Source organism: Odocoileus virginianus, chromosome 24 (genome assembly GCF_023699985.2).
Source record: "Odocoileus virginianus isolate 20LAN1187 ecotype Illinois chromosome 24, Ovbor_1.2, whole genome shotgun sequence".
NCBI lineage: Eukaryota > Metazoa > Chordata > Mammalia > Artiodactyla > Cervidae > Odocoileus > Odocoileus virginianus.
Window position 1 is genome coordinate 28,229,333 of NC_069697.1, and position 122,174 is coordinate 28,351,506.

The 122,174-nt window shown below is 40.4% G+C and overlaps 2 protein-coding genes, 4 long non-coding RNA genes and 2 pseudogenes across 11 annotated transcripts; 5 read left to right on the plus strand and 3 right to left on the minus strand.

Annotated features, from left to right (window-relative positions):
- Positions 1 to 14,105: 14,105 nt before the first annotated feature.
- LOC110133166 (uncharacterized) lies at positions 14,106 to 64,346 on the minus strand. The gene is made up of 6 exons (XR_011483258.1): positions 64,260 to 64,346; positions 35,035 to 36,440; positions 34,113 to 34,197; positions 28,843 to 32,510; positions 23,022 to 23,176; positions 14,106 to 19,011 (listed from the first exon to the last, which is right to left on the minus strand). It is a non-coding gene; the product is annotated as an uncharacterized lncRNA (long non-coding RNA).
- Positions 23,183 to 36,883, plus strand: LOC110133167 (uncharacterized). Of its 5 annotated transcripts, none has more exons than XR_011483262.1 (5): positions 23,183 to 23,714; positions 24,042 to 26,227; positions 28,837 to 28,926; positions 29,430 to 29,607; positions 36,392 to 36,883. It is a non-coding gene; the product is annotated as an uncharacterized lncRNA (long non-coding RNA). The 5 variants fall into 5 exon arrangements; XR_011483260.1 differs by lacking the exon at positions 36,392 to 36,883 and having other exon boundaries at positions 24,042 to 24,976; positions 26,147 to 26,227; positions 29,430 to 29,705; XR_002312704.2 differs by lacking the exon at positions 36,392 to 36,883 and having other exon boundaries at positions 29,430 to 29,705.
- A 61-nt stretch (positions 64,347 to 64,407) lies between the features above and the next one.
- Positions 64,408 to 68,612, plus strand: LOC110133163 (tubulin alpha-1A chain). The gene is made up of 4 exons (XM_020886933.2): positions 64,408 to 64,506; positions 66,562 to 66,784; positions 66,928 to 67,076; positions 67,422 to 68,612. Exons 1-4 carry the CDS (start codon positions 64,504 to 64,506, stop codon positions 68,400 to 68,402), a joined length of 1,356 nt encoding a protein of 451 aa, XP_020742592.1. The 5' UTR covers positions 64,408 to 64,503; the 3' UTR covers positions 68,403 to 68,612.
- A 2,842-nt stretch (positions 68,613 to 71,454) lies between these two features.
- Positions 71,455 to 86,888, minus strand: LOC139030844 (uncharacterized). Of its 2 annotated transcripts, XR_011483264.1 has the most exons (3): positions 83,433 to 86,888; positions 74,184 to 74,255; positions 71,455 to 73,109 (listed from the first exon to the last, which is right to left on the minus strand). It is a non-coding gene; the product is annotated as an uncharacterized lncRNA (long non-coding RNA). The 2 variants fall into 2 exon arrangements; XR_011483263.1 differs by having other exon boundaries at positions 71,455 to 74,255.
- LOC110133168 (midkine pseudogene) lies at positions 76,278 to 76,720 on the plus strand (annotated as a pseudogene).
- Positions 86,889 to 94,306: 7,418 nt separating the features above from the next.
- On the plus strand, positions 94,307 to 96,619 carry LOC110133193 (10 kDa heat shock protein, mitochondrial pseudogene; annotated as a pseudogene).
- A 7,590-nt stretch (positions 96,620 to 104,209) lies between these two features.
- On the plus strand, positions 104,210 to 107,724 carry LOC110133169 (tubulin alpha-1B chain). Its single transcript, XM_020886935.2, has 4 exons — positions 104,210 to 104,319; positions 105,680 to 105,902; positions 106,046 to 106,194; positions 106,542 to 107,724. The coding sequence occupies exons 1-4, from the start codon at positions 104,317 to 104,319 to the stop codon at positions 107,520 to 107,522; spliced, it is 1,356 nt and encodes a 451-aa protein (XP_020742594.1). The 5' UTR covers positions 104,210 to 104,316; the 3' UTR covers positions 107,523 to 107,724.
- A 6,024-nt stretch (positions 107,725 to 113,748) lies between these two features.
- LOC139030845 (uncharacterized) lies at positions 113,749 to 118,519 on the minus strand. The gene is made up of 2 exons (XR_011483265.1): positions 116,296 to 118,519; positions 113,749 to 114,036 (listed from the first exon to the last, which is right to left on the minus strand). It is a non-coding gene; the product is annotated as an uncharacterized lncRNA (long non-coding RNA).
- Between the last annotated feature and the right edge of the window lie 3,655 nt (positions 118,520 to 122,174).

Sequence of the window (122,174 nt, forward strand, 5' to 3'; positions counted from 1 at the left end):
ACTGAAGGCAGGAGGAGAAGGGGACGGCAGAGGATGAGATGGGAGTTAGTGATGGACAGAGAGGCCTGGCAAGCTTCAGTCCATGGGGTCACAAAGAGTCAGACATGACTGAGCGACTGAACTGAACTGAATAGTGCCTTGGAAAAGTTTTCAAAAATAGGTTTTTAACAAGGATATTTATTTGGAACTGTGGGAAATAAGGTCTTGAGACTTGAAATAATTTACTCTGAACCACAAGAGGTGGAACCCAGAACAAATGCCTAAAATGGCAGTTGCCTCTTTTACTTCTTGGCCCTGTATTAGTCTGCTACTGGCTCTAGTTCACAAGGAAAGGACGTCCTAGAAGTCATTTGTTGAATTTTTCTTAAGGCAAGGCTAATATAATACCAAAAAGAGAATTTGTCCTACTTTCAAGACCTCCAAAGGACAGCTAAGACTCCTCGCAGTTATGTTCAACCACCTTCTTTATGATAAGCATTTTTAAAATCTTGGGACTTCCCTGACCCTCCAATGGTTAGACTCTGTGCTCCCAATGCAGGGGGCATGAGAGCCCTCTGCATAAAATAATAATAAAATGTATGTATTTTGAAGCACTTTTTCCCCTTCTCTTTACCCCTTGTAAATAGAGAAGAGCCTATTATCTTCTAGGTAATATGGGAAAAATAATACTCAGATCCTTTAACTTTCACTTACTGTTCTTTCTCTGCAAATATTTACAACCTTCATAACTTACTTATACACTATTTTGAATTTCTCCTCCCTCATGACTGGAGCAGGGTTTTGGCCTTCTCTTCCATTAGGACTTTATGTGAAATGCAAGCTCCATTCTGTGAGACTACCACAGAAGACTGGCTTTCATCTCTGAAATTCCACATTTTATTTCCACTGAGACATCACATGGCTTTTTCGAATCTGCCTTATAATCCCTAAAAATACTGTATTTGGGGGTCATTTCCTCACAGTGACCAAATGAAGCAACTGAGTAGGTTGTGTTTCTCCTGTATCCCCACTTTATATCCCAGAGCCAATCCTTCTTAAGCTTTTTCTGATCTTTCCTGTAATTAAAAACCGTTTCCTTGATTCTCCTCCTCTGTCCCTTCAGAATAGACAGGTAATATACTCTTGCAGAAAATTAAAAAGAACTATTCATATTCTCCAATCATCTACATTATTATTCCAGTAAGTAGACTATATCCTGGAGTCTGGAACTCTATTTATGGCAATGTTTATTTAATAATTTTATTTATTCATGTACCTAAAAAGCCCCTGGCAGCCCAAAGTGGAAAGGCCCCTGAGAAACTTCTTTCCTTGTGACTGTACCTTCTTGCCAGCAGCTGAGATGGTGGGGGGTTTACTCAGAGACTATGAATCTTAGGATAATCTTTCCTCTTTCACTTTCCTGATATCTTTTTACCTCCTCCCAGGACACAGAGCCGACCATTTTCAAGTACACCAAGTACTTGTTTTTTCCTACCTAATTAGTCCAGTAGTACCTCAATTCGAGGGAGTACCACTGCATAAATTATACACAGTTGGGAAATTAGAGGTAAAAGAGTCTCGTGTTACTCAGGTGAAAAAGTGAAGTAAAAGTGTGAGACCCCATGTGCTACTGCATACCAGGCCCCCCCCACCCCCACCCCTCCTCTACCGTCCATGGAATTCTCCAGGTAAGAATATTCGAGTGGGTTTTCTTTTTTTTTTTTTTTTTAAAGATATCACTGGACATTTATTTGTTGTTGTTTACTCACTAAAGTTGTGTCTGACCCTTTGCAACTCTGTGGACTGTAGCCTGCCAGGCTCCTCTGTCCATGGGATTTCTCAGGCAAGAATAATGGAGTAGGTTGCCATTTCCTTCTCCATCGAGTGGGTTTTCATTCCTTTCTCCAGGGAAATCTTCCTAACCCAGGGCTCAAACCCGGGTCTCCTTCATAGCAGGCAGATTCTTTACCATCTGAGCCACCAGGGAAGCCCATTATTAAATTTCGCTGAAAGCATTTGGCCTTTTCCAGGGTCTGTTTCTCCCACTTCAAATCAGTGGGCTGCTCCCTAATCTGAACCCCGTATGATTCTTTTGTAATACTAATCCTCCTACTCACTGGTGTGTGAGAGAGGCTACTAGAGCCAACAATTTAGATTTTTAGGAATTTGGTGAGCCAGTTAGACATTGGATTGGCAGCTTGAAATCAGCAATGATAGCTGTATTTACATCATGGAAATTGGTGAATACTACAAATTAGGCTCTCATCTCCACTCTCAGCTGGTTGTTAAAACATTTTCCATTGCCCCTACTTCCACTCTAGTCCAAATCGGGACATTTCTCTTAGTTCTTTAGAGTTCTGATATTAAAAAAAAAAAAAAGATTTTTTTTTTTTTTTTTTTGTCTCAGAGTTTGATTCATTGCTCTCCTCATAGCCAGCCAAAGCCCAGAAGCCCAGCTTGGCTTCTCCTCCCAATTTCAGCTTTCGGAATTACGAAAGGGTTACTACCTCTTAGCCCCTCCAATCCCAATCAACATCTTCTTTTCCAATCCTTTTATTTCTTGGATTATAAAAGTTCCCAACTCCTGTTTAGCCACACTCCACCCCAGCATCCCACCTCCAGGACCAGTGTCACCACTCAGCTTCCACCCTCTGGATGAAGAGTTTACACACCTTCACTTGTTTACCTGTCACAATAAGTCTATGAGGTTATGAGGTAGCAACTACTGTTACCTCCACTTTACAGAAGAGAAAATTGAGGCTGATAGGTTGAAGGAACTTATCTAAAGGCACATGCTGGCCCATGCTGCCTGCAGTCCAGCCTTCCTCTCTGGGATTCTCAGCCCTTTCCTCAGGAGGCTGGTTTTAAGGCTCTCATTTCTTAACCACTGTTCTTCTCTCTAAAAACATCCATATGAAACCACTTTTATATCTACAACTTTAATTACATGCTTATTTCTCCAAATCATCCAAACCTGTAATGATCCCATTCAGTTATAAGAACACAATGAAGGAAAGAGGCTGGTCCAGAGTTCTAACAGACACGGCCGTACTCAGCACTCTATTTTTACGGCACTTTAATATTCTGATCCTCTAGTCTGTCTTCCTTTTTCCTTACCCTCCAGCAATTTTTTGTTGCATTACAGTCAGGAATATAAACCATTTAGGAACCCTGGAAGGTCTTTTCTTGTTTCTGATCGATCAAGAGTTCCTCATTTAAAATTACATACCTCTTTGTTTTGGTAAGCTGTGGTCCCTACTGACCTTGTAAATGGGTTATGTGGAACAGCCTGTAACTACAAAAATCAGCTTGCTTACCCTGTTCCCTCAGCAGCTCCGTTTATTTGTACTGAACCCAAGGGACAGAGCCAGGTTCACACACTGTGGGAAAAAGAAAAAGAGAAGGAGGAAATTCTTTGTGTTCGAAACAAAGAAACAAATTTTACATTCAGGCTGCTCTTTCCCTTTATTGTGCCTGAAACAACAGATAGTAAACAAACTATAGTTATTTCAAAGAGGAAAAAAAAAATAACCTGGAATGTAGGTCACCTAACAAGCTATGAAACCTGTTTCCTTGATGCTGGTTTGCTTAATTGAATTGAGGGGTTTCATGGCCTCTGATCAGGGCCCAGGGAGCCTGCAATGGACTGAATGTATTCCGTCCCCCACCCCTATCCCCCAACCAACCCCGACCTAATTCAGACGTTGAAATCCTGACCTTCACCATAACGGTATTTGGAAGTGGGGCTAAGGGGGAATAATTAGGTCGTGAGGTGGAGCTCTCATAAATGGAATTAGTGCCCTTATAAAAGGGACCCAGAGAGCACTCTTGCCATTTGAGGATACAAGGATAAAATGGCAGTCTACAACTGGGAAGAGGGTCTGCACTGGAATTTGACTACGGTGGCACCTTGAACTTGGACTTCCAGCCTCCAGAACTGTGAGAAATAAATTTCTGTTGTTAATAAGCCACCCTGTTTATGGGATTTTGTTACAGCAGACTGAACAAAGCCACAGCCTAACCCCAAGTACATTGTTGCATGCGTGCTAAGTCGCTTCAGTCATGTCCGATTCTTTGTAACCCAAGGACAGTAGGCCACAGACTCCTCTGTCCATGGGATTCTCCAGTCAAGAATACTAGAACGGGTTGCCATATCCTCCTCCAAGGGTTCTTCCTGACCCAGGGATTGAACCCATGTCTCTTCTGTCTCCTGCACTGGCAGGTGGGTTCTCTACCACTGGTGCCACCCAGAAAGCCCAAGCACATTGTTAAGGAAGTCAAAGAAGATGAAGTCCAAGTACAAGGAAAAGTTCAGTTTAGTCGCTCAGTCACATCCGACTCTTTGCGACCCCATGGACTGCAGCTTGCCAGGCCTCCCTGTCCATCACCAACTCCCGGAGTTTACTCAAACTCATGTCCATTGAATCAGAGATGCCATCCAACCATCTCAGTCTGTGTCGTCCTCTTCTCCTCCCACCTTCAATCTTTCCCAGCATCAGGGTCTTTTCAAATGAGTCAGTTCTTCACATCAGGTGGCCAAAGTATTAAGAGTTTCAGCTTCAACATCAGTCCTTCCAATGAATATTCAGGACTAGTTTCCTTTAGGATGGACTGGTTGGATCTCCTTGCTGTCCAAGGGACTCTCAAGAGTCTTCTTCAACACCACAGTTCAAAAGCATCAATTCTTTGGTGCTCAGCTTTCTTTATAGTCCAACTCTCACATACATACGTGATTACTGGAAAAACCATAGCTTTGACTAGATGGACCTTTGTTGGCAAAGTAATGTCTCTAAAGCTTTTTAATATGCTGTCTAGGTTGAAAGTAGTGGTTATTTATTAATGCTTAAACAGCAACAATAACAGGAAAACAATGGAATGGGAAAGACTAGAGATCTCTTCAAGAAAATTAGAGATACCAAGGGAATATTTCATGCAAAGATGGGCACAATAAAGGACAGAAATGGTAGGGACTTAACAGAAGAGAAGATATTAAGAAGAGGTGGTAAAAATACATATAAGAACTATACAAAAAAGATCCTCATGACCCAGATAACCACAATGGTGTGATCACCAACCTAGACCCAGACATCCTGGAATGCAAAGTCAAGTGGGCCTTAGGAAGCATCACTATGAACAAAGCTAGTGCAGGTGATGGAATTCCAGTTGAGCTATTTCAAATCCTAAAAGATGATGCTGTGAAAGTGCTGCACTCATTATGCCAGCAGATTTGGAAAACTCAGCAGTGGCCACAGGACTGGAAAAGGTCAGTTTTCATTCCAATCCCAAAGAAGGGCAATGCCAAAGAATATTCAAATTACCACACAATTGCACTCCTCTCTCACACCAGCAAAGTAATGCTCAAAATTCTCCATGCCAGGCTTCAACAGTATGTGAACTGAGAACTTCCAGATGTTCAAGCTGGATTTAGAAAAGGCAGAGGAACCAGAAATCAAATTGCCAACATCCATTGGATCATCGAAAAAGCAAAACATCTACTTCTGAAAAGTAGTTCCACAAAGTTTTTCTTCCAGAAAAACATCTACTTCTGCTTTATTGACTATGCCAAAGGCTTTGACTATATGGATCACAACAAACTGGAAAATTCTTAAAGAGACGGAAATACCAGATTACCTTTCCTGCCTCCTGAGAAATCTGTATGCAGGTCAAGAAGCAACAGTTAGAACTGGACATGGAACAAAAGACTGTTTCCAAATAGGGAAAGGAGTACATCAAAGCTGCATATTGTCACCCTGCTTGTTTAACTTCTACACAGAGTACATCATGTGAAACGCTGGGCTGGATGAAGCACAAGCTGGAATCAGATTGCTGGGAGAAATATCAATAGCCTCAGATATGCAGATAACACCACCCTCATGGCAGAAAGCAAAGAAGAACTAAAGAGCGTTTTGATGAAAGTGGAAGAGGAGAGTGAAAAAGCCTGCTTAAAACTCCACATTCAGAAAACTAAGATCATGGCATCTGGTCCCATCACTTCATGGCAAATAGATGGTGAAACAATGGAAACAGTGACAGACTTTATTTTCTGTCTGTGATCAAATCACTGCAGATGGTGACTGCAGCCATGAACTTAAAAGACACTTGTTCCTTGGAAGAAAAGCTATGACCAACCTAGACAGCATATTAAAAAGCAGAGACATTACTTTGCCAACAAAGGTCTGTCTAGTCAAAGTTATGGTTTTTCCAGGAGTCATGTATGGATGTGAGAGTTGGACTATAAAGAAAGCTGAATGCCAAAGACTTGATGCTTTTGAAATGTGATGAAGAAGACTTCTGAGAGTCCCTTGGACTGCAAGGAGATCAAACCAGTCCATCCTAAAGGAGATCAGTCCTGAATGTTCATTGGAAGGACTGATGTTGAAACCAATACTTTGGCCACCTCTTGTGAAGAACTGACTCATTTGAAAAGACCCTGATGCTGAGAAAGATTGAAGGCAGAAGGGGAAGACAGAGGATGAGGTGGTTGGATGGCATCACTGACTGGATGGATATGAGTTTGAGTAAACTCCGGGAGTTGGTGATGGACAGGGAAGCCTGGTATGCTGCAGTCCATGGGGTCACAAAGAGTTGGACACAACTGAGTGACTGAACTGACTGAGACAGCAACAGAAGCATTCTGACCTCTATAGACAAAGACAGAGTAAAACACAAAGTGAAAGATGCTGGCAGGTTGGGAAGGCAAAGACTAGAAAAATAACCTATTGAAGTAACAACTTTATTGACTCCTCAGCAACAAGAATGTAAACTCTCAAAGCCATTATCACTACTAGGAACTGGGAATTCTGGTTTCTAGTGTGAATAGATAACATGACCTTTGGTAAGGTCCCTTCCTGTATTGCATCTGAGTTTCCCCATTGGCAGTGTGAGGATAATAACTGATCTAAAACAGATCTCTGAATAAGTAGATCCCTGGATTGAGGGTTGGGAGATCTAGATTCCAGTTCTAGCACAACTTACTGAATGGATCTTAGTTTCATCATTTGTAAAATAAAACATAGCTTCTAAGTTTCCTTATACAATTTAGTTACTTTACATAGTGCCCTGAAAACATAAAGATTTTCTAGAAATGCAAAATTACATTATTCTTTGTTTTACACAACATATATTTATCTGGCCCCTAGTGTGTACTAAGCACTGTACTAGGAATTAAGGAGAAGACAAAGCCTCTGAGGAGATCAGACTGCAATTGGGGAAGAGAAGTGACATAGCAAGAAAAATGAAATCTAGTGAGGATGCTAGAGAGTAAAGAGTGCTGTTTCAGCTAATGTGGCACGAAGGCCTCTCTGACTTGAAGGAAGAGCTGAGCCATGTGACTGTCTGGGGGAAGAGCATTCCAGGCAGAGGAAATGGCTAGAGAGTGAGAATGAGGGAAAAAGCAGAAGAAAAGGTTAGAGAGAGAGTGAAGTCCAGACTGTGTAGGTCCTTAGAGGCTACCATAAGGAATTTGGCTTTTTCTCTGCATGAGGTTGGAAGTCATTGGCCCAACGTCATGATACAATTAGACATTTGTTTTAGCAGGGTCACTCAGGCCTCTATGCTTAGAGTAGACTGTAGGGAGGTAAGAATCGAAGCAAGTGACCAATTAAGCGGCTACTGTAATAATCTGAGCAGGAACGCAGAGCAGCAGCAGAGGAGATGATGAGATGCGGCCCGATTCTGGTTAGGAGTTTCTGATCGCTTGGATGGGGGTTGTGAAAAAACATTCAAGAATGAACCCCCTAACCGGGGCTTCCCCGCTGGTCCAACAGCTAGGAATCCACCTTTCACTGCAGGGGACACGGGTTTGATCCCTGACCTGGGAAGACCCCACATGCCACAGGCAACTAAGTCCATGTGCCACAACCACTGAGCCCTGCTCTAGTGCCCTGAAGCCACAACTGGGGAGCCTACAGGGCCTAGAGCCCATGCTCTGCAACAAGGGAAGCCACCACCATGAGAAGCCCATACACTGCAACTAGACAGTAGCCCCTGCTCGCTGCAATTAGAGAAAGCCCATGCACCAACAAAGACCCAGTGCAGCCAAAAATAAATACATAAAATAAAATTGTAAAACTTTAAGAGTGACCCCAAGGGTTGGGGTCTGAACAACTGGACAAGCGGAGTTGATACTAAGATGAGGAACAGTTTGGAAGTAGCAGGTCTAAGGGTGGTAAGGAACAGGAAGCTCATGGTTTGCTTTGAATACGGTGAGGATGAGATGCCAATCAGACATCAAGTCGAGAACTTAAGGAGGCAATGAATCAATATGCATAAGAATCCTAGGGTGGAAAGGGACCAGGACTTCCAACACAAATCCTCAAGTTTCTACATTAGGGAATCTAGCCTCGGTAGAACTAGGAGAGCTTGACAACAGCCCAGTGGCAGAAAAGGATACTGAGACTCAAAACCGTCTTGAGGAAAGAAGTCAAGACTAGAGACACATTTTAAGACATTTCAAGTGTTAACACATTTCAAGTAATTTTTTTTAAGTGTATGTTGCTGTTTCTTTTCTTTCTTTCTTTAATATTTATTTTGGCTGCACTAGGTCTTAGTGGCAGCATGCAGGATTTTTAGTTGTGGCACGTGGGATCTAGTTCCCTGACCAGGGATTGAACCCAGGCTCCCTGCATTGGGACCTTAAGTGTGTTAGCCGCTAGACCACCAGGGAAGTGAGAAGGCCCCATGTATTGAGACCACATATTGTGCTCCTGTACAAATTGGAACTGGAGACTGTAAGCCCATTACAGTTTAGCCATCCAAGGAATTTAATCTGAGAGAGTTAGTTTCCTCTATGCCAGAGTTAGAACACAACTAATCTGCCTCATTCCCTTATGTCCCAATTTGACATATGCAAACCTAAGATTCTGGACAGTGTCAATGAAAAATTAGTCAATCAATCTAAGAAAGGAATGGAAAATTTTATTTGAGCCAAATTTGAGGGTCATAACCCAGAAAGCACAACTCAGAAAAGCTCTGAGAACTCTTCTGTCCATTAGAAGTCAAGGTACAATATGTAAGTTTTTTTAGACAGAGGGCTGTACACTAAATGAAGTATTACTGACAGTTTACATGGTCGAGATCTAGGTGTCATTGTGGCAGGTCATGTGACCCTTTACAAGCTCAAGAAAGAATGTTATCTTTTAAGGAGTTGTCTTGTTGATGCTAGGAGGTTTCTCTTTATGGCTGAGCAGGTATTCCTGCTGATGGGGGAGGTTTAGTCAATCATGATGTAGATACACAATGTACAGTGGAAGGGGAGGACAACAGGCAGAAAGAATTTTTTATGTTTAGATTTTTCTTGTCTTGACATAAAATATGACTGTTATTTCACAACAGTTTATAATTAGTCCCAATAGGAGCATCAAACTTTTAGAGGCATTTACAATGTAGAATTTGTAGAAATTAGTGTCTAATTGGATTGGAGAGTGAGGAATAGGAAAAGGCTCTGAATTTCCTGTCTCTGGAGCCTAGGTGGGCAATAATAATAGGAAATACCAGAGGTGTGGGGGTCGGGGTTACTTCTGTTTATTTATTTATTTTTATAAGAGGCTGAAGCTAGATTACTTTTGGCCTTCCAGTAGAGAGTTTTGGACACCATCAGAACAAACAAGTAGGTTTAGTAAGTCAGGGGGTCTGTATCTGGAGCTCAAGAATGATTTAAAGTACCATTGTTTCTATGTGATCAATTTTGTAATCTGCTACATTATATAAATCAACCCATAGAAGTAGCTCATTGTGCTTTCCACGTTTACAGAGAGACACAGGAAGTTAAGCTAATCTATCACCTTCCTGGAAGACTTGAAATTCTCTCAGTCTTCACCCCTCACCACTGTATGACTCTTATCCATCTTTTACTCCTCCTTTCCCAAGGAAAGAGGTGCTCCCCATTGCTTCTGTATCCTTCAAGCTCCTAATCTTCATTTACCTGCTCACTCCCAGCAGATGACCTAGATTCCTAATGTAGTGATAGGATTAAAGGATTCAATCTGAGCTCCAATAGCTTTCATCCCATCCTCCACAAACTGTCTTTCTTGTTCCTTGTATTATCCTCCCACTTTTCTCACTAAGGTCCCCTCCAATTTTATTAACACTAATCCCACCCACCTGGGTCCTAGTTTACATTCCTGCTTACAGCCTCTGGGAACTTGCTTTATTAATTAACCCCTTTGCTTGACCCTTAATTCTCTGTTTACACAAATTACTCCCAAACCACCGTAGTGTCATTTCCTGTTTGAGTTACCATCCTGTATCTCTTCCCTTTTATTCAAATTTGTGGGTTTTTCCATCCACCCATTTACTTCTTAGCTTTAATAGGTATCCCCACCCCACTGACCCCAGTGGGGTCAATTTTTCCATTTTAAGCATCCCACCATCCAATCACCATCTCCACCTTTCCAGTAAGAAAAAACCAATCCCAACAATCCTTCCCTTTAAGGAGACTGGGAGACGCCAATCTTGCCACCGTTTCACTGTCCTTTACTCTTGTATGTCCTCACACCTCTCCTTGCACAGTCCATCACTATAATCTTACACTCTTGCTTACATCTGCAACTCCCTAGTTCCATTCTTTGTCATGTTCACTTAGCAAAACTTCAAAGCTAATTAAATCTCTACCTACCCCTTGCCTACAGGCATGGCTGTGGCAGGCTGACAGATCCACTTAAAATTCATGATCACTAACCTCCAGGGGGCCTCCCATTGCTTAGCAGTAATACTGTATTTCCCTAAATCCTTTCACTTTCCCATTCTCCTGAACATTTTTTTTTAACGTCTTCTTCTGGATCCTCAAACCCTCCAAAGTTCTTCCCATTCTCACTCTCAGTTCATAACTTTGCATCTTTATTCACTGGGAAAATACAAGCTCCCAATATTATGCTTTTCTGGCTAAAACATAATTTTCAAAAAGTTAAAATCATGGGACTTCCTAGTAGTCCAATGGCTAAGACTCTAAGCTCCTGGTGCATGGTCTTGGGTTCAGTCCCTGGTTGGGAAACTAGATTCTGCATGCTGCAACTAAGACCTGACCCAGCCAAATAAATAAATAAACATATATATTTTAAAAAGTTAAAATCACAACATATAAATATAGAATTAAACATGAGCTCAAGATTTACTGACTAAGGAACCAGTAAAATGATAAAGTTGGTGCAAAGAGCATTTAAGGAACAGGAGTTGTTATATTTCATCAGAAAAGTTACCTTAAAAATATTAGAATAAGACTGCTAGGTAGAAACAAAACTGACTAATGCCCTTCAAAAGAAAACAACAAAAAAATCATAACCTGTGAGGCTATCTTTTCCATAGGGCCAAAACCATTTGTATTTCTCTCGGATGAACACTACGTGCATCACTGTAAGTTTTCTATAACAAACAGGACTGTTAAATATCCTAATCAGGACTTCCCTGGTAGTTCAGAGGATAAGAATCCTCCTGACAATGCAGGGGACAGGAGTTTGATTCCTGATACAGGAAGACCCTACAAGCTGCAGGGCAACCAAGCCCATGCACCACAACTACTGAAGCCAACCCGCTTAGAGCCTGTGCTCCGAAACAAGTGAAGTCATCCCATTGAGAAGTCTTTACACAACAAAGAGGAGCCCCCGCTTGCCACAACGAGAGAAAGCCAGCGCACTGCAACGAAGACCTAGCTCAGCCAAAAATAAATAAATATACCTTTAAAAAAAAAATCTAAAAAAAAACCAATCCTAATCAGTAATAAGTAGAAAGTCAAGCAAAGGTGGCTGCCCTTAGAAAATGAGACAATCCCCAGAGGGCCTGCTGGACAGAGCCCAGCTCTTCACTAAAAAGATATCCAGTAATCCTGTTAGCACAATTGCAAAATTTGGGATAATTCTTCTTAACCGTTTACCCATTTGTGATTGTCCCACACACTTCTGCCTGTCTTCGAGCTTCTGACAATAAACTGTCCATGCTCTAATTAAAGGTCAATATTTCCACTTGTGTATGAAAGGCAAAGATATACCCAACTGAATTCAGAGTTCCAGAGAATAGCAAGCAGAGATAAGAAGGCCTTCTTACATGAACAATGAAAAAATGTAGAGGAAAGCAGTACAATGGGAAAGACTAGAGATCTCTTCAAGAAAACTGGAGAGATCAAGGGAACATTTCAGGCAAGAATGGGCATGATAAAGGAAGAAATGGTAAGGACCTAAAAGCAGCAGAACAGACTAAGAAGTGGTGGCAAGAATTCACAGAAGAACTAAACAATAAGGTCTTAATGACCCGGATAACCACGATGGTGTGATCACTCACCGAGACCCAGACATCCTGGAGTGTGAAGTCAAGTAGGCCTTGGGAAGCACTACAAATAAAGCAAGCAATTTCAAATCCTAAATGATGATGTTGTTCAAGTGCTGCACTCAATATGCCAGCAAATTTGGAAAAGCAGTGGCCACAGGACTGGAAAAAGTCAGTTTTTATTCCAATCCCAAAGAAAGGCAATGCCAAAGAATGTTCAAACTACCACACAATTGCACTTATCTCACACACTAGCAAAGTAATGCTCAAACTTCTCCAAGCCAGGCTTCAACAGTATATGAACTGAGAACTTCCGATGTTCAAGCTGGATTTAGAAAAGGCAGAGGAACCAGAGCTCAAATTGCCAACATCCGTTGGATCATCTAAAAGGCAAGAGAGTTCCAGAAAAACATCTACTTTTGCTTTATTGACTATGCCAAAGCCTTTGACTGAGTGGATCATAACTGTGTTAGATTCTTCAAGGGATTGGAATACCAAACCACCTTCCCTGCCTCTTGAGAAATCTGTAGGCAGGTCAAGAAGCAACAGTTAGAACTGGACAAGGAACAACAGACTGATTCCAAATTGGGAAAGAAGTATGTCAAGGCTGTATACTGTTACCCTGTTTATTTAACTTACATGCAGAGTACATCATGTGAAATGCCAGGCTGGATAAAGCACAAGCTGGAATCAAGATTGCTGGGAGAAATATCAATAGCCTCAGATATACAGATGATACCACCCTTATGGCAGAAAGTGAAAAGGAACTGAAGAGCTCTTGATAAAAGTGAAAGAGGAGAGTGAAAAAGCTGGCTTAAAACTCAACATTCAAAAAACTAAGATCACAGCATCCAGTCCAATCACTTCATGGCAAATAGATGGGGAAACAATGGAAATGGTGACAGACTTTATTTTCTGTCTGTGATAAAATCACTGCAGATGATGACTGCAGCCATGAAATTAAAGATGCTTGCTCAAAAAAAAAAAAAAAAAAAATGACGCTTGCTCCTTGGAAGAAAAGCTATGACCAACCTAGACAGCATATTAAAAAGCAGACACATTATTTTGCCAACAAAGGTCTGTCCAGTCAAAGCTGTGGTTTTTCCAGTAGTCATTTATGGATGTGAGAGTTGGACTATAAAGCAAGCTGAGTGCTGACAATTGATGCTTTTGAACTATGCTGTTGGGGAAGACTTTTGAGAGTCCGCTGGACTGCAAGATCAAGCCAGTCAATCCGAAAGCAGATCAGTCCTGAATATTCACTGGAAAGACTTAATGCTGAAGCTGAAACTCCAATACTTTGGCTACCTGATGCAAAGAACTGACTCACTGGAAAAGACCTGATGCTGGGAGATAGGAGGCAGGAAGTGAAGGGGACAGCAGAGGCTGAGATGGTTGGATGGCATCACCGACTCGATGGATATGAGTTTGAGCAAGTTCTGGGAGTTGGTGATGGACAGGGAAGCCTGGTGTGCTGCAGTCCATGGGGTTACAAAGAGTCAGACATGACTGAGTAACTGAACTGAACTGAACTGTACACCGATAGATACTTGAAAGTTTAATCGCTCAGTCATTTCCGACTCTTTGCGACTCCATGGACTATAGCCTACCAGGCTCCTCCATCCACGCGATTTTCCAGGCAAGAATACTGGAGCGGGTTGCTCCCACATAGTAGGCAGACGCTTTACTGCCTGAGCCACCCAGGAAGTCCAGTAGGTACATAAGTCACCAACTGAGAATGCTGTCCAGAATTGCAGACCCATGTATCCAACTGCCTGTGGAATTCTCTGCTTAGATATCTAATAGATTCTTAAACCTAAATTCTTCATCTTTCTGCCTAAACATGCTCCTCCCTTTCCCATCTCAATTAATTGCAATGTCATTCTTCCTGTCACCTGGGCCCAAAACTTTGGAGTCATCACTGACTCTTTTACTATCACTCCTATCAGTATGTCAGCAAATCCCATTAGCTCTACCTGGAAACACATCTACTGCATTTCCACTTTTCATTATCTCCACTATACCACTCTGAACCAGTGCCACTTTTGTGTTAAATAAATATTTTGTGTCCCATTTAAGTCTTATGTAGGTTTACCATATATTTTAAAATTATTTTCTTAATGGTTACTCTACAGATTATAAAATACATCTTAACTCACTACTATCTATTGCAGATTAATACTAACTTACTTTCAGGAAAATACAGAAACTTTGGTCCAATACAACTCTACCCACACCTTCCTCTGTGCTTTAATATATATTAAATATATATTTAATATCTCAAATATATCTTCATATTAACACTTAATATTATTTATCCTATAGTTACATCTATACTACCCAATATATTATTAGGTATCATATTATTTCACATGTTGTGACTCATCAGTATAGTGTTGTAATTTTTGCTTCATACAATTTCATATTTTTAAAAGACGTTTTGTGAAGAAACAAGAAATATATATTTATATTGTCTTTTTTTCATTCAAGTATAATTGATTTGCAGTGTTGCGTTAGTTTCAGGTAGACAGCAAACTGACTCAGAAATATACATATATATTCTTTTTCAGATTCTTTTCCCTTATAGGGTATTATAAAATATTTAGTACAGAGCTATAGCACTATATAATCCTTTATATTAACCCATTTCCAGTGCTCTTCATTTCTTCTTTTTAAAAATTTTTATTTATTCATTTCTTCCTTTGGATTTGAGTTATTAATACCATCTGATATCCTTTCCTGTCAGCCTGAAGAACTCCTTTTAGCACTTCTTGAGGGCAGGTTCCTCAAAATTGCTTATCTGGGTTTGTCTTAATTTCTCTTTCATTTTTGAAGGAAGCTTTGTGGGATATAAAATTCTTGGTTGAAAAAAAATTCTTGGTAGTTTTGTCTTTCACACTTTGAATATTCCATTCTACTGCCTTCCAGCCTTCGTTGTTTCAGATGAGAAATTAGTAATGACACTGATGTTCCATTGTACATGATGGTGGTTTTCCTTTGATGCCTTAAAGATTTTTGTTGTTTGTTTTTAACAGTTTGCATACTGTGTTTAGGTGTGGATCTCTGTAGTTATCCTAGTTGGGTTGGTTGAGCTACATGCCTGTGTAGATTAATGTTTTCAATCAAATTTGCCAAGTTTTCAGACATTATTTTTTCAAATTTTTTTTCTAACCTTCTCTTTCCTCTTCCATTACATGTATGTTGGTCTGTTGTCCCACAAGTGTCTTGAGGCTCCGTTCACTTTTGTTCCATTCTCATGCTTCCTGTTCTTCAGTAGATAATTTCTATTGCTCTCTCTTCAAATTTCACTGCTTCTTTTTCTCTGCTATCTTGAATCTGCTTTTCAGCCCTCCTAGTGAATTTTTCAAGTATTGCTTATTTCTACTCCTAGAAAATTTTTCAAGTATTGCTTATTTCTACATTTTTAGTCATTTAAAAATTTTTAAATAATGTGTTTTCTTATTGAGTATCTTCATTTATTAATATTACTGTCCTACTTTCCTTTAAACACAATTTCTTTTAGTTCTTTGAACATAACTGCTTTGATATCTTTGCCTGCTAAATCCAACTTCTGGGGACATTCAGAGAGAGTTTCTACTGATTTTTGCTCTTCCTCAGAATGGGTCATACTTTCCTACCTCTTTGCATATTTTATTTGAAAGCTAGATTTTTAAATACTGTACTGTAACAACTCTGGACTCCAATTTTTTCTCCCTCCAGGCTATCTTCTGTGTTTGTGTGTTTAGTAACTTGCTTTAGTTAAATCAGTTAAATCTGTCCCCTTTGAAAGGTATGGCTATTGATATCTCTGCTCAGTTTATTTTCTCTTGTTTTTACTTTTCAAGTCTGGCTTCCTAGGGGTCATCCCTGTGTCTAAGTAGCCTAATGGTTAGCTAGTGTTCGGACAGAAATTGGCTTCTGTCCTCTGGTAATGGGTGTGGGCAGGGGAGCACGTTTAAAGTTCAGGCTGTTTTCAATCCTGTTTGAGTTTTTACTTTTACTTTCCTTTGGGCCCTTTCATAGCTCCTCCATGTACAAATCCTCGAGGTCAGCCAGGAGTATGTGGCTATCTTAGGCCCTCTGTTCTCGGCTGCAAATGTACACACCTCAGCCAGGAATACTCTTCCCCCAACCACAACTACAATCTTGGGTTAGTAGAACCATTGGTCCTCTCCTGCTCCATATTAAGTGAGCCCTCTGACTCTGGCAGCAAAGCTGCCAGTCCTCACAGTATCCCCACCTCTGGCAAAATCTCCATGGTGACTAGGCTGGTGGCAGAGCTGGAAAATGGGAGCACCCTCAAGCAAGCGTGTCACAGATTCCCACTGTTATTACTACATTTCAGCAATTGTTCAAACACAAACACTTCTCATATTATTCTATGCCTTTGGTCAATTTTCAAGGTCCTAAAATGGTTGTCCTCATCAATTTTTTCCAACTTTGTAGTTGTTTTTTGGGAGAGTTGATTTGCCCACCTCCTCACTCTACCACACCTAGAAGTCCCACCCTCCTCAATAAATATTTGAATAATGAGTGACCAAACCCTGTGTTATCTGTCTTCTACTCTACCACACTACTGAGACTCTCCCATCAAAAATTATCAATTGCCTCCCAGGCAGTCAAATAGGCTTTGAGTAAAACAGACATCAGCTGAATTCTAAGTCTGCCACCTAGCAATTGTGTACTGGCAAGTATATTTATCTTGCCCAAGTCTTGTTTTTTTCTTCTGTTAAATGGCTAAAACAACGCCTATGGATACATAATAATGCACTTCAGGTACAGCGTTCTCAGGTAAGGATAGGACTAGACAGGGATGGGATGGAACGAGTCTACCTGGGAAACTAACCCAAGTTTCCATATTATTATTTTGCCTGTTTCTTAAAAGATCTCTCATCAGGTGTCGCTGCAAGTTTTGTGAATGTTTCTGTCGCTGGATTTACGGTTAAAAGAAGCACGTAGCTGAAGGATGAACTTTCTGAGTTTTCACATTGTCCCAGATTTCTCTTTGCAGAACTTTAAACCTTAGGCCCTGGTTGGTTCATTGTGTTAAATCCATTATGAGAATGTTATTTAAAGCTGTACTATAATTGCAACCTCCACTAATTATTCAATAGTGTAGCAGCAAAGTATTATTTGTAAAAATGTTATTCTTTTCATATTTATATCCACTATATCTGGCATTCTAATCATTAAAATGATGCAATAAAACCAATATTAAAAAAAAAAAAAACTATGGTGTTACTATGAGTAGGGAGGGGTCGGAGTAAGCATCTGGACGAATGTTCCAGGATTCTTTTCCAACAGTGTTTTTGTTTTTCAGGAAGTCTAAGCTCCCATTCAGATGGAGCCTGGGATGCTTCTGGACCTCTTTTATCACCTTCACACTCAAAACAGACATAACTAGTGAGAATGCAAGGATAATACCATGAAAATCCTTTGAGAATGCATCTATTATACACAACTGTTAAGGTATCATTATGCCTTATTATGATGTTCTTTGGGAACTTTTAAAAATGCCTCTCTCTTGGGAACTTCTGATCACAGTAGAATTTCTAAATATGGAGAAGCTACTGAAGTTACTCCCCTAACCTCCTTTTTCCCTGGACATTTTAACCATTATGTTGATATCTTCTGAAAGACCAATACAATAGATAACCCTTCTTAATCACAAACTCTCAGCTTTTAGGTATTCTAAGAACTGAAGAGCATGATCCCCACCCCAATCAGAAATAAAACATAAATTTGGTGGTTCAAGATGGAGAAAAACGAAAGACTAAATAGAATGCTTGGAATCTGAAATGAAAATAGTGTGGCAAGGCTTCCCTAAGTGGCTCAGTTGGCAAAGACTCTGCCTGCAATGCAGGAGACCAGGGTTTGATCCCTGGGTCGGGAAGATCCCCTGGAGAAGGAAACGGCAACCCACTCCAGTATTCTTGCCTGGAGAAGTCCATGAACAGAGGAGCGTGGCAGGTTACAGTTCATGGGATCACAAAGAGTCGGACATGACTGCAACTAACTTTCACTTTTTTTCACTTTCTAAGAACAGAAGAGCATGGTCCCCCCAATCAGAAATAAAACATCAATCTGGTGGTGAAAGACGGAGAAAAAGGAACGATGAAACAGAATGCTTGGAATTTGAAACGAAAATAGCAAGGCGAGACTATCACCGTCTTAGGGCTTTACTGAAAATTCAGCTCTTTCTGTAGGAAATACATGTTTAAAAACAATAAAAAACAACTGCTCTTTCCACATTTTTTTATTTTTAAGAAATTACGTATTTATTGTTTTTGGCCATGCTGTGTCTTTGCTGCTGTGAGGGCTTTCCCCGAGCTGGTGAGAGCAGGGGTGCTCAGGTTGCGGTGCTCAGGTTTCCTACTGTGGAGGCTTCTCCAGTTGCAGAGCGTGGGCTCTAGGGCGCGTGGGCTCAGTAGCTGTGACACAGAGGCTTAGCTACTCCGAGGCATGTGGAATCTTCCCAAGTCAGGGATCGAGTCCGAGTCTCCTGCATTAGCCGGTAGGCTCTTCACCACTGAGCCACCAGAGAAGCCCCTCCACGTTCTCTCACACTGATTCCTTTTCGTTCCCCCACGCTTAGCCAAGCACTCACTACTGTTACTTGCTTTTGCACCTGTCAGCCAGGCCGCCAGTTCTGAAGGAGGGAGTACCTCCACGTGTCTCCCTGCAGGCCCGGCACTGCTCCTCATTCTCAGATGCAGGCAACGATGGGGCTCATTTTCACTCCCTCACTCGGAAACCTTCAGTGACTCTTCACTGTCCCTAAAAGTAGTCCACAGGCTTTTTTAAATTGCATGTGCCTATCAGCAGACTAATGTTTGCACATCCTCTGATACACACACACGTCATTTATTTTTAAATTATTTATACACTATTATACTTCTATTTTATACAAATCATAAACATCTACCAAAATAGAGAGCTTAAGAGGATGACATTTAACAAGTATAATTAGAATTTGTAATATTTCCTTTCTGTACCTTTTATATACTCCACTCTGGAGACCACTGTTCTGTAGGATAAAATCCAGGTTTTTTTTAAAACCATAATCTTCAGGGACTTCCCCGGTGGTCCAGTGGTTAAGAGCCTACGCTCCCAGTGCAGGAGGCCCAGCTTCCATCTATTGCTGGTAAGGGAATTAAGAGCCCACCACATGCTGCAATATCGGGCATGCTTCAAGGAAGATCCCACGTGCTGCAACTAAGACCCAGCATAGCCAAATAAATAATTTAAACAACAACAATGAAAACAGAAACACAGCCTTCAAGCTGGGATCTAGGTACCCTTAGGGTGCACAGCATAGATAGTATAAGAGGCTCCACTTCCAGATTCTGAGCTACCAAACATGTCATCTCCTGGAAGTGATCTGTCAGGCACGGCTGACATGGAGCTGCCTTCTCTTTCCCAGCCTCCTCTTTCCAACTGTTCTTACCCTTCACAAGGGAAAAAGGCACTCCTCAGCCACCCTGAACTCTGATTTGTTACAAAAGGAAGGGATGATTTGAGAATGTACTAATGCCCGAGGCAGAGTCTCTTGAGATCCCAGTAAGAAATGCCAAAAAGGGCAGCGCCTTATTTCATCCCCTGAACAGATTCCCAGCAACCCTCTGTGCCCTGGACAGTGACTGTCTTATAATAAGAAGTCATAAGTGAGGTGCTGGAAGACCTTAAAGTAATATAGTGTTCTTAATTTAAAAACAGAGCTAGGGGCGTCCCAGGTGGCTCAGTGGTAAAGAATCTATTCGCCAATGCAGGAGACACTGGTTCAATCCCTGATCTGGGCAGATCCCATATGCCAAACAGCAACTAAGCCCGTGACCACAGTTCCTGAGCCTGTGTTCCAGAGCCCAGGAGCCCAACTACTGAGCCCATGTGCTGCAAATACTGAAGCCCATACACCCTAGAGCCTGTGCTCAGCAACAAGAGAAGCCACCGCAATGAGAAGCCAGCGCTCCACAACCAGAGAATAGCCTCTGCTCGCCACAACTAGAGAAAGCCCTCATGGCAGCAAAGACCCAGCACAGTCAAAAATAAACAATTACCAAAAAAATTCTTTTACATGGAGGCTAACTTTTCCTAATAGAAAATAAGCCTACTTAACTGCCTAGTTTGTTCATGTAGACCGGTTTTGCCAACATAGTGGTATTTTTCATAAGGGAAATGGGCTAGTTCTGTGACTCCACCTTGTTAATGAAAATACATGTACAGTACTTATCTGACAGACTATACACCAGAAATGTCATCATTCGCACCTATTTCAACTTCTGATGACCACTGCCTTAAACAAACCTTCACAATATTTGTAACCACCTCAGACTCCTTCCCACCTAATCTCCTCTTAGCCTTTGCCTTTAATTGAAAAATGGAGCTAGGGGCTTCAGGCTTTGGCCAAACCACACTCAGGCTGCAGGCCATTCTTCCACGTCTATACCTCTGTGTGTTCACGTTAGTCCCTCCATCAGAAACACCCTTCCTTGTCATCACTGTATGCTGAATTCCTATCTAATTATCTGCTTGATCTGAAGTACTAATTAGGCCCTGAGAATGCAAAATAAACATAATAATAGCCTTAACCCCGTCTTGACAGGATTGAAGAGTCTTTTATGGGAAACAGATAAGCAATGACATATGCTGTGATAGGGCATGGGGAACCACAAGCTGAAGGGCACTCAGCAGGGGCACCCTCCCTTCACCTGGGGAAGTCAAGGAAATCTTGGGAGGAAGTAGCCAGAAGGACAAGACCCACTGATGAGCAGGAGTTGGCCTGACATTTTGCAGGGAGGGAGGAGAAGACGACTGTGGTGCTGAGAGAACAGCAGTGCGTTGAACTGACATTGTTAAGGCAAGTCCTCTGTGAAGTCAGGATTTTCATCACGAGAGACACACTTACCTAACCCTAAGGTCCAAATAGAAACTTCTACTAAACTCAATCTGTTTCATGTTTTTGAAAAAAGGATCACATTTCTCTCAAAAGCCCAATTTAGAACAGGCTGAAAGTCAAGGGAGAGGTCATCTCTAGAAAAAATTTCCCTTGTGTGTGTGTGTGGTTTTTTTTTTTTTCCTTCCAAACACAAAATATTTGAATCCCAAGTTCAACTGCTGGGGGAATGGGTAGACTTTTTATATTGGGTTCACCAGAAATAGTGTCCAATGAATACTCTTGAGACATCTGTGAGGAAGGCCAGGGTAGTTTGTATATGTGGCTCTGTTCTGAGGGTGCAGGCACCCTCTAAACAAACAAGTTAATGAAAGAAGAAACACCATAGAAGAGAAAAATTCAGTTTCTAGGGACTGCTTTGTGCCACGCAAAAGGGAGAGATCATGAGGGCTTAAACTGTCTGGGTCTCCGTGTTCCACCTCTGCTCCCCTCCTGCACTGTTCCAAGCCACAGACCATAAAAGTACCTTCACCACGAGATGCTCAATTCCACGGCATGTCACCACTCACTCTACTGATGTGTTATAAGTTGTTTATTTCTATGAAAGAAGATCCTCAACAAATACCGTAGTAGAAGCAAGGTCTAACAGATGTGGAATCAGCCATTAAATAATTCCTTTACTGGTGACAATTTGACACCCAATAACTCTTTGCTCATTCAAAATAGAAAATATACTGACTCTTCTCTGATACAGTCCTTTCTTACATCATCACAGTGGATTGGCATCTTATTTCTCATCCTGATTTCCTAGTTTATTTTCTTCCAGCATCCATTTGGAGGGTTAACATTTTCTCTGTGACACTATTCACTATGGCAGTAGAATCAGGTAGGTCTCATACACGAGGGCTTAGATATACAAAGCACCAAAGGATGTCTCTTCAAAACATTGACTGTATACAAAAGTGACATGACATGGACCCAAAGAACTACATCACCAGATAGGTTCCAACAGGTTTATATTGTTGGTAAAGCTACTTCATCTTTTTCAGGAAACCCTTTATGAGCTCATCCCAGAAAACACTTGATCTTAGCCAAAAAGCCGAGAAGCGATCATCCCAGAAAACAAAAACTCATTTTTGTTAGAATGTTATTATCAAGCTCTGGAGGGTGAGGACTATGTTTGATAACATTTTCCTATTACAAATGTTTCCTATCAGTGACACCATATTTTTCCAGATGGGTGGGCCAATTATATTTCTGCTCTAAATCTTGTTTTCTTCCAGTTCCCCAGGAGTTTTCTGATTGTGGCCTTTAACAAAGTTCCCAACAATGGTAAATTGAGGTTTGTTTTGGAGTACGTATATAAATGTGTTTGCAAATAGGTTTAGATCCTGGTGTGGAAAGAGCCTGCAGTCTCCTAAATAGAAAAATCATCAAGTAAATCAGAACTGACTTAAAGAGTTTGGAAAATGGTAGTGGGTCTTAGTGACCTTGTATCAAACCATGGCCAAGGCCACATTCTAACACATCCCCACTCCCAGATTAATTTAATTTCTGTCACCCCCTTCATCTTTTAAAATTCCTTCCATTCAGCAAAATCAGTTCCATTCAACAGAACAAATACATTGTGACTTCTGCACCTTATAACTCCTTATGTGCACTGATGGAAAATACGGTTTTAATTTCCAGCGTTGCACCTGAGAACATGCCAGGGCTGGGGGCTGGGTAATGAAATGAATTAAGCCTCCTCTTCCTCTGAAGCCCCAGGTTTTCCTAACACCCATATACCATATGCCAGTTCATTTAGGCCGGAGGGCTCCTCAAAACTGAGGCCATTTTCTTGCAGGGTCAATTTGGTCTCTTTTTAGACAAGCGGACTGCATTTGAATGTTACCTTGGTGTCAGAGCCTTCTCTGGGCAAAGGGCCGGACGTTCACCTGCAACCTGTCTCCTCCTTCCCCGGCAAGCTCCTTGCAGCGTCGCGGCGCTTCCAGCAGATGGCGCCGCAGCTGAATTTTCGCGACCCGCTCTCTAAACCAGCAGAAGCGTCTGGAATAAACAGGAAGGGGAATTTGTTTTTTAAAGCATTCTGAGTTTCAACATATATTGCCTTCTTTGTTGAATCAGAAGCTTTTTTTATTTGACTTAAATTGAAGTGCATTTAAGAAAAAATCAGCGATGACGCAATCCCAAATACGGGGTGGTGGGGGGGTTGTTTTGTTTTCTTAAGAATTTCCACTTTCACAAATGATTCAGGAAGGAAGTTTTCAGGTAGCATAAACTGTCTCAAGAACACAGTGGTTCAGAAACGCTAGCACGGTGTGCTAGGTGAAGAAAGGCAGCCTCAAAAAGACCAACAAGGCGTGGCAGGGGAGAGCCTCGCTGGGCCGCAGCGGAAGTGACCTTAGAGGCGGGCGGGGCGGTGGCCGTGGAAAACAGCGCCGCCTGCTGGTCGAAAGAGAAAAAGCTCGGATCTTGCCAGAGGCTGCGGCGTGGCTCCCTGGACAGTTACTCCCCACAGATATTTTCAAGATGCTGCCCGTTATGCCCCTTCCCCAACAAAATTGAAAGTAATGGGCACAACCAGGTAAGTCTTTCTGTAGAGAAGAAATCTTAGAGGCCCGTTGTGGTTTGGGAATACAGTGTTTCAAAGACCTTCACTGTTGTTAACACTCCCTAAAGCTAAAAATGGTGGATTTGATTATTATGGTATAATTGTTACTTAAAACAATCCATAAAGGAGACTGAAAAATAGAACCCTATAGGGGCTCTCTTTCATTTATCCCATCCTGCTTTATTTACAAAATAATAAAAGTGGTGATCAGAAGCAAATTGGAAAAAAACGGGCAGAAGGTGGAATTTCAAGGTGATTGTGCTTATCCTTTCTTATTATGGCCCCTCATTTTTATTCCAGGGTTGTTGCAGTTTCATTTCTGGAGTCCCTCCTCCTCTCCCCACTTCCTTTTTCTCTTCACTCATTTGACAAGAGCCTCCGCAGTCATCGGCCTAGAATACGTCATCGTCATCCACTGGGAGAGAAGTGTGGTACCACCTTTCTCCCCCTATGGCTGAAGCCCGCGGAAAGAAGATGAATGTTGCGTTTCTGCTCCTGACCCAGCACGATTGTTGGGAACTGTTAACCTGCAAGATGATGCCAAAGCGCAGCCTCCCTCCTTTTATGCTGTATAGAATTTTAGGTTGCCCTTCATTAAACTGATGCTTTCCCCTACAGAACCCTGTCCTTCACATTGCCCAAATGATGTGCTAATAACCTTCTCCTCTCTTCTACTTGCAGAGATTCAGTGCATTAAGCCTAAGAGTTGTACACACACCCCCTGCCCCCCACCCTTTGTCTTCTTTTAAGGGAGTGAAGACCCATAGGTGGACAATTTCATTTAATTAGTCATGCAGTGTATCAGGTCGCTGTTCTCTTGACATGAAAATTTCCATCTCCCATCAAGGCATAGCTGTAGGCATTTATTATAGGCTCTGGTTCAAAGCAGGCCCTCTGTTTTGAGCAGGAGCACCAGAAATTAGGAACCTGACTGGAAGAGAAGCTTCGTGAGGTCCAGAAGGAAAGTTGGGCCCCCAAGTCCTGTTTATGAGTGCTGTAGCCTTCACAATCTGGATCCGACCAAATGAACACTGAGAGCAGTGTCTGGCGTACAAAGAAGAATAATGGATGTGTAGTAACTTGACTGAGTCGGGGACAGGATCCAAGACATGCCTGACATTTGTTTATCAGCAGAGAAACGAAGTAAAGGAGGAGATGTCTCCCTCAGTCTTACAAAAGTGTCCTTCGGGGAGACGATACAGGAACAGGGCGCTGATAACATTAATACTGTGCAGGCAAGCACACGCCTCCCCACATCCCCAGGACTGCTGAACCCAGTGTTATTAAACTAATCGGCAGGGACACAGCTCTGAGCCTCTCCTGCCACAGTCCTCAGAGGGAGTCGGCTCAGACAAAGCAAAGTGGCTTTTCCGAGGGGGAGGGGTGCCCACTTTCTCTTTGTTCTTCCTTGGAAAATAGGCTCTCTCTCAAGTCTCATAACCAGCTGCTTTCATCTCTCAGAGGAAGGCAAAGGAAGTTAATTCCCAATAAAAATTTGGACAGCATATTTTTTAGAGCCCTGAACTCTGACTGTAAAATGCAGGGGCAAACTCATTACAATTCTAACACACTGTAAGTTTTATTCTGGGTTTCTAGGCAAAAATTTCAAAAAGGTGCCTCTCCTTATCAAATAAAAATATAATAAAAAGGTCATCTTCAGAAAGGGGTAATAGAGACAGTGCTTTGAGTCCTTCTTAACCTAATAATAGATGTCGTGCACTCTATTCTTAAGAATCTCTTCCTCAGAGGTATGATTTAATGAGCATATTCCTTTGTCTGCTAAGAAATAAGGGCTCTCTGAGAAGTCACACTTTTTTATACTACGTGATTTTTTTTTCTCATAAGAACGATTTAATATAGCTCCTTTAGAGATAAAAACATTTAGTATTCCCTGTCCCTGACTTACGTGTGGAATTAAGAGAAAGGATGTTTGTTCTTGTATCAGGAATAGGCCTGCCACACCCCAGGCACTCAGAGCATCTGCTCCCTGGACTGATTCTTAAACCAAAGCTACACATGGCTTCCGTGCTTGACAGCTGAGGTGGCCTTTTATATCCAGTTGGAATTTCTGTTTGGGCCTGCTTGAATGGGTTTGCCCACGCAACAGAAAATGGACTCTGTTGGTCAGAGAAAGCTTAATGGGCTGAGGACTAGGCTAATATTTTGGAAATGTTGTAAGTTCATTTCCTGGGAATTTACCCCCCAAAATAAAGTACCTTCGGTCCCTTCAAGTGGCATCTTCAGGCTCTTTAAGACAATTCCATTTTGGGGGGATTTTAAGTGCTCACTAAATATCAGGTATTTTGTCCAGAGTAACAGAATATCTGCATATTTGTATTCAATCCTTGGGCCCTGTGGAAAGCAGCTCTCTACCAGCTCCAGGGGAACCTCATTCTTTCCAGCAGGTTAAAGAGGAAGTGAGAACAACCTCCAGCTAGGGAACCAGCCCAGTGTAAGGACGTGATCTGATGGCTCAAGTTCTACAGGTAAGCTTCTAAAATGACTCTGAAGCTAGACAAGAAACGAATGAGCAGGTGTTAAAGGATTATATATACCTTTGTAATTAACAGAAAAATTGGATAAAATAGCACTGGGCATGTATAGTCATAATACTACCCTGTGTTTAGGTTATTACCTGTTACCCAGAGAGTATATTACAGAATGCCTTTCATCTGACAGGTTCAAAGTTCTTTCCAGTGTTAACCTCATACCTTAAGGCATTTCAATTTAACAACTAATAAGCACTTTGAAGGCAAGAGCCATGTCTTGCTTGCACTTCCTTTATGTTTTGCACAGTGTCCAGCAGGTATTAGACAGTAGGTGCTCAGGGAATTCTATCTTAAAATATGTGTGTGTGTGTGTGTGTGTGTGTGTGTGTGTGTGTGTAGGCTGTGCTGTAATCCTGAGATTAGGCCTGCCTTTTTGGTCACATCTGAAGAAAATGGATAGTGATACTTTGAGGACAGAAAATGAAAATGGGGATATTGCAGCTTCTCTGATAATGACCATAGCAGCTGACTTTGCTATACCAGAAACTGTATAAATGCTTCACACAAGTTATCTCATTTCAACCTCACCACAACCCTACAGGCTCAGTTTACTGTTATTATATTGTTATTTTACATATGACAAGATATTATTCAAGTCACACAACTAATAGAGAGTCACATCAGGGACTTGATTCCAGAGAAAGATCTGTCTCCAAGGTACGTGCTTTGAGGTTCCTGCTCTAGAATATCTAATAAGGATACTTCTAGTTCCATTTACTACCTTCTTTGAGGGGTTGCCTCACAACATATCTGAAGTGGGAGGGAGAGAGGGAAGAAAGCAAGTAAACACAGTTCATAATGTACACATTTCAGTTTGCGTGAGTTTGATGTTCTTTCCTATATGTTATCTCATTTAATCCCCACAGCACTGTCAAGTATGTTACTACTGTCTCTTATATATAAGGAATATATCTCTGGAGAATGGGCTGATTTTTTAAAAAGTAAATGCTAAACTTCTTAGCTGAGAGGCAACAAATCTGATAACACTGTCCTTGCCCTAAGCATCTCACCTCAGCTGAGAGCGTTGGTACGAGTTCTTATGTTTCTTTCCTTTCTTACTAACACTCCAATAAGCCATAAAGCTTATGCTTGTCTCTACTTGTCCCATAAATGCAGATACAATTAAATGCTGACTCACATGGAATAAGCCATTTCAAAAGCTGAGGCAAAGTAGAGAGGAAACAGTAAAAGGAAATGCTATGTGATGTAACAAAAAGAATGAATTAGATTTAAATATGTGGCTAAGAAAAGATCTCCACAAGGCATAGTAAATTAGAAAAAGAAAGAAAGGAGAGCAAGCTGCAGAATAAAAAGTACAACAATGGTACCACTTATGTTTTAGAAAGATATGAAACCGTATAATATGAATATACACACATCTATGCAAACACACATAGAAAACAATTGGTTACACCTCAAATTGATAATAGGTTTATCCAGAGAGACAACTGGGTCCAGGCTGAGGTGCATAGTATTGGCAGACTTCTTTGTTATCTTTTTATTAGATAATTTATTCAAATGTGTATGTAAGAGGAAAAAAAAAGGACAGAAAAGAAACAAGGAATGCTGTTAGAAAATGAAAGATTAGCAACAAAAAGTAAATGATACAGATACACAAACTAAAATCCACTGCCTCATTCACATCCAGAAGAGACCGATAGATTCGAAGAGATTCCTCAAGCTGGCATTATCATTATCAATTGTATGGTTTTTTTAATGTAATGTTTCCTGACTCTACCAGAACTACATGGCTGCGAAGGACACTAGGCTTGGAGCCAGACGACTGGGTACAAGGCCTGACTCTGCATTTCTCTGTAACCTTGGGCTAATTTCTCAGGGCCCTAGTTTCCTTATCTATCAAGATAATAGTAACATACTTCAGAGGGTGCTTTGAGGAGTAAATGAAATAATGCTCAGGAAAGAACAGCAAAATCCTGCAGACTGACATTTATAAATGTGTTTTTGCATCTTTTCTTCCCATTCTCTCTCCTCCACTTCAGATAATGATTATTTTATGTACCTTTAGATGTCTGAATGCCCCACAATGAGGCAGAGTTAAATTAACAAACCATTAGTCTTCAGATAACATTTGCTAATAATAGGCCTCCTTTACTTGAAACTATAGTTATGCACATGTGTAGTTTTTAAGCTTAAATAACCCATATTCATGTATTTATTTTAAGGAATATATATCTGTTTGACTCCATCTATAAAATATATTATTTTCTTATAAAACCTTACTTTTGATACAAAAACTACAATATCCAAACAGAGAGGCCACTTAAAGTATAAGCCAAAAATGCATTACAGTTTTTTTTTTTGCATCTTAAAATGTGCTTATTTGTGGTCCTACTGAAATTTCAGGCTGTTCTGAAATTTGAGTAGCCAATTATAAACCTTATAATAAAAAGGATTGCAAAAATAATAAGAGAAATACTATCACCAATATAATTAAGCACAAAAGAGAAACAAACACATTAATAAATATCAGTTGCCTACAGACAGCAGCACCATGTCCACGCCGCATGATCTATTTTCAATTACAGCCTCACCTTTGAAACAGAGCCAGGTTCTCATCTGCTTTTGCTGGATGTGCCTGTGTTAAAAGGCGCAGGGACCTGAAGATTTCTAGTGAAGTAAGTAAGAATCCAGTTTAAGTTGTTTTGCAGTTTGAGTTCAGAAGGGATTCATATTTAAAGGAACCAGTTCCAAGCAGACAAAGCACGCCTCCCTCCCAAGCTCCTCCACACCATTAAACTGGGCTGTCATTTTAGAGGTGGGCGCTCATTGTTCACTTTCTTCTCCTCTAATTAGACTTGACAGATTGCTCTTTCTAGCTAGACTGGCTATTGCCAAGAACAGAGAGGAAGAGAGGAGGCCAACCTTGTCTTTATGCCCTTGGAATCAGCTCCCCACCCCCATCCCCAGTCTACAGACACAGAAAGGCATCCCCAGCCGCTCAAATCTCTTCTTCTCCTCTAGCCTCCTTGCTTGGCCCCTGGCAGTCTCAGCACCACTGACTTTTCTTACTTTCAACACTGAGAGATTCAAAGCCTCATAGGCTGTGTGAGTGGAATAAGTGTACACTAATATTTAATTTATATCTTTCATATTAATACTTTTTTTTTTCCTCCTGCAGGCCTGGGGGGAAAACAGACCAGCTTACTAAAGGGAAAGACACGGCAGTTCTACGCAAGAGCAGCAAATACTCATTGCTTCATAAGACAGAGCTCTAGAAGGATTCAGGCCCTGGCACTGCGTCCTGCATCCATTCTTCTGAAGCAGATCCCTCGCCCCCGCCTCCAGTTTCCGTATCTGTAAAATGGCATCAATAATTCTTGAACCTTTATCATATCATGTTACACTGGTATTATATAAGAATTAGATAATAAAATTCTAGGACTGGAAAGAATCTTAGAGATCATCTAGTCTAGTATCTTTGTTTGGAAGACTTGAAAAACACAGGCTGAAAGAAGGAGGCGACAGGCGTAGTGTTATGAAATTAGTTCACAGGCTTTAAACACATGGTGCTGAACAACAGCTTGCTAATCAGCTTTGTCACTAACAGGCCTTTTCCTAGTTTAGCCTATGCTTGATAATAAGCTTTATTGGCCAGGAAAGCAACTTTCTTTCTCCAAGGAAGGAATTCCCCTCACCCAAGCACTATGTATTCAGAAATGCTTCCCTTTACTAAGAACCAACCCAGTGGTCTTGTAATAGAACCTGAGTCACCCAATGCCACATGCCTCTCACAGTGGCCCAGGATGACACTCAACAGGCTGAGGTCTGGGACCCTGCTCTCAAATAAGAGTGGGCCTGTCTTTGACCTCAGCCTGGCTGTGCCTACAGCCTCAAGAGCTGTGCGCAGTAGAGACTGTCAGGAACAAATTTGTTCTTCTTGGAACAAATCTAGTGTTTCTAGGTTGAAATGTAAATCCCTTCATTTATCATTCATTCCCTTACAACCTTTTAATAAAAGCCCATGTTTTGCTAATCCCCTGAAAGCTGATAAGACTCCTACAGTGAGTAGGACCCAGCCTCAAGGAGTTTTAGAAAGAACCAGAAGTGTAAATTGCTTAGGTGCAGTGGAGCACGGTGGGAACCTGTAGGAAGGAGGAGATGGTCAGTTTGCCTTGGTGGGGGTTTAAGGAATCAGAAAAATGCCATAAAAGAGGTAATACTTGAGCTGAGCTTTGGAAAATGAAGGTTATTTTCCAGGTGGAAGTGAGGCGAGTGCACGGCATTCAGATAGAGAGTGAGTCTGGTGCTTGGTGGTGGTGGGGGGAGGGGGGTGGGATTTTTTTGGTCTGCTTAGTATGAGGAAGCATCGCAGTAAACTGGAAATTTAGGTAGAGATCAGTGAAAACATTATATGACAAATGAAAAAGTTTAGATTTTATTGTGGCAGCTCATAGGGACCTTTGAAGAGTTTCAAACAGGGGAATAACATGATCCAAACTGTAGTTTTGAAAGATGGCTCTGGCAGCAGTGTAGAAGATAGAAAAGGAAGAGGTGGGAAGAAGCAAGACCCAAGGCAGAGAGACAATGCAAAAATTTAGGTGAAACAAGACAGCTAATTCAATCTCTTTAAAGAGCCAGGAGGGAGAATTCCCTGGTGGTCCAATGGTTAAGACTCCACACTTCCACTGCAGGGGGCCCAGGTTCAATTTCTGGTGGAGAGACTAAGATCCTGCAAACCACAAGGTGTGGTCAAAAAATTAATTAATTTTTTAAAAAGTAATTAATTAATTTAAAAAAGATTTCAATGGGAAGGATCAAAGAAGGGGAACTGTTTTACTTTCCAAGAGGCTTCAACTACATGCAGTGTGTGGACCTTGTCCAGATCTTGATTCAAACAGGCCAGCTGCAAACAGAAAATCTGGAAGAAAAACATAGTATTAGATAATATTAAGGCATTCTTGTTAACTTGGTTAGGTGTGAAAATGCTACTGTGGTAATGTAATACAACAGCATACTGAAATGTTTATGAGTGACATGTCATGATGTCTGGATTTGCTCTAAAACACGGTAGAAATAATAGATGAAGTAGCTATGGCAGAAAGTTAATAATTATTCAGCTCAGATGATGAATATGTAGGGTTTTATTACACTCCATGTATATCTTACAATCTTCAAAATAAAAAGCTAACATTTTGGTAAAGGATCATGAGATGCTAAGGCTTCCCAGGTGGCCCAGTGGTAAAGAACCCACCTGCCAATGCAGGAGATGTGGGTTCGATCTCTGGGTTGGGAAGATCCCCTGGAGAAGGAAATGGCAACCCACTCCAGTATTCTTGCCTGGAAAATCCCACGGACAGAGAAGATTGGCAGGCTACCGTCCATGGGATCACAAAAGAGTTGGACACAATTTGGCAAATAAACAATGAGATGCTAAATTAAAGAAATTATAATGAGAATGGAGAGAAGAGAGCTATGAGAGATACTAAACAGGCAGAATGAACAGTGCTCAGTGACTGATTATAAGTGGTTAGTGAAACGGAAGAAGTGAAGTGACTTCCAGTTTTTTGCTTGGGTGGGTGGGGAGATAGGAAAGAGTTGCCCAAGGCATACTTACATTTAAGAAGTGGGGGTAGGAAGAATTTGCAAAAGAGATTGAGAAGAATGGCCAGAGGCATATGAAGAGAAACAGGAAAAAATAATTTCTGGAGAATCTGTGAAGAAACAATGGGTCAATAGAATCAAATGTCCCAAGTTAAAACATGAAACCCATTGGATTTAGCATCTAAATGATAATTGCCAAAAACATTCAGTAGAGTATAATTCGAAGAGGGAAGAATAAATGAAGCCTGGAAGATGAGGGGGAGGGTTGGATGGTCCTCAAAGGAAGAGGGAGGTGGCTAGAAATGGTTTTTAAGTGGATTAGTTCTAGTCCAGTGGGATGATCAATTACCTCTGCTCAAGGGGGTCAGTAGAAGTGAATTCTTGAGAGAACAAAACAAAACAAAACAAAAAACCAAATTTTAGTTAAGGCAAGGAAGAGAAGGGTAATTCTGTAGAGATTAAGAATGTAGGGTTGGTCCAATAAAGCAAAGATTTTAGATGGCATTAGGAAGAGCATTTACAAGAAGATCAGCAAGTGTCTGAGAGTCACGGGGGCAGAAGGGGACTCTTGACCTCTAGCTGGCATACTTTAGCAACCTCTTCAACAGTTGTCCATATATAATTCTTTCTGCTCTCTGACATCTTGGAGGTATTGAATCTGGAAAATGTTTATAAAGTATAGCTTTGGTCAGGTCAAACCCTTGCCCTAAAATTTTCATTAGCTCCCAATATCTACTGAATTAGGTATACTACAGATATTGAAAACCCTTCCATAATCTGATTCCAACCTGTTTTTATCAGGCTGATCTTTTGGTGTTTGTTTGCTTGTTTTTGTTATGTTTTGTTTTTCTTCTCATGCACCTTCCTTCTAGGATGCTAGGTTATTTGATATTCTCTGAGTATATTAATTATATGAAATATTATAGGAAAAGGGCTGAGAAGTGTCTAGCATATAGTAGCATTCCACAGATGTTAGTTTTGGGATACTGAACTATTTATAATTCCCTTCTAACCATTTCATTCAGTTTTCTTTAACCTAAAGTCTCTTTCCACCTTCTTCATGTCATATAGCAAGATTCAGCTCAGGTGTCATTTATTCTAGGAAGACTTTCCTGTGTTCTCAGGATGTGGGTGCCCTTGTCTGGGCTTCTGCAGCAAGCCCACCTCTCCTGACACTCAGCCTATTAGATCTGTTTATATGTCTGTTTCCTCATTAGAATATAAATTTCCTGGCGGCCAAGGCTGAATTTTTTTTTAACATATTATAGCATCAGTACACAGTACAGTACAAGGCATTATATATGCTTTTTAAAAACTGATGTACTGAACACAGGGCTTCCCTTGTAACTCAGTTAGTAAAGAATCTGTCTGCAATGCAGGAGACCCAGGTTTGATTCCTGGGTTGGGAAGATCACTGGAGAAGGAAATGGCAACCCACTTCAGTATTCTTGCTTGGAGAATCCCATGGACAGAGGAACCTGGCAGGCTACAGTCCACAGGGCCACAAGAGTCAGACATGACTGGGTGACTAAACTACCACCATGTTGAACAAAACTTCACTTCCTCTCTTCTTAAGTACATTTATGTGATGCGTGATGTGGTTTCTCCTATGATATCTTCGCTCTACTCCTGAATGGAAGTGGACATTATTTTTGTCACCACAGTGTCCCTTCCTGTTCTTTTGGCAACAGGCTTGATTTTCTTCCTGAATTCTCTGCTCTTGAGGTTTGTGATCTGGATGGGGCTTCCCCAACACCCTGTCCCAGGGTGGAGGAAAAGACACAGGCCTAAATCAGCCAGTTATTGTCCTGTTTCTGGTGGCCTAACTGGTTTAGGGGAGCCCTGTGCTCTAAGCCTTTCCAATCATAGTAAATCTCAGGACTTTCTTCAGTTACTAGAAGAGGAATTCTTTCTCTCCCTCTTTCTTCTGCACATGGTCGGTATGGTGCAGGGCTACAGTCATTTTCATACCACAAGAGATAAATCTGTTTGAAAATAAAGGCACTAGTTGGAGAGAAGACAACCAAGAGAAAAAGAGAGAGAAACAAAATCTTGGTGATGGAAACAGAATTGAATTCAGCTATGTTTGGAAAGAAAACTATTGCTTGTCAGTTTGTGTTGGGTTTTCTGTCATTTGCAACAAAACCACCTTCACTAATATAATACTTATGGGTAACAAATATACTACTTGACACATGAGACTATTCAACAAATGTGTGTTTCATAGATAAATAAGTTGTGAGGAGCAGCAATTACTTACTTCTACAGTGCGATTTGATCATCCTTCTGGAGATGGATAACGGTGATGTATTCACAGCCACGTGAATACACTTAACGCCACTGAACTGTGCACAGAAAGATGGTTAAAATAGTTAACTTTATGCTGTATGTTTTACTCCACTAAAAAAAAAAAATGAATAAGAGAAAGGAAAAGATTATCATTAGACTGGAAATAACAGTTTGCAGCCCAGTTATCACATGAAAACATAGGGAGAGGAAAGCTTGCCGCATTGTACCCATAATACAGGTAATCATTCTCTGCTTTTAGAAATGCATCCTAGGGAAATAACTAGGTAAGTATACAAAGCATGTCTATCTGAACATTATTTGCAGTATCAATAGGGACTAGCTAATAAAATTATATTCAGAGAATAGAATATTATATAGTCATTAAAATAAGGTAGACTTATGTGTCACTTCTTATGAATATATATGTCAGAGTGCTATTGGAATTATATTAATGTCAAATAGTTTCACAAAAATAATGTAAGACTTTTATGAGATTTAAGGGCTTCCCTGATAGCTCAGTTGGTAAAGAATCTGCCTGCAATGCAGGAGACCCCAGTTCAGTTCCTGGGTCAGAAGATCCGCTGGAGAAGGGATAAGCTACCCGCTCCAGTATTCTTGGGCTTCCCTTGTGGCTCAGCTGGTAAAGAATCTACCTACAATGAGGGAGACCTGGATTTGATCCCTGGGTTGGGAAGATCCCCTGGAGAAGGGAAAGTCTACCCACTCCAGTATTCTAGCCTGGAGAACTCTATGGACTGAGCAACTTTCACTTTCACTGTTGTGAAATTTATGAATTAGAACTAAATTTGGTTGGAAGGAAGAACCTCATTCAGTGGATGGTAGGAGGTAAAAAAGCTCACTCAAAAAGAACTTACCAAAAAAAAAAAACTTACCATATTTCACTGAACTTCAGATACCACTGGTTGTGAGGTGCTTCCTGATTTCAGAGATATTAAAATGTGAAAAACTATACAGCAGAAAATTGTGCATAAAGATAAGTGGGATGAAGGGAAATAAGACATGAAAATCATTAGATAAAGTAAACTCAAAAGCCAAAATGTTATAAGATTTATGGAATAAAATGATTTCATACCTAGTAAAAGGAAGCTTTGAGGAGAGGGCATGGCAACCCACTCCAGTATTCTTGAATGGGGAATTATATGGACAGAGGAGACTTTCGGGCTACCGTCCATGGGGTCACAAAGAGTCAGACATGACTGAAGTGAGTTAGCACACACGCTCATAAGATGGCCACAAAACCATGCGCTGAAGACTGATTTTGTAACTAAACTAAAATAGGAAGCAAGCAACTCTCCCTGCTGTTTTGAACACTGCATATTAGGTAACAGTGAGTGTTAATTCATTTACATTTGTGAGGTTTCTTTCTCTATTTTTTCTTAAGTGGAGGCCAGGCTTATAATTTTAGCTTCACCTTCTCCCACTTTAGGAAGGAGTTTGGCAGCTCAAGAGAGATAAAAAGGAATGGGAGTGACGAACTGCTAATACTCAAGGAGAAGGTCAAATGTCTACATTTTTCTTGTAAACAGAAAGTACGGAACTCAAGACTTCCCCTAAAAGTATTTGGTATCTCTTCCCATCTTGTTTAAAGTAGCCTCACAAGATAGGAATTTGACCAGCTGTCTAGGGGGAAACGGGCTTTTAAAACATCAAGCATTCTCTCTCCATCTGCCCCTCTCCCTCTGTCTCTCTTTCACACACACACAGTCACAGATTTCAGTGCTTAGGAATACACCATACGTATGCTATTTACTCACATAGCTTGTTCCTTATTTTCAGTTATTTCTGTCCTCGGTAGAGAGGGAAGTATTTGGGAAGGCAAATTGCTCTTGGTTATTTCTATGACTCACAATGAGGCCAAGTCAGGCACCCAGGACCACTGCCACTAGCAATTGCTGTATCCAGAGCATCATGACAAGGACCTCACATTTGATGTAATTACTGACCACAGACAGCAGGACTTCACCAAAAGCCACAGGGATGGGTCTAGGCAAAATGCACTGGTAAATAAATTTACCTCATTGGATGTCAGATCTAGAAGGAAACCTAAAGAACACGTAAGCCCTGAAATTCCTAACGCCTGTCAAGCAACAAACTCACCTTAGAAGCTTTTGAAATATCTTGGGGTGAGATCCCAGGATTGCTTTTTTTTCCAAAAAGCTTCACATGCAATTCTACTGTATGTTAAAGGTTAAGAATGGCTGTTCTAATCCCATTCCTCTTATCTTACAGATGGTGACCTGGGGCCCAGAGAGGTGCTGTCTTGCTCTCGATCACACACCTGGTTAGGAGCAGAAACAAGACAAGAACTGAAACCTCCTGATTCCTGGCCTAGAGTCTTTATCCTTACACTACTGTCCTGCCCCACTGACTGTTTTCTGAATATTTACTATTATTACTTCCTAATACAATTGAAAATGTATAACCATTGGTTATTTAATGACAAATCATGAAGTTGCAAGATCTAGCATTTATAAAGGAAGTTAGTCACAAAAAAATTACATATTCTCTGAATCCTTTTATATGAAATGTCCAAAGTAAACAACCCCACACTGATAGGAATAAACTAATAAATTACTAGGAGCTGGCAGAAAAGGTAGAAATGGGCTTCTTTGGGGAGGTGATGAAAAGTGTTCTAAAATTAATTGTGGCAATGTTTGTGTAACTCTGTGAATATATTAAAAAACCACTGAATTGTACACTTTCAAAATATGAATTGTATGGTATATGAATTATATCCCAATAAGACTGTTTTTAAAAAAAATCTAGCACTAACTTCTCACTGGATTCTGAAAGATAATTTAAATATTTTACTTAATTTATTTTTCAACATATCTCTAAAACAATACATAGTTTCCAAATGGATCTTATCCTTTAGTTTAGTTTATCCCTACTGAGGTCTATTTCCCAGCACCCATACCCTCAAAGAGATTAATCTTCTCAGAGCTTAGTCTGGCATTTAGGATCCTTGTTCTTCTTGCCACCAGACATGGTGCCTTTGCCAAGATTGTTCCCTCCACTGAGAAGGCCAAATTGTATGTTCAAGGCCTGGCTCATACATCATCTCTTCAAGGGGGATCCTTTGTATCCCCCACACTGGAGGCTGTCTGTCTTCCAGGGTGTAAGAGGTGACTTTTTAAAAGAAATTTATTTATTTACTTATTTTTGGCTGTCCTGGGTCTTTGTGCTACATGCAGACTTTCTCTCTAGTTTCGGGGAGCAGGGGCTACTCTCTAGTTTCGGTGCATGGGCATCTCATCGCAGTGGCTTCTCTTGTTGTGGAGCATGTGCTATGGGTCACACGGGCTTTAGTAGTTGTGGCACATGGGCTTAGTTGCCCCATGGCATGTGGGATATTCCCAGACCAGAGAATGAACCTGTGTCCCTTGCATTAGCAGGTGGACTCTTAACCATTGGACCACCACCGAAGTCTTAAGAAGTGACATCTTGATCAAATGTTTAGATACCACATAACAAGGTCATCAGCCTTCCAGCCTGAAATCTGGGCCTTCACCACCCACTAGTGATACCCGTCACTAAGTTAACACCACCTTTGATTTTTCTTATTGCATCACCTCAGGTCTAGCACTAAATTCTGTGTCTTAACTTTTTTTCTTTCTTCTGCCCATTATGCTATCCCCCCTCTCCCCCTCCATCTTGTTCCCACCTTCTCAATCCCATCCCCATTCCTACCTCCTCCCTTCACACCTAATTCTTACTAAATATTCAGAACTCTGGAAAAATGTCATCTCTTCCAGAACGGCTTCTCTGATGGCTCCCTTTTCCCTTAGGATGGGCAAGGAAGTATAGAGAAACGGACAGCTTTGAAAAGTATTGTAGAGATCAAACTGGTAGAACTTGCTCATGTGAAATAAGGATAAAAATAAATCATAAAGATTATACAGAATAAACTGTGAATTTGAGAATAAGAATTGGTAACAATTTAGAGTAATTTCATACATGTTTTTCTAAGCTTTATGTCAATCTTTAATTGGTGGATTTTAATAAGAGGGATCTTCTATATCCTGCCAAGCACATCTTCCTTAAACATTCCTTTTCTAATGGGATAGATCAACATTGCTTTATGGATCCAGGGCCTTTAATGACTCCCTTCCTGCTGCTGCACAAGCCTAAACTCTGCTCTGCTTTAAAGGACTTCATAGCCAGTCCAGCCCTCCCTTCAGCCCCACAGAGCTGTGGGCAGGCTGAGTGCTTCCTCCTCCTGCACGGGTCTTGCTCACTACTCTTGCTTCCAGCTCTTTTGCCTCCTTCTTGCCTGGGGTGGTCTTTTCTCTGTGCACGTTTCAGAGACAATTCAAGGATCAGCTCCAAGAAACCTTGCCTGCCTGATCCATGGCTCCCTGTGCCTCCTGAACTTCTGAAGTGTTCACAGTTGATAGCATCTAATTTAGCACTTGATTATATATGTGCATCTAACATAATTTACAGTCATTTTAATGTGTCTTAGACAGGTTTCACCCAACTAGACTATAAATTTACTGAAGGTGGGAATCATGATGTACAGTTCCTTAAGATCATAAATTCTGGAATCAAACTATGCTCAAATCCTGGCTGTCTCACTTGCCAGCTGCATGATGTTGGGCAAATGACTACCTTCTCTGTGCCTTAGATCCTAATGTTTAAGATGGACATGGTAACGGGACCTATCTCATAGGAGTGACTATAAGGGTAAATGAGGCAGCTCATGTGCTAATGTTCAGCTGATGCTTGGCACGCTGTAAGAACTCAGTAAACATCAGCTATTACTATTAACCTCCATACTACTAGGTGTATCACTGAACACTGAGTCACTGCGTCACTGCGTGCGTACTCAGTCGTGTCCAACTCTTTGCAACCCCATGGATGGTAGCCTGCCAGGCCCCTCTGTCCAAGGGGTTTCCTAGGCAAGAATACTGGAGTGGGCTGCATTTCCTTCTCCAGGGGATCATCATTGGCAGGCAGATTCTTTATTTTATTTTTTTAATTTTTTTAGGCAGATTCTTTACCACTGAGCCACCTGGGAAGCCACTGAGTAGATGCCTAAAAATTAATTTTTATTGACTTAGTTGGTCACATGTAAATTTCTTTTTTTAATTGTCTTTTATTTTTTTGGCCATGTGATATGTGAAATCTCAGTTCCCTGGTCAGGGATCAAAGTTGGACCCCCTGCAGTGGAAGCACAGTATCTTAACCACCGGACCACCAGCAAAGTCCCATACATTTCTTTTAGATACCTAAAAGAATGAGAAATTCTTGTGTTGAGGCAAAAGGGTGTATTTATACAGACATTAATCATTTTAAAACATTTATGTGGACAATTTTACTTCCCCAGTTTTGAAGAATATCTCATCATTTCCCCATATATGCCTTCACCTAGGTCCTGGAGACCAGGTGAGGAAAGCAAGAGGATTATTACCTCCCTTCCTCTATAAGGAAATACGGAATAAGCATTGGATGACAAGATAAAATTCAGATGCCTGGAGGATTCTGGGTGCTAGGTACCAGTCATCTGTTAAGAATCCAAACTAAATAGTCCCCACTTGTGTCATTCTTGTTTTTGACAGTGTGTACCTCAAAGAAATAAACATAAATTACTATATTGGCCTGTTGGTAGTTGAGGCGACAGTATGTCTAGTAGACTACAAGATGATAATAAAGGTGAGAAGAAGGTAATTAAAGACCTAAGGCTGAGCTCTAGACAAACACTATTATTATGTTTTATATTATACCCATTACCATGCATGCCCCTCCCCCAGTATACTACAAATTAAATGGTTTCAATCGGTTTATCTGGAAGAGCCAATACCTTAAGTCCTTTGTAATCCCTGGACTGCATCCTGGTAAAATCCTTGGGACTCAGGTTACTACAACGAACAAACTTATTGTAGGTGGGGGAGGGGACTTGAGACTGCAGCAGATGATACTACAAGTGTGGGATATGTGTGGATCCATACCATAATAAAAGATCATAGAATGTAAATTGCTTTGTAGAAAGATCCTTTAGGGCTATTCTTCTTCTTTTATACTTAAGTGTCGTATTTTCCAAATGAAATATTAAGAAAATAAGAGCTGGTGGAAACACAGAATTGATTTACTTGTTTTAGGATGAGATGATGTAAGACAGAAGCTGAAGGGTAATTGTACTGAGTCAGAATCCCACCTGCTAACTGTTCCCTTTGTCCAAAATCTCTGATGGATGAGGGGCCAGAGCTGTCAGGCAAGGTGGGAATCAAACACAGATGGATGGGAAATTAGGGTTTCGTGACAAGAGTCAGCACCTGGCTTCCAGCCCTGTTGTGCCACCACTTGGCACTGCCTCTTTCGACAGGTCACTCCACTTTTCCTCATTAGTAAAATGACCAGTGAGGGACAGGAAAATCATCTCTAGAGCTCTTTCTAGCCCCACCATCTTAGGATTCTGTTGTGTCTAAGAAGACCTATGTCTTACTCCACATTGTAGATTTGCTGTTGTTTAGTCACTAAGTCCTGTCCAACTCTTTTGTGACCCCATGGACTGTAGCCTGCCAGGCTCCTCTGTCCATGGGATTTCCCAGACAAGATTTCCCCTCCAGGGGATCTTCCTGACCCAGGGATCTGTGTTGGCAGACCCATGTCTCCTGCATTGGCAGGCCGATTCTTTACTTCTGAGCCACCAGGGAAGCCCATGTTGTAGATTCAGTTCAGTTCAGTTCAGTTCAGTTCAGTCACTGAGTCGTGTCTGACTCTTTGCGACCCCATGAACCGCAGCATGCTAGGCCTTCCTGTCCATCACCAACTCTTGGAGTTTACCCAAACTCATGTCCATTGAGTCGGTGATGCCATCCAACCATCTCATCTTCTGTCGTCCCCTTCTCCTCCTGCCTTCAATCTTTCCCAACATCAGGGTCTTTTCAGATGAGTCAGCTCTTGGCATCAGGTGGCCAAAATACTGGAGTTTCAGCTTCAACATCAGTCCTTCCAATGAACACCCAGGACTGATCTCCTTTAGGATGGACTGGTTGGATCTCCTTGCAGTCCAAGGGACTCTCAAGAGTCTTCTCCAACACCACAGTTCAAAAGCATCAATTCTTCAGCACTTAGCTTTCTTTATAGTCCAACTCTCACATCCATACATGATTACTGGAAAAACCATAGCCTTGACTAGACTGACCTTTGTTGACAAAGTAACATCTCTGCTTTTACTCTTCACCTAAAAACTTGATCTTTCTCTCTCCCCTCCCCTGCTCTCTTTCTTCTTTCCCAAACCTCCCAGCATGTACACACTGTCCATTTCTCCCTCTGACTTACATTTCAGAATCTGAAAAATATTCCCTAGCCTGTAATTACTGGTTATTAACAATGCTTTCCCCTGGAGGTTTCTAGGAGGCATTTGCTGAAAGTTTGAACTTAAATCTGTAGTTTCCAAGGAGGAGGAAGATGATGGTACTGAATGTCTGGCCATGTAGAGCTGTCTCAGGGCAGTTTCCCTACAGAAACTGAACAGTGGTTGCACACAAAGCTAATGATTATAGTGCTTCACCACTGCCCTTTAAATGGCCGCTTAGAACTAGGATTGCTCTAAAGTCTCCGTAATTGTCTTAAATCACTGGGTCTTTCAATACCGTTCTCTGATATAATTTCTGAGTAGGCAGTCAGCATAAAAAAGGACTAGGTCAGCTCTCTGTGTGTGTCAGGACTTGGCAACCCAGCTCCTCTGGGATGTGTCTCCTGGCAGCCACCCAGCCTAGCTATCAACAATAAAAGCTTCTGTTTGTGCTTCCAGTAAGTCACAAATAAATCTCCTCAATCCCACCTGCTTTCTGAGAAGGGCTTCAACCGTGTCCTTTATCTTGGGGTTGAAAGAGAGAGACATGATTGTAGCTTTAGGAAAATAGGTTTTCAGTGTCCGCTAAGCAATTGTTCCTTTTCATTGTTCCCTACTCCCAGTGTTTAGATGTGTGATTTGAGCTGCAGTCCGCTGGCTGCCAAGCTTTTGAGACTGCTTTCCCACTTAATGTTAATTGCCTTTTTGAAGCTGCTCAGCCCAAAGTGACCCTCCTGGGTATGGAAAGTGTTCCTTGTGGAAAAAGGGCTCAGGACCCCAGAACAGGAAAGGCACAACCTCCAGTGGCAACCACGCAAGGGGCAGAGGGGCAGTGACCTGCCTGGCTATGACTTCAGGAAGCCTCATTATCACCCTCAGAAGGTGAGAGGGCCAGGACTGTTGGCCTCTGGGGGAGCACCAGGCACCCAGGCCGGTACTAAAGGAAGAACAAAATAGAATTCCTGTTTAGCTAAACAAGAAAACAGGTGACCTCAGTTGCAGCTCAAACAGGTTGAATTACTTAAATACCACTCATCAAAAACCTCCTTTGAAACATTAAGCCTTATATTCCTGTTCTTAGGTAAACATTAATCCTATTTTCTGGCAAGATGGAGAATGAGGTCAATCACATTGTTTTCCACTGCAAGTCAACATTTTGGAATTAAAGAAATCATCTGAATCTCTTCTCAAAATTACATAAATGAGTCATTTCAGGTGATTCACCATTGTTCATGTGAGCAACCTGTTTCCTGAAGCATTGTCAATGGAAGCAGGGTTTTCCCCCCATGTTGTGTTCCACTGGCCATTAAAGACGCCCAGAAGGACCAGAAGTGAATGTTACCAAAGAAAAATCTCCTATGCATACTTCGGTCCTTATAAAAGGAAACAGATTTCTGTGTTTGCCCATACTTTCTTCTCTTGTTGTTTTTTTTTTTTTTTGGCTGTGCTGTGAGATGCGGGATCTTAGTTCCCCAACTTCCCAGCCAGGGACTGAATCTGTGCCCCCAGCAGTGAAAGCATGGAATCTTAACTGCTGGACCTCCAGGGAAGTCCCCATACTTCTCTTGTAATGCCAAACTCTGCAAGAGAACTTGGCACGTGTCCCCACAATTCAGATACGTCCAAGTTTCCCCTTTTTATAAGAATCCCAGGGAATGAGGGCCCACCCTAGTGACGTCACTTTAACCCTCCTTAGAGACCCTGTCTCTAAGAAAGATCACCTTCTGAGCTACTGGAGGTTAGGACCTCAACATACGAATTTTAGAGTGGGATACAATCCAACCCGGAGAAGGCAATGGCAACCCATTCCAGTACTCTTGCCTGGAAAATCCCATGGACAGAGGTGCCTGGTAGGTGCCTGCAGGTGGCTGCAGTCCATGGGGTCGCACAGAGTCTGACACGACTGAAGCGACTTAGCAGCAGCAACAGTACAATCCAACCCATCAGACTGTCATAAATAGGATTCCCAGGGAAGCAGACTCTGAGATGGCATTTAGCATGCACAGTGCTTTTTCTTATTTTTATTTATTTTAAACTAATTTTATTTATTTTGATCTGTGCTGGGTCTTCGTTGCTGTGAGGGTTTTTCTCTAGTTGTGGTGAGCAGGGACTACTCCTGTGTTGTGGAACACAGGCCCTAGGGCACAGGCTCAGTATTGCGGCACATGGGCTTAGTTACTCCACGGCATGTGGGATTGTCCCAGACCAGGGCTCGAACCAGAGTCTCCTGCATTGGCAGGAGGATCCTTTACCACTGAGCCACCTGGGAAGCCCTGTGTTGTGTTTTTAAATTTATTCTATTGATGTATAGTTGATTTACAATGTTGCATCAGTTCTTACAGTCCAGAAAAGTGATTCAGTTATCCCACATATTCTTTTTCATATTCTTTGCCATTATGCTTTATTACTGGACTTTGAATACAGTTCCCTGTATTATGTACAGTAGGACCTGTTGTTTATCTATTCTATATATTAATATAATAGCTTGCATCTGCTAATCCCAAACTCCCAATCCATCCCTCTCCCACTTCTTCTCTCCCTTTGGCAACCGTGAGTCTCTTTTCTATGTCTGAGTATGTTTCTGTTTCATAACTATGTCCATTTGTGCCATATGTTAGGTTCCCCTCAATAACATATAAGTGATATCATATGGTATTTGTCTTTCTCTTTCTGATTTACTTCACTTAGTATGATAATCTCTAGGTCCATCCTTGTTGCTGCAAATGGCATCATTGCATTCTTTTTATGGCTGTGTAGTATTCCATCATATACACATATACTACATCTTTTGTATCCATTCCTCTGTCTATGGACATTGAGGTTGCTTCCATGTCTTGAGTTTTGTAAACAGTTAATGCACAGTATTTATTGAGACTTGTCCTTGGGCTCACCATCTGGAGAAGCGGGAGAAAGGAAACAGACAGGATGGGTAGAGGGATGTCATGTTATCATGCAGACCCCACAACTGCCAATCCCACAGGGTTCTCTGGAGCTAGAATGATCCTTCTGGGTTGTACCAAATTGGGCTGAGAGGGCCAGGGCTTTATACTGCCACATCAGTCAGTCACTGGAACTTGTCCCCTCAAAAAGTGGTATGACCCTGGTCGAGGCAGCTCTCTACAGCTGAGGCGGTCTCTGAAGGGGCTGACAGCTGAGGGCATCAGCCAGGGCAACACATCCTCAGTAAAGGGAGATCTGGGCAGTGTATCATAGAGCCCACCACACTGGCTACAAAAATGGAATATGAGGTATGTCTTTTGCAACTTGCTCTTCAAAAAGTTTAATTAATGATTATTTTCAAACATATTCCAAATAGAGAGAAGAGTATAATTAACAGCTATATTTCCACTGGGCTTCCCTGGTGGCTCAGTGATAAAAGAACCTGCCTGCCAGTTCAGGAGAGGCAGGTTTGATCCCTGGGTTGGGAAGATTCCCTGGAGAAGGAAATATTAACCCACTCCAGTATTCTTGCCCAGAAAACCTCATAGACAGAGGAGCCTGGCTGGCTAAGTCCATGGGATCACAAAAAGTCGGACACAGTTTAACAACTAAACAACAAAAACAACCCATTATCTAGATACTTCGATTATCAAGATTTTGCAACCCTTGCTTCATCTATCCCTTTCTCTTTTTTGATTCATTACTTTGAAGTAGACTTCATACCATTTCATCCTTGCAACTTCAATATCCATCTTTAACAAATATGAACATTTTCTTATGTAACTTCAATGCCATTTTCATACCAAATAAACTAGTAACAATTCTTTTGTTCATATGAAGATTTTCCTAATTATCTTTAAAAATTCAATTTTATAATAAGCTTATTTTAATTAGAATCTATATTAGGGGAACACATTATTTTGGTTATGTCACATTTCTTTGAATCTAAAGTCCTTCCTTTTCCCTTTTATCTCCATGCAATTGTCTTGTTGAATAATTAAGAGTGTAAGCCATTCTTATTTATTTGCTTCCTAATGGTTCACTTAACTTGTTCCTCTATCCTCCATATTTCCTGTAATTTTAAGTTAGCTCTAAAGCTTGCTTAGATCCAGGTTCAAGGATCATAGGTAGCAAAGAGTAAAGAAGTGCTATTTGATTGCCTGAAACAGTCCATATGGAAAACATAGGATAAAGCTTAATTCTTTCCCTTTATATTGCCAATTTTCAGAATATCTAAGAATGTTTTTCACTTTCTCTCTGTAAAATCTCATATGAGATCATGATTTTAAAAAATATGATAAGTGCTTTCCATCAATTGCTGTAAATGTTCTTGTGAATGCTTATGGTGTCCAGTTTTTTTACCAAGAAGAGTCTCTTTGTGCCAGCTTCTTATGTCCTTTTGATATAATCCAACTGATTTTTTTGAGAACTTACTTGCTTTCTGGGATAACAAGATGTTTCAGGCTTTTACTGTACATTTTATTCCTCAGAACAGGAATTAGCCATTTCTCCAAAAAGCTCTGCTTCCTTTTAGTGGGAAATTGTTTTTTTTAAACAAACTTTTTGTTGTGGAACAGTTTTAGATTAAAGAAAAATTGTGGGGATAATACAAAGAAAAATCTCATATACACCATAGAGTTTCCCTCATTATTAGCATTATTAGTGTGGCATATTTGTCACAATTAATGAACCAATACTGCTGCATTTTTAAAAAATAATTTTATGTATTATTTATTTACTTATAGCTATTATTTATTCATAGCTATGCTGGGTCTTCATTGCCACGTGACTTTTCTCTAGTTGCTGTGGCTGGAGGCTACTCTCTAGTTCCAGTGCGCAGGCTTCTCATTGTGGTGGCTTCATTTGTTGCCGAGCACAGGTCACAGACGTGTGCACCTCAGTAGTTGCAGCTCCTGGTTCCTAGAGCACAGGCTCAACAGTTGCGATGCATGGTCTTACACGCTCTAAGGCATGTGGGATCTTCCCAGATCAGAAATCGAACCCATTTACCAGTGAGCCACCAGGGAAGCTTTGCTGCATTATTATTAACTGAAATCCATACTTTACTCAGATTTCCTTAGCTTTTAAGTAATCTTTTTTTTTTTGTTCCAGGATCCCATCGATAATACCACACTACATTTAGTCAACAAGTCTCCTCAGGCTTTTCTTGGCTGGTTTTTTTGACTCAGTCAGCTTCTCAGACTTTCTTTGTGATGACCTTAACAGTTCTGAGGAATTTTGGTCAGATATTTTACAGACTGTCCAACAACTGGGGTTTGTCTGATGTTTTCCTCATAATTGCCCTGGGACTGTGCGGCTTGGGGAGGAAGATTACAGAGGTAAAATACAGTTCTCACCACATCCTATCAGAGGTTCATGCTATCAACATGATTTATCACCAATGACGTTAACCTTGATCACCAGACTGAGGTAATACTTGTCAGGTTTTTCCCACTGTAAAGTTACTCCTCTCCTCCCTCTTTGGAAGTTATTATGCACAACCCACACTTAAGGAGTAAGGTATGTTCCTTCTCCTTAAAGGGGGAGTATCTATATAAATTGGAATTCTGCATGACAACTTTGTTTATACTCCTCCATTCATTCATTCAATTATTTATTTATAGCATTATGTATTCATAGATATTGATTTTACATCTTGATTTTTAATCCAATATTTATTTGTGCTCAAGTTGATCCAGTTTGGGGCATTGAGCTCTTTCAATTGGCACCTGTGTCCCTTTGATATAATTCTACCATTGCAGGTTTCTTGAACACTTCATTACTTTCTGGCACTAGGATCATCTTGTATATTTCTTGCCCTAGTGTTAGAATCAGCCATTTCTCCAAAGAGCTCTGGTTCCTTTTACTGGAGAATGTTATTAGAAATACAAAATAGGGGTGCTTGCTGCTATTGGGGTGTGTCATTGCTTCTAGCACTCTCAGCTGACAGAGAAAGAAAATACATGTATGGATATATATACACATGGACATATTTATTAATATTTCTATATATAACCATTATATCTATATCAAGCTGAAAATGGGTTCACACTGATGTCCCTAACTCTAATCCATTATCACATGGATCATTTAGCTTCTTCTTGCTTTTCTGTAACTTCCAACTCCAACACTAAGAAAGAAATCTGACTCTCACCATCCTCCATCCATTTACTTGATTGTTCAATTCCAGTATGGATGTATATTGGTTTCAGAATTGTTAATCTGTACCCTTGAGGGAAGCATCTTTATTGACTATAGTACTTATTATGTACAACTCCTTTCACTTTCATTCATACAGACTCCACCCATTTCCAAAGTGACTGAGGTCAGCACCTTTTCTCCCCATCCTTTTCAGGGAGGTTGGTTCATATGTTTGTCATACAGCTAGATTCTCTCATCACATTCTATTCTAGGATTCTCTGACCTCCTAAATGTTTTGGGAATAGTTTGTCAAACTTACAATCTTGGTGCTAAGGGAGCTCTTTGCTACTGGTATATAATTATTTCTAGACCTATTCAGTAAACAGAACCAGGAAATAATTTTTTTCATGGTTATAATTTTTTTTAACTTTATACACAATTAACCCATTCAATTATATCTAACCCATACAATTCACCCACTTAAAGTGCACAATTTAACAATTTTAAGTATATTCATAGAGTTGTGCAACCATTGCCAAATTAACTTTAGATTATTTTTATCACCCCACAAAGAAATTCTGTATTCATTAAAAGTCACTCTCCATTATCCCAACCCTTTCCCATACCCCCTTCTCCCTACCAGCCCCAGCAACTATCAACCTGCTTTAGGTATGGATGGATTTGTCCATCCTGGACATTTTATATAAATGAAATCACACAAAATGTGGCTCTTCATGTCTGTTTTCTTTCACTTAGCATAATGCTTTCAAAGTTCATCTATGTTGTAGTATGTATAAGTACTTCATTCCTTTTTACTGTTGAATAACATTCCATTGTGAAGATATACCACAATTTATTCATTCATCAGTGGATTAACATTTGGATTGTTCCCACTTTTTGACTATTACAAATAAAGCTGTGATGAACATTTGTAAACTAGCTTTTGTGTGGCGATGTGTTTTCTCTTCTCTTGGATATATAGCTAGGATTAGAATTGCTAAGTCATATGCTAACTCTGTGTTTAGTATCTTGAGAAACTGAAAAATTGTTTTCCTATATGGCTGCATCATTTTATAATCCCACAGGCAATGTGTGAGGTTCCAATTCCTCCACATCCTCAATAACACTTGTTATTATCTGTTTTTTATTAGAGCCATCCTAATGTGTGTGATGTAGTATCAGAAATTTTTAAAAAATATTTATTTATTTGGCTGCCCTGGGTCTTGCAGTTATGGGATCTTGCAGTTGCAGAATGTGGGATCTTTAGTTGCAGCATGTGGGATCAAGTTCCCCTACCAGGGATCAAACCCGGGCCCCCCTGCATTGGGAGGGCAGGGTCTCAGCCACTGGACCACCAGGGAAATCCCAGACATTTCTTTTTATCATAGAATCTTCTAGAAACCATGCTCTCTTCCCAACACATATTCTATGGTAAGAAAGTTTATCAGGTAAGTTTCACTTAATGATTGTAGTTTATTGTTGATAAATAGTTCTGAATTAGTAGAAAGAGAACGAAACTTAAATTTAGATATACTTAAGCTCAAGACCCAAGTTTCTGCCTTCTTATGTGTATAAAATGAATATATGTGTATAATAAGAATATCTATCTCACATGGTTGTTGAATGAATTAAATGAGATAACACGAGAAAGCTCTCTGTAAACTATAGAGCTCTACACAGAGCCATCACTCCTGGCATTGTAGGTGGAAAAGTAAGAGCTTTTCCTTAATGATGCTCCTTTATCAGATGCTGCACTAGACTTCGAACTCCTAAAGAAGTAAAACCATGTGTTACTCTTTAAGTCCAGGATAGTGTCCAGCGTATATTGTGCCTGTTACCACCCTCTCCTTTACCTAAACTCTCAGGAAACACTCAGACCACAGATAGGAATCATCTGCTTGCTTTCTCCTCAAGATTCACTTTTTTGTCATCATCTCAGATAATTAGAATTTCTGCTGGCGGGGGTTCTTCTGGGTCTCCATCTTGTTTCCCCCATGTCTTGCCTCCCCACTTGTTTTGCCCATTTGGATTTAGCAATTCAGCTTTAGAATGTGACTTCCTAAGCTCTGCTTGCCTGGAAACTTGATGGGCCACTGAGTCAGGCTATTGCCTCATCTCTCTGCCCAGCCAGAACACTGAGGACATTATGATACACTTGGGATGTTGTATTATCTGGGGAGGGACTCTAGACAATCAAGTCCTATCAGTTATCAAATCCTGAAAATCTGCCTCTAAATCTCTCATGTCAGATTCTTCTTCTCCACTTTCACTGCCATCAGCCTCATTTAGATTTTATTACCTCTTGGATCTTTTAAAATCATGTGTTCATCTTCAAGTGACTTTGCTATTAATACTAGACTATAGGGTAACTGGAAAGGGAATAAGAATACTGTAGATTCCATTTTAAAATAAGATACCAGGAGTAAACTGAGCCTTGGCATGGAGCCACATATACAAAATTCTGGTACAGTGAATTTCAAAGAGTAGGTTTACTATTCATTAGTAAGTCAAGAAATCAATTTAGTGAATTGTGACCAGTATTCAAAAAGTGAAGTAGAATAGAATTTTAGGTAGAAAATACTAGATGATATTATGCATAGCAAGCATATTCTATTTTGGATATATAAAGGAATGCAAAATGTATTTTTTACAATGGATTGATGGTCAAAGGTTGAAAACACTGAACTAGTATATTCCATACATTCTTTTAAACCTAAATGTTAATCTTGATCTATATCTAACATAAAAACATACCAGAAGGCTTATAAAGGATTAGAACTCAGACTTCTTGGGTTTGAACTCTGGCTGTAATATTTCCTTGTTGACTTTTAGCAACTTATAAATACTTTGTGTCTCAGTTCTGTCATCTGTAAAATGGGCAGGCATACTTATACTACCTCTCTGTGAGAGTTATAAAGAGGAATAAATGAGTTAATACAAAAAGCATCTAGAACAGAATCTGGCACAGAGTAATAAATTAAGAAATGTTAGCCATTATTATAACTTTTCTCATATTATTTAGTAATGGAAATCAGGATTTTAAAATTCCATGTTTCTAACACGTACCATTTTAAGTCTGGTCATAGGCTTCTCACACATAGGCCAATCATCTATAGACTAGGCCTGTCATTTATAGATTTCAATAAAGACTCTTTGGGCAATCATCTCAGAATCTTCCCAGAGCAGAGATTGAATCTGCATTCCTTGCATTGCCAGGTAGATTTCTAACCACAGGACCACCAGGGAAGCCCTTTTCTTTTCTTTTTTGGCCACGCTGCACAGCTTGTGGGATCTTAGGGACTGAACTCAGCCATGGTGGTGAAAGCGGGAGTCCTCACCACTAGACTGCCATGGAATTTCCTCTATCGAGTATTGTGATTGAAGGGCACAAGCTGTAGGCCCTCATTTAAAACCTGTACTGTGGGAAAAAAAAAAAAAAAACCTGTACTGTGCACATCACTGGGGGGAGGACTTCCTTCATTTATACAATATAGGGGAAGTCCAGCGACATAATGCCAGTAACACAAGGATTGCTAGGTTTCACTGAAGTTAAACAGCTGATGCACTGCTCTTTGAGAAGTTCTCTCTTCGTGGTTTTCTAGTAAATGTTTAACAACTAGCTTTCCGAGAGGGAAAAAAGCCCTGATTTGTAGTGCTGGCCAATTTCCATGGTATAAATGCTTCCCTTATGACCAATTTCAAGCTACTAATGTGAATCACTGAATACAGAACTGGGGAAACAGGTGTATATAGTCAGTTCTCATGAGCCTTACAAGCAGACACTGCAAGTAACTGTTTCATGATTTTTTGCTTATGGAAGAATGAAAGGTTTTTTAGATAAAATATTTTTTAATCATCAAATGTTTCTTTGCTTTGAAGTATCAAATAATGGACTCCTTAGTCACGCAAAGAGAAAGGAAAGATTTATTCTGGAATGAAGATTTTGAGACAATGTGACTCCAAGACACTGAACCACTCTTTGAATAATGTAAAATGCTACAGCTCTCCAGATTGTTCTTTTGAAAAGTTTTCTTTTCTAAATTAGAATTCAGACCAAACAGCCCCTAAAAATGATCTCCTATTCTTATTAGATAAGGAAATGAGAATAGGCGATCAGATGAATGCAGGAAGGCTGTAGGGGCAAGTCTGCCTCACACTGAAAAAGAACTGCCAGCTTGACTGGACTAGGACTGCAGAGCTCAATCTGAACCATTCATCTAAAGATCCCACTAGGTGTTATTACATATTGAATAACCTAGATTGGGGGAAATGCAAGGATGGAGAAGTTCAGGGTTCTGGAGGACCGTCCTGGAAGAACCATTATGACAAAGCCAACCACATAGGGAGCAGACATTTGAGTTTCAACTACCCTACAAGGGGACAGAAGAATTCCAGAGCCTACATCCTTCACCCTGACACAATGATAAGCTGTGCTCTGCTTAGTTGCTTAGTCATGTCCGACTCTTTGCGACCCCAAGGACGGCAGCCCACCAGGCTCCTCTGTCCATGGGATTCTCCAGGCCAGAATACTGGAGTGGGTTGCCATGCCCTTCTCCAGGGGATCTTCCCAACCCAGGGATCAAACCCAGGTCAATCGCATTGCAGGCGAATTCTTTATCGACTGAACCACCACAATTTATTCCCATAAAAAAAGCATTCGCTATTAAATGAAAATATAGAACAGTAGTTCAGAGCCAAACACTGGAGCAGAATAGGTCCCGATGTGAATGATCATGTTGCCATTTATTAGCTGTGAGAGACCTTGAACATATTATTTAACTTTTCTGAACTTCAGTTTCCTCAACTGAGGAAAAAAGGGAATATAACTGTTCCTACCTCCTAGAACTACTTTAAGGATTAAGTTAGATAATACATATAAAGTACTTAGCCTTGATTAGGTGCTCAAAAATTAGTACTAATAACAAAAATAAATAAATCTCAATCCTACTTTTGGAAGCTAGATGCCTGATGTAGTAGATACTATACTATTTAAGTAGATATTATGTCTTAGCATCATAATAAATCTCACCCCAGATTTATAATTGTTACCAGGTAAATTCAGAGCTAAAACTGGCTATGACTGGGCAGGAGCTGCACGGGAAAGAAAATTTAAAGCCTGCATCTGTACAGGATGCCTTGAGTAAGTCGGATGTATTGACTTTGAGGTTCATCTAAGAGCTGATGGTTAATTTCAAGAGAAGATGTCAGTTATTCTGGGGATGATGCTGACATGGATCTTTCTTTGTTTCAATTAAAGTATAGTTGATTTACAACGTTTCAGGTGTATAGCAAAGTGATTCAGATATACACACACACACATTCTTACAAGATACTGAATATAGCTGGCATGGATATTTATCAGAATCTTCCAGATTTCAATTTAGAATGGTGTCATCATTTGTACCACGGCTTCTGTGGACACTATGGTGTCATGCTGTCAGCAAACATTAAAGGGACCATCCTACCTCAGAGCAGGAAGTCATCTAAATCTATCAAAATCATTCTTGTCTGCATTCCCTGTCCCAGTCTCTTCATTACATACTTAGTTAAAGCTGGTGACACCAGAATATAAACTTATCTTAATTAAACCATCCCCCAGTGTGCTTTAGTGTTCTACAGCGAGAGCACTAGCAGTCATGAAGAGGAAGCTGAGGATGAATTCTTTGTGTGAGGTCTCCATTTTATACTGATTTTCACTGAACACAAGATGGACTGTTTGCAGCAGGATCACCGGGGACAGCAGGCACTGGAATCTGTGCAATGATTTCTATCTCTGGTCTTTCTGGCATTGATTGAGGTTTCAGGCAAACAGAGGCACTGAGGGCCTAGCAACAATCGCTAGGGAGCTTCCTGGTTGCCAGCAACAGTAAATACCACAGAGGCACAAAGACTCAACCTTTCACATGCGCACAATGAAACCTAGAGCCTGGTTTCTTATTTCAGATACAACAAGAGTCCTCAAGGTAGAGCACAATAGCTTCTTCTTTCCCCTCTTTATATTAGATCTGTTTAATTCTGTACAGAAATACATACTGCCCAGGAGCCTAAATGATCATCTTGTTTCCAAGTTTGTCCAAGAACATTTATATTATAATCTCCCTCTTAGTATTATACTTTTTTTCCCCCACTATTTTGAGGGAGAAATGGAAGGAAATGGTGTTGTATATCTGACTTTGGAATTTTAAATAATGTATGACTTGTTTAATGTGTTTGTAAGTGTCAGTCTTCTGTAAGAGTTACAATGGATATGCACCCTTCTGAAAATATTCAGGAATAATATTTGAAAGATCTTCTTCTCCAAGTTTACTGTCTCATTTGTTTTTAGAAAAGATAGAAGGACAAAGAATATGAGCAATTTAAGATTTTTTCATGACTCATTCAAGGAAATTGCATAATAGCCTTCCTCAGCCAAGTTCACATACTCCTCTCAAATACCTTGCTGTTTTCTTTATTCTGTTCCTCCATCCTGATCTCTTTTTCCATCCTTTCCAAGGGCCATTAACTTTTCTTTCTTTTCTCTAAGGCTATAAAACTCTCTAGGGTATAATCATGTGGTTTGCAAAGTGATAAGGGAAAACTGAACTACCCGAAGCTTGCCAGTCTGTCTCCTAGCAACTGTATAATACGTTGCTTAGTAACATGAAGGGTGAGAGTGAAGTCTCTCTTACATACCTAAAAATATTGAAATAATTTTAAAAATATTAATCCTGGGCTCATTTACTAAAATATACAAAATTCAGAGATACTCTTACCATGAGGAGGGTCTTATTTAAGGCCATGATATCTTGAGTATATCTCTACATCTTATAATCTATATACAAGGGTAAAAGATTGCTGTTCTTATAAACAGATAAAAAAAAACCCAAACCTGCAGCATTTTCTAATCCTTTCTCTTCAACACATGCATAATCAGTGTTTAAGGGGAATGGAGAAATGATCTTTTACGCTGAGCAGAGGAAGAAAAAGGCAGCCTTTCCTCTCTTCTGCACATGTATAATTGATTTTTAAATCTAAAGGAAGATGGGGAAATGTTTCCCAAAACCTTTTTCAGCTGGACATCTTTGAGGATTGTGTTTTTCAGGATTACAACTGTCTGAAGAGTAATTCTCTGTCAACTTATCCAGGAGCTATCAAAATTTAGAAATAACTGAATCACACTACCACAAATCTTTAGTTTCAAATGGTAAATTATTAATTATAAGAGGTTATTATTTACTGAATTAGACCTACTGCATCAGATTCTTCAGTTCAAGAACTAGCACCGTAGTTACTTCAGGACATCAGGAAACACTGATGCAGTGGATGATTTCCATATGTTACAAAGGGTTAGCTTCTACTATTCTTGCTCCTGGATTTATACATGTAATGGTTAAAGAGGAAAATTCAAAGGCCAACTCCTAAATATTCTGCCACATCCTCCCTTTGAACTAGGCCCCTTGGCTAATAAAATTGGTCAAGTTTTTAATTAGTCATTTCTTCATTCTGCAAATATTAAGACAGTTTTGAAATATAATTGAAAGAATTTAGTGATTAGTTGGGATTAACTTAAATCAGTTAATAACATATATAAAGTGCTAAGGACAGAGCCTGACACATAGTAGATATTATATGAGGTTATTATTATTTTAAACTAATTTGATCAACTGGAAGGATGGTGACAATGAACTGATATCGAGAATACGGAACAATTGAGAGTATAGAATACTGAGGAGGATAATGGAGAAAAATAATTTCATTTAGATATATTGAATTTGAGATGCCTGCATGTTATCCAGGGGGATAAAAACAAATAAGAAAAATAAATCTCAAAGTTAGGGGCATATTGTACAATACTTAAAAAATATTACTTAAAAAATAATACTTATTTTTTAATACTTAAAAAATAAATTCTTACTTTGTGTGTGGCTAGCTCTACATAAAAATGAACCAGTTATAATTCATCAGTATTTTACTTCTAACAATATCAATGCATCTATAAACACTTATGGAGGCAGTAAAAATTTTTCTCACTAGTAAATCAATCTCATCCTGATTTATCCATTATATGGAGTTAATTAAGACAAGGACTTGAGATGAAAAGAGAAACACACACTTGGATGACTGGGGGAAGGGACCCTGGAGCTTCTTTTGATTGCTATTAAATCCCTGAAGCCAGTACACCATGGCAACGTTCCCAGTCCGCCACCTAATTTCCATCTGCTTTGAGTGAAAGGAGGGGCAAGTCTGAGGCAGTTCAATGTGCATTCTTGTGAGCATATGTAATTGGGGTTAATGAAATACAACTAAATTATAAATTGTGTTTCATGGAAAACTGAGATTATCCACTGTCTTTTATACTTCCTTCTCCTTCTCTTCTCAGGATGCCTTTGAGCCTCTTCCAAGTTTGGTCCCTTTTTCCAAATGTCAGATTTCATCAGTAGATGTGGGGAAACCACCTCTTCAATGTACCGCAGCAAAATTACAAATTAAAATTTGTATCTCAACACATAAATATTATGTTTAAAAGAGTGGTTCAGTAAATAACTGAACATCAGTGATTGACCTCAAAGCATTGCATTACAATACCAGAGGTATATTTTTCATATTATAGAGTACATGTACTTATTATGCTATTATGTTACAAGTCTTACTTCTGGAACAGAAATTCATTAATATTTATTTATCTCTGCTATACACACAAAAGTTCTCCCCAAAATAGATGAAACTCAGTTATCAGAATCACCATGGATAATTCTTACCATTGTTATCCAGAAAAAAAATATTATTTAGTAATAGTGAATTTGTTGACAAGAGGTTGAAAAGGCAAATGTTAAGCCAGGGTACACCACAGCGGGATGAAGTGGGGAAATGGCACACACTTCTTTGTGTCTGAAAGCTCCTGCACTGACCTCTCTCACAGCACTCATCGGTAGTTTCCATCCTTGGGACCTTGAACTCTGGGCCAGAAAACACGTTTTGTCTTTTCTATCAAGCCCTTGCTATATACTCATTTCCTGGTAGCCAAATCCAATGAACACTTTACTATCCTTATTAACAACCCCTCTACAGTATTTGATGTTACTCAGCACTCTATCCTGATATGGTCCTTCCTTTGTTTTTGTAACATCAATGTCTTCAGCTTTTTCTCTCCTTCATGGCCACTGCATCAGTGTTTCCTTTTCTGACACTTCTTTCTCTCAAAGTCCTTTCCTGTTTTTAATTTATTAAGTCAATTCCCAAATCTGGTAAGTCAACCTCCAAAATATCCCCTACATGTACACTTTTCTTGCAATGCAGATCGTTCCTTCTATCCCCATGGCTTTCATCCTAAAGCCTGGATGACTGCAAGTGAAAGTGTTAGTCGCTCAGTCATGTCCGACCCTTTGTGACCCTACGGGCTGCAGCCCGCCAGGCTCCTCTGTCCATGGGATTCTCCAGGCAAGAATACAGGAGTGAGTTGCCGTACCCTTCTCCAGGGGATCTTCCCAACCAAGGGATCAAACTGGGATCTCTTGCACTGCAGGCAGATTCTTTACGGTATGAGCTACAAATTAGTCTCCTTGTCTTTCATCTCAAATGCTTCCAATCCATTATATGATCGATACATGATAAACTCTCACTGAATGGATACAGTGAAAGAGGATGAGGAATAACTCTCCCATATGCTGGTGGGAATGTACATAATCACAATCATTCTGGAAAAATTAGCATTTTTCTACTAAAGTGAACATATATTATCACCCTACAATTCCATTCCTAGGTATACAGCAGCAGAAATTTGTAAATATAATCACCCAAACATGTGTACAAGAATGCTAATAGCAATGCCATTTGTATTAGCAAAAAAAATTGGAAACTGAGCAGATATTCATTAACATTGGGAAATACATGAGTAAATTACAGTATAATCATACAATGGGGTATTACATAGAAATGAGAAAAATGTAAAGAATCTGCCTGCAATGCAGGAGACCTGTGTTTGATCCTTGAGTTGGGAAGATCCCCTGGAGAATGGAATGGCAACCCACTGCAGTATTCTTGCCTGGAGAATTCCATGGACAGACCATGGGGTCGCAAAGACTGGGACATGACTGAGCGACTAACACTTTCACTAAGTAAATTTCACAAACATAATATTGAATAAAAGAACCCATATATAAAAGAGTATATTCCACATATACAAACTTCGAAAACAAGCAAAAAAAAAAAAAAAAAAACAAGCAAAAGAAATCTATTGTGCTAAGTCAGTGGGAATTACTAATAGTAGATAGCTTCGGGTAGGGGAATAAGAAGGAGGCCTCCTAGGTAGTTCCGTTACTTGATCTACATAGTGGTTACACTAAGTAAATAATAAGTTTGCAAAGATTCATAAAACTGTACATTGGTTGATGAATATTTATGTATGTATGTTATTCTTCAATAAAAAGTTCTCAAATAAAAGAATAAAAAAGGAAGTCTTTTCACCTGGTGAACATAACTGTACCTGAACTGTGTTGCCTGTTTAGCAGCATAACTTGAAATTCTGGATTACACTTGGAGAATTCTACTCTTATTGCATACTACTGGCACATAATACTGTTGTCATTAGGTTCCAAATATACATTGTCACCCCTCTAATGCTGACCTTTCTCTGAGCAGTGCCAACTGCAGATTCCCTGTGGCCTCTATGACTTCTTCACTTGATTCACCTACCATCTCAAACAGTGTAACATTCAACTTGTAAGATCACACTGACTGATGGGGCCTGCCCTCAATGGGCTTCCCCAGTGACTCAGCAGTAAAGAATCCACTTGCATTACAGAAGACTCAGGAGAGGTGAGTTCAATCCCTGGGTCAGGAAGATCCCTGGAGGAGGACATGGCAACCCATTCCAGTATTCTTGCCTGGAAAATCCCATGGACAGAGGAGTCTGGCAATCTACAGTCCATGGGGTCGCAAAGAGTCAGACACAACTGAAGTGATTCAGCATGCAGGCATCCTCAACACCCTCCTCAAAACACATAAACAGGGACATCCCTGGTGGTCCAGAGGCTAAGACTGTGCTCCCAAAGCAGAGGACGCAGGTTCGATCCCTGCTCAGGGAACTAGATTCCACATGCTGCAACTACAAGATCCTGCATTACACAACTAAGACTTGGCTCAACCAAAATAAAATAGATAAATATTTTAAAAACACACACAAACGCATTTCCTGCTTAAACATGCATTCCTTTTCAACTTCCCTATTTCTGTAAAGAGCACAACTACCGTTCCATTCTCTTACTTCTCCAAGCTGAAAATTCCAAGGGTTAATGTTGACTCTTTCCTTTCTATCTCATGTCCAATCAATCACCACTGGGATTCATCCTTTGGGTGGTCTCTTCTATTATTCCTTTCTACCCATTCCCATGATGATGACAATGGTTTGACATGTTCTGCTTAGGTTATTACAATAACCTTCTTATTGGTCCGCTTATCTGCAATCTCTTTCCCTACTCCACTAATCTGTCAGATTGATTTTACAGAAAGGCTGTTCCCTTCCCTTTATTCCTTTCTATGAGAATACGAAAGCTTCATGTTGTCTATGTGTGTGAACTCAGCCCAAACTCCTTCTTCAGACTGGGGTTCAAAACGCTTCATTAACTAGCTCCACTCTCCTTATATAACACATCACCCACAATTCTCTTGCATGCCCTAATCGAGTAAATTTCTTTGCCCTTCCTTATACAGGTACCACATCATCATCATATTATGTCTTTGCTAATATTACTTTCCTTAAATATTATTTAAGTACTCACTCTACTCCTATCCCATTCAGTTAAAAGCCACTATTCCAAAAAAAGGTTTCCATGATAAACCATAGATCATAATATAAAGACTTTTTCCTCTCTGAAGTTTCTGTAACTTTCCATTCAAGGCAGTATGGAATAAATTCTATAGATAAAATTTGTTTTCAGAATTCATAATTTCCTCTTTTTATATATCCTTTAGAAATCATTTAAGAAATTTTCAAACATATGCAAAAGTAGAGAAAAATGTAATGAACTCCTTATACCCATTATTAAAATTCAGTAACTATCAAGATTTTTGCTACAATCTTTTATCTACCATGTTTTCCCTTTTTCTTTGCTGAAGTATTTTAAAGCAAATTTTAGACCTTATTCGTTTAACCTACTACTCTTCTGCATGTATCTCTAAAAGTTATAGAAATTTTCTTGCATAATCATACTACCATTATCACACTTAATAAAATTAATAATAATTTGTTGCTATTACATAATAACTAGTCCATATTAAAATATCCCTGGTTATCTCCATCATGTTTTACATTTGGTTTATTTGAATCAGGATCCAAACAACATCAGTTGTTGTATTTAGTAGTTAGTCTCCAAAAACTCTTCTAATTAGAGCTGTCCCCCTTTCCCACCTTTTCCACCCATTCCACCCATTCCACCATTGATTTGTTGCAAAAACAAGATAATTTGTCCTGTAGAATGTCCTACACTCTGCAGTTGTATATGTTTTCCTTCTTGGGTTATCATCTGACTTGTTCCTCTAACTCCTATATTTCCTATAAATGGAAGTGGGCTCTAAAGGCTAAATTAGATTCAGCACAATTGTTTCTGATAGATCGCTTCAACAGTGATGCTGTGTACTTCCTATGGGATCACATCTTAGGTTCATGAGGTATGACTGTCTCACTGTTAGTAATGCTGTGATTGACTAAGGAGTTCAGATGGCAACAGCCTATGCTTCTATTAAAACATTCCCCACATTCCCCATCAATATTTTAATTTTCATCCACTGATACTCTTTTCCTGAACAAATTATTTCGCTAGAGGATGTAAAGGGTGATTATTCTAATTCTATTATTACTTCTATATTTACAAGCTAGCATTACTCTATAAAGAATGATTTTCTCTAGTTAATGAGGATCATCTGGTTACCTTGAAATACAGGCAATGCAAGACAAATGCTCAATTCTTTGACTACATGCCAATGTATAAAGAATGGAGTCGGTGCCCTTGTTATCTCCAATGGTGCAAAGATAACAGATTATTTTTAGTTCACTTTTATCTTTTTTAATTTTTCTTTTGCTCTGTAGGGATGTCTTTATGAACTCATGAGTTTGTACTGTTAAAATACTACATAGTTATAGTATGTTAACATACTACAACTGTACATGTGACATTATCAGTGACATGTATTACAATAAGACCACTCTAGCTGTTGTGTGCAGATTGAACTAGACAGCAGTAGGAGTGACTGTAGGGAAACTCTAGAAGGGCACTGAGGTTGTCTGGGCAAGAGATGATATACTTATTAGAGTGGAGGCAATAGAGATGCAGAGAAAAGAATAATATTTGAGAGATATCTAGGAGATAGACTTACCAGGATTTAACTTATTCTATGGTGTTCAGAAAAGGAGGGGAAGATGTCAAGAGTAATTACTGTTTCTGATTTGAGAAACCAGATGCTTCTTTATTTACTGAGCAAGAGAAACTTGTAGGAGGTACATATTTGTGAGATGATAACTAGTTCAACTTGGGATATATGTGAGAAACCTAGCCAGAGACTGGAAGTTTACTATAAGATCTGGATCTAAAAGGAGATGTCAAGAAGCCATCGGCACACAGAAACGATCTGCAGTCTTGGGAATGAACGCACTTACCATTCACCAGAGTAGGATCCACAGAATAAAATGAGGAAAAAGTCTAGGACCAAACCTTAAGGAGCTCCAATATTTAAAGATTAAAATAAGAAGAAGAATCAGAAACTGAGAAGAAACAAAAAAATGTAGGAGGGAAACCCAGAAAATAGAGAATTTTGAAACCAAAGGCACACAGAGTGTTTCAAGAAACAGATAACAGTCAACTGTGACAAAGCTTATCACAGGTCAACAAGAACCCAAAAGTGCCCAATGAATTTAGCAACAGAGAGGGCATTTGGTTTCAAGGAGTGGTGGGAGCAGAATCCAGACTGAAATGTATTTAGGGTTAAATAGGAGGTGAAGAAATAGAAAAGAAAAAAAAAAAAGTAGGAAAAAGAAGTGATAAATAAATCCCTTGTTTCCTACAGGAGTTATGATATTTGGGGCCATTCAATGAATTCTACAAGGCTTCTCCCCATACACACACAGAAACACATGCCATTCTTAAACTTATATACATGTACTAGTTTTATGTCTTTAATTGGAAAAATCTAGAGAAAAGACCTTTCTACTACCTCTGAATTCTCTACGCTATATAGGATGGTCCAAGGCTTATTGTAGACAGTGAGTAAATGCTTATTGAATAAAAAAGGAAAATGCTTTATTAAATATCTCTAAACTACTGACCATGAAAAGTTAATGAAAATATGCACAGAAAGAAATCGTTCATTTAATTCAACAAACATGTATATAATGTCTACCATAAGCTAGGCAATTTGTCAAGGACTCGGATTCACATTGTAATGGAGGAGAGATACAGACCATCAAATAAATAATTTAAATTCCACAAATACTATGAAAGAAAAATGTTATATGCTAATTTTACTGTTGACAAGAAATAATACATTAGTAGAATATTTATACATGCATGCTGATGTAAGTTAAAGAAGTCGACAGTAAATGTAAAAAAATGATCTAGTAAAAAAAATGTTTTTTTGTTTCCTATAGTTTGCATGCTATTAAGCCAGATAATGAGGAACAAAAATAATAGATTATTATTTTCCCTCCTTTTCCATTTATATATTTAAGATTAACGGTGTTCATATATTTGATTTCTGACCTAGATCTTACTGTTACTTATGGCCAAGGGGAGGGAAAAAAAAAGCCACATTTCATGAATGGTTCTGAGATAGAATTACAAAGAACCAATTGCATGAACCCGCCCCTCTTTTATTGAATCCTCTGTAAATTGCATAAAGAACGGAGGCTGTTGGGGAAATGACATATTTCTTTCATATTATAAAGAAAATCAAATTCAAAATGGTGTCTCTCATTCCAAAAAAGGAGATTATACTGTATCATGGTCCAAAAGTGTGTGATTTATTTCATTATTAAATTTTTGAAATAAGTATTTTCAATGAGCTACTTATTAATCCTTACACTTCCCTATGACATTTAATTCCTAGTTTTGTTAAGTGTATCTCTGGGTTCAGAAAAAAACTTCAAGTCATCCTTAATCCTATAGACAGTATACTGAAATATACTTCTATTTGCAAAAGGGATATATAAAGATAAGATAATAAAGACTATTTTTCCTATAAAATATGCAAGAAATAGATAAAATTACTTGTGTCGGGTCTTGTTTTTTACTAGAGAACACTACTGCAGCAAATTTGAACAAGTAAAGCAGAGCTGGGGCTGGCCGGCTAGAAAAATCCATGGCTGCCACCGTCACACCACAACCTGCAGCAGCTGTCTCAAGTCCCTCCCTCCCACGCCCAAGCACTGCCTGCCAGCCCAGCAGGAATGAATGGATTCTGCAGAGCGCTATAAATGGTGCTGCAGACCCTGAAAATCTCTTGCTAAAAGCCAAAAGGAAAAATTATCTGCCAAAATACATATTTTCAACTTCGGTGGCCATAACAAACCTCTTTACCTCTGAAATTTCATTAGCAACGTCAAATGGTACCCAGTCCAGAGTCATATTCTGCACTGTACATCCTTGTTGATAATGGAAGCTTTCTGAATAGCAAAAGAATGTTACTGCGGTCCACTTCCTTAAGCAAAGCCTTTTGTCCCAAGAGGCAGTTGAGCAACCACCAAAGTCTCTGATTGAATAGCAGCTGTATGAGGCTGGCTACAATTCCCACAGTTGGAAGCTCAATCTTAGAGGAGGAGAATTCACTGAATTCACATAAGATTTACATTAAAAAAAAATGCAGTTATTGAGCTGACATCTACACAGCTGTCTATGGGAGGAGACAATATTACAAAATGGTCTTCTTTTTTATACTATACAACTCTCTTCCTTTCTAATGTGGTGTCCCAGTAATTTTTCTTTCCAGAAGAGAGAACAATGCAGAATATAACTGAATGCACAGGTAGTACTAGCTTCTAAACTCAATTCTCTCTCCTCGTATTTTCTCAATTCTATATTAGAAAAGATGATTCATTTTAAGGAACAACACAATACATAAAATACATTAACATAGACTTCTGTAATATTTCTAGTAGAGTAAGTATAGTATGTTCATTAGATCTGAATTATCTTCATGTTAGAACTACTTGTGTGCTTCCATATTTAGTATGATTGTTCTTTTCATCTACTGTTTTTGTTTAGCTATTAGGGAGAGGGTGGCAAAAGCAGGTCTGAAAAAAAATTACTTGAACCTGAGAAACCATTTTGGATGGTTATTGAATAATTTTTTAATTAAAAAAAAAAACCACATTTACCCAGGCCATTTTAAGCATCATTCCCATCTTCTCTTCTATTTTATTTTTAAAGCATTTGAGATGCTGAATCTTCACCGAATGTGGGTTTAGAACACTTTGAGGGAGAAGCAGAAAGTAATTTTCCATTAAAATATTTCATCTCAAATTCTGCGATTAAATGTTGGGGGGAAAACCTTACATAGATTTTAACTGCGGTTCGAGGTTCAAATAGTATAAAATCACCCAACTCTAGTTCTCTTTCCCTCCCTCCCCTCACCCCTTCCCAACCCCACCCCGTAATGGATGCTCGGCTGACTGTTTTTGCTCAGTCTCTTTGTCTGAAGGATGCGAGCAGTCTGTGGATGCTAGGGGAAAAGGGGTGGGGGAGAGATTACCTCATCCCATGTCGCTTGCACCAATCACCACTCTTCTGTCGTGGCTCCTCTGGGCAGATTGAGGGGTCTGGACCAACAGGAAAAGGCCCCAGCCCATCCCCATGGTGACCGAGTTGTATATAGGGAGCCGCAGACGCCCATGTGCCGCAGGTTCTCTTACATCGACCGCCTAAGAGTCGCGCTGTAAGAAGTAACAACCTCTTCTCCTCTCCGCCATCTGCTCGGCAGCCGCAAAACAGCAACTATGGTAAGAGTGTCTCCTCCGGCTCTTCGTGACCCTGGGTGGGGTCAGCCTCTCCAGGGTCTCCTTGGAAAATCTTAAAACCTTTGTCCTTTACCACTCGTTTGAGTAAGAATAGCTTTACGCTTTATTTGCGAGGTTTAGCTTTGTCTGCCCGGGATCCTTGAGCCCGGCCGCCGCCGCAGTGCGGGGTGCAGGAGCCCCGCCACGACTGTGCCCAGGGCGCGGCTGAGCCGTGAGGGGGAACAAAGGCGGCGCCTAGGGAGGTTTTGTTATCCGAACCCCTGGCAGCCGCGTGCAGCAGCCCATCTGTCGGTCATGAAAGGGGCTGGGGCTGGCTGGGCGGTCTTGGCGTCGCCTGCTCGGCGCCCGTGTGCGCACGATCGTCGTGTGACTCCGGGAGGCCCTTCCTCGCGTTGTTCCCCGGGGACAGGGAGGGGAGGCGTCGACCGAAAAGAAGGGGGTCGGTGGGTGTAGCTGGAAAGAAGACTCGGGGAGAGAAGGAGAGGGACAAAGCGGAGCCTGAGGTTAGTATTAAAAAAGGATCCCTCGCCAGTTCGTTGGCGTTTTAGAAAGACACCCATGTATTAACAGGGAAAATGGTTAGTTTCTGTGGCGGCCGGCGTCGAGGCGGCGCAGGGGCGGAGTTGTTTGTTTCTGCTGCTTTGGCCTTGGAGCGGCTGGGCGGGGTTCGTCCTCACTAAGCCTCCTCTGTCAGAAAGACTTTTAACAAGCCTTTCATCTTTGCAGAACCGTAGGTGGTAAAAATGTTTTTCATTCACTGTCAAAAGTTAGATTACTTTTTTTCTCCCCCTTGAGGAGCAAAGTCACAGTTCACATGACAAGCCCTTTAATGTCTGGTCTGGGGCCGCCCCGCCCTGGTTGATTCCTGTGTGTCTGTCTTGATCGCACGTTTAGCGAGAGAAAAAGCAGATTTTGTGAGCCAGGGTGCTCTAATGCGGAGGACCCAGGGAAACGCCCTTCTCCCCCCCCCCCTCCCCCCCGCCCCCATTTGTCAGTGACTAGACAATGGACAGACAAAGGAAGCTGTAACCGTAAAGGCTACGGAGGGGACAGTCTCTACTGAATGTAATGAGTATGAATATTCTGTGGTGGGTACGAAATTAATGAAATAATTAATGAAATATTGAAAACATTATTTTGTAGTTTTATATAAATATTTCATTATTCTTTCACTGGGCTTTAAGCTTGGTAGCTTTTCATGTTCCATTTATTTCTAGTTTAGGAACTGTTGTGTTAAAGATACTAATAATTTTTCAGTTTTTTGCAGTGGAGAAGATTCTGGGAAAACTTTTTTAAATAATGAAAATGCTGCAGACAAAGAAGACATATACTCTTGTGCAGCTGTCTTTTGTTCTAGTGCATCTTCATTAATTCATTTCAATTTAGGCATATGTTCCCAGGCTGGGTCAGAAGAGGAAAACTGGCAGATAGCACAATGAGATCATGTAGGCAGATGCTGGAAATAGAGCTTGCTCTGTTAAATAATGTAGCAGACTGTACAGGCTGGCACCAGGCACAGCAAATGCAGCAATGCAGGGGACAGTCCTAATTGTTTAGCTTCTAACCCCCTAATAATGATGGATTCTGCAGATAGACTGCAGAAGGGTGTGGCTTCTAGCCTCAGCTGCAGTACAGATGTCCATATTGAAATACCAAGTCCTATCAGAAGAAATCTTCATCTTTAAAGGTGAAGGAGGCAATAATAATGATTCCAATTAACTAGTGACTGAATTTACTTCATTTTACAAAAATTTTGTGCTTGACTTTTTTAAATATGAAAAATCTTCTTTTCAAGTATGGCTGTTGGAACAGTCGGCTTGCACCATGTGCTTAACAGTGCAGCCTTATTATTCAGACCACACCCATCTGCAGCATTTGTAGCAGGTGCTTTTTAACTGTTTCTATTATGTTATGGATATTACCTCAAATAAATTTGAAGAATACTTGTATATTACTAGAAATAGTTTTGGAAATTTACTGAAAATTGAAAATGCTAATATAACTAATTTTACAATTTTTTTCTTTTCCTTCCCACAGCGTGAGTGCATCTCCATCCACGTTGGCCAGGCTGGTGTCCAGATCGGCAATGCCTGCTGGGAGCTCTACTGTCTGGAACATGGCATCCAGCCTGATGGCCAGATGCCAAGTGACAAGACTATTGGGGGAGGAGACGACTCCTTCAACACCTTCTTCAGTGAGACAGGCGCTGGCAAGCATGTGCCCAGGGCAGTGTTTGTAGACCTGGAACCCACAGTCATTGGTGAGTTGGCCTCAGTAGCTTCAATGAGAATCCTGGGGGTCTGGGACAGGAGGTGTGTCCTGTGGGCCCCACTGATACCCTGGGGTGGAGCAGACCTATGTGAGTTGTTAGTGATGGGTGGCTGCTTCATTTTCCTTTTCCAGATGAGGTTCGCACTGGCACCTACCGCCAGCTCTTCCACCCTGAGCAGCTCATCACAGGCAAAGAAGATGCTGCCAATAACTATGCCCGAGGTCACTACACCATTGGCAAGGAGATCATTGACCTCGTCTTGGACCGAATTCGGAAACTGGTATGTTTATTCTCAAGAATAAAGTAAATTAATGAACCTAAGGGAGATATTTGAAATATGCTTTTTTTTTCCAAACACAACTGAAATGCAATAGTGAGGTTAATTATTCCTTTATAGTTTTTTAAAAGTTCAATTAAAATATAGACTATTTGAGTCTTTTGATAAATATTCATGAAGATTTTTTAATAAAGAAATGCTGAGTAATTTAAGGAAGGTCTACATTTTAAAAGTTTCTGTCAAAATGCAATCTAATTCTTTGGAATTAATATGAAAAGTGAAAATTTTTACTATGATGACATCACAAAGAGCAATAACTATGTTTTCTCTATTCCTGTTTTTTAACAGGCTGACCAGTGCACAGGTCTTCAGGGCTTCCTGGTTTTCCACAGCTTTGGTGGGGGAACCGGTTCTGGGTTCACCTCCCTGCTGATGGAACGTCTCTCTGTCGATTATGGCAAGAAGTCCAAGCTGGAGTTCTCCATTTACCCAGCCCCCCAGGTTTCCACAGCTGTCGTTGAGCCCTACAACTCCATCCTCACCACCCACACCACCCTGGAGCACTCTGATTGTGCCTTCATGGTAGACAATGAGGCCATCTACGACATCTGTCGTAGAAACCTCGACATTGAGCGCCCAACATATACTAACCTGAATAGGTTGATAGGTCAAATTGTGTCCTCCATCACTGCTTCCCTGAGGTTTGATGGAGCCCTGAATGTGGATCTGACAGAGTTCCAGACCAACCTGGTGCCCTATCCCCGCATCCACTTCCCTCTGGCCACATACGCCCCTGTCATCTCTGCTGAGAAAGCCTACCATGAACAGCTCTCTGTAGCAGAGATCACCAATGCTTGCTTTGAGCCAGCCAACCAGATGGTGAAATGTGACCCTCGCCATGGTAAATACATGGCCTGCTGCCTGTTGTACCGTGGTGACGTGGTTCCCAAAGATGTCAATGCTGCCATTGCCACCATCAAGACCAAGCGTACCATCCAGTTTGTGGACTGGTGCCCCACTGGCTTCAAGGTTGGCATTAACTACCAGCCTCCCACTGTGGTACCTGGTGGAGACCTGGCCAAAGTACAGCGAGCTGTGTGCATGCTGAGCAACACCACAGCCATCGCTGAGGCCTGGGCTCGCCTGGACCACAAGTTTGACCTGATGTATGCCAAGCGTGCCTTTGTTCACTGGTACGTGGGTGAGGGCATGGAGGAAGGAGAGTTTTCTGAGGCCCGTGAGGACATGGCTGCCCTTGAGAAGGATTATGAGGAGGTTGGTGTGGATTCTGTGGAAGGAGAGGGAGAGGAAGAAGGAGAGGAATACTAAAGTTAAAAAGTCACAAAGGTGCTGCTTTTACAGGGAAGCTTATTCTGTTTCAAACATTGAAAAGTTGTGGTCTGATCAGTTAATTTGTATGTAGCAGTGTATACACTCATATACAATTACTGACCTATGCTTTAAAACATGATGCTTTGTTACAGACCCAAGCTATCCATTTCTCTGATGGGTTTGAATAAAAGTATTCCCTGTCTTAAATGAGCTCAGTCTTGTGTTTTCTATTCAGGTGTCTGGAAATTTTCATCTAATCAGTACATTGAGAAGAAAGAATAACTATTGACTGGTTTATACATATTCTACACAGCAACTTGATTTTTAGTTTTAAATTGTCCTAGTATATTATAAAACAAAATATAAAATACATATCTAAAAATTATCATTAGATGTAAATCAACTGTACTTCAACTTTAAAAATTGGTTTTTTAAAAAAGTAAACAATACCATTAGATAACATCCATGCTACTGTTAAGTTTTTACACCATTATAATAGTTAAATTCCTGGTTCTTTGAGAAAATATATCTAATGCACAACTAAAATCTGGTTGCTGAGTCTCATGCAACTAAACCGATAAAATGGTGAATATTCCAAATGCATCATTAAGGCTTATAAGCATATTTTTATGGGCCTCACCTTGGCAAGTGTCTAGTGCCATCATGCTTCCTCTGCCCTAGGTTCTAAAAAGATGTCTGCTCTCTCCAAGCAGTTTCTTACCATACCAGACCTAGTTCTTTACTTTCTTCTCTCCAAACTTATTTTCAGCTGAATATCACATTGGAAAAGCCTGATACACTTATTCACTCTAATGTATTAATTACATATATGAACTTTAACTCTCAAAGGGTTTTCTTATTTTAATATGAGTCAATAACTTCAAAGGACAGAACTCTAATAGTGTAATTGTAGGCAACAACCAACATGGTGAAAGAAAGTTTTGGACTAAGGACTTCCGCAATAGAGGTCAGCTGCCAGTCCAACTGACGAAAAGGCTAAGAATCCAGGAACAGCAAGTTGTCTTGTGCCATCTTGTTACCTTGTTCTGGGATAATACCCAACGATGATGAAATGATCTTCTGGTATTAACTACCTATTTAATCTATTTTTTTCTTTGGCACTGCAAACTAAAGGGTGTAATAGTATTGTGGTACTATAATCAGTTTAGTGTAAGTTAATAGAAATAAAAATAAGAAATAAGATCAACTAATTTGAAAGTCAATTCAGTATTCCTTAGCAGGTTATTTTTTTTCATTTATTTTTATTAGTTGGAGGCTAATTACTAAACAATATATTGTAGTGGTTTTTGCCATACATTGACATGACTCAGTCATGGATTTACATGTGTTCCCCATCCTGAACCCCCTCCCACCTCTTTTTAATATTTATCTGTTTGGCTGTGTGGGTTTTAGTTGTGACACTCGAGATCTCCGATCTTCGTTGTGGATGCAGGATTTTTAATTGCATGGGGGAATCTTCAGTGAATTCATAGTTGAAGCATGTGGGATCTAGTTCCCTGATCAGGGATCGAACCCTGGGTCCCCTGTATTGCAAGTGCAGATTCTTAGCTACTGGACCAAGAGGGGAGTTCTGTTCAGCAATTTTAACTAAAGCTAATGGAAACAGATCTGATGCACAAAAGTAAAAGCATTTGCTCATCCAGATAAAAAACTAGTGTGGAAAGGAAATCAGATGTCAGCATTTAATTTACATTTCCAGCATATAGCAAAATATGATACATGGTAGATGTACAATGGTCATTGGCTGGAAGAGTAAAGTGAAAGATAAAATAGGAACAAATATAAAACTCATAGAGTTAAAAAAAACTCATAGAGTTAAAAGCCCTATGATCTTAATCTCAATCGTAAATATCAGAACCAGGACATTTTAGAGAAATGACTGATTCCTAGCCTGGAGCACGAAATACACAAGTTCAGCCTCAATTTTTTTTCTCATTCCAGAAAGCAGGGAAAATATAAAAGACCAAAGTCAAACCAAAAAGACAGAGGAGTCAATTGGAGAGGCTCTCACTGATGATAACTATAGTATTGAAAACTATAGTGACTGCAGTGGATTTAACCGTACAAAATTTGTTAAAATCCATGAGCTCATTATAGTTTTTGTTTACCTTAAAAAAATTAATGTAAAAAATTACTAAAAACATTGAATAGAATTACCATATGATCCAGAAATTCCATTTCTGGGTAAATTACCCAAAAGAACTGAAAGCAGCGACACAGATATTTGTACACCCATGCTCACAGCAGCATTATTCACAATAGTCAAAAGGTGTAAGCAGCCCTAATAGTCATGAATTGATGAATGAACAAAATATACTAGCAATGGAATATTATTCAGTCTTTTTTTTTTATATTCAGTCTTAAAGAAGGAAATTTTGACAAATGCTATAACATGAATGAATTTTGAGGACATTATGCATAAGCCAGACACACATAGAAACAAATATTGGTACTTTCCTGGTGGCGCAGTGAATAAGAATCCACCTGTTAATGCAGGGAACACAGGTTTGGGCCCTGAAGGATCCCACATACCACGGAGCAACTAAGCCTGTGTGCCACAACTGCTGAGTCCGAGCTCTAGAGCCAGAGCGCCGCAACTACTAAAGCCTGCCTGCCTAGAGACGGTGATCTGCAACAAGAGAAGCCACTGCAATGAGAAGCCACACGAAGAGTAGCTCCCACTCACTACAACCAGAGAAAGCCCACATGCAGCAATGAAAACCCAGCACAGCCAAAAATAAATAATTTTTTTAAGCAAGTATTGTCTCATTCCACTAATGAGGTAACTAGAATGGTCAAATTCATAGAGACAGAAAATAGAACAGGAGTTCCCACGGCATGGGGGGAGCATATAAGGGGAAGTTATTGTTTAAAGGATACACTGTTTCATCTGTTTGGAATGATGAATAGTGGTGATGGTTGCACAACAATGTGAGTGTACTTAATGCTACAACTTCAACTGGACATTTAAAATAGGTTAAAATGTAAGCAACAGGGATATATTGTATAGCACAGAGAAATATAGCCATTATTTCATAATAACTTTTATTTTTATTGAAGTGTAGTTGAATGCTAAAGAATTGATGACTTAAAACTGTGGTGCTGGAGAGGACTCCTCAAAATCTCTTGGACAGCAAGGATATCAAACTAGTCAATCCTAAGGGAGATCAACCCTGAACATTCACTAGAAGGACTGATGCTGAAGCTGAAGCTCCAGTATTTTGGTCATACGATGTGAAGAGACGACTCATTGGAAAAGTCCCCGATGCTGGGAAAGATTGAAGGCAGAAGGAGAAAAGGGCATCAGAGAAAAAGATGGCTGGATGGCATCACCGAATGCTATGAACATGAACTTGGGCAAACTCTGAGAGATGGTTAGGGAGAGGGAGGCCTGGCATGCTGCAGTCCATGGGATCACAAAGAGTCAGACATGACTGGGCAACTGAACAACAAAAACAACATAGTTCAGTTCAGTTCAGTCGCTCAGTCATCTCTGACTCTTTGAGACCCCATGAATTGCAGCACGCCAGGCCTCCCTGTCCATCACCAACTCCTGGAGTTTACTCAAACTCATGCCCATCGAGTCGGTGATGCCATCCAGCCATCTCATCCTCTGTCGTCCCCTTCTCCTCTTGCCCCCAATCCCTCCAAGCATCAGGGTCTTTCCCAATGAGTCAACTCTTCGAATGAGGTGGCCAAAGTACTGGAGTTTCAGCTTCAGCATCAGTCCTTCCACTGAACACCCAAGACTGATCTCCTTTAGGATGGACTGGTTGGATCTCCTTGCAGTCCAAGGGACTCTCAAGAGTCTTCTTCAACACCACAGTTCAAAAGCATCAATTTTTCGGTGCTCAGCTTTCTTCACAGTCCAACTCTCACATCCATACATGACCACTGGAAAAACCATAGCCTTGACCAGACGGACCGTGGTTGGCAAAGTAATGTCTCTGCTTTTTAATATGCTATCTAGGTTAGTCATAACTTTCCTTCCAAGGAGTAAGCGTCTTTTAATTTCATGGCTGCAATCACCATCTGCAGTGATTTTGGATCCCCCAAAAAATAAAGTCTGACACTGTTTCCACTGTCTCCCCATCTATTTCCCATGAGGTGATGGGACCAGATGCCATGAATTTTAAGCTTTAAGCCAACTTTTTCACTCTCCTCTTTCACTTTCATCAACAGGCTTTTTAGTTCCTCTTCACTCTCTGCCATAAGGGTGGTGTCATCTGCATATCTAAGGTCATTGATACTTCTCCCAGCAATCTCGAATTCCAGCTTGTGCTTCTTCCAGCCCAGCGTTTCTCATGATATACTCTGCATATAAGTTAAATACGCAGGGTGACAATATACAGCCTTGAGGTACTCCTTTTCCTATTTGGAACCAGTCTGTTGTTCCATGTCCAGTACTAACTGTTGCTTCCTGACCTGCTTACAGGTTTCTCAAGAGGCAGGTCAGGTGGTCTGGTATTCCCATCTCTTTCAGAATTTTCCACAGTTTATTGTGATCCATGCAGTCGAAGGCTTTGGCATAGTCAATAAAGCAGAAATAGATGTTTTTCTGGAACTCTCTTGCTTTTTCGATGATCCAGCAGATACTGGCAATTTGATCTCTGGTTCCTTTGCCTTTTCTAAAACCAGCTTGAATATCTGGAAGTTCTCGGTTCACGTATTGCTGAAGCCTGGCTTGGAGAATTTTGAGCATTACTTTACTAGCATGTGAGATGAGTGCAATTGTGCGGTAGTTTGAGCATTCTTTGGGATTGCCTTTCTTAGGGATTGGAATGAAAACTGACCTTTTCCAGTTCTGTGGCCACTGCTCAGTCTTCCAAATTTGCTGGCATATTGAATGCAGCACTTTCACAGCATCATCTTTCAGGATTTGAAATAGCTCAACATATTTGACATAATATTTTGTAATAACTTTAAATGAAGTATAATCTATAAAAATATTGAATCTCTATATTGTACACCTAAAACTTCTATAATATTGTAAACCACCTATATTTCAGTTTTTTTAAAAGGTTAAAATAGTACATTTTATGTTTGTAGTATCTTACCACGATTAAACAAACAAACAATGGAAGCATAAACCAAAACAAATTTTTAAATTACCTATAAGGGAAAGGAATATGGTCTAGCTAGTCTTCTTTGAAAGTATCTGTTGTATCATATGACTGTAGAAACATGTAACTGTATTATACAAATGAATTAAATCAAGGTGGAAAAAATATCTACCAATCAAAAACAAAATGAAACAAATCATCTAACCAAGTATGAAGTTGGTGGCTTATTTACAAACTGGAGGATTATTTCAAGTGACTTTAAATCATAGTATTTTGGGAATTTCCTGGTCGTTCAGTGGTTAGAACTCCATGTTCTCACTGCTAAGGGCCCAGGGTTCAATCCCTGGTTTGGGGGACCTAAAATCCCATACACTGCAGGGGTAGCCAGAAAAAAAGAAATACTTTGAATGTATATCCATAGTAAGGATATAGTCTAAGGAAGAAAAGGAACTCCAAAAAAAACCTGCTCTCAGTAATCATATTTCTATTAATAATATTGATATTGTTATTTAGAAAGTATTATATACCAGAATAAATTCAATAATTCATTAAAGTCATTAGTAAACAAAAATCTTAAGTTATTACAATTATATGACATGTTCAAGAAAGTAGAGATACAGAAAAAACTTCTAGAGATGAAAAATATATCTGAGATTTCAAAAAAAATAGTAAATGGAATAAACAGAGAACTTACCTCGTGGTCCAGTGGTTAAGATTCTGAGCTTCACTGCAGGAGGCAAGGGTGGGGAAATGAAGATCCCACATACTACAGTGTGACAAAAAAAAGAAAAGCTGAACAGTCGATTAAACACCACAGAAGAAAAGGTCAATGAATTGAAGACATAACAATAAAAAATATCCAAAATGAAACAGAACAACAAAAACAGGGAAAAAATGAACAATATATATGGATGTTAATTAGCAGGAGCACATTGAAGATGACGCAGCATTTTTTTTTTTTAAATTTTTATTAGTTGGAGGCTAATTACTTTACATCATTACAGTAGTTTTTGTTATACATTGATATGACTTAGCCATGGATTTACATGTACTCCCCATCCCAGTCCCCCCTCCCACCTCCCTCTCCACCCGATCCCTCTGGGTCTTCCCAGTGCACCAGGCCCGAGCACTTGTCTCATGTACCCAACCTGAGCTGGTTATCCGTTTCACCCTAGATAATATACATGTTTCAATGCTGTTCTCCTGAAACATCCCACCCTCGCCTTCTCCCAGAGTCCACAAGTCTGTTCCATACATCTGAGTCTCTTTTTCTGTTTTGCATATAGGGTTATCGTTACCATCTTTCTAAAGTCCATATATATGTGTTAGTATACTGTAATGGTCTTTATCTTTCTGGCTTACTTCGCTCTGTATAATGGGCTCCAGTTTCATCCATCTCATTAGAACTGATTCAAATGAATTCTTTTTAATGGCTGAGTAATACTCCATGGTGTATATGTACCACAGCTTCCTCATCCATTCGTCTGCTGATGGGCATCTGGGTTGCTTCCATGTCCTGGCTATTATAAACAGTGCTGCGATGAACATTGGGGTGCATGTGTCTCTTTCAGATCTGGTTTCCTTGGTGTGTATGCCCAGAAGTGGGATTGCTGGGTGAAGATGACGCAGCATTTTTAAACAGTTTGTAAACCACCAAGAAGGAGATTTTAAACCTTTTGCTTTTATATTTTCTCAATTACAAACTACTTTTAACATAAACTACAATGCTATAAATAAATTTAAAATAACTTTTATAAATTTATATGGAAATACTTTTAATATTAGAATTTAAATAACTTTAAAACACTTTATTTTTATATACTATTTATTTTAATTAATTTTCCTTTTTTTTTTCCTATGAGAATTGTGGGCTCTTAGTTCCCCAATCAGGGACTGAACCCCCAGAGAACTCTGTTTTACTTTATTTTTAATTGTGGGAAAACACACATAGAATAAAATTTACTATCTTAACCATTTTTTAAGTATACAGTTCAGTAGTGTAAAGTGCATTCATAGTTATGCAATCAATCTCTTGAATTCTTTTCATCTTGCAAAGCTAAAATTCCATACCCATTAAATAATTCCCACTCCACCCTCCCCCAGCCTCTGGCAACCACTGTAATAGGAAAGAACAAATCTGGACCATATTTGACCTGTTTCTTTTACTTTAACCTTTGTATTCTACTACTTTTGCTATAAGTTAAAAATGTCATGGGAATTCCCTGGCTTTCCAGTGATTAGGACTCTGCTTTCATTGCAGAGGGCACAGGTTCAAACCCTGATCAGGGAACTAAGATCCCATAAACTGTGCCATGTGGCAAATAAACAATGTTGTCTACATCCTGAAATAGACACAATAGCCCATCCTCCAGGCTCTGACTTTTAAAGAAATAAATCTTTTCTATTCATCTAGAGATAAAAAGTTTCAGAACAAAATATACAAATTGCTCATACAGCTCAATGACAAAAAACAAACTAACCCAACTGAGCCTGCAGGGCCCAGAAGAGCCTGCAGGGGCTTGAGCACCGCCTCTGCTGACAACCTGGGATCTGGAAGTGGAGTGGGAGTCTGAGCTCGGGCTCAGGTGGCCCCTGGGGAGATTCCTCCCGCTGTGCGCCCAGGCTGGCAGCAAGGCAGCACAGGCTGCCCAAGGCTGGCAGCCCCCACCCCAATCCACTGCCACTGCAGTAGCAGCCCAACCCTTTGGGTCTGGAAACTGGGGCAAAGGGTGGGAGGTCCACACCTGCAGCCCCCAGTGGGGACTCTGACCCATGCTCCCCACCCAGGATGCAGTGCCCAGGCTTCCTCCTCCTTGCCCTCCTCACTCTGCTGGTGCTCACCTCAGAGGTGGCCAAAAAGAAAGACAAAGTAAGATGGAAGGCCCAGGGAGCAAGTGCACGGAGTGGACCTGGAGGCTCTGCATCCTCAGCAGCAAAGACTGTGGTGTCAGTTGCTGCCAGGGTACCTATAGGGCCCAGACTCTGTGCATCTGGTGCCAGGTGCTCGGATGCACTGGAAGAAGGAAGGAGGAGTTTGGAGCCAACTGCAAGTACAACTTTGAGATCTTTCGGGGCATGTGATGGGAGTACGGGCACTAAAGCCCGCCACCATGAAGGAGGCACAGTACCATGCCAAGTGCCATTAGACCATCCACGTGACCAAGTCCTGCACTCCCAAGACCAAAGCCAAGGCCAAAGTCACGAAAGTGAAGGAAAAGGGCTAGTGGCCAGGCCTGGATGCAAAAAAGCCCCTGGATTTACTGGGAGCCCCGGCCCACACCCTCCCTCCAGAGGCCCAAGATGTAACCTATCAGCGCCTTTTGCCTCCTAGTAAGCTTTATCAATCATGCCCTGCTTCTTCCCTTTGCTCACCCACACCCACCCCAAGTGCCCAAAGTGGGGAGGGACAAGGGATTGTGGGCAGCTTGCACATCCCCCAAAGGGATCTGATTCCCCTGGACCCACTTCTCTTTCCCTAGTGATGCCATTACTAAGAATTAAATAAAATAAGTGTCCTTCCCCACCGCCACCCCCCATGAAAGCTTTTCTCTTAATTTAAAAAAAACAAAGTGTTAGTTGCTCAGTCGTGTCTGACTCTTTGCGACCCCATGGACTGTAGCCTGCCAGGCTCCCCTGTCTGAGCATAGGACCTATATAGACATTTCTCCAAAGAAGACATACAGTTGGTCAATAGGCATTTGAAAAGATGCTCAACATCACTATTAGAGAAATGCAAATCAAAACGACAATGAAGGGACTTCCCCGGTGGCTCAGTGGTTAAGAGTCTACCTGCCAATGCAGGGGACATGGGTTGGGTTCAATTCCTGGTCTAGGAAGATTTCACATGCACGGGCAACTGAGCCTGAGTGCCGCAACTACTGAAGCCTGTGTGCTCTAGAGCCCATGCCCTGCAACAAGACAAGCCACCAAAATGAGAAACCTGAACACCACAGTTAAGAGAGTACTCCCCGCTTGCTGCTATTAAAGAAAGGCCACACACAGCAATGAAGACCCACTGCAGCCAAAAATAAATTTTAAAAAATTAAAAAAAAAAACCCTACAATGAAGTACCACATCACACCAGTCAGAATGGCCATCATTAAAAAGGCTACAAAAAATAAAAAAATAAAATAAAATGATAAAAAAAAATAAAAAGGTTACAAATAACAAACGCTGGAGAGAATATGACAGAAAGGGAACCCTCCTACACTGTTGGTGGGAATGTAAATTGATGCAACCACTATGGAAAGCAGTATGGAGGTGAGTTTGAGCAAAATCCGGAAGATAGTGAAGGACAGGGAAGCCTTCATAGTGCAGCCACTATGGAAAGCAGGATGGACATGAGTTTGAGCAAAATCTGGGAGACAGTTAAGGACAGGAAGCCTAGCATGCTGCACTCCATGGGGTTGCAAAGACACGACTTAGTGACTGAACAACGACAACACTGGAGGTTCCTTAAAAAATTAAAAGTAGAGTTGCCATACAATCCAGCAATCCCACTCCTAAGCATATATCCAGAGAAAACTCTAATTTGAAGACACATGCACCCCAATGTTCAAAGTTGCACTATTTACAATAGCCAAGACATAGTGTGTTAGTCACTCAGTCATGTCTGACTTTGTGACCTCATGGACTATAGCCCACAAGGCTCCTTTGTCCATGGAATTCTCCAGACAAGAATACTGGAGTGGGTTGCCATTTCCCTCTCAAAGGGATCTTCCTGACCCAGGGATTGAACCTGGATCTCCTGCATTGCAGGAAGATTCTTAACCATCTGAGCCACTGGGGATGTCCAAGCTTCTGAAGCCTGAGACATGGAAGCAAGCTAAGTGCCCATCAACAGATGAATGGATTAAGAAAATGTACTGTATATAGAGACTACTACTCAGCATCCCCTCAAAATGAAATAGTGCCATTAGCAGCAACATGGATGGGCCTATAGATTATCATACTAAGTGACATAAGTCAGAAAGAGAAAAACAAGGGAATTCCCAGGTGATCCAGTGGTTAGAGCTCAGCACTTTCAATGCCAAGGGCCCAGATTCAATCTCTGGTCAGGGAACTAAGATCCCACATGGTGTGGCCAAATATTAAAAATTGAGACTTCCCTGGTAGTCCAGTGGTAATGAATCTGCCTGCCAATGAAGGGAACCATGGGTTCAACCCCTGGTCTGGGAAGATTCCACATGCCATGTGGCAACTAAGCCTATTGCCACATCTACTGAGCTTGAGTTCTAGAGCCAACAAGTTGCAACTATTGACAAAACATAGAGACAGAAAGTAGCATAAGTGGTGCTATTGAGTCTAAGCTTGTACTGCTTGCCACACCCCAGGTCAATAAATCAAGAGACAAGTTGTTGGGGCAAGGAATAGTGACTTTATTCAGAAAGCCAGCAGACTGAGAAGATAGTGAGCTACTGTCCCAAAGACCCACTTTCTCCAAGTTATAATTCAAGCTTCTTTTGAAAGGCAAGGGGGTGTCACTGCAAACTTCTTGGTGACAGAATCCTTTGTCCACATAGGTCTGGTCACAGTTTTCCTATAAACCTCTGACAAGCCAAATGTTATTTTGTTTATCCATTCATCCCTTGATGAACATTAAGGTTTTCAATATTTTTTGGCTATTGTGAATAATGCTGTCATGAACATGGGTATATAAACATCTCTTTCAGACCCTGGCTTTCAATTTTTTTAGTTTTATACCCAGAAGTGGAGTTGTTGGATCATAATATATGGTAACTCTATGTATGACTCTTTTTTTTTTGAGGCGTCCCCAACTATTTTCCAAAGAGACCAAACCATTTTACTTTCCCACCAACAGTGTATAAAGTTTCCAATTTCTATATATCCTTGCCAACACTTGTTATTTTCTGGTCTGTTTTTTTATCCCCACCCCCACCCCCCCCAGGAATTGAACCCAGGCTACAGCAGTGAAAGTATGGAATCCTAACTACTAGACCAACAGAGAACTCCCCTTGTTTTTCTTTTTTTATATCAGCCATTCTAGTGAGTGTTAGGTGGTACTTCATTCTGGCTTTGATTTGCATTTCCCAAAAGATTACTGATGCTGAGTATCTTTTAATGTACTTATTGATTATTTGGATATCTTCTTTGGAGAAATGTCTATTCAAAATCCTTTGCTTACTTTTAAATTGGGCTGTTAATATTAAAACACATTTATCTAGCTATTTAATCTATGAGGTTACAACAAACTTGAAAAAATCAAAATTAAAAAATTGACAGCAAAAAGAATATTTATCTTGAGACATCATATAGATTTTACAATTATCCTGTATGTGACAATTTCTTCATATTAAAAAGTAAAATAATAACAATAGTGGTTATGGTGCTCATCTTATCCTTTTCTCTGTCTATAATTGGATGTTATTCTTGGCCTTGAAATAACATGTCTTATAATTTTTTAAATCAAATGTATGGAAAGGATATATCTCAATGCAAGAACTTCTATATTATTTATACAATGTTAAGAATTTTTGTCAGAATGGATATTAAATTTTCTTAAATGTATTTCCAGTAATATTTGGAGACTGACATGCTTTTTCTCCTTCAGCACATTGTAATGAATTACTCTAAAAGCTTTTCTAATGCTGAGTCATTGGTGCATTTCCAGTACAAAACACTTGATCATGGTGAGTATTCATTTTTCTAATGTGATACCAGATTCTATTTGATGATGTCAGTTTTCACTCCCACCAGTATTATAGTATTTTTAGTATAAGTTCACTAGAGTCCTGAGAATGGGCTGAAGCTAAAATATTTTCTCCCTGAGTTTTTACCAGTCTCATCTTGTGCCACTAAGCCTTGAGTGGTGTTTCCAATTGTCCTCCTTCCAGGGCGGGGTGAGGCGGGATTTTGCAGCTCCTTAACTGAAAAGAAGGTCTGTGTGTGAGCATCTTTCACACTAATACACTGTCCTCTATTATCTTTTTATTTAGGTTGGGAGTGTGGAAGGTAGTGGATGGGAGAAGGAGGGATGGGAAGGCTTCACTGTCTTTGAAATGAAAGTTTCCTTTCACTTTCTTCTATTCTCTGAGAGCTTTGGATCTGGAGGCTTGACCACCAGGCCATTGGCTGCCTGAGTGTAAAGCCTAAAGATGGTAGATGATCCCCAAGTCACAGACTTTTTCTCTCTGGAGAACTGCCTTCTTCAGAGAGGACAATATGAGGATATGAACTGGTTATTAGTTTCTGAATTTTGCCAAATAAAGTAGAATCTAAGAAGAAAAAAAAAATTTGAGTCATATTATATACTTTTCAATGTAGACTGTACCTCACCATAGCAGGCATGATGTTAGCTGTCAGTTTTTCATATATGCCCTTTATCAGATTAAAGCTTCTTTCTGTTCCTAGTCTGCTGATGATTTTTTTTTATATAAATGGATACTGGATTTTGTCAAATCTTTTTCTGCATGCATCTACTGAAATGATCAAGTGAGTTTTTTTCTTTTATCTTACTATTAATAATACCATGAACTAGGTTCATTGCCTTTGAATATGAAACCAAACTTGCATTTCTGGGACACACTATACTTGGTTTATATTTTAAAGCTGAGATACTTAACCTAGGACTCTGACAAACATAGATACTTCATAGGTGATTCTCATGGGTTGATGAACTCCCTGATGTTTTATGCAAAATTCTGTGTGAATATGGTAATGGTAGATTGTCACCAAAGATAGTCACTAACCATTTATCCCATCCCTGTTGGTACATGCTATGTCTCCCATCAAGAGGTGGAGTCTAAGCTCGCTCACTCTAAAGTCCACAAGTCACAACTACTGAGCCTGTGTGCTGAAACTACTGAGCCTGTGCGCTGCAACTACTGAGCCTGTGCACCCTAGAGCCCATTCACAGCAACAAAGAGTAGCCCTTGCTTGCAGTAACTAGAGAAAGCCTCTGCAAAGCAATGAAGACCCACTGCAGTCAAAAATAAATAAATAAATAAATAAAAAGATCAAGGATTAGTTACATAGGGCCCAGTGAGCTGATGAATACAGTTGTAAATTAAAAAAAAAAAAAGGTGGAGTCTATTCCTCTCCGCTTATAACTCAGTCGGACTTATGACTGCTTTGACTAATAGAATGTGACAGAAGAGAAGCTATGACAGATCTAGGTCAAGCCCTTAAGAAGTCTGGCAGCTTGTTTTTGTTCAGAGAGGTCATGTGGAAAAAAAACAGGACACCCCATCCAACAGCAAACATAAAGATCCCAAACATGGGGATGTGACCATCCTAGGCAGTCCAGACCCTGCTAAAATCCCAGCTGGATGCAACTATTACATGAGTTAGCCAGATGATACCATGTGGAACAGAACTGTCCATAACCCAGTTAATCATAGGAAATAATAAGTGATTTTTACTTTAAGTCGACAAGTTTTGGGGTAGTTTGTTACACAGCAATAGATATCTGAAACAGTGCTTACCCACACATCTGGAGAGAAAACATAGTTTTTATTAGATCCTCCAAAACAGTTAAAACCACTAGAGGAATGAAAGAGTGAATATTCTTTAAGAAACATCTGATAATTTTTCTTTTTTTTTTTTCAGTGTTTTTGATAGATATTAGCAGCAATGTACTTAAGATTATAATCTTTTGTCCTGTATTAGTAGATGATAACTACTGAATTTGGCAATTAAATGAAAGGTCATATGCTTTACAATCTAATGCAACTGACAACCTAAGGTGAAAAGTGAGAAAATTTATGGGACCATCCCTCCTCTATTCCGAAACAAGTTCAAGGGCTATTTTAAAATTCTTCAAAACTTCTTACCAAAAAACATACATATGAACATGTGGAATAATACACACAAAAATTATATGCAGAGGAATGAACAAAAGCAAACCAATGAACCAAAGTTCTATACCATAAAGTATAGTAAAAATATGTTTGCACACATAAAACAGCTGAATGTATTCAACTGTAATCATAACTAGTGTACCCATGGTGGGAAGTGAGTGTGATCTGAAACTGAGCTACAACCTACCTGGATAGAATCTGGGTAAAAACTGCCTATAGGGCATGGTTTCCATCTAATAACTGAGATGGGATAGAGAAGAGGGTTAGAAGGAGAATAGTAATATTGTAGACAACTAGTTCCTATCAAATAACAGGCATAATGCATCAGAAGGGTCCAAGATAATACGGCAAAGAGAAGCTGCTGCTGTTGCTGCTTAGTCGTTCAGTCCTGTCCGACTCTTTGTGACCCCACGGACCTTAGCCTACCAGGCCCCTCTGTCCAAGGGATTCTCCAGGCAAGAATACTGGAGTGAGTTGCCATTTCCTTCTCCAGGGGATCTTCCCAACCCAGGGATCAAACTCAAGTCTCTGGCATTGCCGGCAGATTCTTTATCACTGAGCCACCAGGGGAGAAGCTAACCCTAGAAAAAGGAACTTGAAAAGATCAGGCAAGGTACCCAGAGAGTTCAAAGAGAATACATCAGGGATCCAGGCAAGGCTTGCTAGGCAGACTATCTGGCTCCTGTGTTAGGCATTATTTAGGAAAACAACAGCTAAATATTTCTTCAAGTGTCCAGGATATTGAGAAGGCCAAGACATCCAAGGTCTGACCTACAGATGAAAGACAAACCCAGAATTCTGGGTGGTGTTCATAGAAATCCTTGCTGCAGCATATCACAGAAGGAATGACACAGCCCAGTGACAATATATAAGAGAACATACCAAATGAGTTAATGCTGGAACTCATGGGGAAACCTTTGATGAAGCAAACAACAGAAAACAAGAACCAAAGAAGCTGATCAATTGTAATGCCATACTAGAAAGACTAGAGCAACAAGCAGATGAGGAGATGAAGTGAGTGTCAGAAATATAAGTACAGCCAGGATGGGTTCTACTAGAAAAGATTTCTCATGAAGTTTCAGTCATGCTGTTGGCCAGGGCTGCAGTCTAATCTGAAGACTCACCTGAGGGAGGATTCTTTTCCAAGCTCACTCCATGGTTGTTGGCAGTTTAGTATCTGGACAGCTGTTCAATTGAGGGCATCAGTTCCTTGCTGCTTCTTGGCTAGAGACCTCCTGCATGCAGTTTCCTGACACATGGACCTCTTCAAAGGGCAGCATAACATGGCAATTGGCTTCCCTCAGAGTAAGTGAGCAAGAGAGCAAAAGAGAAAAAAAGAGAGAGAGAGAGAACAAAAGAGAGCCATCAAAGTAGAACCCAAAGTCTTTTCCCAACCTAATCTCAGAAACAACACCTTATTACTTTTGCCGTAGTCTGTTAGGAGTGAATCACTAGGTCCAGCCTATAGTCAAGGGGAAAACATTACATAAGGACATGACTCCTAGAAGGAGGGATACAATGGGGAACCCACCTTAGAAGTTGTGTATTATATTATGCAGCTCTAAAAACTCTATCTCTATATTTAATTGTCACATATGTCAAATTTCTGATAGGGAGGATTTGACTGGACCAGTTTGGGTTAGGATTTCTCCTGTGGGTCAGTTAGCCTTGGCTAGATGGGGTAAGATCATGTAATAATTTTTATTATTGTTAGAGATTTCTAGAGAATAGGAAATTGTTGAAGGCTTGTTAGTTAAATGAAAGCTTGTTACAAAGATACACTATCAAGTTATTATTACAACTATATAAAAACTAAAAAGATTAATTGAGATTTAGTATTGGGAAATCAAGCTAAGGAATGTTTTCACTCAGTCTCATTGATGATTGGCTTATTCTCTAGAACTAAAGGGAGACAGTGAGCCATCATTTTATCATCTGCAGATACAATTTAATGGGACAATTTAGACACATCTTGCCTGAGTCAAATTAGAGACTGAGAATTATGAGGGAAGAGTGGGGGAAAGACTAAAGAAAACAGTAAATATGGCAGAAATAAGACCAACAAGAGAAGAAATTCTTAAGGAAAAATTCACTTGTTGCCCTTAAAAGTCAAGGCATCTCAAAGGTAAATAAAACCTAAACTTTGCTGACATTGAACAGTGTTTACATAAAGGCAAATAACTTAAGGTAAGCTCTGAGTATCATTGTCTTGCATCAGTTGTCTTATTTTTAAAGTTATTCTGTAGGGAGTTCTGCTCTCAGTATGGGTGCAGTTTCTTGCATATCAATTCTACAGCAAAAAACAACTGGAAAACATGAACAAAATTTAACATTGAAACAATCTACTTGTAGATATCAAAGAGGGACCAAGGCAGCAAGAACTTGAGGGGTTAAAATCTCAGACAGAAAAGGAGTTTGAAGAGATAAGCCTAACATTCAGTGTTTCTTTTCCTTTTAAGGAATTACTGACTCAAAAGTAGTAACAAGAGGTTGAGAAGGTGAGCAGAAAGCAGTAGCTAAGTGGCTGAGAAACTAAACTGGTCTTCCTATAGTCTTACAGAGCTTGCGGGGAAAAACCTGGAAGTTCAGGACCTAATAAGATAGAGGCACCGAGGCAACCACTCCTTACTTTTAGTTGAACCCTCAAAGGCCTAAACCAAAGGAGAGACCAGCTCCTATAAATGCTAAAGTTCAGCTTCTCATCACAAAATCTCTGATTAGATTAAAATAGTCAGAGGTAAAAGCAAACCCGTGCAAGAAGACTATACCATCCACAGCCTCAAATTATCTCTTTGTGAGAATGCTAAGTCACGTCAGTCATGTTCAACTCTTTGTGACCCAATGGATTGTAGCCTGCCAGGCTCCTCTGTCCATGGGATTCTCCAGGCAAGAATACTGGAGTGGGTTGCCATTTCCTACTCCAGGAGATCTTCTTGACCCAGGGATTGAACCTGAATCTCTTGTGTCTCCTGCATTGGTAGGCAGATTCTTTACCACTGTGCCAACCACAATGAATGGGTTTGACAAATTAAATGACAAGACAGACAAATTCAGTAGCGGAAACTGTATGAAATATAAAATGGAAATTCTAGAACTGAAAAATAATCACATTTAAGAATTCAACAGGGCTTATAACAGCGCACTGCACACAAAGGTGAAAGTCACTTAGTCTTGTCCCACTCTTTGCAACCCCGTGGACTATACAGTTCATGGAATTCTCCAAGCCAGAATATTGGAGTAGGTAGCCTTTCCCTTCTCCAGGAGATCTTCCCAACACAGGGATCAAACCCAGGTCTCCCACACTGCAGGCAGATTCCTTACCAGCTGAGCCACAAGGGAAGCGCAAGAATACTGAAGTGGCACACAAATGAAAGGTAATTAGTGAATTAGAAGCAGGTTAGAAAAACCAGACTGAACCTTAAGAGATTAAAAAAAAAAGAATGAGAACTCCCTGGTGGCCTAGTGGTTAGGAATCCTTGCTTCCACTGCAGGAGGCCCAATCCCTGGTTGGGGAACTAAGAGCCTGCAAGCCACACTGCAGGGCCTGAAAAAAATAAAAAAGAAAAGAAAATACAGGGGGAAAAGCATAAAATACATTAAGAGACACTAAAAACAAAAAACAAACAAAACTAACACAGATACAACTAGAGATCCAGAAGACAAGAAAGAAACAATGGGATAGGAATATTATTTGAAGGAAAAAATGGCCAAAAATGCTCAAAACTAATGAAAGTCACAAATAAGAAATGCTATGAAATCAAGCAGGATAAATAAAAAGAAAAGCACAGTTAGGTATATCATAATGTAGTTGCTGAAACCAAAGATAAAGAAACGATCTTTAAAAAATGGAGAGGAGCAGTTAGCAGTGAGACACATCTTCAAAGGAACAACAGTTGACTATCAGTTGGCTTCTCAATAGTGATGAAAGTCAAAGATAATGGAATGACACACTGTGTTGTAAGATAATAACTGCCAAGCTAGAACTCTAAACTCAATAAAAAAATATCTTTCAAAAATAAAGTAAAAATAAAAATTAAATATATCTTCAGACAAACAAAAACTGAAGAGAACTCACCACTTGGCAGACTTGTATTAAAGGAATACTAAAGGGAATTCTTCAAGCAAAAGAAAAATAATCCTAAATGAAAGCACAGATCTGCAAGAAGAAATTTAGCAATAAAAAGGGTAAATAAGAATGCAAATCCTAATGTGTAATGAGCTGACATTTAAGGATATATGAGAACACGTAAAAGTAAAGAATTTATAGAAAGAAAAGCTATGCTCGTTCAAGAAAACAACTTGCAGATGAATTAAAGGACAGAATGTTTACTGTTGAGATCTGAATTGTGGCTGGAAAATTAAGCAGAAGAACTATCACAAAGCAAAGAACTGAAATATAAACAGAAATCATGATAGAAAACACAAGACTTGGACTTCCCTGGTGGTCCAGTGGCTAAGACTCTGTGCTCTCAATGCAGGGGTCCTGAGTTCCATCCCTGGTCAGGGAACTAGACCTAGTATGCCACAACTAAGAGTCCACATGCCACAGCTAAAGATATCAAGTGCTGTAACTAAGACCCAGTGAAGCCACATAAATAAATAAAAATAAATACATTTAAAAAAAAAAAAAAAAAAAGAAAACACAAGACTTAGAGGACAGATCCAAGAGACCTCATAAGCAAATAATGGTAGTTCCAGAAGAGAAAAGAGAACAGATGGCAATAGTTTAAAAAACACTATAACTTGCTGGATATAAAAGTCAACTACATTTTTATATATCAAAAAAAATTAGAAATTTTAACTTTACAAAGGATATTGTTCATAACAGTATCAAAAAACATATAAAAGTGCCTAGGGATAATATTACAAAATACACAAGACATATTTAATAAAACTTTATTGAAAGACACTAAAACACACTTACATACATGGAATTATAACTTAGCCTGTGAGTAGAAGGGTCACATCATAAAATATGAAAAGTGAAAGTGTTAGTCACTCAGTCATGTGTCTGAGTCTTTGAGACCCCATGAACTGCAGTCCACCACGCTCCTCAATCCGTGGAATTCTCCAAGCAAGAATACTGAAGTGGGTAGCCATTCCCTTCTCAAGGGGATCTTCCTGACTCAGGGTCGAGCTCAGGTCTCCTGCATTGCAGGTGAATTCTTTACCATCTGAGCCACCAGAGAAGTCTTGTCAAATCAATCTATAGATTCAATACAATTCCAATCAAAATCACAAAAGATTCTGTGTATGTATGTGCACATGTCATCTAAGCGTGCACTAGACAAACAGCATATATCAGAGATGGCATCTTACCAGATTTTTTTTTCCAATATAGAAGGAAAAGTCTCGATGGACTATTTTATACAACACGGGGAACAGTGACATCATGAGACAAAGTACTTCCAGGGGGTGTGCTCTTTTAGAGCAAACCTCTTCATCCTTCCAAGGCTTGAGATCACTTATGTAGGCACTACATTTATTTAGACACTGTGCTATAAATTGCCTTTCTGCTATAAAACTGAAGGATAAGAATATTTATTACTCAGAAAACTACAGATTTTTTAATCTGGCTATTCCAGATAAGGTGAAGGGCTTAGTTAAGATTAAATGTGACTATGTTCTGTTCTCTGTGTTCAGATTTTCTCTGATATAACAATCTTTTTGACAGATCACATAAAGAGACAATGATTTTGTAAGTGTGTGTTTGAAACTATTATGTTACTAGTCTATCTTTACCATTCAAGACTTGGGATAATAGCAAAACCTTTATAATCTGATCTAGAGAATTAAAAAGGAGAGTCACAAATATGTCCATTAACTGATTTTCGTTATACCTGATTTTCGTTATAATGAAAATATCAGTTATATAAAACTGATTTTCGTTATAAGTTATACCTGCATTAATCAAATAAGCTAGTAAGATGATCTTACTAGCTTTATTCTCAGTTCAGTTCAGTCCCTCAGTCATGTCTGACTCTTTGCGACCCCAAGAACTGTAGCACACCAGGCTTCCCTGTCCATCACCAACTCCAGGAGCTTGCTCAAACTCATGTCCATCAAGTCGGTGATGCCATCCAACCATCTCATCCTCTGTCATCCCCTTCTCTTCCTGCCTTCAATATTTCCCAGCATCAGGGTCTTTTCCAATGAGTCAGTTCTTCGCATCAGGTGGCCAACGTATTGAAGCTTCAGCTTCAGCATCAGTCCTTCCAACGAATATTCAGGACTGACTTCCTTCAGGATACACTGGATCTCCTTGCAGTCCAAGGGACTCTCAAGAGCCTTCTCCAACACCACAGTTCAAAAGCATCAATTCTTTGGTGCTCAGCTTTCTTTATAGTCCAATTCTCACATCCATACATGACTACCCATAGCCTTGACTAGACAGACCTTATATTTGTTGGAAAGTAATGTCTCTGCTTTTTAATCTGCTATCTAGGTTGGTCATAGCCTTTCTTCCAAGGAGCAAGCGTCTTTTAATTTCATGGATGTAGTCACCATCTGCAGTGATTTTGAAGCCCCAAAATATAAAGTCTGTCACTGTTTCCATTTTTCCCTCATCTACTTGCCATGAAGTGACAGGACCAGATACCATGAGTTTTGTTTTTTGAATCTTGAGTTTTAAGCCAGTTTTTTGACTCTCCTCTTTCACTTTCATCAAGAGGCTCTTTAGTTCTTTTTCACTTTCTGCCATAAGGGTAGAGTCGTCTGTATATCTGAGGCTATTGATATTTCTCCCAGCAATCTTGATTCCAGCTTGTGCTTCATCCAGCCCAGCATTTCACATGATGTACTCTGCATGTAAGTTGAATCAGCAAGGTGACAATATACAGCCTTGACATATTTCTTTCCCAATTCGGAACCAGTCTGTTGTTCCATGTCTGGTTCTAACTGTTGCTTCTTGATCTGCATACAGACTTCTCAGGAGGCAGGTAAGGTGGTCTGGTATTTCCATCTCCTGAAGAATTTTCCACAGTTTGTTGTGATCCACACAGTCAAAGGCTTTAGTGTAGTCAATGAAGCAGAATTAGATGTTTTTCTGGAATTCCCTTACTTTTTCTATGATCCAATGGATGCTGGCAATTTGATCTCTGGTTCCTCTGCCTTTTCTAAATCCAACTTGAACATCTGGAAGTTCTCGGTTCACATACTGTTGAAGTCTACCTTGGGAGAATTTTGAGCATTACTTCGCTGGTATCTTAGCTCTTTACTATTTACTATGATATTTACTATTTACTATGATATCTTGGCTCTTTACTATTATTAACTTTAAAGATTTATCAAAGAATACATGTATATAGTTTAAAAATGAAATATTCTTCATCTCAACTCCAATTTACACAGGTTTGTTCACTTTGGTTAATTTTCTTTTTTCACTTTGGTTAATTTTTCAAGCTATACTTTTACAAGCTGTCCCATTTTCTGTATTTAGGTTGTTATATACATGTTATATTTCAATAAAAAATTTATGAAAACCACAAATCAAGTACTATTACTTTAAAACAATAGCTTTCCTTCTTCATTCCTCCTCTAACCTTTTCACCAGAGGCAATTACTCCCAATTCAACTAACTATTTCCTTTGGAACTAACCTGTTTATTTCTAACTAATATGCCTATGCTGGAATGTCTTGATTTATCACTTTTAGACATTTTTTATCTTTCACCATATTGGTTGAAAACTTAGTTCTTTTATATACTTGTCACATTTTGCTTCCTAGCTATTACCTCATTGACAAAGTTTCGATTTAAACAAGCTGGTGTTAATGTTACTATGATTTTTTAAGTATTAGTCATCGCTGAAGCAAATAGTGCATTATAATCATGCTTCCTTTCTCACACAAATTTTTATTCTGCAGTATTACATAACTGCCTCCTTTTTTGGCTGATTTTTCATATAAATTTTTAAAATGCTCCCACATCTCTGCCAAACGCCCGTTAGTCTTTTTTTTTTTTAGTTCATCTGGATTTCCCTTCTCTATAACTGAAATTCATCATCTCACAAACCCCCACCAACTGAAAAAAACTTAAATACTACTTTTAAGATAAATCAGTTACTTCCTATTTAGAATAGTCTCGTTTGAGTGAATATTTGGTCAAAACCAAGACTTAAACTCTTCTATCCTCTCTTTCTCTTATTTTCTCTAAAATGATTTAAGTTCCTAGAGGGGCTTGGGTATTATTCTTAAATTCGAGGAAGGGAATCTGACCCCTGTACTGTCTTCTGGCCTTGCTGACCTTTGCTGAATTGTAGTTTAGCACATCTGTCTTTAGACTTTCTGTGCTGATATCTTGGGCTCCCTACTTGACCTCTAGTCTAAGTCCTTTTTACGCCAGTTTGAAGTCTCTCTCAGATTGCCAGCCATCTCAGAACTTCCACACCCCATTGGGTACTTGGGATCGCTCAGCTGCTTTGCCCATCATGGTGGGATATGAGGAAGGAATTTGTAAGGTTGCTTTTAGTCTGCCTAGGCACCTCCCTCAGCTGTGGCTACTTCCCTGTCAGGCACTATGTTGCACTTCTTTAAGAGACTTGCAGTTCTCCATGCTATACCCTAGAAAGTGAAACACAAATTTTATCTGCTTAGAACATCTCCTCAACCAGCTAATCTACCCTCACCTCAACAGCCAGGGTCAAGGCCCAGTGGAGTAAGATATAAGAATGCTAGATCTTATCACAGGAATCCATAAGCAGGTAAACATTAATCATTCTGCCTTAGATTCACCACTTCCTATCTGTTGGCTGAATTCTTTCTTCTTTTTGGAGAAATAATGATTTTTTTCATCATCACGCATTCTTCACATTTTTGAGGATCCTGACAGGAACTTTAAATATGAAGTCCTGCTACTCTAGTTCTTTCAAATCCACAAAGCCTTAACAAAACCTAGTTCCTGTAAATAAAGGCCTTGCTTTCAAAATATTACTAAATCAAGATACACCTATGACAACAGAATATTCTGTAGATGAAAAATGAAAATAATGAGAATACTCATCAGGCGTTGATAGGAAAAGATATCTAGCATATATTGATGAGTGAAAAAAAACAAGGTAGAGGGAACTTGCCTGGTGGTCCAGTGGCTAACACCCTGAGGTCCCAATGCAGGTGGCCTGGTTTTGATCCTTGGTCAAGGAACTAGATCTAACAGGTGGCAACTAAAGATCCTGCATGCTGCAACCAAGACCTGGTGCAGCCAAATAAATTAAAATAAATTTTTCTAAAATAAAACAAGGTACAGTACAGCATGCACAATAGTTTGCTACTACCCTTTTGTATGTAAGAACAGAATGAAATAAGAATAAACAGATCAATCATTTGGTAATATATGCACCTTCATAAAGAAACACCAAAAGAATTCACAACAAAGTAATACAAATGCTTATCAATAGTGGACAGAGGGGAGGAATAAGATGATTGAGCACATGAGTACCTATTTTAGTGAGGATTCTCCAGAGAAACAGAACTGGTGGTGAGGTGGGAATGAGGTTGAAGAGAGAAAGAGAGAGAGATTTTATAAGGTATTGGTTACAGAAACTAAGAAGTCTCACTCTGCTGTCCATCTGCAAACTGGAGACCCAGAAAAGCCAGTGATGTAGTTCAAAGGTTGGAGAGCCAAAGATATAGACTCCTGTTTAGATCCGAAACCTGAGAACCAGGAGCACAAAGGTCAAGAGGAGATCCCGGCTCTGTCAGAAGTCACTTTCAACTACTGGATCCTCTTTCTAATTTTTAAAAGCTGGAGTGCTCCAGAATTTAGTCCTGGGACCTCTTTTAATCTACACTTTCTTCCTCAGTGACCTCATCCAGTTTCTATTCTGATGATTCCTAAATTTATCTCCAGTGTGACTTCTCTGCACTTTAGCCTTTTGCCTATCATTGTCTCTATACTGCATCTCAAACTTAACATCCAAAATTGCTCTTTTGATTCCTTCTATTTCCCTATACCTATTCCTTCTTCAGTATTCCCCAGTGTTGCTCAGGCTAAAACCTTTGGAGTTATGATTGGTGTCTCTTTTTCTTTCTCACCCTCATCCAGTACATTAATAAATCCAGTCACCATCACCTTGAAAATACATCCAGAAACCCATCACATTCTACCACCTCCCCCACTGACTGGTCCACTGGTCCAAGCAATCTTTTATCTGCATTATTGCAATTCCCTTCCAGCTCCTATTCTTTACTCCACTCTTAACCCCCTATAATTTATTCTCACAACAACCAGAATAAGCCTTTTAAGATAAGGCAGAAAAAGTCACATATTTGCTCAAAGGTATGTAATGGCTTCTCATGATTTTTAGAATAAAACATAGTCTTTTTGCAGCTAGTATGAAAGACCCTAACATGATCTAGACTATTTACATGGCTACTTCTCTGACCTCATTTCATAACACTCTCCTCCTTACTTACTCTGCTCTGATCTCATTGACTTTATCCATGCTTAAAAAAGATGTACACGCTTAACATCAGAGCTTATGTACCTGATGTTCCCTTTGCTTGAAATGCTCACTCTGTCATTTCATCCAGGTCTTTGTTGAAATAACTACCTCCTCAGAGAGGTCTTCTCAAATCACTCTATCTAAAATAGCACTCCTCAAAAAAATAAAATAAAATAGCACACTCCTGTAACTTCAATCACTTTTCCAGACTTACTTTTCTTCACAGCACCTATTAGTACCTAACATATTTCATCTCTTTGCTATATGTTCAATTTCTTTCTCTTTCTTAGAATATAAACTCCATGAAAAAAGGACATTTTATTCATTGTTTTATCTGTGTGCCTCGTGCTCAGTCACCTTAGTCATGTCTGACCATTTGTGACCCCCTGGGCTACCCCTGGACCGTAGCCTGCCAGGCTCCTCTGGCCATGGAATTTTCTAGGCAAGAACACTGGAGTGGGTTGCCATTTCTTTTTCCAGGGGATCTTCCTGACTCAGGGATCTAACCTCTGTCTCTTATGCCTCCTGCATTGGCAGGCGGATTTTTTACCCACTGAACCACATGGAAAGCCCAGATTATAACTACCTAACACTTAAAAGGAGTACCCACCATCACATGCTCTCAATATATATTTAAATAAATATATATTATCCCATATTATCCCATAACTAAATAAAAACAGAAACCACATTGTTTTCTACAAGCACACGATGTACACTTTCCAGTCTTTAACTTCTCTGCAATATTTGACATTTTGCCACTTCTCTGTCTTGAAACTCTCTCCTTGGATTGTGAAAGTTCCCTAGTTATCCCTCTCTCATCACTGCTTCCCAGACTCCTTTTATAGGACCCTTTTCTCCACTTCAAATATGATCATTCTTCAGATTCCCTACTAAAGTTAGGTTCTCTATTAAGACCACAACTCTCAGGACTTCCCTGCTGGTCCAATGGCTAAGACTTTATATTCCCAATGCAGGGTGCCCAGGTTCAATCCCTGGTCAGGGAACTAGATCCCACACATCACAACTAAAAGTTTGAAAGCCACTACTAAAGATCCTGCATGCCACAACAGTAGTCAAAGATCTCAGGTGCCACAACTAAGACCCAATTCAGTTCAGTCACTCAGGCGTGTCCGACTCTTTGTGACCCTATTGACTGCAGCATGCCAGGCTTCCCTGTCCATCACCAGCTCCTGGAGCTTGCTCAAACTCATGTCCATCAAGTCGGTGTTGCCATCCAACCACCTCAACCTCTGTCATCCCCTTCTCTTCCTGCCTTCAATCTTTCCCAGCATCAGAGTCTTTTCCAATGAGTCAGTTCTTCACATCAGGTAGCCAAAATGTCAGAACTTCAGCTTTAGCATCAGTCTTTCCAATGAATATTCAGGACAGATTTCCTTTAGGATGGACTGGTTTGATCTCCTTGCAGTCCAAGGGACTCTCAAGAATCTTCTCCCACACCACAATTCAAAAGCATCAATTCTTCAGCACTCAGTTTTCTCTATGGTCCACCTCTCACATCCATACATAACTACTGGAAAAACCATAGCTTTGACTAGATGGACCTTCGTCAGCAAAGTAATGTCTCTGCATTTTAATCTGCTATCTGGGTTGCTCATAGCTTTTCTTCCAAGGAGCAAGCGTCTTTTAATTTCATGGATGCAGTCACCATCTGCAGTGATTTTGGAGCCCCCAAAAATAAAGTCTGTCACTGTTTCCATTGTTTCCTCATCTATTTGCCATGAAGTGACGGAACCAGACACCATGAGTTTTGTTTTTTGAATCTTGAGTTTTAAGCCAGCTTTTTCACTCTCCTCTTTCACTTTCATCAAGAGGCTCTTTAGTTCTTTTTCACTTTCTGCCATAAGGGTAGTGTCGTCTGCATATCTGAGATCATTGATATTTCTCCCAGCAATCTTGATTCCAGCTTGTGCTTCATCCAGCCCAACATTTCACATGATATACTTTGCATATAAGTTGAATCAGCAAGGAGACAATATACAGCCTTGACATACTCCTTTCCCAATTTGGAACCAGTCTGTTGTTCCATGTCTGGTTCTAACTGTTGCTTCTTGATCTGCATACAGATTTCTCAGGAGGCAGGTAAGGTGGTCTGATATTCCCATCTCTTGAAGAATTTTCCACAGTTTGTTGTGATCCACACAGTCAAAGGCTTTAGTGTAGTCAATGAAGCAGATGTTTTTCTGGAATTCCTACTTTTTCTATGATCCAATGGATGCTGGCAATTTGATCTCTGGTTCCTCTGCCTTTTCTAAATCCAGCTTGAACATCTGGAAGTTCTCGGTTCACATACTGTTGAAGCCTAATTTAGAGAATTTTGAGCATTATTTTTCTAGCATGTGAGATGAGTGCCATTGTGCAGTAGATTGTTAGAATATTCTTTGGCCCGGTACAGTCAAGTAAATAAATATTACAGAAAAGAAAAATAAGACCATGACTCTTCTAGCTCTACATATTCCCCTGACTGATCTTAATCATCCTTGTGGCTTATTTATCATCTTTATGTTGAAAACTTTTCAAATCTGTATCTCTCTCTCCTCTCTTCATATCTGCATATATAACTGACTGATGAATATCTCCAAGTACGTGTACCACAGATACTTAAACCTCAAAATGTGTCAAACACTAAACTGTTAACTTCTCCTCTGTCCCTTCTTCAGTTCCCACCCACTTCTTCCTTCAGGATTCTGATCTCATTGAAAAATACCACCATTCAACCAGTTACTTAAACCAAGAACCTGAAAATTAACCTTCATTTCTCAGTTTTCTTCACACCCTATGACCAATCAATCACCAAGTTCAACATTTCAACAACAAATTTCATACTAAGCACCTACTATGTAGTAACAAATCTGAAGAAAAGTGGCTTTACAATTGGCTAAGCAGCCTCACAGTGTTAGGGCACTAGTTGACATCTCTGATTCTGTTTACATTAAGACCCTCAAGGTCTTAAATTGGCTCTTGGCATCATACCTTCACAGAACATTTCCAAAAGCAGAAAGGAAGGAATAGGAGTGAAACAAGAGGGCTTTCCTCAAGTTGCAATCTTTTTTGACAGGGAGAAAAGTCATTCCCAGAAACACCTTAGCAGACTTTCCTTTATGTTGCTTTGGCCAGAATTGGGTCCAGTTATGAAGGAGACTCAGAAAGAAAGCATCTCACCAAGCGAAACAGGGTTCCCTCAATCCCTGGGATTGAGCACATGCATACCCTTAAAAAAAAGAGGGAAGTTATCTTGGCAACAAATAAGAGAAAAAAAGTGGTTTCAGAGACAGCAATCAAAATCGATTTCCATGAAAACAGACATGGAGCTTGCATTCTAATTAAGGAGAAATTTTAAACATAAATATACAAACAAGGTAATTTCATATTCTATAAACCCTATGAAATCAGGCAATGTGATAAAAAGCAATGGGCATATTTTGATGGCAAAGCTGATAGAATCTACTAGTGGGACTGAATATGACAGCATGATAAAAAGGTGATTTCAACTGTGAGTCTCTCCTGGCAGCAGAGGCAGAGTACTACTCACAATGGGAGCTGGTCAAGGCATCACGGGGATTTAGAAAGTTTCTTCCTCTCTTTGACCAATTTTAGCTGAAATGAGCACAGCTGAAACTGTAACCAAAGGAGGCATTATGTTTCCAGAAAAATCTCAAGGAAAAGTATTGCAAGCAATAGTAATAGTAGTTGTTGGATGGGGCTCTAAAGAAAACCAGCTCCTGTGAAAGCTGGAGATAAAGTTAGAGATAATTCTTCCCCCAGAATATGGAGGCACTAAAGTAGTTCTAGACGGTAAGGATTATTTCTTATTTAGAGATGATGACATTCTTGGAAAATAAGTAGACTGAAATAAATTACTATTGAAATGTCATCACATGAACCTGCCATTTCCAGGGAAGTTTTGAAATCTTTCATGTAAATCATTTCCATGTTTTCCTTTTATAATAAACTAATGCTATCCAAATTAATGACATCCAGTGTCTCTAAAATTCAGTTTTATTGCACTGATTTAAACATTTCCAAAACAAACAGACAACAACAACTCCAAACAGAAAAAATGACTCCAAAGGTAATACTCATTTCCATTCATAAATGAAGCTTGAGAAAGATAATAATGAGTCTAAAGTCATAACACTATTTACTGATAGTCAGAATTGAAACTAGTACTATCTGAAATCAAAGTCAATTTTCTCTCCCCTATACATCGATCTGTGGGGGGAAAAATACACAAAATGCCATATATAAATTTATAACATTGTAACAAAAAGAATAAAAAGTCAAGTATTTGAAAATAGTTGATGCTTAGAAACTTCTATTTATTTTTGTCTTTCATTATAGGATTGGCAAAATGAACAAAATACTTTGTAAAGTTTTGTGTCTAAACCAAATATGGAACTATCAAAAATGTTACTGACTTAAAACAAAAAACAAAAAACACCTATTACTGACTGTTAGAACAGTAGCAAATGGCCATGATATTAAGTAGCAAAGATAGGAGACTCAAATAGCAACACAGGGTTTTAGCACTATATCAGACTCAGATCAAATAGCTACAGGTCCAGAAACACTCTAACAAAAAGACCTACAAAATCAGTTAAAAAGTTAAGACAGTGGATAATATTGTGCTTATATTAAAATGATAGATAACTATTATTTAGTTGTTAAATATAGACAAAGTATACATATCTATATATACTATAAACAAATAGAGCCATGTACTCCAAAGTCTTTGACTGTGTGGATCACAACAAACTGGAAAATTCTTCAGGAGATGGGAATACCAGATCACCTTACTTGCCTCCTGAGAAATCTGTATGCAGGTCAAGAAGCAACAGTTAGAACCAGACATGGAGAAACAGGCTGATTCCAAATTGGGAAAGGAGTACATCAAGGCCGTATATTGTCACCTCGATTATTTAACTTCAATGCAGAGTATATCATGCGAAATGCTGGTCTGGATGAAGCACAAGCTGGACTCAAGATTGTTGACAGAAATATCAATGACCTCAAATATGCAGATGACACCATCCTTATGGCAGAAAGTGAAGAAGAACTAAAAAGCCTCTTCATCAAACTGAAAGAGGAGAGTGAAAAAACTGGCTTATAACTCAACATTCAGAGACTTCCCTGGTGGTAAAGCAGATAAGAATCAGTCTGCCAATGCAGGGGACACAAGTTCAATCCCTGGCCCGGGAAGATCCCACGTCCCACAGAGCAACTAAGCCCATCAACTACTGACCCCAGCTCTGGCCTGGGCTCTACCATGCTTCATAACAAGAGAAGCCACCATAATGAGAAACCTGCACACTGCATTTAAGATCCAGCACAGCCATGAATTTTAAAAAAAAAACCTCAGCATTCAGAAAACTAAGATCACGACATCTGGTCCCATCACTTCACAGCAAATAAATGAGGAAACAGTGGAAACAGTGACAGACTTTCTTTTGGGGGGCTCCAAAATCACTGCAGATGGTGACTGCAACCATGAAATTAAAAGACGCTTGCTCTTTGGAAGAAAAGCTATGACCAACCTAGACAGCATATTAAAAAGCAGAAACATTACTTTGCCAACAAAGGTCTGTCTAGTCAAAGCTATGGTTTTTCCAGGAGTCATGTATGGATGTGAGAGTTGGACCACAGAGAAAGCTGAGTGCTGAAGAATTGATGCTTTTGAATTGTGGTGTGGGAGAAGATTCTTGAGAGTCCCTTGGACTGCAAGGAGATCAAACCAGTCCATCCTAAAGGAAATCTGTCCTGAATATTCATTGGAAGGACTGATACTAAAGCTGAAGTTCTGACATTTTGGCTACCTGATGTGAAGAACTGACTCATTGGAAAAGACTCTGATGCTGGGAAAGATTGAAGGCAGGAAGAGAAGGGGATGACAGAGGTTGAGGTGGTTGGATGGCAACACCGACTTGATGGACATGAGTTTGAGCAAGCTCCAGAGTTGGTGATGGACAGGGAAGCCTGGTGTGCTGTAATCCATGGGGTTATAAAGAGTTGGACATGACTGTGCGACGGAACTGAACTGAAATTTAGTATGAGTAAAAAAGAAGAAGAAAAAAAGTCAGCCTTTCCTCTCAGATACTAAAAAGGTAGCAATATAAACCGCCTTAACATTATTCAACATTTTCCTGGCATAAAGATACCAGACTAGATTATATTTAAAGGTCTCTTATGGCTCTGCTACTCTCTGAAATCTAAGGTATTATCAGAGATCTTAAAAAAAAAAAAAGATTCAAATACTTCCTCATTCACAGCAGGGGAATTCACAGATTAAAAGGTTAGCAAAGCTAATGATTTTAGAAAGGTATCTGGGGAAACATATGGGCCTGCAGGAGAAATATTCTGCAGTGAACGCTTTAAGGTTCTGCAAAGCTAGGAGGGGGGAGGTGTCTGCTTTCAAATGGCTTTCATCCAGAGCAGACAGCAAAATGGAGTTCAGCAGTATGGTTCGCTAACACTCATCTTTCCAGTCAAGGTAATTGTTTTCCATCTTCTTTTAAGAAAAGTGAGACAATATTCAAATATATTCCTTTCTCCTATGACCCTGTTTGGGACACATGTACAAATTTGGATTTTGACTTGAAAACCATTTTAAAGGTTTATGACTACAAGAATAATTATTAGAGGGACTTCCCTGGTGGTCCAGTGGTTGGGACTCTGTGCTTCCACTGCAGGGAGCACAGGTTCAATCCCTGGTTGAGGAACTAGGACCCCAAATGCCTTATGGAGTGGCAAAAAAAAAATGTACGTATGTATTTTTTTTCTTATTCTGATTTGATAAAGTTTTTACCAAATCTGAATAAGAAAATCATTCAATATGAACTATGAATTTTTACAGTCTATGTTTTACTGCTTTTGTTCAGTTCAGTTCAGTCGATCAGCCGTGTTCAACTCTGTGACCCCATGGACTGCAGCACGCCAGACTTCCCTGTACATCACCAACTCCCGGAGCTTGTCAAACTCATGTCCATCGAGTTGGTGGTGCCATCCAACCATCTCATCCTCTGTCGTCCCCTTCTCCTCCTCATGCTATTTCTGTTACAGAGTTTGTCAACAGCAAAAGACAAAACAAAAACCTAAGATGATGATTATCTGTTTAACATCTAATCCAAGCATCACTGTTAAAAACAACTTATTTTACATGAAAATAAAAGTTTATACTGAGCTAAACAAAATAATGGATTTCCACTGAACATCTAAATCATCTAAATCATTTCCAACTAAAATAAATATTAAATGGCATACATAAATGTATCTACTTTTGGTTTTTTTAATTTTTACAGAGACAAAAAATATTTAGGTCCATTAACAAATGTTTTATGCCACACTGAAAAATGCTATTATGAGGAAGCATTTATAAATGTATATATGGACATCCCTGGTGTCAAGTGGTTAAGAATCTGCCTGCCAATGCAGGGGATGAGAACGTGATCCCCAGTTCAGGACACCTGCCACAAGGCAACTAACCACTGAGCTTGCACTTTAGAGCCTGCAAGCTGCAACTACTGAAGCCCATGTGCCCTAGAGCCTGCGCTCCACAACAAGAGAAGCTAACACAGTAAGAAGCTCTTGCACTACAACTAGAGAGAAAGCCTGCACACAGCAAAGAAGACCGAGCACAGCCACAAATAAATAAATAAAAATTATAAATGTGTTTGTAAGTTTGCTAATCTACTGCAGGATACTCATATTGATAAACAGTTCACAATTGTTTGTTAGTTTCTAGTTTTCACTGGGAAGCAAAGATTACAAACAGTTTAAAAGGCCAGAAAAAGAACTGAGAATACAAAAGTAACCAAAGAGAAAGTGTCAAACATTTAGAGTAATAAGCATAAATTAACTGCACAAACTATGTGGACTGATACTGAGAAAATGAAGGCAAAGCAACAAGCACTCCTTTGGAAGCTAAGAAAAAGTGGAATGCCCATGAAAGTGTTCTCCTACCACTGTGGGAGGATTTACTGCAATTTCCTTATTTTTTCAGACTGTGATTATAGGACATTAGTGAATTATGATTACCATGCATTTAAATATAAAATATATATATTATCTATATTTATCTGTATAGACAAATGGACACTATGTGTCTTCAATTTATCTATAATTTATAGATAGATTTATATTTACTATTTATAAAGAGAATAATTTCATAAAATGCAAACTAGAATACATGCATGGCATATACTAAAAATAGGAAATACAAGTCAGCTTATTACACTTTTATTTTAGTTACTTACTTGGTTTTATATATGTAAGTATGTGCTGGGCCACAAATACACTTCATTTCTTACTGTGAAATCATCCAACTCATTTGAAGGTTGCTGTTCTTATGCCACAGTAAATTAAGCAACAAAAAGGGTCTATGTAGCCGTTGAAAAGGCCAAACAAGAACCACGACCCTTGCTGCCTTATACATACGCAGATGACAACTCAAGACTGTAGTCACTCTCTGGTAGGCTCATACTTTGTTGCCTTGTCTTTTCAGACTTACAGCCAAGCAGCAGTCCTTTAAAAGAATATCTTCCATTTCTTCCAACTACTTGCAAGGCTAATGAACTCTGCTGGTAGCTTCCCAGGTATTTGTAAATCTGCCATCAGTTTAGAAGTTGTTGTACCACCTTTCAAACTTTTATTCTTCCTACTCATATTAGAGCAACCCTTTCCAGCAATAACATGGGAATCCTGTTGCCCCTCCCTATTCTATCATTCCCAGTATAGTAGAGCCCTTTCAGAATAAAACTACACTGTAATTTCCAAAAAGCATATGACTTATTTTAACTATATCATGTAGGAGTTTATAATCATTTAATGTAATGCATATTTACCTATGGGGCTTCCCAGGAGGCTCTAGTGGTAAAGAACCCACCTGCCAATGCAGATGTAAGAGACAAGGGTTCCATCCCTGGGTCAGGAAGATCCCTGGGTCAGGAAGAAAGGTATGGCAACCCACTCCAGTATTCTTGCTTGGAGAATACCCTGGACAGAGGAGCGTGGTGGGCAAAAGTCCATACAGTTACAAAGAGTTAGACACGACTGAAGCGACTTCACAAACAAATATAGGTAAATATGCTCTCCTCCAAGAATAAACCTGAAGTTACTCTGTAACAACTGCCTTGCATCATTTCTTCTCTAGATAAGCTTTATAAGTTTTTGAGAAGACAATATTTGAACTACTAAAACTGGATTTATGAGGGGAAAAAGATACTCTTAAAAATACAGATTGCTGTAGAAGATCCCTTGCTAAAATCAATTTGTAGAAGAGCTAAAGCTTCTTGCAGTTATGCAATCTTCTATAATTGCTTTTGAAATCATTTTATTACTTGGGTAAAATGAATATTTAAATATTATTTCATAATTATCTGTGATCCTATTTAGTTAAGTGTCTGAACCTTCTGATATTTTTGACAAACATTACCAAAATCAAATTCTAAACAAAGACTTTTTGACCTTAGACTAACTGGCATTTTTCTTTTTTTTTTAAACTGGCATTTTTTTAGAGGGGCCCTGGAGCATCTCAAAGGATCTGTTCTCTCTCCTTATAAAATGAAAGATATTAGAGTAATTAGGTTTATTTGATAAGTTAAATTACATGGGAAGCACTTTCAAATAAGAAATAATACTAAGCCTTCTTTACATTACATCTGTATTGATCAGCAACGCTTTTGAGGAAAGGTCTTGATCACAAGGGGTAAATGTGAACATAAATAAAGGAAACCTCATTTTAAATGGAGTCAGGAAGCCCTGAAGGAGGGACTCTCAGTACAGGTAGCACCAGTTGCAGTCTGCATAACCACCAGGGAGAAGGAAGATAAGAATCTTACTTTTCTTCTGGTATGAGAGAGGACATTTTAACACAGGTATTTCACCTCCTGCTTTTAAAAAAAGGAAGGCAGATCCCTCTCTGCCCCAGCAACTACACTCTAATCACCACTTATGGCCAGTGAGAAATGGCAGCAATCTTGAATTCTCATTCTTCTCCATGAAGTTTTCTTCAAACAGTCCCCCCTACAGTTTCCTCCTAAAATCGAATAAAAGCACTCTCCTTTGTTCTCTGAATTTGCCTGACTCCCCATAAACTTGCCTGTCCCAAATTGTGATTCTCTTCTGTTCCTAAATAAACCCATCTTGCTGGTTAAACAACTGGTTGTTTTAAGAGTGACAATTATATAATGTAAAATCACAATGCTGTACACTTGAAAGTAATGTAACATTGTATGTCAATTACATTGTATGTAAAAAAAAAGGGGGGGGGTTTACAAAACTAGGGTTTCCCTAGCGATTCAGTGGTTAAGAACTATCCGTCAATGCAGGGGACATGAGTTTGATCCCTGGTCTGGGAAGATCGCACATTCCTCACAGTGGCTGAGCCCAACTGCCAGTAATTACTGAGTCCCCCAACTCCCCAGATCCCGAAAGCCACAACTACTAAAGCCCTCACGCCTTAGAGTCCGCAGTCCCCAAGAGAAGCCACCGCCAATGAGAAGCCTGTGGCCCGGAACTAGAGAGTAGCCTCCCATCACCGCAACTAGAGTAAACCCATATACAGCAAGGATGACCCACCGCAGCAACCCGCCCTGCCCCCGCAAAAAAAAAAAAAAAAATTCTAGCCCAAGCAATCTCTACCTCCTAACATCTTTGATAATCAAACAATTTCCTCTCTCCCCAAGTTTCTGTCCTCACTTCAATTCGGCTACCCAATTTGAAATGTGTCTTTAAAAAATCTCCCGTTCTAAAAGGCCCTAGAGCTCTGTTTCATAAAGTTGGTTGGTTTCCGACTAAAAATGGGGCCTACCCTACACTTTTAACAGCTCAGTTGTTCCGTGATTAGGTGCTTACTCTTTAAATGACTGAAATACTATTTGGGGCCTTTAGTTTAAAGAACAAGTAAACCAAGTAAAACTATTCAATTTTTTCTAAACCTTGCTCCTCCACATGATCAGGTGAATGCATTCTGTACTGCCATTTTAAAGAAACTGGGAAGAGAAAAACAAAACTCATTGACAAATGATGACAACGTGGAAATAATCAGCTGAGCTATCTGGACCAGAAGTTTCTGCATTTCATGGTGCTTCATCTTTAACACTGTGCAGACTTCTTAAATCTTAGGATTCGCCCAAAATAACGGCAATCGAGCCCTCATCCCCAAGTTGGTTTCTTCCAAACCTGCGCCCCACCCCCATCCTCACCCCCGCCCAGGCCCCGGCAGCCATGCGCCAAAGACTGCAGCACCGGAGCTCGCGGTCCGCAGGCGCGGCGAACCCCGCCCGGCACGGCCAGCGCGGGGAGGTGGCTCGGGGCCAGGAGCCCGCCTCTGCGGCGGCTGAGCCGGGCGCCTAGTGGGTGCTCTCGGGCGGAGGAGGGGCCTGCGGCCCTGGCACCGCCTTTGCCTGCCCGCCCCTCCCCGGATCGCTACTTAAGTGGCTCCCGCACCACCCCCGCTCCAGTGCGTTACTTACCTCGACTCTTAGCTTGTCGGGGACGGTAACCGGGACCCGTGTCTACTCCTGTTGCCTGCGCCTGCTGACCCGTAGCCACCATGGTGAGTGGACCGTCGACTTCGCTAGGGAAAACGGGGGAAAACGAGCCGGGGGAGCGCCAAGGGCTTCTAGCTGGAGAGGGCTGGCCCCACCGCTGTCCACTAGGAGGGCGAAGAGCGAGGCGGGAGCCGAGGGTGAGAGTAGATAGACCTCGATTTATGGAGAAAGGCTGGGGCCCAGGAGGAAGGGGGCCACCGCCTTTTCTTCTGGGACTGTAGAATAGGATGGCGGGACACTGGTTCTCCTTCACCATGGTTGGCGCTCTCATTTAGTCCTAGCTTCTCGGTTCGGCGCCTCCAAGACCCTGCAGTCTTTTCCCGCGCATTCCCATCCCCCCCCTTAGATTCTCCCCAGCCTTTAGCGAGCGCGCGCGCGCTCTCCCCTCCCTCACTTCCTCCTCAGCACGAAAACCGGAGGCGGGAAGGAACTGCGCACGCGCGACCGTTACCTTCCCGCCTGGGAGTGGCCGGGAGCCCGCCGCTGCAGTATGCGCATGCGCGCTTGGGTGCTGCAGGTCCATGACTGGAGGGCCTATCTCCTGTTACCCTGGGTTCTCGTTTAAAAAATAAAGAGAAAGGTGAATGTGGAGAAGGAATCCTTATCGATGTGCTGCACTGCACCAATATCTCAGGACAACTCTCAGCAGCCTGTAGAGGCCATCTGTCTCTAATTGCCCTCCGCTGTGTTAGGAGTGCGTGTGGGAGCAGGTGGTGGCGGTGGGGGGTTTTGAGGGAATGGAAATCGGATCTGGGTCTCCGATAATCCCTTGCGTCGTGACAGATAATGGAGGTACTGAACTGAGCTTCCCGCCTGCACGAAGCGAAGGTGGTTGGCCATGACTGAGCTTCTGCAGACGTGGCTTTTAAGAGCTTCTGCAGCTGCGCGACTCCGCGAACCGCAGAGGGGCGCGGGCGCGCGCGCCCTGAATTGCTCATTCATCCTTTGCCGCAGAGCCCCACCCCTTGTCCCTGCGGCCAGGCATTTCCTCTGCACTGCTCTGGCCACGTGCTTCCTGTGCTGGGAGCTGCCCGGAAATCTGGCCACCTACTCTAAAATGGCATTCTGGGCCCTGGGCGCTAGATGGATGATCTCCTCTTTATCTTGATCCTCAAAGGAGGAAGCAATGACTAAGCTCTGCTCTTGGTCTAAAAAGAGGCCTTCCCGATTTACACGGTGAAAGGAAATTAATTAAAAGCAATGTAATCAGAAGTATAGCCCATCTACCCTAGATTTTTTAAAAAGCATTCCATTTTAAAAGGAAATTTAAGATTAGGTTTCCGTAAACATTTAGCATTTTTGTTAAATGTCTTGTGTGTGTGTGTGTGTGTTAATGCGTGTTTTTTTTCTCTCTCTCTCCCACAGCGTGAGTGCATCTCCATCCACGTTGGCCAGGCTGGTGTCCAGATCGGCAATGCCTGCTGGGAGCTCTACTGTTTGGAACATGGCATCCAGCCTGATGGCCAGATGCCAAGTGACAAGACTATTGGGGGAGGAGACGACTCCTTCAACACCTTCTTCAGTGAGACAGGCGCTGGCAAGCATGTGCCCAGGGCAGTGTTTGTAGACCTGGAACCCACAGTCATTGGTGAGTTGGCCTCAGTAGCTTCAATGAGAATCCTGGGGGTCTGGGACAGGAGGTGTGTCCTGTGGGCCCCACTGATACCCTGGGGTGGAGCAGACCTATGTGAGTTGTTAGTGACGGGTGGCTGCTTCATTTTCCTTTTCCAGATGAGGTTCGCACTGGCACCTACCGCCAGCTCTTCCACCCTGAGCAGCTCATCACAGGCAAAGAAGATGCTGCCAATAACTATGCCCGAGGTCACTACACCATTGGCAAGGAGATCATTGACCTCGTCTTGGACCGAATTCGGAAACTGGTATGTTTATTCTCAAGAATAAAGTAAATTGATGAGCCTAGGGGAGATGTCTGAAATATACTCCTTTTTTTTTTTTCAAACACAACTGAAATGCAATAGTGAGGTTAATTATTCCTTTATAGTTTTTTAAAAGTTCAATTAAAATATAGACTATTTGAGTCTTTTGATAAATATTCATGAAGATTTTTTAATAAAGAAATGCTGAGTAATTTAAGGAAGGTCTACATTTTAAAAGTTTCTGTCAAAATGCAATCTAATTCTTTGGAATTAATATGAAAAGTGAAAATCTTTACTATGATATCACAAAAAGCAATAACTATGTTTTCTCTATTCTTCTTTTTTAACAGGCTGACCAGTGCACAGGTCTTCAGGGCTTCCTGGTTTTCCACAGCTTTGGTGGGGGAACCGGTTCTGGGTTCACCTCCCTGCTGATGGAACGTCTCTCTGTCGATTATGGCAAGAAGTCCAAGCTGGAGTTCTCCATTTACCCAGCCCCCCAGGTTTCCACAGCTGTCGTTGAGCCCTACAACTCCATCCTCACCACCCACACCACCCTGGAGCACTCTGATTGTGCCTTCATGGTAGACAATGAGGCCATCTACGACATCTGTCGTAGAAACCTCGACATTGAGCGCCCAACCTACACAAATCTTAACCGCCTTATTAGCCAGATAGTGTCCTCCATCACTGCTTCCCTGAGGTTTGATGGAGCCCTGAATGTGGATCTGACAGAGTTCCAGACCAACCTGGTGCCCTATCCCCGCATCCACTTCCCTCTGGCCACATACGCCCCTGTCATCTCTGCTGAGAAAGCCTACCATGAACAGCTCTCTGTAGCAGAGATCACCAATGCTTGCTTTGAGCCAGCCAACCAGATGGTGAAATGTGACCCTCGCCATGGTAAATACATGGCCTGCTGCCTGTTGTACCGTGGTGACGTGGTTCCCAAAGATGTCAATGCTGCCATTGCCACCATCAAGACCAAGCGCAGCATCCAGTTTGTGGACTGGTGCCCCACTGGCTTCAAGGTTGGCATTAACTACCAGCCTCCCACTGTGGTACCTGGTGGAGACCTGGCCAAAGTACAGCGAGCTGTGTGCATGCTGAGCAACACCACAGCCATCGCTGAGGCCTGGGCTCGCCTGGACCACAAGTTTGACCTGATGTATGCCAAGCGTGCCTTTGTTCACTGGTACGTGGGTGAGGGCATGGAGGAAGGAGAGTTTTCTGAGGCCCGTGAGGACATGGCTGCCCTTGAGAAGGATTATGAGGAGGTTGGTGTGGATTCTGTTGAGGGAGAGGGAGAGGAAGAAGGAGAGGAATACTAATTACCATTCCTTTGAGCCCTGCAGCATGTCATACTCAGCTTCAGCACTAGCTGACAGGCATAAAAACTTTCTGACTAGATTGTCTTCGCTTTCAACTATGATCATGTATTGCTTTTCCATGTGTGTCTGTAACACTTCTGTCCTGTCTCAAAAGTAAAGATTTTAAGAAAGAATAAATATAGAGTTCTGTGCTTCTTCTAAATTGGTTTCTCCAAGAAGTACTTTTCACTCCTACACTTAAAAGCCTGCCACTGGAAGTAATATCAAGGATTTTGCTCCAGGTATCTCTGGGAGGAAGGTGTACTTGAAGGTAAAGCAGAAGAGCTGTACTCTAAAACTGGTCTGTTAACATCATTTCGACCAGTATTTTGTTGAAATCCAGCTCAGAGGCCTTGGAAAGATGCAAATTTCAGATAGTGATTTTGGTACTCTAATTTTTCAGGTTATAAGGCAATTATAAGTTAGGTTTGGGAAAGTTTTTAATATCCTATAACTATGCTGTGTAAAGAGGCCTGCTAACCCAGCAGAATCAGTGACTTTAGAACAGGTAAACATTTGGTTGGAATATTTGAGCAGAAAGGTGTAAAAACTCTTTCCTACCCTGTAATGATGGGAGGAGGGAAGTTATAGGATGAGAATTCCTGCTGACCAACAAAACTCATGGAATAATTGAAGAGTAAGCCTTACACCTGTGGAAGAGCAGCTGCTTTACAAGGGATGAAATGGCAACACTTGAAAGGTTAAGACAAAGTTACAATTTGTAGCACTGAGCATAGTTTACATTTTTCCCAATATATAGTGTGGCTACATCTAAAGCCCACTATAGAAGAGAGGTTAAATCCTCTGCCTAGAGAAAAGACATTTAAAAAGTTCAGGAAGCACATGGATTATAAAGGTCTGAAAAGAATAGAGGTGAGAAAAATTTTGCCGGTTCTTTCCCTAGTCAGTAAATCCTATAAACCTATAAATTAATAGTTCTCAACTGATAAATCCACAGACATGTCAGAGATCTCTGTTGGGAGGCACTACAGGCCAAGCGCAGCAGCCCGTAATGTAGCCGGAAACCACAGGCCCCAGCGGAAGGCAGATGGAGGCCTTTATAGCACAATGGGAACAAATGAATTAGTGCCAGATAAAGGTAGGACTTCGCCTTACTAGTGAACTTGCAGGGAGGCTGTCTAGAACTGACTGAAAACACCTTTGAAAGCTCTCATGCCATACAAGAGAGGAAGCTAGGCTGGAGCCTGGGAAACCAAGCCGATGCAGAGGAGATCAGAGGAGATTTTCGGGGGAAGAGCACACACTGTGGTGTGCCATGTTGCTTTTGAGTCCTGGGGCACAAAGCAGGGACAGGATGTTTTGTTTGGGGGGGGGGGGGGGGGTGGATGTTTGTATTTTTAAGAAAAGATATATAATAAAGAGTTATGACAGTTTGGGTAATGGCTACATAGGTATTTGCAATGCCATTATCTATTGCCCTAAAACTTAATAATATGTATATAAAACTTAATATATGTATATGTGGCTTAATATATGCATATTAAAAAAATGTGTATGACCTCATGCAGTTTCTGAGGGTCAAGAATTCAGGAGCACCTTGGCTGAATGGTTCTGACTCAGGACTTCTGAAGGTTTCAGTAAAGATGTTGACTGAGGATGCAGTTATCTGAATGCTTGATTTTTTTTTTAAATTTTAATTAGAGGCTAATAATATTGTGGTGGTTTTTGCCATACCTTCACATGAATCAGCCATGGGTGTACATGTGTTCCCCATCCTGACCCTCCCACCTCCCTCTCTAGAATGCTTGATTTTTAGCTGGAGGATGCACTTCCAAGGGGGTTCACGCACATGCCTGGCAAGTTAGTGCTGGTTGTTGGCACGCAACCTTTGCTCTTCACCACAGGGACTTCTCCATAGGACTGCTTCAGTGTCTTCATGACATGAGGGTAGTCTTCCCCCAGAGAGAGTGATCCAGGACAAGGCAAGTGGAAAACCACAATATCTTGAAACTAACACTCATTTCTACAATATCCTGTTGGTTACACATGTCAGTCCTATTCAGTGTGGGAGGAAACTACACAACAGTAGGAGACGTGTGTTGTTGGGATTTATATACAAAACCCAGAAGGATACCAATTTTATTACCTTTGTCCCCTGTATACTTGGAATATTTCATCTTTTAAAAGGGAGGAAAACTGTAGTTTAGAGAGAAGGAGTTTTCCATTTTCTATAGTTCTAATTCGAATTTCAGTGTTTTTGGTTGCCTTTTAAGCAATCCTTTGGTGGCTCAGACAGTGAAGAATCCAACAATGCAGGAGACCTGGGCTTGATCCCTGAGTTAGGAAGATCCCCTGAAAGAGGGCATGGCAACCCACTCTAGCATTCTTACCTGGAGAATCCCCATGGACAAAGGAGCCTGGCAGGCTCATGTGGTCTCAAAGTTGGACATGACTGAGCTATTAACACATTTGGTTGCCCTTTATAAACCACCTTCTATTTACATTCCTCCTAAACTATCCCATCTCCCTTATACCCTACTTATTTGGTTGCTGCTCAAATTCAGTATTTCCTTCTGTCCCCTCTGTTCCCAATCATCATATAAATCAAGACGATGACTAGTAGGTACTAGTAGTCAAAGCCTTTGGTAAAGTGAGATACTAAGTGTGGGACACGGGGGTGGGAGGTGGGAAATGGCTATAATGAAATGCTGAGGCAACCAGGAAATTCCATCAAGCATTCCTTTGTGTGGGGGGGTGGGGGTGGAGGTAGGGGGTGCCTGTGGGTCTTATTATCTACATCTCTGTCCCAACAGCAATCACAGTAATGTTTATGGCCCACACAGTGCTTTAATGGAAGTAAAAATAAATAACGATTATTTATTTCCCTCTTAGGCCAGATTCTTTATTGGTTCTCTTTCATATAAAGAGTAAACTCTAAGGTTTTGTAAAATGCATTCACTCTCCTTTCAGGTCAAGTCTCTTTTATCACCTCCTGAGAAACTGTACCTCAGGGTAGAGAGGGCTTGGAAACTGACTGATTGAGACACTTCTTGTTCTGTTACTAGTCAGGGACTCTGAATCTTCTGAGCCTATTTCCTTTTTTCACCAGAGAGTTCCATCCTATCTTTCTCCAGGTGTCTTTTGGGAGTTGAGGGTGGCAAATAGCGCACTCAAATCTGAAAGGACTTGTAAGTTTATAGTTGTGTGTCCGAACTTGGGAAGTGAGGAACAGGCGAAGCAGTGCTCCTCAGGACTTGACAGCCCTCCTCAGCAGGACACCAGAGCTACTGTCCAGGAAGACTGAGCCATTTATTTAGAAAAGAAATAGAAATAAATAAAACACAAGAAGGGTTTACTTAGAGATGGTGAGGATGATAATACAGATAATCATGATTATTAACCTTAACCACAACACCTTCAATTTACACCCACTCACCTTTTTAAAAAAATTTTTTTACACATCATTTTATTTTTTAAAATTATTTATTTTTGGCTGTGCTGGGTCTTAGTTGTGACAACCGGGGGCTACTCTTTGTTGTGCCATGTGGGTTTCTCATTGCAGTGGTTTCTCTTGTTATGGAGCCCTGACTCCAGGGCACGTGAGCTTCAGTAGTTGTGGCTTGCGGGCTCTAGAGCAAAGGTTCAGTAGTTGAGGCACACAGAAGTAGTTGCCCCATGGTGTACAAAATCCTCCCAGCCCAGGGATCGAACCCCTGTGTCCCCCGCATTGGCAGGTAACCACTGGACCACCAAGAAGTCCTATACCTATACACTTTTAAAAGAATGTTAAAAAATAAAATAAAATAAAAATTTTTTAAAAAAGAATGTTAAAGGTGAAGTGCCTTCACAATTTAGCATTCTTAACCTCATTGAGTTGACCTTAAAATGGGAGGAGCCCACTTCTTTGTTTTTTACAGAGGACAGATTTAAATGGCAAGAAAAAAGGGAAGTCATACCACAGCCCTGTGTCCTACCTTGCAGGATCAGATGTCTTAAATATTGCCTGCCAAAAGGCCACAAGAAATAGGAATCTTTTAGCCTTATGGAGGACCAGGGCTATGATTTAGGGACATGTTCAGATTAAGAGGTTTGAGGGAGGGAAGAGAGATGCCATTTCCCTCTCCCAATCCCATCAAATTCCTGGCAAATTCCTTAATGCCCTGCAGATGGCACCACTGACAAGGAGTTCTCTGCCCAGAAGAGTCAAGCTCAGATTTGTGAACTCTGCCCTCCCTGTCACCTTGAAGCTCAGCCTAAAAGATACACCACAAAGAGGAAGTGACTGATCTAGCATACCTGGCATTCATGAGCTTGTCATTTCTTGTCTTGTCCATTCCTGGAGACAGCTGAGCCTCCTTCTAAACCACTGTGAATCAGTTAGCCACAGAAAACCCCACACTCCAAGTTCGTGACTTAATCTCCAGCTTCTAGGGTACTTCCCAGTGGCTTAAATATATGGCTTTGTGGTCAACATGTAGTGATGGAGGAGGCATGCTGCCCAATCAATCTGAACTCAATACTGATACAAAATTAATAACATGATGTGGGCATCATCATGTAGATACAGATATCATTGTGTTGCAAGTGCCATCTTCTTCCTCTCTGCCAAAATGAATACCCTACCCCATCCATCCCTCAGCTGACCAGCTTATCTCCCAACTGACAGCCTGCTGTGTGTTACTGTGTCCAACAGTGATGGATCAAGCTCATCACCACATTCCCACTTTTGGCCTTCAAACACTTTTCTCTCAGCCTATAATACCTTTTACAACCATAATTGATCCTACCACCTTTGCTCTGTCTTCCTTTGATGATAAAAACCCAAGTGTCATCTATTCAAGGCCTTGAAGTTTAGGTCAGACGCGGTCAGATTCTCCATTAGATATTTTCATAGTCTGAGAATTAATCTTGGAGCAGAGATTAGACTTTTAACTCTGCAAACTAGAGGTAACTATCCCTCTACTGCTTTCCTCTTTTACCCGGGCCCAAAGATCTAAAATGCCTCAGGAAGACACTCTAGGGTGGACAGTGACATCAAATGGAGGTAGAAGGGAAAGCTGCTGTTCTGTTCTAAAGATTCTTCATAAATAAGATCTTTCAGCCTCTCTCTGGCCCAGTTCTAATGTCTCATGATACAGGCATGTAGGAACTTCTACTGGCTCATGTTGATCAAATGCATGCACATGTGCCATGTGTCAAGCTGTGACCCAGCTGCCATAACAGGCTGATGTCACCTTAGGCACTCCTATACAACAGTGTGGAAAGGTAAGCAAGGGAGCATTCCCACCAGCCTCTTCACTGATCACCCTCCTGTACAAATTGCTACCCAGTTCTGGGCACCTCAAAAAGGATATGGACAGACCAGAGAGCTTCCTCCAAGGGTCAAGTAGAATGGGATGCCGTACTGGATAAAGCAACTTGGAGAACTAAGGATGTTTAAATTACAAGAGAAACCCATGAAGAGCTGCTGTCCAGAAATGGCAGGAACCCAGAGAAAACCGTAAAGAATGAAGAAAAACACTGCAGGGGTTTCTGGCAGTGTTCACTGGCTAAGACTCCACCGTCCCCCTAAGAAAAAAAAAAAAAAGACTCCACCGCCCCAATGCAGGAGACCCAGGTTCGATCCTTGGTCAGGGAACTAGATTCCACATGTCATAGCTAAAGATCCCACATGCTGCAACTAAGTCCTGACACAGTCAAATAAATATTTTAAACAGCAAACAAAAACAACCACAAAATAAAAACATCACAGCTCACTCTGTAACAATTAGCTAGGACCACCAATGGACCATAGTGCCATCCAGGTCATGAAGGACAAACAGGTAGAACTCAAGACTTCTAAGATTATTCTCCATTCCCAGAGACTAGGATTTCACAAATTTTCCTGGTGTCTCAAGCCAATCTTTATGACTATTCTCTCAAATATTTTTGGAGAGGGCAGAGATAGGTAGGGACAAAGGAACAGAATCTATCAAAACATGCTTTTTTTACACCTTTTCCCTCACCCTTGCCAACAACAATAAAAGTTTTCAGACCCAGAGAGGTCTTGCCTAATGGGAACCCCTGGTTTTCTGGCCTCCCTAGTACCCTAGACAAGAGGGCAATTCCAGAGTTGCTTGTCTATTTCTAGGAACTGGTCCAAATTCCACCAGAGATAAGGAAGGAGGTTTATAGCCTGCCTTAATTTGGATTGGTCTAACAAAATACCACAGATCAGATAGTGTGATAGTGTAAACAATAAATGTTTATTTCTCAAAGATTTGGAGACTGATAAATCCAAGACCAAGGTGCTAGCAGATTCAGGGTCAAGAGAGTGACTTCTTAACTGGTTTGCAGATGGCTGGCCATCTTTTGCTGAGTCCTCTTGTGGAGAAGAGAAAAAACAACTATTCCCTTCCTCTTAGATGATAAATCCTGGGACTTGCCTGGTGGTGCGGTAGTTAAGACTCTACACTCCGAATGCAGGGGACATGGGTTCCATCCCTGGTCGGGGGATTCTGCATAGGGCATGGAGCTACCAAAAAGAAAAAAAAAAAAAAAAAGATAATAATCCCATCAGGAGGGTTGTACTTCTTGACCTCATCTGAACCTAATTACCTCCCAAAGTTCCCACCTTATAATACATCATGCTGAGGGTTAGAGTTTTAACATGCATTTTAGGGGTACATATGGTAGTCAGAGTGAACAGGAATTTTTCTGTAAATACTGTGTTTTCTGTGGGAAAATTAGGACATGTAGATAAGCAATGAGAAAATGAAAATAACCTATAATCTGAATGAAAAGCTTTTGAAACTTTCATTTAAAGAAAAGAGCAAAAAAAGAAAACAGCAGCTTTTTCTCATGCCCGTCTCTGCCCTCTCCCACCCCAGTCACCTCTGGGACTGGTGGCCCTGGGTCTTCCGTCTGCTCCTCTCAAAGTGTTATTCAGCAATGAGTCTTTATCATTTCGAAGTTCAAAGATAGCCCCTCAAGAAGGAGCAAAACAGTGAGCCCTTTATTTTATTTATCCATCTAAATACTAATTTCTGTATTTAGTTAGTTATTTGGCTGTGTTGGGTCTTAGTTGTGACTCGAGGACTTAGTTGCACCGTGGCATGTGGAATCTTAGTTCCCTGATCAGAGATTGAACGCATATCCCGGCATTGGAAGGTGGATCCCTAATCACTGGATCACCAGGGAAGTCCCCAGTGAGCCCTTTAAATAAGCTGGAAGGTACCAAGGTTCTTGAGGATACTGAAGTTCAAATTTTAGCAGTCTATTACCCTATTAGATACCCTAGGTATCTAAGCAATATAGTAATGAAGGGAGTACAGAAGTAGGGGGAATGTATTTACTAAAAGACAACTGCAGAATATTGGGGGAAAAGGAGGTTTTGGAGTCAGAGAGGCCAAGTTACACCACTTACTATTCTAAGTCCTTGTACAAGTTACTTAATCTCTTTGAATTGATTCCTCATCTATAAATAAATAAATAAAGTCTATTTTGTAAGGTCCTTGTGACACCCAATTAACTAATCTTTGTAAAGTATCTGTTAATCTTTAGCATTTAGTGGAGGCTCAGTCTGGATTAGTTCCCTTCCCAGTGTTGCCTGAGGACACTGAAATTTACTCTCCACAGTGCAGGTGGCCCCTCCCCTACTAAGAATAGGTAACTAATCTCCTGGGCAGATCAGATCCACAAACATTCTGTTTATTGTGAGAACTATACTGGGTTAAGAACTGGGGTTGAAATGAAAGGGGTGAATCAGAAGCCAAATACAGGTTTCCAACCCTCTAAGGAGAGAGGAAAGGAAAAAAGACACAAATGGAGGTAAAGTTAAACAATACAAAAGATTTAAATAACAGCTCAAGGTAATGAATGTTCCAAGACAGGGCATATATGTCTAATTGGTCACTGAACTATACAACTGGGTGCTGCTTTGGGAGCCTAGAGAGGGTGGAAATCCCTTCAAGAAAAGATGGAAGAAAAGATAGTTGGGTTGAGCCTTGGAAGAAGATAGGATATGGACAAAGGGAGATTTGGTAAGTTTAAGAAGCGAATGTGTAGTGTCTTTTTGCATAGTGTTCTGAGTGATAAGTCAGTAAACAGATGCTTTTGCTAATTCTAAACATAGGCAATGGAAAGAAAGTTATTATGCTTCCAACAAATTTGTAAACAAGGGCTCAAGGACCTGAATGCAAATAAATTTGATTACCACTTTCTCGAAGGAAGTCTTCTAGGTTATTTTTCTCAGTTCTAAGCTCATTTGTCTTAAACTATGCACTTTCCAGTTTGTTTATTGATATTTTGCCTCTTAAAAATTTACTTCAGTTGTACATTCTGGATGATGATAAATCCCTAAGCAAGATCTATGTTAGCCAGTTGCTAAAAGAATCATATGTAACAGTTTGTGACTTGGGTGATGTCACTGTACTGTGTAAACTGTAAAGGGCAGTGAACATTAGATTCATAAATTTGGAAGCAATCTTAAGGGTCTTCTAGTTTGGCAAGTGAGATCAAGTGTAACCCAGGATGACAATGCTAGAACCAGAACCCAGCTCTTCTGATAATCAGCAATGTCTGCCATCTTTCTCACTACATCTGCCAATATTTGAGTGCCTACATGAATTACATGTGGGGATAAGAGTTTAAGAGTAACTGTATTTAAGACATATATGATTGTTTCCCTTTAGGAGCCTATATGGGGGAAACAAACAAATGCAAACAAATTAAATTATGGCAACTTGTGATAAATAAAGGGCTTCTCAGTGGCGCCAGTGGATAAAGAACCCACCTCCTAATGCAGGAGACCTAAGAGACTCAGGTTTGATCCCTGGGTAGAGAAGATCCCCTGGAGGAGGGCATGGCAACCCACTTCAGTATTCTTGCCTGGAGAATCCCACGGACAGAGGAGCCTGGTGGACTACAATCCATAGGGTAGGAACCAAACAGACACAATTGAAGTGACTTAGCGCACATGTGATAAATAAAATGACAAAATTACATTGCTCTAGATAAGGTACTGGGGTAACATTTAAGTTCAAATCTGAAGGAGACCAGAGCCAACCAAAAGTGGACTGGGAAGAAGGAAGGGAAGGGAGAACTCTTCCAGATAGAAGAAACAGCAAGTATAGCTCTTTCCTGGGCAGGAAAGAGATTGGCAGTGTCCACCAGGAACTGAGGAAAGGTCAGGGTGAGGATGAGGCCAAGTTGAAGCAGTAGAGAAGTGCTTCCTCACAGGTCACAAATTCAAATGCACAATTGGGCTGACAAGGCGCATTTGTTCAAATTTGTTAAAGATTCTGTAAGCCAAACAAAACACAGCATAACTACTTCAGCCCAGAGGTCCCCATTTTATAACCCCAAGGGCTTTTTTTGTTTGTTTGTTCCTTTGCTTTTTTTTTTTTGGCAGCCTCTTGCATCTTGTGGAATCTTAGTTCCTGGACTAGGGATTTATCCCAGGCCCTTGGTAGTGAAAGTGCCATGTCCTAACTACTGGACCACCAGGAAATTCCCCGGGGCTTTGTATTCTTACTTCAGTTCAGTTCAGTTCAGTCGCTCAGTTATGTCCAACTCTTTGCGACCCCATGAATCGCAGCACGCCAGGCCTCCCTGTCCATCACAAACTCCCGGAGTCTACCCAAACACATGTCCATCAAGTCGGTGATGCCATCCAGCCATCTCATCCTCTGTCATCCCCTTCTCCTCCTGCCCCCCAATCCCTCCCAGCATCAGGGTCTTTTCCAATGAGTCAACTCTTCGCATGAGGTGGCCAAAGTATTGGAGTTTCAGCTTCAGCATCAGTCCTTCCAATGAACACCCAGGACTGGTTTCCTTTAGGATGGACTGGTTGGATCTCCTTGCAGTCCAAGGGACTCTCAAGAGTCTTCTCCAACACCACAGTTCAAAAGCATCAATTCTCTGGCGCTCAGCTTTCTTCACAGTCCAACTCTCACATCCATACATGACCACTGGAAAAACCATAGCCTTGACTAGACGGACTTTTGTTGGCAAAGTAATGTCTCTGCTTTGCAATATGCTATCTAGTTTGGTCATAACTTTCCTTCCAAGGAGTAAGTGTCTTTAATTTCATGGCTGCAATCACCATCTGCAGTGATTTTGGAGCCCCAAAAAATAAAGTCTGACACTGTTTCCCCATCTATTTGCCATGAAGTGATGGGACCAGATGCCATGATCCTAGTTTTCTGAATGTTGAGCTTTAAGCCAATTTTTTCACTCTCCTCTTTCACTTTCATCAAGAGGCTTTTTAGTTTCTCTTCACTTTCTGCCATAAGGGTGGTGTCATCTGCATATCTGAGATTATTGATATTTCTCCCGGCAATCTTGATTCCAGCTTGTGCTTCATCTGGCCAGTGTTTCTTATCTTGTACTCTGCATAGAAGTTAAATAAACAGGGTGACAATATACAGCCTAGACGTACTCCTTTTCCTATTTGGAACCAGTCTGTTGTTCCATGTCCAGTTCTAACTGTTGCTTCCTGACCTGCATGTAGGTTTCTCAAGAGGCAGATCAGATGCTCTGGTATTCCCATCTCTTTCAGAATTTTCCACAGTTCTTACTTTAGGGGAGATGAATTTCTAAGTGTTATGCCCGATGTCCGAATCCCCGAGCAGGAAGACAGAAGGCTTCCAAGACAATGCAACTCGCAAAAAAAGGGAAGTTTATTGCTGACTCGAGTCAGGGCTCCTGCCGTGCGTCCAGTGCAGTGGTACGGGGTCAGAGAGCGCTGAGCTCAAGCTGTTACCCAATTTATAAGGTGTGCATAAGCGGTTGGTAGCTGGCTTAAGCCGATTGGTTACATGTGTGCAAAGTAATCTTATTGGCCCAAACCTTCGCGGGCTTTTTTCAAACTTGGGCGTTCATGGGCTTTTCAGCTTTCCCCTGATAGGTTCCCTTTTTCTTGCTAGGTGCATATTGATTGGCCGGCTCCAGGTTACCTGATGGGGGCGGGGAATCCCACCATTTCCCGGAAACCGAAACCCAGGTCCGGGCTGCCTGCCAGCCCCAGCAGCCCCACATTCCCCCCCCCCCCCCCCCGTCTTTGTTTCTATGGAAGGCCCAATCATGGGTCTTTTATATCATCTGTGGGGACAGTCGAATACTGAGATCTGAGTAACATTAGGTGGACGGACAGGCAGTGTGTTTTTCCTAACAATTCCCCCTTGAGAGACTTCATACTCAAGATGCTTTTTGGGATTTGGGGCGGAGGTCTCTTTCTTCTGTAACTTCTTCCTGCTGTGCCTGGGCGTAGGCCTGCCTAGCAGAGCAGAAGTCTCTCTATACCTGACCTAAGTTGGAGTGTTTTATATCTGAAACCAGCATTTACTCTTGTAATGACAGCAACTTAGTTTGAAACTGTTGGCGCCTCTCAAGAGATAAAATAGACAGGGGCCAAACAGGAGACCTAACAGGATGGTCATCACTGGTCCCCAGAAACAGGAGGCAACATTCGGAGTGATTGGCTGGTGGTCAAGCAACAGAGCTGTGTTCTAGGAATCTTGTGTTTAGTTTGAAGTTACCATCTTCCACCTGGGTGGGGGCTCCAGTTCTGTAGAAGGACTCAAAAGACATTGTTATGCATATTTCTTTGAGTAGGAACCAGGACCCGTCTCAAGGCTGTACCACCATTAGATTGTTTCCCCTCTATTTTTGTATTTCTTCCTTTCTCTGATTAGCAATTGTTTGAATCTACCCCTTGGAACTCAGGAATACTTCCAATTCAGTGTCTCTTCTCCAAGCTGAGGCAGTCCTATGCCCCATTTTGACAGAAAGTTATCACAGTCATAGTTGCCCTATTCTCTAAATCAAAACTGAGCAGGACTCTGTGGGTTGGAGACTCTGGAGTACAGATCTGCTGTACTCTAAAATATAGGCTTTATTCAGCCTCTTTGACCTTCCCCGAGTTCCAAGTCCTAGATCTGAGCCTTGTATGATTAAAATCTCAATCCCTTGGTCTGCCATTTTGTTGTAACATACCCAGTTAGTAGTAGCTGGCGGAGGGATAACTGGAATTTTAATAGACAAAATAAATCTCTTTCTTTTTAGAAGAATAGGCCTGAAACCCAGTCTGGAACTGGCACTTCGGGGAGACTTTTAACCAGGTGGCCAGTTACCTAGTTTTATAAAAAGCAAGGTATAAGTTACCAGCTTTTAGCAGACATTGTTTTGAGAATGGTGGCATCTAAGCCTGACACAACTCAAAAAACTCAAGTGTTTAGCAGTACAATGTCTAATCTGAAATTACACCCATAGTAACATCTGTTTATTTTTCAGGATGTCTGAACCATAGCTGAGTACTCTATTTTGACTTTTAACTGTAAAATTTTTTTTAATAGCCAAAGCAGATGGCACCATTAATGATGTCAGTGTTTCTCTAGGTATGAGAAGATGCAAGAATTGGGACTCAAAATCTCTTGAAAAGATCTAACTATCTGAAGACCTGTTTTGCCAGTTTTTCCTAGAGCACGGAACGCCTCGTTCTTGATCTTCACCCTGAACTCCTTTCAGGACCGTTGAAAGTCAGCAGTTGCAGTGGCCATGATATAATCTCTGTAGATGTAGATGGCAAGTGTCAGTCTTCAGTTGGCAGAGCCCCTTTCTGCTCACAAACTTGACCACGACTTTGAGGGGGGCATTTCATGACCATTTTATCCCACGGTGCTGAGAATGTCCATTCTCAGGTTTGGCAAAAATTTTGTTGACAGGCCACTCAATGTGCTGTTACTGGACTAGGCCATAAAACAGTATCCAAAATTCTCTGGACCACCTGTCTTACTAGCCTCTTGGTCCAGGAAAACATTCCCTCTTGTTGCTTTTTCTCATATCTAGAGTTACACTGCCATCATCATCAATCTCATAGGGAACTATATATTATTTTATCAGAGGCCTCAGTCACACATTTGGCACTGTAAGAAATAGCAATTTTGTAAAACAGGTGAAATACAAAGAACATAGCCAGCAGTACTAGTAAAGTCACAAGTAAGACTTAAGAGCTTCCATTAGATATAGCCCAGTATATCCCAGGTCATCTGACTTAGTCTACTCTGTACGAATCTTTATCTTTCAGGGAAATTATACATTGGCACCACCATCTATAAGGCACGTAGCCCAGTTTTCTAGTGTTACTAGACTGATTATCCTTAGCATGATATAATTGTTTTCAACACAGAGGAGACTTTAAACCTAAATTACCATAGCCTGGTGTTATCTATATAAATCTATCTCATAATTGTGGGAGATTTCTTTTTCTTTTGCTAAAACTTTTCTTGTTGCTCTGATTGAGCTTGAGGAATAGAAAAAGGCTCAAATTTATAGCCAGAGTCAGAGTAGGCATTATTAATTGGCCCAGTGAGGGGATCCCATCTGGTAGTATCACAGTGACCTAAATATGACTATATATATATATATTTTTTTAAGTAAATTTCCTCAGGGCCAACCAGTTAGGATCTTGTAGTAGAGAAATTTACCAAGGTAACCCAGAACTAGATACAGGTAATTGGCCACAAACCCAACAATTGGATTGATTTTTAGAACTAACACAGAATCAGGCCTATGATAGAAAAGCATTTGATTTATATGCAAAGGTCTAAGAAGTCAAGAAAACATAAATGATCATACGAATCAGGTCTAGCATCTTGGACAAGCTGTCTGCCTCTGATGTCACTGTCGTCTCATCCTGGTGTAGTGTAGTTTCTCCTGATACAAAGTCTTTCCATCCAGGTTGGAGACAGTCCCTTAAATTATGTCTTTTTCCAGTCCTGGTTGCAGGTCATGAGGCATCTGATCTTCATCCAAAGATAGATTACTGAGATAAGCTTCAGAAACAAACTTTCACATTAATATCACATAACAGCAAAGAACTATCTGAGAAATAGTCTTACTACATGCAGAGCTCCATTAACAAACTGGGATTTAACATTTTTTTTGAAATATCTTTTTCTCCCTACAGTTACCCTCATTTTTATCAAATACAACCAAATTAAGGCTAGTTTGCTTGCAAAATAGGTCTGTTTTCACTAATTTTGGTCTGATGATTTATATAACCATAATTGATCATAGACTTTTTATTTTGCTGAAACACTTATTGGATCTCAGACTGAACTTTTAATATAAAACAGGGCTGGGAAACTCACACCAAAGGCTTATCACAGATTTTGCCTAACAAATCTAGGTGAACTCTTTTCTTTTTAAGGTCTCAAAAATTCCTTGAGATTTTTGTACCTGTTAGTGAGATAAACTTCTTAGCTCATTTGATAAACTTCCTGGAAACTTAAGAGTTTCAAATTTCTGGAGGAGTCAGATAGAGAGAAAATATAATTGTTTTGTTTATAATGTGTAATTTTACCAACTTATTTTATAATTAGTTTAAGAGGAAGGTTTTCTCTACTCCCAGAAAACACACGATTTAAACCTGTAATTTCTCAGATAGAAACCATAAAAGGTATAAGCATATTCGCTGGTTCATTCAGTCCTTTGTTAATTTGTGTGAAGTCATCAGGTTTTTCATTAGAATACCAAGACACATCAAAATGTTAAGAACTCCATATAATTTCTAGTATTAGTAATTTTTCATACATTATAACATGAGTGGATTTATTGTTCATTTGATAATCTTTTTTATGTAATTTAACCAACCAAATAGTTTAATATCTC

Excerpts from the sequence above, each read along its gene's own strand:
- LOC110133169 (XM_020886935.2), top strand. Across the intron at positions 105,903-106,045 it reads CCTGGAACCCACAGTCATTG|ATGAGGTTCGCACTGGCACC; the intron begins GTGAGTTGGCCT and ends TTCCTTTTCCAG. Across the intron at positions 106,195-106,541 it reads TGGACCGAATTCGGAAACTG|GCTGACCAGTGCACAGGTCT; the intron begins GTATGTTTATTC and ends CTTTTTTAACAG.
- LOC110133163 (XM_020886933.2), top strand. Across the intron at positions 66,785-66,927 it reads CCTGGAACCCACAGTCATTG|ATGAGGTTCGCACTGGCACC; the intron begins GTGAGTTGGCCT and ends TTCCTTTTCCAG. Across the intron at positions 67,077-67,421 it reads TGGACCGAATTCGGAAACTG|GCTGACCAGTGCACAGGTCT; the intron begins GTATGTTTATTC and ends GTTTTTTAACAG.